The sequence below is a fragment of the Mustela lutreola genome, chromosome 2 (genome assembly GCF_030435805.1).
Source record: "Mustela lutreola isolate mMusLut2 chromosome 2, mMusLut2.pri, whole genome shotgun sequence".
Lineage (NCBI taxonomy): Eukaryota > Metazoa > Chordata > Mammalia > Carnivora > Mustelidae > Mustela > Mustela lutreola.
In genome coordinates this window covers 148,137,495-148,281,673 of record NC_081291.1, presented here as the reverse complement: position 1 = coordinate 148,281,673, position 144,179 = coordinate 148,137,495, and the positions used below count along the sequence as shown (strand labels likewise).

Genomic DNA, 144,179 nt, shown 5'->3' with positions numbered 1-144,179 from the left:
GCAAAAATTAAAAAGGCTAAGAACATACATGCTGGTGGGGAGTGGAAACACAAGCCTCCTCACACATTGTAGTGAGAATGTAAACTATTACTATTTAGGGGATGATATTATAACAAGTTCTATTAAAATAGAAAATACATATTTTGGGCACCTGAGTGGCTCAGTGGGTTAGGCCTTTTTGAAATAGACTAAGATCGAGCCCCGCCATCAGGGCTCTCTGCTCAGCAGGGAGCCTGCTCCCCCCCAACCCCCGCCTCTGCCTGCCTCTCTGCCTACTTGTTATCTCGCTCTCTCTCTGTCAAATAAATAAATAAAAATTAAAAAGAAAAATACATATTTTTGCTTCAAATCTCATGTTTGGAATATATTCTTCAGAGATGGAAGTCTAAGAACATAAAAATAAACAATCAAGGATGCTTGTTGCTTACTCTTTAGTGGCGAAATAAAACCTACTTGAGATATCACCTATATGGGGTATACTTTGGTATAAGTATTTTGGTACGTTCATAATTTTTCAATTTAAGTGAGTGTAAATAAATGAATTAGATCTATATGAATTGTTCTAGAGGCTATCCATGATGAATTTAATGAAAAAAGGAAACTGTGGAGTCTTGAATATAGTCTGGTGCAGTTTTTGTGAGAGCAAAAAGTCAAACTCTCTATATAGGAATAAACATAGCAGGATGAAAGATATAGGAGGGTGTCTACTAAGCTTTTGAGCTTTGGGTTATGTGTGTGTGTGTGTGTGTGTGTGTGTGCACGTGCATTAGGTGGGAATATTATGCATTATATATCAATGAATTTAAAAAATAAGATTCATATGAATATATATTTTTAAATATTTTATTTATTTGACAGAGAGAGACACAGCAAGAGAGGGAACACAAGCAGAGTGAATAGGAGAGAGAGAAGCAGGCTTCCCGCCGAGCAGGGAACTCAATGTGGGGCTTGATCCTAGGACCCTGGGATCATGAACTGAGCTGAAGGCAGATGCTTAATGACTGAGCCACCCAGGCACCCCTCATGTAAATACTTTTATGAAAAATTAGATAAGAAATCATGGTCTCTACCAAGTTAAGGTCATTGACCAAAGTCTTAAATAACTGGCTAATGGCCAAACAGGAGCTACAGTCTGGGTCTGCTGAGCCCAGGTTCTCTCTGTTCAATCCCCTGCCCACATTGCCAGTAAAAAAAAAATATATATATATATATATATATATATATATAACTGGCAAAACTCATTATTGCTTCTGTTTGATGTTTTCGCCCCTCCCCTCCCTTCTCTATTGAGTAGCCAAGCTAAGAGAATGAGAGCTTTTCTTTGTAGCTGGATCCTCTGATGTTCTGTTCTCAGGCAGACACTTTCCTTTTGACTGGATAAGTTAATTTTCATGACTAGGTTAGCGATGAATGGCAATTCCCAGAGTTGCAAGGATTGAGGAGGTGTCTGAAGAGTTATATATTTTCTCATTGTCCAGTCAAGATGTTCTCCTTGATCTGACAATTTTTCAGAAGCCGGCACTTTATTTCATTTCCAGCCTGACATAAAAGTGATTGTGTCCTTGGGGTTATAAGAAATATAATCTCACCTGTGACCTCCCTTTCATACTGCAAGCTCTCCAAAGACTTCATGGAACCTACACAGTTTAATTTGGACTTTGCTCAGGCTTCTTTTGGTTAAAGTTAACCTGAGATCTCTTTTGAAATAGTTCATCATTTAATCCAGGAGCAGATTTTCACCCATCAAATGGAACACATTGCTGTAGCCACTTAATTTTTTTTTTTTAATTCCTAAGAAATAATTTTTTTCCCCGATGTTCTTGACCTCTATCAACAGTTTGGAAATATACAATCACAAAGTGTGAATCTGAGCTTGAAGAAATAATGAGGCATTATGGGAGACAGAATCATGTCTTCCTAAAGCAGTCCCTATCAAATCCCTGGAACATGGGACTGTATTATCCAAAGTGGCAAAGGGGACTTTGCAGATGTGATTCAGTTAAGACTTTGAGATGGGGAGATTATCCTTTATGGGAGTAGGCCCAATCCCATCACATGAGTCTTTAAAAGCAGAAACACTTTCCTGGCAGTAGTCAGAAGGAGATGGGACTATGAAAGAGTGGTCAGAGAAATGCAACATGGCCAGACTTGGAGACGGAGGAAGGGGCCACGAGCTTAGGAACGCAGGAAGCCTCTAGACACTGGGAAAGGAATCAGATTCTCCTCTAGAAGAAATGCAGCTCTGCCAAACATCTTCAGACCCATGTCAGATTTGAAGTGGTGTGGTGAACCGCATGGGCTACTGTGAGGGCTCTGATTCTGTTCTGACTCTATTTCCCACCATTCTCTTGACTGGTCCCACCTTCATGTGGAAGGGTCTTCATGCTGACTTTCTTCCATGGTGGCAAAAAGATAATCAGCAGCACTGGGCAATAAGCTTCCTTGTTTATATCTGTAGGACAGAAAAGAAAACCTGTCCCAGGGTACCTGGGTGGCTCAGTCAGTTAAGCATTTGCCTTCAGCTCAGGTCATGATCCCAGGGTCCTGGGATCAAGTCCCACATTGGGCTCCCTGCTCCCCAGAGAATCTATTTCTCCTTCTGCCTCCCCTCCCCAATCTGTCTCTTATGAATAAAGAAAATCTTTAAAAAAGGAAGAAAGAAAGAAAAGAAAGAAAGAAGGAAAAGAAAGAAAGAAAGAAAGAAAGAAAGAAAGAAAGAAAGAAAGAAAAAGGAGCCCTCAAGCTGAAAGGACTTTAAAAGAAAAGAAAAGAAAACCTGTCCCTCAGGCATAAAATAAGTTACCTCCCACAGTCTGGTTAGGCCAGTCAGATCACATGCCCACCCCAGACCAGCCCAGGGATTGTCAGATTGATGGGTTGGTTAAGCCTGGGTTTCTAAACCAGTAGCCTGCAGCAGGGCTAAGGTGGCCCGAGATGGGCATGCAGAGAAGAGGGTAGAGCCAACAGAAGAGTGGGAAGTAGTGTTAGACACTCCACTGCAGCACACTGGGCTCACCCTGCCTCCCAAAGTCTTGTTAGGTGAAACAATAGTTCAGTAGTATTTGGTCCAGGTGAGTTGGGTTTCCCTATTACTTGCTGCCTAGAACACTAGCCATGTATTGTCCATATGGAGACATCCAGGGCCCCTCCTGCCCACTTTTTCTCTTGTGGTACCTGACTGGCTCCTGCAGACCTCTCAGTTGATAATTCTAAACCTGACTATATCTGGTAAGAACAGCTTTCCTCCTGAGAACTGGCTCGCGGGCCCAGGGCCAGCCATGTATATTGTCTGCCCGGTGCCTCTCCCCACTCCTCCACCCAGAGCTGGCAATGCTAATCGATCGTGGCACTCCTTGCAGAGTCCACATGTGGTCTCACGATGTCCAACACTGCACTCCAGGCAGCCATGACTGGCTGATTGGAACTGGCACAGGGGATGGACCCAATTTGGCATATTAGTGTAACTAGAAAGACTTTTTTTTTTTTTTTCCTTTTTAAGTAGTTGCTTTGCCTTGTCAGTTTGTATTGAGATAATGACTAATTACAACTCTCAGACCTCCCTCACTTGTCTGTCTCCACATTTCCCTAAGCCTGGGCTTGGCACAGCCTCTTGGTGGCCAGCCAGAGGTACCAGGATCTAGACTGTTAGCGTTCACACATGAACCTCTACTGCTCTGTCATCTCAGTTTGAAATATTCTTTAGGGTTAATTTTGCTACTAAAATACTTTACAGTTTTGGGGCACCTGGGTGGCTCAGTTGGTTAAGCATCTGCCTTCACATCAGGTCATGATCTCAAGGTCCTGGGATAGAGTCCTGCATCTGGCTCCCTGCTTAGTGGGGAGTCTGCTTCTCCCTCTCCCTCTGCCCATCCCACAGTCGTGCTTGCTCTCTCTCTTTCTCAAAAATAAATAAAATCTTAAAAAAAAATACTTTATAGTTCTGTGGTATCATTTACATTTTTTTTCATTTACATTTTATAAAGGGATTGTAATTCACTACAATTCCAGATTGGTGGAGTATTTCTTCTTTTGAGAAAAAGTATCAGGAGCCACATGGCAGGGTGGTGACTTATCAAGCTGTATGGTTTTGGAAAGAAGGGTACCTCAGAAAAGGTGGAAACAGAAGAGAAGGCTTGGTGTTGTGGGAACCTAGTGGAGAAGGACAGTGATGGTAGTCCTAACAGCTGCTTTGAGGTGGGCTTTTTGGCAGGGAGATGCATCAAAAGAGGGCTTTCCGATACCGATCCTGCTGTCCCGTGCACTAGAACTCCTCTTTCCTTGCACCTTCACAAGACCTATGGCCGTGACTTCCACTTTTCTCTCATTCCACCTCGAAGTAAACCTGGTTTTCTCCCGGATGCAACTCCATGCTATTCTGCTGTAAGGCTGGGATATGGAGGCCCAATTTTATGCAGGTTACCGTTTGTTTTATGGTGTTAATCTTTTATGTATTTGAGACTTTTTATTCTATTTGTGTCTTAATAGTCATGGCTTGCTTTTTAAGGATACGAGAATATGCCACCCAAAAATATGCATAAGAATTATTTTGAGCTGAAGGCAATTGAGAAGAAACAGATACAAGAAAAGCTCTCTGCCCTGCACCATTTGCCTAGAAACCACACCAGACGAACCTACATAGCAACCTTACTAAGCAGCCTTATCTTCCATTTGCTCTCCTATACCCTTACCTTCCTGCATGTGCCACCCTAGAAACTCAAACTTTTCCTCTGTCTTCTTACCTCCTTAAAAATTTATTTTTCTTTGTTTTTATAAGATGTTACATAAGCTCAATTTCTAATCACTGTTTTGAGTTATTCAATGCTGAGTACTCCCCTGTGTATGTACGAGGCACATTCATACACTTCTCTTTTTCTCTTGTTAATCGGTCTTTCGTCAGACTTATTTTAAGGGTCTAGCCAGAGAAACTAGGATGATGGAGGAAAAAATTTACATTTCCTCCCTTATACATTTTTTATTTTATAGGAAATTCTTTTAGCTCACTCTGACATTTCCTTAGCTTATATTTATTTTGTCTCTTTCTCTCATTGTTTTACTTCAGTTTTCCCCCTCTGTTTTATTGTAGTTTTTTTTTTTAAGATTTTTAACTATCTTTTACATTTCTCTTATTTACTACTTTTTAGAATTTTTAATTGTCAAGTTTCAACTGTCTTGGCTTACTCGGTGGCAAGCAGGAAGGGGTAGCCCTAAGGCATCTTGACCCTGAATAATAATTGAACTCCTTCTGACAGATTTTTTTTTTTTTAAGATTTTTATTTATTTATTTGACAGACTGAAATCACAAATAGGCAGAGAGGCAGGCAGAGAGCGAGAGTTGGAAGCAGGCTCCCCGCTGAGCAGAGAATCCGGTGTGGGGTTCCATTCCAGGACTCTGGGACCATGACCTGAGCCGAAGGCAGAGGCTTTAACCCACTGAGCCACCCAGGCGCCCCCTTCTGACAGTCTTGTCTTTTCTGACAGTCTTAACGTGTTCTCCATCAGCCTCATTCAGACTTTGATCGGAGAATCCAGGAAACACTAATTCCTCTCCAGCTGCAATAGTGAAGATTGGTAGAAATGCATGTCAAATTCTGGAATGGAGTTTCCTTCTCGGAGCAAGCATCCTTCTCTCCCTTTATGTGGAGTTAACTTAGGTGTTTAGAAGAAGATTGCAGTCCAGGTGGGAACTCAATTATGAGTACAGAAACAAAAGGAAAAAAACTGGGGCTATGAACTGGCCAGCTCCTGGGGCAAGGAAACAGCTGGTATTTATACCCTGGCCCAGGGCACTTTCCAGCAATATCGGACATCCGCCTGACAGCCCTGTGACCAACTCCAGGCCCCACAGGACAGTGTACCTGGAGCTCCTGGCCATGTCCTACTCAGATATGGGTTGGCCCAGGACCTGGGCCCATTTAGCTTGTGGGTGAAGGAGCCAGCAGAGGCTGAGACACTTACCTCCTCCCTGCTCAGAAAGAAGCACCTTTCCAGGTGATTCTGTTTTATGCTTTTTCTGCCTTGTCATGGGCAGTGGCTACCTGGTATGTGACAAGAAGGTAATATGGCCGCTGGCAAGTTAGACTTGGTAAATAGCAGGAATGCCTGTACGTGAGAAACTGATTTCTTACAGGGATGGAAAACTAAAAGCAGGGGGGACACATTCTTCCTTGAGAATATGCTACTTTTGTTGAAAACACTTTGAAAAGGTTTTCGTCTGTTCTGCGTAATCTGGACTGACATTCACTGGCACCCTCCCACTCAGTCAGTCAACAGCTGTCCCCCCTTGCTCCCCCTTGATAACTGCTATCTTTTACTTTGTTGTCGGAAGAAGAAAGAATGTTGGCCAAAGGACTAGCTTACTATTCAGCTTTTTGTGCCAAATATTTATTTTAAAAATGAGGTGATCAAAATTAAATGCAAAACCTCACTGTACCTCTTGGTCTTCAGATCTGCCTGCCTGAGGATAGCTGGGTCTCCGATGCTCTGTGCGTGTCCCCACTAACGGTGAACCTTATAGGGATTCCCTTTGTTTTTAAAGAGTTTGAAACACACTGTAAATACCTTGGGCCATGGTGAACTAAAGAGAATGAAACTTGAGAAGCACCACAGGGTTGCTGGCTGCTTGCCACCACAATCCAACTTCTCTCTCGGGGACTTACTCCAGCCTCATGTAAAGCCAGCCCGCTTCCATTCCTTCTGTTGTCTCTGTTGCCGGATTTATAAATCTAGAAAGATGTGTTTAATGCAGTGGCTTGTAGTCATTTAGGGACTGATGCTCTTTTAAAGGAGTTTAATGGAAGACTTTCCCCAGAGAAGTTCCCAAAATGTATGAACATTACAAATGCTGCCTAGCATTTCAAGCTCTTCCCTGACCCTTGAACCACAACCTGTGACCTCTGGTTAAGAATAATTAACAAAGGTTACAGCTATGGCATAATGTTAATTTTCTTGGGTAGTTTATTAGTCAGGGTTGACCAGAGAGACAGAAGACTAGGGACACGTCTGAAGACATTTGTTGCACGGAATTGGCTTATGTGATGGTGAGGGGCCAGTGAGGCAAATGCTCTAGACCAAGTGTTTGTCTCCTTCAAGATTTGTATGTTGAACCCCCTAAGGTGATGGTATTTGGAGGTGAGGCCTTTGGGAGGTGATGAGGTCATGATGGTAACACTCTTGTGAATGGGAGCAGAGTATCCAGAGAAGGCCCCTTGTTTCTCTGCCATGCCAGGATGCAGCAAGATGGTGGCTATCTATGAACCAGAAAGTGGGCTCTCACAACTCACCAAATCCACTGGGGCTTTGATCCCAGAATTCCCAGCTTTGGGAATGGTGAGAAATAAATGTCTTTTGTCTAAGCCACCCATTTTATGGTCTTTTTGTTTGAGTAGCCCGGACAGACAAACACAAGTCTAGAATCTGTACCGCAGGCCATTGGGAGGGGTAGGCTGGAACCCTTGGGTGTGGGGAGAAGCTATCTGCAGATGGAAAGCCTTCTTTCAAGAAAGCCCTAGCTCTGTTCCTGAGGCCTTTCAACTGACTGAACTGAGCCTACCAGATTAGCAAGGATCTCAACTGACTATGGATTTTAGTCATAGCTGTAAATTATCTTCACAGCGACACCCTGGTCCACATCTGATAAAATTACCTGGGGACTGTAGCCTAGCCAAGCTGACACATAAAACTCACCATCACAAGTATGAGGGTACTACGGTTATGTAGAAAAACATCTTTGCCCTTAGAAGATGCATGTTGAAATATTTAAGGTGAGGTATCATGCTGGGTGCAACTTACACTCACTAGCTCACTTAGTTTACAAAATCTACATTAGAAAGAGCAAATATGGTGAAAGGGTAAAAATTGTGCAACGTAGATGGAGGGTATATGAGAGTTCACTGTATGATTCTTTCAGTGTTTCTCTATGTTTGAAAGTTTTCATAGTCAGGCTTGCAACCTAAAGCAGCCCCAATCTCCTGCCTGGCAGAGTGACCACTGGCACATGGTGTGTGCTCGATAATTGTTGCTTGAATTAAATTGAATAAAGGGCAGCATTTCACTCACAACCAAAGCAGTTGGCAAGATAATGTGGCCAGGGTTGTAAACATAAGAGATCTTCTCCTGCACATCCTCTACCCTTGTCCAGAAAATTCCATTGATAATTAACTAATAGGGCATTTCTTGGGGGTATATGGAAGCTGTGTGATATAGCAAAGGAAATCCTAAAGTAGGAGTGAGCCGTTCTCCTTGAGTTATAAGCTGTGTGACTTTGGGTAAGTTGCTTTCCTACTCTGAACCTATTTCTTCATCTGAAAATGGAGATAATTATCTCTGCTTTCTTCAGGATTGTTCTGAGGAAGCAATTCAATAATGACTCTAACCACTCACTCCTGCATGCAGAATCTGGAATCCTGTCCTCCTCCACACAACCTCTCTGACTCAGGAGGTGTCTTGTAATCGATGGCACGTCATAGTTTAATTGGTAGCATTCTTTTTCTTTCTTATCAGTACTTAAAGAATAGTGGCATCTTAGATTTGATGACATACGTGACTGAGTGGCATTGGTCAATGATTTAAATACTTTAAACCTCATCTTTTACCTCTGCTTTGGGGAGAAAAGCATTTTAAATGGTTGTTATGATTAAATAAGCTTAACTATGCAGAGCACTTAGTGTTTAACAGTGGTGCCAAATAGCATTATATTACAAATGTGAATGATTACTACTTGGTATAGAACTTACATAGTCTCTAAAGATCCTGCCTATGATTTCCACCTTTGCCACTCCATCCTTAAAGAAGAAAAGAAATATAACCTTAATAAGTTTACTTTGGAAAAAACAACCCCAAACTAAAACAAGGTGATCACTTTGAGTGTGAGAGCTAAAGAAAGAGGAATACAGGGTGTCAGGACAGGGAACACGTTTTGTACTTTTGGTTTCTTCTGTCTGGATGCTGGCACTGTGTTCACAGTCCCACTTCTGGGGACTCCCTTAGACTCTCTTAGGGTGGGACCTGTGCACGCCGAAGTTGTGGGAATGTTGGGATCAGCCCTACCTTGGGGGAGCTGTGCTCAGGCTTCCCTCAATAAGCTTCCCTGAGAGGCTTCTCCCAGGCACTGCTGTAGCCAGACTCCCAGGCCTCTGGTGTCCAGGAACCCGGGTTGGTAAACACATGTCCTGCAGTAGACGCCTTCGTTTTTGGGAGAGGATTTAATCTGCGTGACCTTCCTGCGTGGGAAGTATGTGAATCCTGCCAGCTGCTGCAGTCTATATGATGAGCTTCCAGCCAAAAGGTCCAAATCAAATCCTGCCGCAAACACTCCAGCCTTTGCTTCTCAGCCAGTGCCCCTACACCCAGTTTTGGGGCAGAGAGAGAGAGGAAAAGCATCTTAGCAGGAAAGCGAAGCTTGAAGGGAGGTTGTCCTGGGCGGCTGTCAGGAACCACTCATTCACCTGTAGGAGTGGAGTCTTTGTAAACATCCAGGAAGATGGCAATGCAACCCTTGGGAAGGAGTCTAGAGTGCCAGCTTTTCTTCTTAATTAGCCCTTCCTTGGTTCGCTCTCATCACTTGACTTTCTACCACCCCGTCCTATCCACCGCACCCCCCATAATACCCTTCTCTTTCAGACTGTTTCCTCTGTTGGCAACTGCATGGATCCTATTCAGGTTCGTTTTTAGGTCTTTTTGTTACTCTTCTAGCACTATCTCTAAGATTTTAAAAGTCTTCCTTTTGAAATAATTTTACTTACAAAAAAAGTTGCAAAAAATAGTACAAAAAAATTCCCATATTCCCTTCACATAGATCCTCCAAATAGAACACCCTAATAACCAAATGTTTTAAAAGAAAAGAAAAATTGATAGCATGTTCATCAGGTTCAAAATGTAAATAATCTAAGATTACACATTGAGAAGTCTCATCCTCCCCCTGTCCGTAACCATACTGTCCTCATCTTCCCCTCTTCTTTGACAGGCAACTATAAACGCTGCTTTGGGAGTCTTTCAGAGTTTTTAAGGCAAATATTAGCAAAAAATGTGCATTTCCACTTTCCTACACAAATGGCAACACTATGTACGGCTGGCTTCTCACCTAACATTATGTTGCAGAGATGTTTCCATTTCATCATTTAGCGTCCTTATTCCATTTATCAGAGATGTAATTTTCCATTATGTGGATGTCATGGTTCGTTCAGGCTGCGACCACAGGGTATCACAGACCAAGTAGCTGATAAACGCAGACATTTATTTCTCACAGTCCAGGAGGCGAAGATCGGTGCTCCATCTTCAGCACCGAGATCAGGGTGCTGGCATGGGCAGGGGAGGGCCCCTTCCAGATCACAGGCTTCTCCTTGTATCCCCACATGGTAGAATGGAATGGAATGGAAGTCTCTTAGCTTCTTTTATATGGGCACTAATCCCATTCATGAGGGCTCCACCAGTGCACCCTAAAGACTCTATCACCTCATACTGTCATACTGGGCACTAGGAATTCAACATATGAATTTGAGAAGAGACATTCAGACCAGAGTGGTGGATGTACCTCAACGGAGAGAGGCTACTGTTTGGCAATTTTATTATTACCTGTAGTCTGATTTCACCCTAAGTGATAGACCAGTCAGAAGCGGGCAAGGGTGAAGGAGAAGACCTAGCAAAGCTCTTTAGTGGCAGGATGAAACTCACTGAGCTCAAGCACTGCATAGCTTTGAGTGATCTGGATTTTAATTTCTGGATTTAATTGCTGTGGGCTGGATGTGAGGTGAAGCAAGGTACCAGAAGCATGAAAGGAAACCAGGCTTTATTGTTGATCCTTTAGAATCTGAGCACAAAGGAATGGCTTAGCATGTTACACTGTAACCGACCTTTCAATATTTTCTCATAAACAAGGGTTCTAAATTCCTACAAAAGATACCAGGATACAAGAATGAGGGGAATGGGATCTAGTCCCCTAGAACACCAGATTTCTCAGAGAAGAATGCTATGGCCTCCCACTTCCTCAGGAGCAGACCCCCAAAGTAACAAGGTACGGTGCAGGACTTTTCTTTGTCTTAGTGATGTCTTGTCTTTGACTGGTGGCCAGGGCTGAAGCTGAAGACATAGGAACCTTATATTCCCCACATTCTGCACAGAAAGATGCCAAGGAACCAGTAAAAATTAGGGTCAGTCACTGGCTGACCCTAGCCATCACCACACTGCTCCTCTCCATCCACATTGGCCACGGACAGTTGGCAGGAATTAGGAGAGGGGGCATGGTGGAGAAAGCCAAGTGTTCCAAGCTGTTGGAACCCTCAGTTTGTGTGTGGGAGTGGTTGTGGCTATCCCAAAGGGGTCTCTCATAAAGATGTGGATCCTTCAGGAAAGGAGGATGGTCATTGTATTAGTTCTTTCATATTTCTCTAATTAATTACTATATATTTAGTAGATTAAAACAACACAAGGATATTCTTGTATGGCTCTGGAAGTCTGAGCCAATCTCACTGAGTTAGGTCAAGGCATAGGCAGGGCTACATTTCTTCTACCCTGGTCCACCCTGGTTCCATCTTCAGAAGGCCTTTTCCTAACTTTGACTTTCTCATTAGAACCAGTGTGATTACATTGGTTTACCTGAATCATCCAGGATAAGCTTTACCTCAAGATCCTTAATTTAACATCTGCCAAGTCTCTTTCACCATGTACAGTAACATATTCACAGGTTCCATGAAATAGGACGTGGACATCTCGGCAGCCGTTATTCAGCCCATACTGTCGGAGGTCCTTGATTAGACATCGACTTTGGCACTGGACGTGTTGAACTGCCCTCTGCCTACCCAAGAAGGGCAAAAGAGAATTAGAGAGGGATGGTGGGGGTGGGGGGTGGTTAGAGGAGGATGTGACAGTTCCCAGGGGGTCCAGAGAGCTGCCCACCAGGGAAGAGGGACCTGAGAAGCAAGAGACTCTCTGTGCAGAGTTGTCAGGGGCTGGGCTGCCCTGAGGCGGGAGCTAAGGGATCCGATGAAGTGAGTAAGAATGTGGATCTCCCATCAGGGATGTCTGTGGGGGAGCAGGAGCAAGCACAGGCCACCTGTCTCCCCACACCAATCCCTGGCGTCACAGCCTGGTGAGTTATTTGGAAGGGAAGAGCTTGACCTCAAATGTAAGATGGGGAGGTATTAGTTGCCTGGGCTTTTTAGTAACTTCAGAAAACCAGAAAGCCAGCTTTGCCCAGGATGTCATGGTACCCAGTGGGGAAAGAAAAGTTAACACTTGGCATTTGGGGTTCAGAGATGAAAACCCCACAACCATTTCGTGTTTGTGTGACTAGCAAGATCATGCTCCTCTGCACCCCGGTTAGGTTTCTTCACGTCAGGGCTGGGACTCCAGTGAGGGAATGAAGAATGGTAAGAAGACTAAGTCATAGCAACCATCTACGCTTGACTCAGGATCGCGGCACCCACAGGTCCACCCTCCAGACCCACATTTCCCACAGGTCTGTGTGGTTGTCAACGTGGCTGCAGAGATTGGGGCCCACTTCTGACAGAAGTGGAGAAAAGGATTCCCAATTTAATGGTGATCAATGAACACTTCTTAAACGCCCGTTCTTTCTGAAGGGCACCCCAGCAGGACCTCACACTTGCCTACAAGGAGGCATTTGAAGATGATCACCCAGCTAACTCCCGGACTCCCTATTACCCCCCCGCGACTCTCATTCTTGCCTCCCGTGGAGTGAATGCCTCAGGAGGCCCCAGAGCAGCCTTGTGAGCAGGACGGGTTTTAGGGGCTGGCAACCCCAGCTTCCAATCCTAGTTTGACATTACGAGGTGCACGAGCATCACTTCACCTTTTCACATCAATATACCAAACCCAGGTGGGCAAAGCACAAACTACTCTTGGTAGATGTGGGATCCTCTTCAATATTTGGGGTGGCAGGGACCATGTGACATGAACCACTGCAACGTCACTGCTGAGTTGCCAGGAAAAGAGGTCTCGAGCTGACTTGTTGCTCCATGTAGGCGTTCTCTAGCAAGTCGGGGTGCATCACATACACTCCCTGCTCAGCAAGCTTGATGGAATCCCAGCTCTTGATCCCTCCTAAGGGAGGGATCTGAGTTGCATCTGAGACCAATGGAGCTCTGGTCTAGAGGCAGGATTCTGTGAACCTTTTTGATGGGAGTCAGGCACCCAGGACCTCCCTGGAATCAGTAGGTGGGGGCAGGACTTAATCAGCTGTAGGGGTCATTGATGAGGGTTAAGGTTCTTGCTGGCCACTCACACGAGTGGATTCTTTATTTTAGTTATCCATACATGTTGAGCAAACTGTTAAATTTACTAATGGAAACTCATGCTATCGTCCATTATGCTAATGAAAAAACTTCAAGTGCTGGTGAGCGATAAAAATAGCTGAGAAGCTTATAGTAGCCCCCTCTGGAGTGGGGCCTTTTGATTAAATGCCAGCAAACCACCCCTGGCGTGTATATTCCTGATTAGGACATGATGGTCACAAGGGTGCAGCCTAAAGTAACACACATATTTATTCCACACGGTATGTTCTACTATTTTAAAGCACAATACAGAAGACACAATACCTCTCTTGCCTTAGTTTCCTCTTCTATAAAATGAGAATAATTATATTTATTTCATACAGTTGCCACCAGACTATTAAAGGAGAAAGCTTAGTCTAGTGTCTGGTAAATAATAATGGCTCAGAAAGTGTTCGCCAATATTATTGTTATTTTTTGCTTAGATACACCCAAGCAAACTTCTTTACAAATCTGTACCCATTGAACACTTGGAAGCTGACATCTAAAATTTTTCATTAATAGATTTACATAATAGCAAAGGGTAGAATTTGGAGTGTGTAGTAATTATTAATTATAATTAAAAGTGATATATCGATGTTCTAAATCTCTCCAATGGAATCTAAATACTACAATGATTTGATGCCCACTATCCTTATTTTGTTTTTATTTTTTTAGGAAGAGAAGGAAGGGAGAAGGAAAGGAAGAGAGAGAAAAATCTTTTTCTTTTTTTTTTAAGATTTTATCTATTTATTTAACAGATCACAAGTAGGCAGAGAGGCAGGCAGGGTTGGGGGGAGCAGGCTCCCTGCTGAGCAGAGAGCCCAATGCGGGGCTCAATCCCAGGACCCTTAGATCATGTCCTGAGCTGAAAGCAGATGCTTAACCCACTCAGCCACCCAGGCGCCCCTAGGGAGAGAAAATCTTAAGCAGGCTCTATGCACAGCATGGAGCCCAAAGCAAGGCTCCATCTTGCAACCCTGAGGTAGTGAACTGAGGTGAAATCAAGGGTCAGATGCTTAACATACTGAACGACTCAGGAGTCTCCTCAGTCTCCTTATTTTATTTAACAGAAAAAGAGACAGCAAGAGAGAGAATACAAACAGAGGGAGTGGGAGAGGGAAAAGCAGGCTTCCTGCTGAGCAGGGAGCCCAATGCTGGTCTTGATCCCAGGACCCTGGGATCATGCTTGAGCTGAAAGCAACCGCCTAATGACTGAGCCATCCAGGTGCCCCCTCAGTATCCTTATTTTAAAAACACATGAACAAGCTTCTCTTTCCTATAGAAGCTCTTCTGTAATATTTAAAGCAAGACATTTTATTTCTTTACTTTTTCTCTTTGAACTTGTATTTCCATTCCACTTACCCTACAAATTTTTATTCTAACGTATTTTTATGCTTTAAAGTCTTATATTGATTGCTCTGTTGTATTTTCTGCAACAAATTTATGCATGTAGATAAAAGTTTTACGATTCATTTTATTTCTTATTACCTTAAGGCCCTAAATGTTAAAATCATTATTTAGATTGGGTTATCATTACAGTCATTTTTTAGTGTGGAGCTAATAAAATAATCAAAATAATATAAATGTATTATAAATTTTGATAAACATGTACTAAAGAAAAATTAAACTTGTCTTAGAAATAAACAATATGATTTTAAAAATTAATTCATGTATCTGGATGAATATTGTTTAGTTCTAGAATGAGAAAAGGTTTATCATCAATTATTTCCCAGTTTTATTTTTATCAGTATAAGAAGTGAGAACATTCATTCACGTATATAAGTGGATGGGAGAGGAAGGAGTCTTGCGAGAGCAAGGGCATTCCATTCGTTGAACTCGGCGTATTTTGAGAAGTATTATGACAACCGCTGAGCAATAACTTGTGCGCTAAATAATGAAAGCAGGGAGGTTATTGTTTAAATCACGAGGACCTGATAGAACTGAGTTACCCACCCCACTTGGCAAGGAACCATGACTAACCAAGGAATTTGCTAAAGACAACTGGAACGTGAAAGGTAGGAAGGATAGCTCATGCCCAGTTACAAAAATCTAATGGGTAGATCAGATTAATGGGTAGGTACCTATGGGAAGAGCAGTCAGTTAAATATCCAACTCTTGGTTTCAGCTCAGTTCTGATCTCAGGGTCATGGGGTGAGCCCCCCCCGACCCCAAGTAGCTCAATGCTGAGCATGGAGTCTGCTTGGGTTTCTCTCTCCCTCCTCCTCTACCCTCTACCCCTCCCTACTGCATTTATTTCTCTCTGAAATAAATAAATCTTTAAAAAAAAAAAAGAGAGAGAGAGAAAGAAAGAAATTTTACGCCAATTAAATATTTCATGGTATATAATAAAATACGTTTTAACTGGACTGTTAACATTTTCTTAGATTCAGTGTATATTGTTATCTTGGAGTGCCTGGGTGGCACAGTTGGTTAGGCCTCCAACTCTTGGTTTCAGCTCAGGTCTGATCCCAGGGTGGTGAGATCGAGCCCCACATGGGGCTCCATCCTTGGCACAGAGTCTGCTTAAGGTTTTCTCTCCCTCCGCCCGCACCCCCTGCATGCTCTTTCTAAAATCAATCAATCTTAAAAAAAAGAGAGAAGAAAATGTTATCTAAAGGTTAATTCCAGTGGGTCTTCAAAACCTGACTAAGCTAGAAAATATTCTTGATATACTAAAAAGAATAAGCACCACTAAACCTCACCACTTTGGCTGCTCACAGTTGCTTTTCTTTCCCGCTAATGACATGTTCTAGGGATGAGTATTGAGAATAGCAGAAAATATTTGCTTGTGTTTAAATACATGAGGAAAAGTTATTTTTAGCATCCAGAAGTTCTAATTGATGATCTCTTTGCTTTGCTTTCATGAAATTCTCCCTGAGATGATTCATTCCTTGAAAATAGGCTTGTTTAAAAGATGGGTGGGGGGAAGGACAAGAGATACAAAGAGTCCACAGAAAAAGAATTGCAAATTGCCTATAATCTTAAGAAAAAAAGTTTTTCGCTTCATTCAAAACAAAAATGGAGATACAAGTAAAACCTGAGGGATGTGAAAATCTTGGAGAGGGGAGAGGCTGGGTCCTGGGGCTCAGCAGGTGATGAGAAGGGGTCCTGAGATTCAGAACTGGGGTTCAGGGAAGAGAGAGGGATGCCAGCTTCACAGCGGCTATGATAAATTAAGAGGATACACATGCCAAGTGCTGCTGATGTGGGAGAGTGGTCACCCCTTGAGATAGATAGCTAAAAACAAAGCAGAGAGACAAGAAAAAAAAAATAATAACCGCTCTCCTGAGAGGTAAAACTGCAAAAAATCAAATGTTGGACAGCTCCGCTGACAGGTCTTTGGGGAAACAAATTCTTTTTCATTGCTGCGGGGGAATGTGAAGTGGTTACAACCCCTATGGAGGGGATTTGACAAGATCTAGCGATATTCCATATACCGTTACCTACTGTCCTTGTTCTCCTTCTAGAAATCCATTTTAAAGATTCACTGGCAAAAATAAGAAATTACACACACAAACACACAAAGATCCTTTATTGCAGCGTTAAACTATAAGTGTAAATGGAAAGAATGCACGTCAACAAATGTAGGGACTGGTTGATTAACTCTGGCACATGCTCACGAGGGAACACAATGTAGCTATAAATATGAAAGAAATTCCATAGGATGAACGGTGCCTTTCTTTCAATAAGTAAATGACAGGGAAAAAAAAACAGGAAAGGGAAATTGTCATAGGTTAGATGAGATTTAATGCAAATACACTTTGTGGATTTTGTTTGGATGCCAATTCCAACAAACGAACTAGGAAAAAAAGATATTTTTGAGACAATTAGGAAAATTTAAATATGACCTGGATATATACTAGAGATGAAGGAATCCCTACTTTTGTTGGTGAGATAATGACATTATGAGTCTATTTATAGAAAGGCATAGAAAGATATATCTGTTGAGCTGTGTACAGAAATCATTATAGGTAAGATGATATATAAGGTATGGTATTTGTTTCATAATATTTCTCCCACACTAACAAAAAAGTGCGTGTGCATGCCTCTGTGTACTGAGTGCAGAGAAACAGGTGAGACAAGGTTGGCAAGATGCTGGTTATTGTTGAAGCTGGATGGTGGGTGCCTGAGGGTTTGTTATGCTGTGCTCTCTATTTTTGAATCTGTTTGGGAATTTCCATAATATGAATTTAAATATTTTAAAATTAAAACAAGTTCAGGCGCCTGGGTGGCCCAGTTGTTTAAGCGTAGGACTTCTGATTTCGGTGCAGGTTTTGATCTCAGGGTCCTGAGGTTGAGTCCCATGTCAGGCTCTGCGCTCAGTGGGGGGCTCTGCTTGAGATTCTCTCCTCCACCTCCCACCCCCCACTCTCTCTCTCAAAATAAACATAAAATCAAACTTAAAAGAGACAGAGGCTTGTTAAGTAAAAATTATTATCTCCCATCCACTTTACCAGATATAGATTCCCCCCTCCCCCATCGGAAAGTAGAGCATTCCAGTGAAGCCTTTCCTAAGCTGAAATGGCATGAGTTGAAGACTGATTACCATTAATTTATGTGAAAAAATTTTTGAGCATATCCAAATCCCCAAAATAAGTGCTCGGGCTTCTCTAATAGCTTAGGAGACACCTTGCTGACGGATGCACAAAATCAATTGAGATAAAACACAGATGTCCAGAGATGCAGTTCAGAGCTATGGTGGCTTGATGCTGAGATGCCGAGTGTAGGTCCCAGGAAGGAGCTTTATGGGGCCACTCCTGCTGCCTGGGGTGCACACTGCTTCTGAGACCGCTTCGACTGAACAAACACTGAACGTGATTTTTAGCTTACTGCCTTTTATCGTAGAAGTGAAAATCCTCTTCAAATTTCTTTTTAGCGAACACAAGTACTAATGGGGACCTTCCATAAAAGTGAAGCTGTGTAGTTCGAGCTTTTGGAAAAGTGGGGGATACCTGTATTTTAATTTGTAGCATCTTAACACAAGCCAAAATACCCAGCTCAACTTGAAAATTACAGTTACATTGAACAGAATCCTTGCTCCGCTGGCTTTCTCTGTTCTGAATTTAGAGCACCCAGCACCAGCCCGGTTTATTTCAGGATAAGCATCACCTTTACTAGAACGATGTACAAAACAGAGAGAGATGGGACGGGTTATAGGTTCCTATCCAATTCATTAAAAAGACATCCCTTTGATATCAATCTTCCAGGGTTTTTATACCCCGGGGCAACACAACCACTCTATGTGGGTTGGGCGAGGTGTAGCGTGGGAGAGAACTGTGAACGCAGCCCCCTTTCCTTGGTGGATAGGTGTTTGCAGAGTAGATAAGCCAGTCCAGGGCCTGGAAATCAGGGCCCTTTAACCGATCTGTGCCTGCTCTGTGCCTCTGGACAAGTCTTTGTTTCCCTGCAAAGGCTTGCACACTCGGATGAAGACTGCTCACCTACAGCTTGGCGTGGGCTCTCAGCATTTCCAGATAGATGTCCTGCGTCTTTGGCCACTGCCACGGTGATCTCTGGCTGGGGTGGCACTTTGTGCCCTGTACCAAGGGGCCAGAGGGCAGCAGGGGGCCTTCTTTCTAGTCGCAGGCTTGTCAAAGCCTGGAGCCTGGCAGGGAAGGGGACCTTCATGCAACTCAGCTGCTGGGTGGTTTTCTGTGATCAACAGGGGATCCATCGGCTCTGGCCCCTGGGGGTCCTTACTTTAGATTTGTCTTCCCATCTCATCACGTGACCAGTATTAGGATGCTAGGCTTCTGTCAGTAGGAACCCAGAATCCTCTGCAGTTTGGGGCTTTTGTAACTTTCTGTTGATTGTAGGAGTTGGTGAAGGGAGGGCTTCCTCATATAGTCTATCTGGTCATGTTAAGAAAGCAGCAAAATTTGGAGTCTCAAGGAGCCATGGAATGGAATGTACCTTCATCTGATTCTCCTTTCTCCTTTAAGCTCATATGCCTGTGCTGCAGACCTACACGCCTTCTGCATCTTGAAAATCATACACGGATCCAGTTAACACTTTAGATATATGATGTTTGTGACAAATATTTTTAAAATGAAATTTTTCTGATTACAAAAATAAAAGGTATTCTTTACACACCTACACACACACAAACCCACAAAACACAACACAACACCTTGGACATTTTGTGAATGAAAACAAAAAAATTCTACCACTCAGAATAAGTGTTGTTAACACTTTGGTGTTTTCTAACGATCTCGTTTTGATGCGTAGATCTCCATGTATCCATGTTTGATAATATTAGGAACAACCAGCATTGGCAATCTGACATCTTGTTTTTGTCATTAAGTCTTTGAGCTCATTTTTGTTTGTTTTTAATAGTTGAAGAATGTAATAGGAAAGGCACTGTGCTGGGCCTTGAGGTACATAGTGCACATGTGTTTGTGCACTTGTGTGTGGGGGTGTGTGTGTGTGAATTTCTGTATGCATGGTTATATTTTTCAGCTTGTTTCTAAAAGTAAAGAAGCAATAGATGCTATCTCTGCCCTCCCAGCCTTTCCAGTCTAGTAGAAGAAATAATACATGTACATAATTAACTTCAATACAGTAGCAACGTATAATAAATCACGAACTCCTCTGAGATAACTTGGAAGAGGGATGAATCTCCATATGCATATTCTGGGCACTTTCCTGTTCTACTAGCTGACATTGAAGAACTATAACAATAATCTTGAAGCTTCCCCCAATCGGTGAATGAACAATTTCTGCTTTCAAATGCAGAAATCATTGAAGGGTTTGGTAAGCCTGTGACAAAGGGATGTTGGAAGCAACCGAATTTGTGTCATTTTCTTTGTTCACCACCTATGAAAGGTCACACTGCCAATGCTTTGTTTTGTCAAAGGCAATTAGAGTCCTGGGTAGCTGTGCCACCTGTGTCTGGAATGTTTGGAGGATGAGGAATAGATGAGACGCGAAGAGTGAGAAGAGGTTTTGCTCCTCCCTTCTTGGTGTGCCATGGGAAAACACTAATTTAGAATAATTAAAGCCAAGTAATGGAGCAGCCATAATGGGACGTTAGCCATGCATGCGACACAACAGGAGACTGCCCCTGCTAATGGGGAGACAAGACCTAGTCTCTAGTCATTCAGAGACTGTGAATTCTTGTAGAAAAAAGTGAGAGTTTCAGATATGAGGGGGCTGGGAGAACAGGAGTGAACCTACAAAGGATGAATGTGCCCTTCCAGTGGCTGAGGATTCCCAGGTTGTGTGTGCCTCCCCGTGTATTTCACATCAGCCTGTGTATTTCACATCATTGCCGCCTTCTTTAGGGCCTGATCACTGATTTACACTATGTAGGAAATGCATCGTCCAAAGACCAGAGGGTTGCCTGTGGAGCCGAGGCTCCCCAAGACTTACCTTATTCCCCTTCTAGAAAATGGAAGTGGTATTTAGGGTCTTTCCTGGGAAGCTTTCAGGATTTTGGTGAGTTTGCTGGTACTCCCTACCCATGGGAAAGCCTATTAAATCTTGATTCATGGGGATTTCATCTAGGGAAGAAACCACTTCCCCCACCTTCCAGCAAGGATTTGCATGTGTTCTTTCTTCTCCCCTAGCACAGATATGTTACAGGAAAGTGTACAGATCCTTATCTGGTATGCTTTCTCTAAGGAAGAGTCATGATTTTATTAGTATTCACCATTTCTGAAGGGAGGAAAATTATGACACAACAGGGTCTGGGTAACCCAACACTGGGTAGAGACAGTTCAGGGAATTCCCCCAACAGGAGCTCTCTGCTCCCGGGGCTCTGCTCAATCCACTTGGGTCTTCCGAAGGATGTAAACAATGCGCAAGTCCTGAGTATCTTTCTCATTTGCTTGCATGGAAAAATCAGACTCCTAAGTAAGTCAGGTTTCATCTTAAGAAGAGCTTCTGTGAATTTACCCTTGAACATGAGGGAGCCTTCTGTAATGGCTTAATCCCGTTCAGGTGGAAAATGATATTCTGGGTCGTCTGACCATGGGTATGTTTCTTAGCAAGACAGGTGGTGGAAATTTAGGCTGTTTACAGAATAACAATGGCTAAAGCAATAATAAGCTTTCCTTTCAAGCAGAGACAAGGCAGTGAGCCCCCTTCAGACCGGGTTGTGAATTGTCATTACTGGGTAGGTAATCTGTCTTTACAACTCAGGCTGCCTGTTTTCACCATCTACAGTTCATAAAAATGTTTGTCTAGGGGGTGCACTGTGGGGAATAATGCTTTCCTTTGTGCAAAGTTGAGATTCACTTAGAAGGAAGGCCTGACCTGTTCTGACCTATGTGTCACTCTGCCGTCAAATTGAGCCTCAAAGGCAGAAAGCTATCTGACCAGGCCAGCCTCCTACTTAAAATCCCTTGGATTCAGGATGAAATCCAGATGCTTTACTGGTCTGGTCACAAACTACCCCTCTAGCCTCCTCTCTGACCATTCTTCATTTTGTCCTCTGGGTTCCAGTCATACCAAAGTACATTTTTCTTTTTTTTTTTAAGCTACTGTTTGCTGGGCCTGTTCCACACCATGAGTCAAACACTGCGCTAAGGATTTTTACATGAGTTATTTCATTTAATTCTGATGGCGGCTCCAGGAGGCAGACACACAGAGGTTCAGTAATTCACCTAAGGTCATGTAGCTAATAGGTGCTACAGTAGAATTTGAACTCACCACAGACCCCATCCCCCTAAGTGCTCGGACCCACTGCCATCTTCCTGGACAGCACCAAGCATTCTCTGGCCTTGCTGTCTCTGTTTATGCTGTTCCCTTCCTTCCTCAGAGCTTGTCATCTCCTTTATGTTATTTAGAAGTCCTTACGGAAACCACCTCTTTCAGGAAGCCCTGTACGTGACCTCCCACAGCACCTGCAGCTCTTGTCACACTGTGCGTGTGTGTGTGTGTGTGTGTGTGTGTGTGTGTAATTTTTTTTATAGCCTCCCTTCTCACTAGGCTAACCCCTCCTTTAAATTGGGATGACATCTCTTATTTCCATATCCCTACTCTGAGCTCCTCAAACTTAGGCAATCCTAAGTACATGGTAAGACAGTCAATACAATTTTTTCTTGTAGGCAATGAAAACATGATATGGGCATCTTTCTCACAGAAGAGTCTGGATGTAAGCTTTCAGGACAGGGATCGTGGTACCAGGGTGAAGGGTCCCAGGCTCCTTCTATCTTTTTCTTCTCCCATCCCAAAGGAGCTGCTCACAGTATCCATGCAGGCCTAGGTGAACCTCCACCACCAGGTTCGTCCTCTTTCAAACCAGTGCAAAGAAAGAAAAGAATAAGGGGATCGCTCCCTCTTTCCTTTTAAGGACCCAACCTGGCATTTTTACTACTCTCTTCTGCTCACATTCCATTGGTCAGAACTGAGTGAAACATGGTGGTCCCTTGCTGCCAGCGAACCTGAGAAATGTATTCTGGGAGGCCAGTAGTAAAACTATTAGTCTTGCTATGTTCCCAGAGAAGAAGGGGAACGGATATCTGGGAATAACTATCAATTTCTGCCATGGTGAACAAGAATTTTAAAACCATTGTATCTTAGGTATGTATTTATGCTGTGTTGAGTTAAATCAACACGTGGATTGTTGAATTTTTAGTTTACTGAATAGTCCTTTATTTTTGAGAATTTAAAACCTTTAAATGAAGCATTTCCTGGCTAGGATAATCTGTCAGTGTATGTATTATTAAGTGAATCAGTTTGGCAGAGTGATGGAGGAAAGGCCTGTCAGAGAAGGGCTTCCTGGAGGAGAAGGAGGATCTGATGTGATTCTTAAAACACACGTAGGAGTTAGCCAGCTCAAGGCAAGCCCATGTCTCCGGGTCCAGCGGCTGCAGCGGTGGCCCGCTCTGCGTGGACTCCCGTCCACTTCACACATTTGCCGTATGACAGCACCCAGCCTCACGCCTGCACCTCAGACCTCTTGCCTTCTGTTTGGGGACTTCCTTGTTAACGTTGAGACATGGGAAGTTGTGGAAGCCCACTTGGTGCCCACACTCGCACAGCCGAAAGTGCAGGGTCTTCAACCTGAGCTGAGAAGTGATGGGTAATTTTTCTACATTTCTCTCCCAGGTGAATGAACCTGAGGTGCACTTTAAATGACCTCACGGAGGGTCGTTGGAGTGAGGTCGAGCAGTCAGATGCACTCCATGGGTCGCATCCTCACGTGGCTCTCTCTCCTTCCTTAGTTTACTCCCACCCTTCATCCCTCACTCCTGCCCCACCGACTTGCCCCCCTTAATGAAGGAGGAATACAGAAGCCTTTGCTTTTCAGACCGTGCTTTCTGGAGAACGCCTTGTTCCTCTACGTTCTATTTCCCATTCCGTCAACGACATAAATCCATTCCCTTCTTTGTTATCTGTGAAAAGGGTAAGGTGCTTAGGAGCCAGCCACACAAGTACTTTCCTCCTTTCCCTGAAGGAGATTTTAACTCCTGCAAAGACTTGGAGGCTCGGGACATTTTCAGAAAGCCATTCAACCACACATTTCAATTTAGATCTCATTGATCCCATGTTAGCATGTAGAGAGAAAGTTATTAAAGTCTGTGGTTGAGTGGTTCCTGCCCTTGCCTCTGTCACGGAGGAGCTTGTCATCAGCATGGGGGAGACAGGTCAGGAGGGGGAGGGGCCGATGTCAGGCACCCCGGGGTCCTAAGGGAGCTGGAGACGTTTCTCTTGAGTCAAGTTGATCTTAGGAGAATGATCCCCCTTCCCCACCTCAGACCCAAAAAAAACTTTCCCTCAGAGATTCAGCAGAGGAAAGCAACACAAAAGTCTCGTCTTGACTCTAGAGCTGCCACTTTAAATGACACTCAGAGGAAATCCTATTACCTATTGGCCAATCTTGCTTTTGCCTTTTTTTTTTTTAAATACAAGAACATGACATGAAAGAAATTTAAGAAAAAGGATAAAAGATAGCCACAGTCTCCCCTCACTTAATACAGGGCCAGGCACTTGCTGGCAGCAGATGGGATAGGTGACCTTCATGGTGTTGCCTGGGTCTAGGAGTCTGGATCTTGGCTGTGACTATACTTCTCTTCTCTGTCCTGCTGGGGCTGGTGACAGCCCATTACCTTTCCAAGCCCTACTGTCAGCCCCCAGCTGAGCCCCAGTGTTGCCAGTCTCCCTTGTGTTTTGAGTGGACTGGATCCTGGAATGGTCTAAACCAGAGGGTGATTCCCTCATTAATCCTAAAAAGGCAACCTTATGGGTCTGGGAGCAACTTCTTGCCATAGGGGGAACGTGAATGTTTTTGATACAGTAACGAAATATGTGAGCTTAGGTTTCACTTTTCTTCCGTAACTGTAGAAAGTCAAGTGTAAAGAAGAAAATCATCAGCAATAATTGTCATATCTCATAATTGTCAGAAATATCATAATAATCATTCTTCCTACTTGAATATATTTCCCTCTGTATATACATATAAAATGTTCTCTGCTTACCATGTGATTGCCCGAGTACCCATACTGCCTCATTAGCATGAAGCCGGGTCTCTTCCTCTTGAATTCTGTCCTATCGGAACGCCCCCCCACCCCCACCAACCACCACTTTTTGTTGAAAAGCTTCAAGAACTTCCTTGGATAGAGTGGTTTAATCCTGCTTGCAGATGCCAGGCGTCAGTAGCACCAAAACTGTGACATTCCTCTGTCACTCAATGCGTGACAGTCTTGTTTTCGAACACCAGCCAATCCTGTGCTCTGGGACAGAAGACTCGGGTGCTCTTGAAAGTGTTGTGGAGGTGATTCACATGTTAGCTTCAAGTTCACAGTCATGGGTTTTCAAAGCATGAAACAGCTGAGGAATACCACAGTTGGAGAATCTATGGTCTCCCACCAAACCCTCAAGGCCTTTGTGTTGAGTCTGGACCAAATCTCAACTAGCCCCTTCCCTCGAGGTAATTTTATATCGTGCCCTTTGTCAGCTTCTGCCAATACTGGGGCTTGCTTGGGATCACACCATGATTCTCCTAACAAATGCCCCTAACTTGAATTTCAATAAGCAAGGTGGGGCATCACAGTTCCTTCTCACCCAGAGGAGCTTGGACACTTTATGAATATGATCTTTGTGTCTGCACAGCCCTCTGGTCTTACAGGGGTCGGGGAGCCTTCATTAAGCTCTGCAGAGGATAGAGAGCAGTTACACCCTTGCTTTAGGACCATGGAGGGTCACCACTCTGTGTTTCTATTATTAAAAGGACCTAAGGACCTCTCAAGCAGTGACACATTGACAAATGTTAAACCACTGGATCTCTGAAAAAAAATTTTTTTTGCCAATTTTTTTGTTTGCCAGTTTGTGTGATGTAAATACTCTTAGGATAGTCAATTTCAACCTACTCAGTGATGCCACTGGCCTTGGAGCTGAGACCAGACGCCCACCATCAACTCCCTCTGCCCTTGGGAGTGCAGCTACCTCCAGGACTCCACTGCTTCCAGTGACCAGCAAGACAGACGTCTGCTCTGAGGACACCTCTTGTTTCTGCTACAAGAGAACTGCTGGAGGCATTTTCCAAGTAAGTAAATAAATAAAGTACACTTTATTATATACTTAAAAACGGGGACTAAACCAGACAGTATAATCTCTAAACATGATGAAAATAAAGCTCCAGATACCCAGGTTTTCTGTACTTATCAAATCCCTTAAAGAATCAGGTTTATTTTTTGTGTCTTTAGTTACTAGGTTAAAACACGTCATGCCCACACTTAAAGCACCTCCTTGCTAACCAGCGCCGTGACCTCTGTCCTGTCTCCCTCCCTTTGTCCTTCTCTCCTTCCTTCCCACCTTCCGTTGCAACTGCTGGGGAAAACGGGACATTGAGAAGCCAAGTCGGCTGTGTAGGCAGCTCTGGACTCCATCCCTAGACCGTGAAGACTCAGGATTCATATGTTGTTTAAAGCTGTGTGATATTTCAATGAAGGGCCAGAGGATGTAATCAGTATCCAGTGACATCAGTTTCCTTTAGGGATCTCAACTTGTAAATTATGATATACATTTGTTTTAATATCAAACTTGAGAGTTTTACCTCAAAAGAGTATCTAGGGATTGGAAAAACAAACAAACAAATGAGAAATGTCAAGTTATACTATAATCAGCAGCTCCCCACTTTTCAGTGGTTATTTTGAAAAATGACCATTAGTGCTAAGCTACAGGCTGCCCCCCACCCCCAGACCCCTAGCTCCTGTCACAGAGAGCGCCCCCCTCTGGGGTCGCTTCCTCCCATCACGTTTCTTTTGTCTTCTGGGGATTTTTTTGCCTATGGCCTTCAACATGTGTGCTGGTGAGATATAATTTAGTCAAAATAGGGGACGGCTGGTAGGTTCTGTGTTTTTATTCAACATATTTTTATTCTGAGCTTACAATGTGCCAGGCACTGTATTAAGTGCTGAGATTTATCAGTGAACAAAAGAGACAAAAATTCCCATGCTCATGGAGTTTACATCCTAGGGAAGAAGGGCAGACGATGAATGAGTGAGTGAGTGAATGAATGAGGGACTGAATGAATGAGGGAGGGAGTGAATGAGTGAATGAATGTGGCACAAACAAGGATCAATGGCCTGCAGGGACAGCATTCACGAGGAAGCAGAGGTGTCCTGAGTCTCACAGAAAGGCTCTGAAACTCCGATATCCTGCCACAGACTCTGGAAGGGCACGGTCTGGGTTTCCAGAGATGTCAGAGCAGCGTTCAGCTTTGATGTCACCTCCTGCCTTGCCCCTCAAGACTCCCAACTTGGAGGTCCGGGAGCATGGCCAGTCTCCCGGGCCCGAGGTCCCTTAGAAAAAGCAGCTGACCTCCCTTCCTCTCCCCGACCAAGTCTCCTATCTCCCATTAAGGCAGCGTACACAGGTGTCAGTGGAACAAAGAGGGGAAGAGCCCCAGACAAAATCAGAAGCCCCAGCTTCGAGCCGTGGCCTTGCAATTTAATCACCATAAGACTTCGAACAGCTTGCTTACCTTCTCTGAAGCTCTTTCCTCACCTGGAAAACACCTACTAAATCCAACTTCAATCCACACCAATAGCTGCTACAACACTATTTAAATGCAATTTTTAAAAGATTATTTTGATTATGACCTAAAACATCAAGTGACGGAGGTGGGTCAGTCTAGAAATTTGTCATGTGTTTCTCTCTCTTGCTATGTAAACAGCATTTCCAGTACAATATTAGACACTGAAGCTATTCCCAAGTGGGGATTTAAATCAAATATCAAAGAAGCATGTGTGATAGCTGGTGGTGGGAGGGTGAGACTTCTGCCTGTGAACCTCTTCTGTGGTAGCAGAGGGCTCTTGGGGTTTGACCGAGGAGAAAGGTCACAGCGGGTGCTGCCTTGTGCCAGGTTGCTGAAAGGAATGAGAGGTTCCCAGGATGCTGTAGGGCTCAGGGGAAGGTGGGGTGGGCGGGTGACAGAATGTTCAGGTTCAGGAGGGAGCACTGGGGGAAAGACTGCTTCAGTCAATGTGGATAGTGGCCTTGTATAAGTCTGAACCTCCCTGCCATCTTGCATTAAATTCTGTTTTCTGGGGGCGCCTGGCTGACTCAGTCAGTGAGACATGTGACTCTCGATCTCGGGGTTGTGAGTTTGAGCCCCATGCTTGGTGTAGAGATTACTTAAAAAAAAAAAAGATAAAATCTTTTTTTTTTTTAAAGATTTTACTTATTTATTTGACACTCAGAGATCACAAGTAGACAGAGAGGCAGGCAGAGAGAGAGGAGGAAGCAGGCTCCCCACTGAGCAGAGAGCACGATGCGGGGCTTGATCCCAGGACCCTGGGATCATGACCTGAGCCGAAGGCAGAGGCTTTAACCCACTGAGCCACTCAGGCACCCCAAAATAAGATAAAATCTTAAATAATTCTGTCCTATGGAATTTTTTTTGAAGATTTTATTTATTTGAGAGAGAGGGAAACAGAACACAAGAAGGGGTAGAGGGGTGGTGGGGGAGGGAGATGCAGACTCCTTGAGGAGCAGGGAGCCCGATATGGGACTCGATCCCAGGACCCTGAGATCATGATCTGAGCTGCCGAAGGCAGACGCTTAACCAGTTGAGCCAATCATGTGTCCCAACAACAACTATTTTGAACACTAAAGTTTGAGTCATTTTTTTTTCATTCCTTGTTTCACTACAGTCTGAAGGAGCCTAAAGTTGTTCATGGAATTCCTGTCTTCCTAATACTTTTGGAAGTAGTTTGTGGGTTGTAGTTATTTCAAAATGAGAAAACTGAGGGGTGCCTGGGTGGCTCAGTGTGTTGAGCCTTTGCCTTCGGCTTGGGTCATGATCTAAGGGTCCTGGGATGGAGCCCCGAGTCAGGCTCTCTGCTCAGCGGGGAGCCTGCTTCCCCCTCCCTCTTTGCCTGCTTGTGATCTCTCTCTCTCTGTGTCAAATGGACAAATAAAATCTTTAAAAAAAAAAAAATGAGAAAACTGAAGCTTGGGGCAGGAATACCGTTTCCTTCTGAAACAAAATGATAAGCCAGATTTAACACAAGGAGTCAGCTATTCTGACTGAACGGGTATTTGTTACAGCTTTATTATAAAATGTGTACAGTTACTAGGCTGTACTGTTTTCTGTCTTCTCTGGGAAGCTTGCCCCTTATCAGTCTGTCTTGAGGTACCCTGGAGGGTCCTTCTCCTCCCTCTTATTGTGGTCCTCCCTCCCTTCTTCCCCCCTCCCCACGCCCATCAGCATCACCCCTGCTTTGTTCTCTATCCTTTCTCATAAAAAATGGGAGCTGTTTGAGTAGATAACCAAAAGATACCTTTCCATCGACACCAAAGGACTGATTAAATCTATTTCTCTCAGGCCAAAAGATGACTCACAGGCAAGTTTGTGAAAAGACGCAGAGCAAAATGGAAGGGACTGGATTTTATGATTTTAAGAGTTGTTTGCTTAGTAACAGACTCTATGTAAACAAAACTGTCCAGAAGCTCTCTGATGATTTCTGGGGAGAAGAAGCTAGGAAAAAAACAACCCAGATGTGGCCTGTTGGTTGGAACGTACATTTCCTTGGTGGGTCCTGGAAAGGGGTACCACGCTGAGGGCAGAACAAGGAGATCCATCATACTTGACGTCCTGGGATTGGTTAAATTCTTGGATAACGATTTCATTTTTTTTCCATATGCTCGCAGCCTCAACCTGAGTGTGCAGGGCAAAGTGACCCAGACCATGATAAGGAGCAAAGTGTTTTCTGTGCTGTACCATTCCTGTTTCAAAATAGCAAATCTCATTCTGTGGACGAAATTTCAAATTGACTTTTCATTTTACATGCCGGTAGCTTCGGGCAGCTGTAACTAACTTTGAGCCGTGATTACAGCCTTGTGCAGGTAACAATGTTCTGCATTTTGATTAAATTTATTAAATTCGGGTTCTGGAGTCTCTTATGGATGATGTTATTCTGAACCAGATTTGGTTAGGAAGTGACTCTGTGTACACGTGCGCACACACCTTGTCATGAGCTTGGCATTGCCTGCATGAACCGACGGCAGCTATGTCCAGTCACCGTGACGGTTGGGTTCACTTTGCCAGCTCATCTGCACACCTCTTCCCCCCACCCCCACCCTTGCCTCTGTGGTTTTAAATTGCTTAGTTAGTGCATCTGTCTTACTTTTAAGTAGCAGCCAGGCAGGTTGCTCACCTGCCACTTTTGTTTTGCCCATTAGGGCTCCCCTGTCTTTCTGCCTGGTCAAGTCTGATTAACTCCTACAGTGCGGTGAACTTGGGTGTCCCTGGGAGCCCCCGAGGGAGAGAAAGGGGCCAGCTGTCTCCCTCTTGTGGGGTTATAATCACATGCAAAAGAAAAGATAATTCAAGGTCAAAGGACTTAATTGGGTTGGGGAAGAGTCTGAGTTCAGGGTATGAAACAAATCAAATGCCAGTGTCTTTGTAGGGAGCTGTGTTGGTTATTTTGGGGGTGGGGGATGCTGAGGAAACCTTTACCACTTCCCAACCCCAGAAACAGTTACGCCTCTCAAAACATGCTGGTTAGAGGCAGAGATGTTTTGTCTCTGCAGACCTGTCAGACCCTTATTATTTTACTATGGTCCCTTTCACAGGAATGGTTTCGGTACCCCTTATAAATAGCTATTTTTTATAATGACCATAATGACATATAATTTATATTCCATAAAGTTTACCTGTTTAAATGTTCTCTATTATATGTAGAGAGTATGTAACCATCACCATAATCTCATTTTAGAACACTTCTTCATCCCCCAAAAGGAACCTAGTACCTGTTAGCAGTCACTGCCGATCCCCACTCCCCACCTGCACACTTCTCCTCCTTCCCCTACCCCCTACCTTAGGCAACCATTAATCTACTTTATGCCTCTATAGATTTGACTGTTCTGGTCACTTTATATAAATGGAAGCATACAATAAGTGGTCTTTTGTGACTAACTTCTTTCCCTTAGCATAATCTTTTGAAATTCACCTATGTAATAGTCAACTATGATATAGTTGTCTGTTCGTTTTTATGGCTGAGTAATATCCCATTATAGCAATATATGATTTTTTGTTTATTCATTTATAAGGTGAAGGACCTTTGAGTTGTTTCTACTTTTTTGACTATTATAAATCATGCTGACATAAGTAGTTGTGTGCAAATTTTTTATGTGGACATATGTTTTTGTTTTTCTGGAGTTACATACCTGGAAATCGAATTGCTAGGTAATAGGGTAACTTTGTATTTAACATTTTGAGGAACTGCCAAACTGTTTTCTAATGTGGCTGCACTATTTTATATTTCTACCAGTAATGAGTGTTCTAACTTCTTAGTATACTCAGCAACACTTGTCTTTTTTATTATAACCATCCCAGTGACTGTAAAGTGGTATCTCATTACTCTAATAGCTAATAATGTTGAAAATCATTTTGTGTGCCTATTGAGTCATTTGTAGATCTTTTTTAGAAAAATGTCTATTCAAATCACTTGTGTGATTTGTGTTTAAAACTGGGCTGTCTTATTAGTGAATTATGCAAGTTCTTTATATATTCTGGATACAAGTCTCTTATCAGACACATGATTTGTAAATTTTGCCTTTCCATGATGGTTGTCCTTTGGAGTACAAAAGTTTTAATGAGAAAGTCCAATTTATCAATCTTGTCTTTTGTTGCTTATGTTTTTGGTATTGCATCTAAGATATCACTACCTAAAACAAAATCACAAGGATTTCTTCCTATGCTTTCTTCTAAAGTGGTATATTTTTAGCCTTTACACTTAAATCTATGGCCCACTTTGAGTTAAATTTTTGCATATTGTGTATGGTTGGGGTCCAAAAGCATTTATTGCATGTCGATAACAAGCTGTCCCAGTGTTTGTTGAAAAGACCATTCTTTCCCCCATTGAATTGTCTTGGCCTCTTTGTAAAAAATCAACTAACTATAAAATTTAGGGTTCATTTCTAGGTTCATAACTCCATTCCATTGATCTATATGACTATCCTCAAATATCTTCTTTGGAAAAATCTTTTTATTAACTATAACATATACAGAAAAGAGCCTAATTTTAAGTGCATATTTTTGAAAAAAATTTGCAAATGAATGCAACTGTGTAGCCAGCACCCAGACTTAGAAATAAAACATTATTACTTCCCCACTAAACTCCTTACTGCTTTTTAGTCACTGCCCCCCAAAGGTACATACTCTCCTGACCTTTATCACCACAGATCAGTTTTATCTGTTTTTGAACTATATATAAATGGATCCTTATAGAACGGGCTATTTCCTGTTTGGTTTTTTTTTCCCCTTCATCATTATGTTCGTGAGCTCCATCAGTGTTTTTTCATGTACAAGTATTTCATTAGTAACTAATATGATTTTTGGATTTGTATTATATAATATTATTTAAGGATATATGCAATTCAAAAAATCAGTACTTTCTCTTTTTAAAAACGATGTATTTATTTATTTGAGAGAGAGAGAGTGAGCAAGTGAATGTTCATGCAGGTGGAGAGACAGAATCCCAAGTAGACTCCCTGTTGAACATGGAGCTCAAGGTCGGGCTCAGTCTTATGATCTTGAGATCATGACCTGAAATCAAGAGTCGGAGGCACAACTGACTGAGCCACTTGGGTGCCCCTACAAACCAATATTTTCCAAATGACAAATGCATGGGAAAGATCCACTTATGGTACAATATAAATGAATGGATTTTGATGTAACAGCATTTGAAGAATTCATTGATATGATTCCAGTTTCTACACTGTAACTAATGTTTAAAACATGACCACTTGTAGAGTTTTGGTGTAGTATCAAAGAAGAATAGCCACAAGCTGTTACATTTCTCCTTCCCTTTCCTGTTATATACCTATATAGAGATGATTTTCTTCATGCATTTTAATCTAAAAACATATCACAACAAATTAAATGCAGAGACAAATGTGAGAATATAACTATTTTCTATTAAGTTGGCCATTAAACAGATTTACAGAAATGTAAAATAATGACACCCTTTTCATTATTTTTTTTCTTTGGAAAATATAGTTGTTTTGCATAAAATACTGTCTTGGGTTAATATGTGATAAGTTTCACCACTGCTATCTTAAATGAATTAATATTTAAATAATTTTTAGCTTTTGTTTCTAATAGGACAAGTATTAATTGATACTACTCAGATAAACAGAAGCTCTTTGCGGGGGTCACTGATAATTTATAAAAGCATAGAAGTGTACTGAGACCAAAAAGCTTAAGAACCACTGGTCTAGGGGCAGCTAGGGGCAGCTCTTTGTGGCTATTCCTCAGCTGGGCATTTAACATATAAGCTTATAAATAAGCACGTCATTGTAAATCGTGGCAAATGGTATAAAGATTAGGATGCTAAGAGAAGTGAACTAGGGGAGCTATTGGAAGGAGGGTGACATCAGAGAAGGAACCTCTGAAGAAGTGGTTTCCAGCAGAGATCTGAAGAGCAAGATTGTTGTGGGCAGAGGGAACAGTAGAGGCAATGCCCCTGAAGTGGGGGTGAGTGTGGCTTAGGTGGAGTACGGTGATGAGAAGGAAAGTGGCATGAGATGAACCAGGAGCTGAATCCTACAGACTCTTGTAGATTATGTTAAGATTTTGGTATTTTGTCCTCATTACATGAAAATGAATTCATAACATAGCAATATGAATTGTTATAATATGGTCAGATTCCAGTATTAGAAAGAGGACTGGTTGCTTTGTTGACAAAGGACCGGAAGGGGATAAGAGAGAAGTAAGGGGAACACTTGGGTGGCTATTGTAATAGTCCAGCAGAGAGCCAGGGGGTGCCCATGCCAGGAAAGGGGTGGTGCATGTGGGGCTGTTTTGAAGTTAACATTTATAGTTCTTGCTGCCCCCAATGGAGCAGGAGAGAAAGGAAGACTCCTAGGTTAGAATACTTCCGCTCACCATGCTTAGAGATACCAGTTCCAAGTATCACAAAGATTGAATAACCCTTATATCAATTTTATAATTATTTACTGGGTTTTTGTGTGTGTAACTGAATCACCCACATTCACTTGGTAATTAGATTTGATCATGGGATTGAAAAAAGTCCCTCTCACAGCACCACCTTGTGGACAGTAGTGAGAAGTTTTCTCATCAGCTTCAGTAACAGAAAGAAGACACAAAGTTCTCCAAGAGTCTCACCAGTTGTCAGCCATTCTATGTCCTTCTGGGAAGGAGATTGGGTATGATTACATTCTACAGAATTAAAGTTGAACTGCTATCCTAAAAATAACTGTCCGGATTTATTCAGACTTGATCCCCTCTGGTTGACTTTAACATTAAGAGTCATTGCTGAAAATACCTTTTATTTAGGTATCACCAGCTGGCTGCCTCTTGTACCTGTCTGCTCCTTCTCTGCCTCTTTTCCAGGCTCATCACACCTGACTTGACTGCTGACGCTGTAATTCCTCAGGGCTCAGTTGGAGCCCCAGCCCTCTTCTTGTTTCCTACTCTTCTTTAGGCACATTTATTCCAGACCCTCATGCTCCTTCCCATCAAAACTCCCAGATGTAATTCTCTGATCCAAGCCTCTCCTCTGAGTGCCAGGTCCCCCTTTCTAGTCCCCTGTTCCTCCTCTTCATGTGAATGTTCCATCCAAGACTGAATCTGGGATTTCCTCCTTTCCACATCTGCCAATCTTTTAGTGATTCCAAATTCTCTGGAGGCCCAAACTTCCACCTGTTTTCAAATCAGAAACTTGGAAGTCATGCTTGAGTCCTCCCTCCCCCTACCCTTGAGTCCTCCCTCCCCAGCCAATCTCTTGGTCTTGTCTGTTTTACCGATAGGTAGCTCCCCAGTGGCCCACTTTGGTCTGCTTTTATTGCCACTGTTTTTTCTGGCCATCTCTTCCCTGTACCACAGCTATAGTCTCCTAACTTGTCTCTACATCCCCTCCAGGCTCTCTATAGCCCATTCTCCACACCGAGGCATTTTTTTTCAAAATGCAAATCTTACCAGGTCACTTAAAACCTTCCAAGGTTGTCCTGTGGTCAGTCCTTCCCTCCCCCCACCACAAGCTGCTTCCCAGCCACTCTCCACCTTGCCCCCTGCACCTCAGCCCCACTGGCTTCTCTGGTCCCTAAGCACTGTCACCGCAGGGCTCTGCCCCTGCTCATCCCTCCATGACCCTCCTGGTTTTTCTACTTAGCTTCCTACCTCAGCTTAACCATCTGTTTGCAGAGAAACCTTTTCCTGGACTTCCAGGCCTTTATTCTAAGATACTATGCATCGGAAATCCCTTCCCTCTGACCACTTATCTCAGTTTTCAAGTTTATATTCATTAAAGTGGTGTTCCAATTAATGCCATCTCCTCAGAAGAGCTTAAGCTCTGTGAGAGAGGAGGGCCCAGGCTGACTGTCTCACCATATTTCTCCAGCACCCAGCGGAGCGCCTGGCACATAGGGAACGTTAGAAAAGTTCCCTGAGTGAATGAATGAACGGTTGTGTCTCCAAGGCCCTGAAAAGGCAATTACAACAGTCAACAGTTTGTGTTACTTATTTGTAAATAAAATCAGGTCCAGGTATGACTGCAGGTTGCACATAGCTGGTGAACCCAATGCCAAACCATGTCAGTGTGGGGGAAGGGACTCTCAGGCTGCCCGTCCCCGGCCAGCTCCCACCTTGTCTTGCCACTGTGGTGAACATGTACTCACAAAAGTCATTCGCGCGTCTTCTCTAGGAACAGACAATAATTTTGAGGGACATAGAGTCCTAGTCAATACTGAGGAGAACAAACTATTTACCATCTCCTCAAGGACATTGTCCCACTATGGATACAGTTAGTTTACATAACTATTCAGAAAAATTACTCACTTCTGTATTCAAGCAAATAACTTTTTCCGGACTGATTAAGAAGCTGACAGGACATGGCGCACCTGGGTGGTGCAGTCCGTTAAGTTTGGTTTTGGCTCAGGCTGTGATCTCAGGGTTGTGAGATCCAGCCCTGCGCTGGGCTCCAAGCTCAGCAGGGTGTCTACTTGAGAGGCTCTCTCTCTCCCTCTGGCCCCCACCTTGTGCTCTTTCTCCCTCTCTCTCTAAAATAAATAAATATACCTAAAATTAAAAAGAAGAAGAAGAAGAAAAAAGAAGCAGCAGCTGAAAGGACAATTGAAGTCATTTTTCTCAAAACACAGAAAGTTCAAAGGTGATCTGATATCCCAGGACATTTTTAGCTCCTTTTAAATAACATGTTTCCACCTTTCAAAAAAAATTACTGGCTGCCCTGCTAATAAGACAAAATAAAAACTCATTTTCCAACATTGACATGAAAAGTGATTAATACCTTTATATATATCAAAATTATTATACCTTTAGATATAAAACATACGTTCTTAATCTTTCCTCTATTATTTTACTTATTTATAGATTTGTTCCAGGAGTAATTTAAGACAAGTTACAACACATAAAATATGGCAAAGGAACACAAATTATAAATAAATTAGAAATTCAAAGGAAAAATAGGATAGGGACCAAAAATAGACTCAGAAATGAGGCCAATTAAAAATGCCTTTTGTCAGGATGACAGACCAGTTGTCTACACAACAGTCATCTCAACCTTCTTCCTTCTGCAGAGCCCCGATTTTGTTCTGGTAACAAGTGTCCTGCTCTCAGCCCCAGGAAATGAATCACGATTGACCTAAGAGAGTCATGGATCCCTTGCTGGACCATTCTTGTTGGAAAAGCACGTCCTTATTGTTTGAGACATTTTGAATGAAATCTCTTAATCGTGGCTGGGAACGTCCTCCCTGAAGTACGTGCTGTTGTCTGTCATTGTCCCTACACTTACCAGCGGTCCACTCCAACAGGCACATTTGGTTAGAAATGACTCGGTATCCATAAAACAAAAACCAGGCCTGCACCTCAGGAAAAGCACCATATTGCTAAAACTAATACCAAATAAAACAAGGGTCCAGAAGGATCTGCGTATTTATCCAATGGCTTTCACATCCCTCATCAGAACATCAAAGTAATAAAGATACCGTAATCAGCAATCCAAGCCAACTTGGCTTTCTTTTTTGACATAGTTTATTATTCACCTTGAAGTTTCATTTTCTCCATGCTCCTTAAGTTAAAACATTATTCTTTGAGCCAAATGAAAATGCATTTCACAAATTAATTTGGGCAATGGGCTCGGAAAAGGTGTTCTTCGCAATCTAACCTTTGGCTTGTGAATACAGAGACCTAAGTCTGAGAGTTGGCAGATCAGTGGAGTGGGTTTGGAAAAAGGTCTAAATGGTTTCCATGTACTTTTAAAAGAAAGAATAGGTGTCTTACTCTGTGTATTTCTTCAGAAAAAGTGTAGGCATTCAATAGGACTGGGAAACATTTACATTCTAAAAAGGATTGTTTCCCTTTAAACAATGACATAAGAAGAGAATCTATTTTTATATATAATTTTATTTTACCTAGGAATAAAACTTCTTTCTCAGTTTATCTGTTTGTCTGTCTATGTATTTATATTCAGCTTATAAAGACAAGAAACAAACATAGCACTGGTAGAAGGAATGTCTCCTCCTATGTGCTCACCTTGACTTGAACCCATAAGCCAATGACTTTCGCTGCCACGCTACCAGGAATAGTCCCTGCCCCAAGCCCAAAGAAGCCCATTTACTATTTTAATGACCAGAACCTGCTAATGTGGACATGTGAAATGTAACCTTGGAAAAGAATGCTCTCCATACCGGGAAGTCTTTGAGAAGGCTTGAGTTCTTGCCATAACTAAAAATCTGATGATGCATCACTGATGACTTCATCCCCAAATGAAAGCTAGCTGCCTGCGTCCATCATCCTCAGGGAGAATCACACCAAGAAAAGACTGATGGAAAATAACAGTCAAGAAAGACACTTCTTTTGCTCTATTGAATAAAAGGAAGGGATACACTTTGCGGCCCCTGCTGGAAGGGCCTATGTTTCTTCAGCAGCACCGATAACAGCAGCAGAGGGCTTCGCAAAGACCAAAATAAAGGGGGGGGGGTGCAAAAAGAAAAAAGTGGAGTTTTTCACTGGGGTTCATGAATGAGGAATGTAGAAGTAAAGCGTCTACCCCCATATGAGGCTTTGTGCCAAGCAACTCAACTTCAGAAATCGCTGCACATCCTGGCTCTCTCTTTAGAGGAAGGGAACGGTTCCATGCCAGTTGATGGTGGCTTCTCTCCACTTGGTTCTGATTGCCATCTCCACTGGAGAAAACCGTCTTCCTGGTACATGTTCATCTTCATGTTGGTTCCTTTCCCAGTGATGGGAGTGAGTATCTGAGTGAGGAACAGCCAGCATTTTTTTAAAAAAATATTTTATTTATTTGTTTGAGAGAGAGAGAGAGAGAGAGAGAGAATGAGCGAGAGAGAGCTGGGGGAGGGGCAGAGGGAGAGGGGGAAACAGGCTCCCCGCTGAGCAGGGAGCCTACCTGGGGCTTTATCTCAGGACCCTGGTATCAGAACCTGAGTCAAAGTCAGACACCTAACTGAGCCGCCCAGGCACTCCAAACGGCCAGCATTTAGGCCCTTGCCTGTATACACCATTCCAGAGGAAGCCAGGAAGGAAGAAAAACACGATGCATGGGCAGGAATTGGGCTCAGTGAACTGTGTTCCTAGAATTGGTTAAGCAGAGGGGGATTCCAGTAGATGGTATATAGAAATGCCCTATACAGAACAAGTCTGTGGTAGGATGTGTATTTTTTTTTTTTTAATAAAGATTTTTTATTTATTTATCAGAGAGAGGGTGGGGAGAGAGCGAGCACAGGCAGACAGAATGGCAGGCAGAGGCAGAGGGAGAGGCAGGCTCCCTGCTCAGCAAGGAGCCCGATGTGGGACTCGATCCCAGGACGCTGGGATCATGACCTGAGCCGAAGGCAGCTGCTTAACCAACTGAGCCACCCAGGCGTCCCAGGATGTGTATTTTTTGAAACATGAATATTGGTATATCATGTGATGCACATTCCAGCACCATGATGTGACACATAGAGCCAAGCGTAGGCTAAGGAAGTTATCAGGAAAGCCAGGAGGAAGGAGAGCTCATCACTTCTCAATGCATCTAAGAGTACATTTACATTTTTGTGTGAAGGGTGAGGTAGTTTAGTGAAGTGCTCAAGAACAGGGTTCAAGGGGCACCTGGGTGGCTCAGTGGGTTAAGCCGCTGCCTTCGGCTCAGGTCATGATCTCAGGGTCCTGGGATCGAATCCCGCATCGGGCTCTCTGCTTAGCAGGGATCCTGCTTCCTCCTCTCTCTCTCTGCCTACTTGTGATCTCTCTCTGTCAAATAAATAAATAAAATCTTTAAAAAAAAAAAAAAAAAAAAAAGAACAGGGTTCAAGAACCAGCTTTGTCTTAAGGTACCTGGGTGGCGCAGTTGGTTAAGCATCTGCCTTCAGCTCAGGTCATGATCCTGGAGTCGTGGGATCAAACCCTGCACTGGGCTCCCTACTCAGGGGGCATCTGCTTTTACCTCTGCCCCTCATCTTGCTTGTGTTCTCTCTCTGTATCTTTCAAATAAATAAAATCTTTTAAAAAAGAGAGAGAGAACCACCTTTGTCTCATATGCCATTTGAGAATGTACTTAACATCTCTCAGCCTCATTTATTCAATTAGCAACTGTTTATTGGCTACCTCAGTGTCTTCTTTGTGAAAATAGATATCATAGTATCTACCTCATATGATTGCTGGGAGAATTTACTGGGATTATGTGTACAGCTTCCAATACAGTGCCCAGAATAGAATTCTTGCAATGCCTGTGAGTTAATATAAACATGCTTTCTGGGGCACCTGGGTGGGCTCAGTTCATTAACCATCCAACTCAGTTTTGGCTGAGGCCATGATATCAGGGTCTCGGGATCGAACTCCACATGGGGCTCTGTGTTAAGTTCGGAGTCTCTTGGGATTCTCTCTCTCCTTCTCCCTCTGCCCCTCCCCCCATGCTTGAGCATGTGCATGCAAGCTCTCTTTCTCTATCTCAAATAAATAATAAATAAATAAATAAAATATTTTTTTTAAATGATGCTTTCCTCAAAGAAGAGAGTAAAGTAGGAACAATATTTTAAGGAACATATTGTCAATGTCTTCCTAAATTAAATGGGCTAATATGTATCTTCCATAATTAAAGAAGAATTAGGACTTGCACAAATAAAACAGTCATTAAGATAATTTTCCAGATTCAGTCATTATCATGAAAAGTTGTTGAACACCAGGCCTGTGATGCTAAAGGCCAAGTCAAACATCGAGCCTCCACCAGTAGGACCAAGATACCCACGACAGATGCCTGGTCTCATCGTGTTTATTCCCTTGTCCAAAAGGCCAGTGCTTAAAGTCCAAGTTTAGAGACAGTTAAAGTTTAGCCTTTTTTCCTTATGGGTTTAAATGAATATGGTCGTAACTGAAATAAAATGACCTGTATGGCTGTCTGCTTCTCCCAGTGGACCAGAACCTCTTACATTTTGCTGAGACTATGCCTTGTTATTATGGCTTTTGCAGCATCTAGCTCAGTGCCTGGCCCTTAGCAGGCCCTCAAATATCTGAAGAGAAATGCACTCTCAGTTTGCTGAGTTATGTCACTGGATGATCATCTGATCAGTTGTAGGATGGAACTGACCGATTGGAACACCCTCTGCCCCGGTCCATCCATTCTTCCAGTGCTTCCCCTCAGGCATTACGAGCCCCGTGCTCACAGGGAAAAAGTCCTGGAGAGGGTTTTTTTGCGGATGGGATTCATTCTCTTTTGTTGTTTCTCCCACCTAGAAGTTGTTTGTTCCCCTGTGCTACATCTAAACCCGCCACTCTTATTTAGGACAGCTGCAGACTGCCCCGGGTGCCCTCCTTGGGTTTAGACCCATGGGACTGGTGTGTGGGTTTCATTTCAGAACTCAAGCCCAAGCGTCTTCCTGCAAGGCGAGCGTGGACACCCACACAGCGGCAAAACACTGGCACCGCGTCTTTCTGAGCGCCCTAAGGGGCTCAGCACTTGGAGTCTGAAATGCTCACCTACTGTGAGATGCACGGGCTTCTTCTGGGAGGGCCGGCCACCGTACAGGTACAGATCAAAGCGACGCTCCACTCTCCAGTCTGATAAGAGCTGCTTGTTTGTGCTGAAAAGAACACCGGGGTTTCCATTGATGTTGCACAGCCAAATAGGTAATTTGGGGGTCTTCAGCATGCTGCCCACCTGGAAGGGAAGGGGGAAATGTAGATGAACATACAGATTTGGCTGCATCAAGGCAGATGCTGATTCGTCATCGTAATCAAAAAGCAGCTCAGAGGCTTCTCGTTGCAGGTGCAAGTGTGTGGGGCACTCTGCGTGCCGTGAGATCTGAAGCGAAGGCTTTGTGGTGAGCGAGTTTACATGCATGAGTGCTGTGGTGTCACCGGGATGCTGCAGAGTGGACACGGCCCCATGGGGGACATGGAGGCACCCCACGTTTGGAGTTGGGCTTGGAAGTTAAGTAAAGAATAATAGATCAACTAAGACATAAGTTTAGGGCTGGAATAAGAGAACTTCAACTTGTCTTCATCATTGACTGGTATATTTACTCATGTGCCCAAGATAGGACAGTACTTCATTCAGCAGGTGGTCAGACTTCTGGAAATGCCATTTAGAATATTTAGAGAATATTTCGAATATAGACATGGAGAATATTTTGAATGGAGGAAAGAACTTCCAGGAAGTGAGGGGAAAACACAGACATACATATAACATTCATACATAGACACACATACCTGCATGTTAACACGCACATCAGATGTGAAGATGTACCAAGAGCTGAGCATCCTAGGTTAGCATTACAATAATAATATTAAATTTGCACCTTTAACTAGTTTATCTAGCTTTTGCAGGCAACTATCTGTTCAGCCTTGGATTCTCATAGCTAGTGAATTAGACGGACAAGAGTACCACTCTGAGAGGCACCTTCTGTAGCCCCGAGAACCTGATATTAAAGTGCATTTCCATGTGTGATAGCGACCATTTTGTTTAAAGAGACAAGAAAGCACATATTTCTTAAAAGGTTGTCATCAAAACTTGTTAATGTTAAAAACTACTTTTTTCTATGTGAAGACATAATTATGAACTACACAGGCAACAACAACAACAACAACATTTTCACGTGATACCAGGGAGAGCTGTTGGACCCTCAGCCTTGGCGTGTCTGCCTGTAGCCAAAGGGTCCAATTCTGCTTCTTTTCTCCGTTCAGTCCTTTTTAGAGTTGTCCTGTATGTTCAGGAACAAATTCTGTTTTATGGAAAATCCAGCTTTGAAAAATTATCACATTTCATAAACCCACGTATTAAAGGCTAATAACTTGACATTTGGATTTCTCAATAGTTCTATTCAAATCTCTTCGTTTTGCTTTAAATTCTTCAGTTGTGGGTGAGGGGGTGACTCGGAAATGCTTTTGTCTTTAAGATTTTCGCTTTTCAGCTACCATAGGAAAAACGTATCGCTGTATTTGAAAGACACAAACTCTGTTTTAGTTAGTAGTTTAAAAATGCAGTCCAAGCCTAGCGCCTTAATTTGGACATGTTCATAGTCGTTGCAGGATTTGCTTATCTACTCACAGGAGAACTAGCCCCTCTGCGCTGAGTATAATATGAGCATCTCACATACCAAACGGCAAGTCGCCCACAGGCTACGTTGGAAATAAAACACAGAGGACATGCCATGGAAGCCAACGAATGTGTTTACATTCCAAGAATCCACCCACAAGTTCCAAATAACATTGTAACCATTCATTAGTTATAAAACAAGCACTTTCTTTTTTATGCGTTCTTGCTTCGGCACCTTGTGTATTCAGGTTAGATGTGACCAAAATAAGATCTGCAGGACATGGAATTATTAAAGTTTGAAAACTTAAATAAGCTAATGAAGAAATTTAGGGCCGTTTGCAAGAAAATGTCGCTTCTTTTGCAACCCAAAAGAATTGAATTTGGGCTGATTTCCCACCAATGAAGTTCCCTGTAAATTACATCTGGGTGGATGTAATAGAACACAGACATGTAAGATATTGTTTCTCAGAGTTTTTATAATGTAGGCAAAATTCAGCAGGCACTTGGGTAACTCTCTAGGAGGTGCTGACACCACACTGTTGTTACTTTCGACAACAATGCAGTAGTTTCCTCTTCTGAACCCAAAGCTACTCAAGATTTTATTAGAGTAGGAGGAAGATGTAGCAGTTAGAATACAACAATCTCCCACACCCAAAGTAACCATACAGAGACTGCACACTGGGCAGGCAGAGCCTCACCTGCCTTCAGAGATTCTAGTAGAAAAGAAAACGGCATTCCTGACTGCCAGGGTAGTTTGGCTATTAACTCTAAGAGGCAAGCCTTAAGATTATAGCTGAGAGCACACCTGGTTTAAAGTGAGCCCGAAAAAAATAAAATGAAGCCCCTCCCACTTAAATGCCACCAAACGTTATCTCCCCTTCTTTTCCTAGTAGACCCCATCATGTATTTGACTGGAACTTCCAATGAAGACTTTGTATCGCTTTTGGGTAGACAGTGCATCAGCTAACCTCCACCCCCAAAAGCCACATTCTAAATATGTTTTATTGGTGAAATTCCGCCAATGCAGAATTTGTGTGTGTCGCCTTGTGTTGCCATGGTAAAAAAGGAAATTAACTGGTGATACAGTAGTGCTATAAATAAAATACCTTTCTCCTTAAGTTCACTCATTGTGTAATAAGGCCAGTGTTCCATGCAGCAATCAAGCCTCTCATGACATGTATCCTTAGAGGATACAGCCAGTGTAAAACTATAAGTACAGGACGAAAGATGGACAAATTCTAAACACCACAGGGCAAGGATTGAATCCATGTAATTCTTTTTTTTTTTTTTTTTGGCCATCTAGAACAATGGCTCTTAGAATGTTTGCATAATGAGCTTAATATTGCAAGTCCCAAGGGCCCAGTTTGGTAATGGGAGTGGAAGAAAGGTGTTGGAGATTTGTGCTTTCTTCCCTGATTCCTGGTGACAATTCGAATGCGTGACTGTGGAATGTCTGGCTCTCCTCTCTGCACCTGGAGCACAGAGTGGCTGTAACTCCCCTGGACGAGTTTGCAGGTATGTTGTCTTGTTGGCCCAGGTGCTACCTAAGCAACTGGGGGAGGGGGGCAGGGGTTGCCGGCTGGAGCGCCGTGGGCGGAGCTTCACAGGGCACTTTTCTGGTTGGATTTCTTCCTACTAGTCTCTTGCAAGGGAATTTAAAGAGGGAAGAGGGTATGGCCGGGAGGGTGGTGTGCTCTGCCAGGGCTGCCAGGGGAGTCGTTTCAGCAAGACCTAAATGACTTAAGTCCCTTCTAAAAATCAGAGTTGATTTTTCTTCTCCATGGCAGGTGCGAAGATAATGTGAACCTCCTAAGGCTTTCCAGATGGTGTTAGACTCAAACTGCTTTATGTTCTCACTTAGGTATTGGAACCTCACACTCAAACCTGTACCTTCAAATAGAAAAGTGACGGGAGGCTTCAAAATAGTGCCTCAGCTTGTGGGTAGCTGGCTGTGTTCCGCAGGAACTGTCAGTCTGGTGGGCTCTGGGGGGCTTGCCGTGGTATCTAATGAGAACTCCATTTTTTTTTTTTTAAATCTCACCCACTGGGCTGTGACATTGCGATTGAAAGACGTGTGTTTTTGCAGTCTCTGCAATTTTATCCCAGAGTAAGAAGAGATTTACTTTAGGAAGACAGATGTAGCATCATAAGATGGATTTCACCTGGACAGCAGGATCTTTTAGCATGTTGGGTTTTTTGGTTTTTTTTTTGAATTCTGAAACCTTTCTTATATTCGATTTTATTATCAGTGGATACATGTAATCCTCCGATTTGCAGCCTCACCCCAGGCAGGAGCCGCTATATACCCATACAGCCCCTAAGTACCCGTTTGGCACATTCAGGAGTCCTGGGCAGAGGAGTTACCCTGCTCAGAGCAAAAAGGAAGGGGTTTGACCATGGGGGTCTTCGATCCAGTGATACAGAGAGCACTGTTCTGGAACCCCATCTAGGTCTTTCTGAGCAGACTTCTGCTGTGTAAGGTATTTCAGTTCTACGATAGAATACTCTGAAATATGAGGCTTCAGATACATTGAGGTCACGTGCATCTTCTGTTAGCGCCTCTCAGTACTACCAAGTGTGTCCTTCGGTAGTATACCTGACAGACACGGTCTGACAAACCAGCAGGTGAGGGGGGGCAGATACATTTCAGAGGGTGTGCCCCAAGTACGTGTTACTCATAGTCACCTCCAACTCACAAGGATTTTCACCTAAAAGTCAATGTATAAATTTCTAGCTTCTGGAGTCATGCTTTCCAAAACCTAACCATGGTATTGCCACCATCTAAATGTTAGAGTCTAGGGTGCCTGCAGTTGCTTGAGCATCCAACTCTTGATTCTGGCCTGGGTCACGATCTCAGGGTGTTGGGATCAAGTCCCGCTTTGGGCTCTGAGTTTGGTGGGGAATCTGAGGGAGGATTCTCTTTCCTTCTGCCCCTCCCCTGCCCACACAAGTGTTCTCTCTCTCTCTCTCAAATAAAAATAAATAAATCTTTTTAAAAAATAAATATTAGAGGGGTGCCTGAGTGGCTGAGTGGGTTCAGCATCTGCATTCGGCTCAGGTCATGATCCCAGGGTCCTGGGATCGAGTCCCACATTGGGCTCCTTGTTCAGTGAGGAACCTGCTTCTCCTTCTCCCTCTGCCTTCCCCGTCAGCCCCACTCATGCTTGTTCGCTCGCTCTCTCAAATAAATAAATAGAATCTTTAAAAATAAATAAATAAATAAGTGTATGTTAGAATCTAACATCAGTGTACTTACAACAGATTATAGATGACATGATACAAATCTATATCTATATGTAAATATGAAGATATGATAGATTATAAAAGCATTCATGATAGAGTATAATCCAAAAACTGGCATTTTGTATTGATGACTTTACTAGAAGACAAGAAAGATGGTAATGACAGACAGCACGGCCCAGTGGGCAGAGCCTGGGTTCTGATGAGGGTGGAGCAGGCATCCTAACCCTGACTCTGACACCTTACTGGGGGCCAAGGGCAAGTGCCCACACCTTGCTCCGTCTGGGTTTTCTCAGATCTAAAATCAATGGTCAAACCACGGACACTGGACTGAAACTAACACTTCCACCTTTGAGTGGAAGCAGGGATTAGATGAAATAAGGAATCCTTGAGAATGAATGGCTCAGAGAGAGCCTAGCATACAGGGTGTGCTCTGTACAAGAGGCTGTTAGCACTACAATGAACAAATAAGCTTCATATAGACTTCTTTAATCACCATCTCCAGGAATAGTGAAAAATATATCTAAAATTATATATATATATAAAACATAATTATAGATATGATTACTTGAGTAATATAGATGAGTAATGGATTGCTTTTTATCCCCAAATAATGAGCAGATAGAGAAAGGATAAAAAAGCCCCTTCCAATAAAACTTTATATGTACACATGTATATATGTCTATTTATTCATAAAGCGGGTCTATTATATTCATATAGCTCAGCAGTTCAAGTAAGAAAACTAGCCACCAGCCAGCATTTGCTCTTTAATACATTTGTTCTGAAACCAAACTCCAAGTGCATGACAGAGACAACATAATAAACATCCTCGGGGTTTTAAGCCATTAGTGTACAATTGCAGGCAATTTTCACTGAGGGCAGGACTCTTAGGAGTCTCCCTGGAGAGGGAACACAGCGTCCAAGAAGGAAGGCTGAAAAGTCACATGAGTCCCTTTCTGAAAGGACAAGAGCATTGTAGATATGACTTCTATGTAGATTTTAAAGTGAACGCAAGCAGTTTCCATGCTGTGCCCTACTTCCGATTTATGAGTGAGCATTTACACATTGGTCCTGTTGTCTGGTCCATTTTGCCACATTAATCACTTTCTCAGTAGGAAAGCTCTTACTTGTTACCTCATGCCTTGGCCTTTTGGCTTACTTTAAGGTCCTGACAAACATCCGCTTTATTACTGGAGGGTACTTTGGGCTCTGCAGGTAATTTTCTGTGAAGCATGATTTAGCAGCTCTACTGGGCTGAGCTGACTTGTGTAGAAAAAAATGTGCTCCGGAGAAAATGGTAGTGCTGGATCTCTGTGAATTCTTGACTCTTTGAGGCATGCACTCTCTTTCTCTCAGTCTCTCGCTCTCTCTCTCTCCCTTTCTGTGGCATCTCCTTTGACATGGTCCCTTTTCTCAGAGCCACTTAGTAGCTCTTTAGCAGACACCTACTTAATTTTAATTTAAGATAAGGTTGGAGACTGGTCCCTAAAGCCTTGCAGGTGTTTACAGGAGCAGAAGGCTGTCACCGCTTGAAAGAAAATAGTCGTTCCTGTGATGTTAGTTGCAATAGCTAGTTTTCCAATTCTGCATACATGGATTTAATCAGTTAGGTCTAAGGAGAGTTTTTGCCCTTCCTTTAAAGCATTAGCTTGGCCAAGGCAATTCTGTCCCCCCAGAGAATGTTTGGTAGGGTCTGAAGACATTGTTGGTTGTCACATCGAGGGGCAGAGCTAGAGGCATCTAGCAGGTGGAGACCAGTAATTCTGCCAGATACCTCACAATGCACAGGAGAGCTCCCACTACAAGCACATTCTCCAGTCTGAAATGTCAGTCGCACTGAGGTTGAGCAGTCCTGATCTAGAACAGAAGTTTCTAAACCTGGCTGCCCATAAGAATCTCTTGTGGGCTTTAAAATCCTAATGCTCAGATGCTCTCTAGACCAAATGCAATAGGGTCATTGGCTAGGACTGGCTATGCAATTGTAGTCCAGTGCAAAATGAAAACATGGAGACCCTCATTCAAAAATTAGTAAGAATTTAAAGGGATGACAGGAGAGCATTAAACTGAGGGCAGGGTCTTCTGAGTGTGGGGCCCTGTGTGCCCACTCTGGTCCTTCACACATGAAGCTGATGGTGTTCAGGGGGATGACCTGGGCATTGGTAGTTTTAAAAGTTCTCAAAGTGGGCCAATGACTTTAACAGACCTCTCGTAAAACGAAATATACAGATTGCAATTGAGCATATGCAAAGATGTTCCACATCCCATATATCCGGGAAATGAGAATGAAAAGAGCAATGAGATACCATGATGCCCCTCTGAGAATGGCCAAAATCCAGAACACTGACAACACCAAATGCTGGTGAAGATGTACAGTGAGGAAGCCTCACTCCGTGCTGGTGGGAAGGCAAGAATGAACAGCCACCATGGAAGACAGCTGGGCAGTTTCTTACGAAACTAAACACTCGGGGTGCCTGGGTGGCTCAGTGGGTTAAACCTCTCCCTTTGGCTCAGGTCATGATCTCAGGGTCCTGGGTTTGAGCCTTGTATCGGGCTCTCTGCTCAGCAGGGAGCCTGCTTCCACCCCCGCAGCCCCCACCTGCCTCTCTGCCTACTTGTGATCTCTCTCTCTGTGTCAGATAAATAAATAAATTCTTAAAAAGAAAGAAAGAAAGAAAGAAAGAAAATTAAAAAAACAAAACAAAACCAAAAAAACCCTGAACGCTTTTGTCATATATCCAGCAGTCATGATCCCTGGTTATCTGTCTAAAGATGGTAAAACCCAACGTCCACATAAAAACCTGCACACAGATGTTTATAACAGCTTCATTCATATTTCCCCAAACCTGGAATCAACCAAGATGTCTTTTGTAGGTGAATGGAAAAATACACCTTGGTACATCTATGGAGTATTACTTAGGTAATGAAATATTATTCAGCACTCTAAAGAAATGAGCAATTGAGCTGTGAAAAGACAGTGAAGAACCTTGAACTTATATATTACTAAGTGAAAGAAGCCAGTCTGAAAAGGCTACGTACTTTATCATTCCACCATGTGACATTCTGGAAAAGGTAGAACCATAGATGATGGTAGAAAGATGAGTTGTTGCTTTGGAGGGGGGGAGAGAGGGATGAGGAGAGCATGGAGGATTTTAGGTCAGTGCAACTACTCTGTATCATGCTGTAATGGTGGACACATGTCATTATACATTTGTCCGAATCCATACGGTACACAACACCGAGATGATAATGTAAACTGTGGACTTTGGATAATCACGATGTGTCACCATAGGCTCACCAATGTGACAAACATGCCAGTTCCGGCGGGGGATGTTGATAATGGGGGAGGCTATGCATGTGTGGGGGCAGGGGATCTATGGGAAATCTCTGTACCTTACACTTAATTCTGTTGAGGAAAAAAACTGCTCTAAAATATAAAATGATTAGAAAACCAAACTCTCCAGATGATTTCAGTGCGCAGCCAGTACAGAGCACTGTTCTCCATCATTTACTGCCTAGAGCCTTCCCCGGACGGTCAGTGTGTGTGCAAGTACTGGCCCATGTGTGACTCATCTTTGTATCTGGACACAGAGCCTCACAATTAGGAGAAGATCAATGAACATGGCCTTTATCATCCATTATAAGCTTATATGTGTCCAGGTCACTCTGCTCTCCAACAGGCTTTGGCATTCATGATCTAGTTTGCTCTTCACATCTGTCGCGTGTTGCAGAACAGGACACGAGCCTGAGATGAGGAAACCACTGTAGAGAGGGTGAGTGCCCGGCCCAAGTCACACCCCATGAGGGGCAGCAGGGCAGAACCTCCAGGTTTTCAGGTCAGGGCCGCTCCCTGCATGTTACGGTAGGTACCCCCTCACTTATATTCCGGGTTTCCAAAGCACGGCGCAAGTGCCATTTGGTGGCCTGTGGCAGGAAGCCAGTAGCCCAGGGGTAAGCTTTAAACAAAATCTGTATATTTACTTCTTTGAAGCATTAGGGGGGAGAAAATAATGAGCACGTCAAGTCCGTGGCTTGTATTACTGCTGCAGAAATGGTTATATTCAAATTTTTAAAGTGAGTTGATTTAAAGAAAAATATTAATCAAATAATAGCAGAGCGTGCAGCAGGTGTGGAGCTGTGACAAAGCCGTGAATTACCTGTGCCGATGACTGAAATTGGAGAAACGCTGCTTTAAATCTCAGTAGTTTATAATGAGAATAGAGTGAAATCGTGTGAAAGAGCTTTGTAATAATCATAGACAAAGGAGTCAAATTACAACTGTTGCCTTTGTGACCCCTGCTCCTTGAAACTTGCTCCTCCTGTGTCCAGCCATTTTTCTCCAAACTAAGTCTTGGCCTGTTACTGGGCTGGGAGAGGTGAGGAGTGCTTGACCGTGACTGCCAAGTGACCGTGTGTGGTTGAAAAAAAAAAAAAAAGAGAGAGAGAAATAGGTAACGTGAAGTCTAGAGTTCTCTTCTTTGTGGCTTAGTTTTCCTGTTTATTCTAGATCTATCAAATCCTAAAATGAGTTCCCAGATTATCTAAAACCAAGTGATTGGGAATTTTATAGCAGTAACAAATCCCTTCTCTGTCCCGGGTATATTCTCAGTATGGTCTTTCCCACCTGTGCCGTGGAACTCTTGGCATCCTTTGAATGTGACGAAGGACGTACATTCGTTGGCACATACAGATATCTGTGTTAAATGATAGAAATCGGGTTTCCATAGAGTAAGCATAGGACATATTTATATACGAAAGAAAAAGAAAAGGAAGCATTGCTGCAAGGATTGACTCTTCTGGGTGATGGGAATGGGTTCATTTTTTTAACTGGTAGCTTCTCTGTTGCTTCGTGTTTTTTCTGTGAGGGGCCTGGATTCCAAAGTCAAGGAATAATAAGCAAACTCTGAACACGCTTGTATGCAAAATGTACTTAATTCTGCTGTGGTCAAGCTCTACTTCTCGTGCCCTCAGCTACATGGTTTGCAGGTATAACAGGATGCGGTTTTCATGAATAAGGCATCGCGGCTGAAGCCAGCAGCAGGAGGGGAGACAAGTGAAGCTCTGGGTATAAAGGGATCTTTTAAAGCCTGAAGTCTCGTGCAACGAAAAGGATTTTGAGCTGAACTGGGAGGGTGAAGGACAGAACAGGCACTGAGCAGCAAGGCTCTCTTTTGGTGCTGGTGGCTGGGAGAGGTGGGGGGGGGGGGTGGGGGGGCAGGTGAAGGGCTTGGGGGGAGGGGTAATTCCTATTGAATTACATCCCAGCTAATTTCCTGGCCACTCCAGAGAAGCGTGGCTTTTCACGGAACCCACCTTGCCTTGCCTTCCCTGGGTTTTGGGATGGAGATCTTTGTGAAAATATCACAGAAGCATCTTAGATTTGCGGTTTGGGGTGGGTCTGTTTGCTTTCTCACCCTCTCTCCTGTTTGTTTCTGCGGAATCACATCTTACTTAATTCTCTGATTATTTTTTTCAATGGCACATTCTATTTTCTGCTTGTTAGAGGTTGTAAATCTCCTGGGCTGGAAATCTTTTTGAGAAGAATTTAAGAGGGAGTGGGGCAGAAGGCTTTCTTCCCCAGTGATTTTTTTTTTTTTTTAACTTTAAGCAAGGGATAGAAAATATGTATTTATTTGCATCAACAAAGATTTGGGAAGATACCCATGGGCTGCTGAGAATATTGATTTCTGAGAAGGAGGCCTGTAGCTGGATGGAGATGGGTGGGAGGTAGGCAGGAATATAGTATAGGACAATGTTAGCTCAGATTTTCATTGCCTTAATATAGAGACTGAAAAAAATACCCAAACACTGACACTCTGGTCGTGTACTTGAGAACCCAAACACACTCACCTGAGAAAGTCTATCATCCTCTGAGACATCCTTACACCACCGCAAATACCCGACCTCACTTCGGGTCAGGACTCCATGTAATATTTCCTGCGACTCTCCCCTCTGATAGCCATTGAAGACATTTGGGCTGGCTCTTCCGGTCAGAATCATGTTCAAAACTGCCTAGATGATATAGTTCGCAAATGTTTACATTTTAGGTAGCGACGACAGAAGGACTGAATTTCTTTTTTCTTTTAATAATCACTAAAAAATTTTACCAGTTTTCCTTAAAAGAATGAAATGACATAATAGCTAATTAAGGAAAAGCAGGTCACGGACATTTGGTAGGGTTTAAGCAGAACTCGAGTGACTTTGTTCCTTCAGCCATACCCCAGAGAACCTCACGTGCCCCACTCAGATCTCTTTGCTCTCCTTCCCTTTCCATTTCTTTTAGACTCTGCTTTCCATAGTTGTGATTTAAGAAGCAGTACATGAAGCTGTTGTTACAGTACTTTTCTTTCCATTACTAGGGATTCCTGGTGGGCTTTGTCAAGGTATTTTCTAACAGGTCTGTAGAATCTCAGGGATGTGGGGCTCTCAGAGGTAAACTGGGAAGACCATGGTGGAAATTGGAAGGTAGCCTCTGGTAACAAACTCAGGGGAGCATCTTCTTAGTCTTTCAAAGATAACTCGATTACTCATCACTTCAGGAGAGAATATGCTTAATTGGAGGGGGGGGGGAAGCCTATTTCAGATTCTACAATAGAAAGGCAAAGCCTCCCAACTTACCTGCCTGCACAGGAAACTCCCAGCACTTGGTTGTAGCAGATGAGTGGTGGAAGCATCCAGGTCCTTCTGAAGCCTGTGGAATGCGAGATGCATCAGCCTTCGGTCAGAGACAATGACTGCAGCAGCAACCTGCAGCCTCTCCTTCCTCCACCTCCCAGCACAGAGCAGCGGTTGAGTGAGTTTGCCTGGTCACTGTCCCTCCCGTGTGCCTCTCACCTTCTCGTCTCTCACTAGAAAAGCCTCTGGGATGGAGGCTGCAGAGGTGATGGGGAAAAGCTAGGGATGCTGCTGGGGGAAGCTGCTGATGAGGGTAAGGGAGAAGGCTGAAGTGACAGATTCATACGTGTGTATGCTGGATGCAGGAGAAACTGTTTGCTCTGAGTGACAAGGCACGCTTGGCTTAGGACAGTGACACATGACCACTCCAGAGGGTGCTGGCCCAAGACCGAGTTGAACAGATTGTTCAAGTGAAAAATACCAGTTTGGGGGTGAAGCCCATTTCCTGACTGTATCACCGGGGAGCAGGGGTGGCGGTCCTACCCTGGACCCTGTGAAGCCAGGGTGGAATGGGGCTCCAGCTCTCTCGGGAGAGGTGCTGAGTACTGGCGTGTGAGCTGTCATGTGTTCTTGAAGGAACCTATTCACAGGACTGGAGGTCATACGCTTCTGTGAATGGAACTGAAAACTTCAGTCAAGCACCATGAGTGCCTTGGTGACATCAGATATAATTCAGGGCAGCATTGCCCCAAGTGTGGCGTGATTTAAAAAATAAATGAAAAAATATATATATCTATGAAAAAATATATATAATAATGTGCTTAATACATTTTTCTTTTGTACAGCAAATACATGATTAAAAGGATATGGGGGGGCCTGGGTGGCTCAGTGGGTTCAGCCTCTGCCTTCGGTTCAGGTCATGGTCTCAGGATCCTGGGATGGAGCCCTGTATTGGGCTCTCTGCTCAGCAGGGAGCCTGCTTCCCCCCACCCCACCCCACCCCACCCCCCTCTGCCTGCCTCTGTGCCTCCTTGTGATCTCTCGCTCTCTGTGTCAAAATAAATAAATAAATAAACGGATATGGATGTTTAGGAAGAAGTTAATATCTAAATATATGATTTAAAGTAAGCTGTTAAGCAAATAATAATACAGACCACAAAAATATGATGACGTTGTGCAAAAGGCAAGTGTTCGGAATGCTGCTTTCGGGCTTGTAACTCTTCTTCCCAGGAGGCTCTCTATCTCTGACTCTCAAGAGGTTACCTTCCTTTCATAGCCCGGAAGGAAGTCCATTTCTTCTAAGAAGCCTTCCTTGACTAGTCTGTCAGCTGGGGACCCTTCCTCCTCTAGAAACCCCTACGACTCCTTGTCTTTACGCCTCACTTGGTACATGAATTACCACCTGTGCCACGCTCAGTATCTCTGTGTATATACGTCCTATTTTTCCCAGAGCCGATCCTGCAGGTCAGGCCATCTCTTTTATTCGTTATTTCCCATGGTGCCAAGAACAGGGCTTTGCATATCACAGAGACAAAATAAATATCTGTGAATTTTCTTGTGTCTATAAATCATAAAACAGTTTTATCATGACAATTATGCAAATATGTTTTGGAGTTATCTGTCCGTCTTTATGACCACCAGAAGAAGGAAGCCACCACTGTCCTAGAAAAGCAGAATCAAACCTTCCTGATGATATCTACTCACTCGTTATTATGGCCAAACTGACTATAGAAAAGGGTGAAGCAACAGAAGAGCATCGACTAGAAAAAAACTGTACTCATGTTTCCACCAGGGCATGAAAATATTTCCCAATGCGAGAGGACATCCCTTCTGTGATCGCAGAGCAATAGGAAGTGCCTGTGCAGATATTCATTGAATTTACCTTTCAAATGTTCTGGAGAAGATTAGGCTATAAAGAAACAAGATGACACCATGGCTTCCTTCCCCTTTGAACTGTTTGGGGGGGACAAAAAGAAAAAAAAAAAAAGCATGTTTGGCTAAAAGCAATGCACTTATGTCTATCTCTAGTCATGTATTCAGGATTTATACCCAAGAAGCTAGAAAAGCTGCTAATAGGACAGTTTCCCTGGGTCATCTTCACCCTCAAACGCATCCTGCCGCATTTCAGGCACTGTCGTTCTCTTGCTTTTTGACCTCTTTTTCTTTCCTCCATATCTGTCACGTGGCTGTCTTTGAATTCTGGCTCAGGTGTAGTGTATCCTTCCTCTCCATGTTTCCGGCGTCCATCCCTTAGCCCAGGCCCTCTGTGTGCTCTTGGCTGGCGCCCATCCCAGCCTCTCCCTGGTGGGGGCATCCCTCCCTCCTCATTGCCTCAGGGGAGCAGAGATGCTTTATAGAAATAGATCTGTAACTCCTAGATCTGGAGTTACACAGATCTAGGTTCAAAACAGTTCTACTCTCACTCCCAGTTACTGACATGCTTGAGTTTCACTCTCCTCATCTACCATTGCAGATAAAGTACAGATTTGTTGCAAAAGTTAAATGGAATCTTGCACAGTACCCGCCTTCGTGCTTGGAACATGCAAGAACCAAGCAAAATTAGTATCCGTCCCTCTTTAAGGCACTGCTCCCCTGTCTCTTCTCTGGTCCAGGTTATTTTTTCTGCTCACGAGTTTCCAAAGGTGCCCCGTGATCTCCAGGATCAAATCCAAATTGCCCAAGCCACATTCAGGTAGTAGGCCTTAGCTTTATGTCAATTCTCTGCCTGCTGAAAACTAGCGCCTTGGCTGCCTTTCAAGGTTCCCAGGGTTAAAACCTCTCCTTTAAAGGCACTGTATCAGGAAGGCTTCCACTAAAATGCAGGTGCTTTCCCTTTTATGGATTAATTTGTCCCCTTCACGCTCTGTGAACTGGCAGAGGCAGGACCCTCAGGCGAAACAAATTCCAGTGCCATAGGAGCCAGAGAGGAACCCAAATGGGTGTCCTGCAGAGTGTGAGAGAAATGGGGGAAGGTGGGCCCTGAGGCAAACCGGGATGCTGGCCTATCAGTTTCCTATTACTTCCTATTACTGCCGTAACAAATCACCACAGACTTGGTGACGCAAAACAACCCAAATTCATTGTCTTATGGTCTCATAGTCTGGAAAGTTCAACATGAGTGTCACTTCTTGAGTTTGATTCAAACTGCTGGCCAGCCTGTGTTTCTTCTGCAGGCTTTATGGGCCATGCTGTTCACTTCCTTTTCCAGCTTCTTCTTCTTCTTCTCCTTTTTTTTAGATTTTTATTTATTTATTTGAGAGAGAGAGAAAGAGAACCTGAGTGGGGAGGAGAAGCAGAGGGAGAAGGAGATTCCCCGGTAAGCAGGGAGTGATGCCAGGCCCAATTCAAGGACTCCAGGCTCACAACCTATGCTGAAGGCAGAGGCTTAAGCAACTGAGCCACCCAGACGCCCCCCTTTTTCCAGTTTCTAGAAGCTGTCCTTATCCATGGCTCATGATCCCACATTGTGACCAAAGATGGTATCCCTCTTCTCTCTCTGCTTCTCCCCTCACACCTATTTCTTTCTCCTGACATCTACTTTCCCTATAAGCCTCTTCTTATTAATTGGGCCCACCAGGAAAATTCAGGATAATCCCCCTATTTTAAGATCTTCAACTTAGGGGCACCTGGGTGGCTCACTGGGTTGGGGCCTCTGCCTTCAGCTTGGGTCGTGGTCCCGGAGTCCTGGGATCGAGTCCCGCATCTCTGCTCAGCGGGGAGCCTGCTTCCCCGCCCCCCTCTCTCTGCCTGCCTCTCTGCCTACTTGTGATCTCTGTCAAATAAATAAATAAAATCTTTAAAAAAAAAAAGTCTTCAACTTAATCACATCTGCAAAGCCCTTTGACCTGGCAAGTGGCATCAACAAGTTTCTCACAACTTGTCCAAGGGGAGTCAGGCCCCCATGTCAGTTAATTTGAGGACATGCTAGAAGATAGGGCTAATGCAGCCAGATTTTCTGATTTGGGGGGAAAAGCTAAAAAATCTGTTTTTTTATGTGGAATTTCCTGATTGTTTTTGACAGTTGCTAAGTCAAATTTTTAAAAATACAACACGGTGTGGGCTACTGCTGCCAATCGCATGTGATGGGTATATTCGTTTCCTAGGACTGCTGAAACAAATTGCCAGAAATCTGAAGGGCTTAAAATAATGGGAATTTGTTCTGGCACAGTTACGGAAGCTGGACATCTGAAATCAAGGTGTCAGAGCATGGCCACGCTCTCGCTGAGGGCCATAGGGAAGGATCCTTCCTGGCATCTTGGAGTTTCTGGTGGAATGTGGTGACTTGTCGGCTGCATCACTCCTGTCTGTCTGCCTGCTTTATCCCATGGTGTTCTCCCTGCATGTCTGTGTCTGTGTCCACATTGCCCTTTTCTTCTAAAGATACCATGGGACGCCTGGGTGGCTCAGTGGGTTAAAGCCTCTGCCTTCAGCTCAGGTCATGATCCCAGGGTCCTGGGATCGAGCCCCGCGTCGGGCTTTCTGCTTGGCAGGGAGCCTGCTTCCTCCCCCCCACCCTGCCTGCCTCTCTGCCTACTTGTGATTTCTCTCTCTCTCTGTCAAATAAATAAAATCTTAAAAAAGGAAAAAAAAAAAAATGATACCAGTCCCTGGAGTAGAGCTGAGCCTAATTCAGCATGCCTCCTTCTTCACTTGATTACATTTGCAAAGACCTCCTTTCCAAATAAGATCACCTCCACAAGCACGGGGGGTTAGGACTTGCCCATATCTTCTTGGGGGATGAAATTCAGGTCTTGAATTTCAGGGGAATGAAAGTCAGATAGGTCTTGCTATCCACACTTAGCTCTCAGAGCTCCATCTTGAGATTTCTGTCTCAAGGTGGGACGCAGGAATGGGACATGGGACTGGTGCATCTTGAATGGGCTTTGGTAATGGTCTAGGGTCGGGGTTCATTGTAATGGGCAGTCCCTGGTTGGGGATGTCCTTGAAAGAAGCATCAGGCATGAAGCCAACGCTGCCCCAGGGAGGCTGTGGTGACAGTCAGCACGGGTCTGTCTGACCCGGGAAGCCCTGCTGTGCCATGCTCACCCATGCCATGCGGTCTGCCCCTGCTTTGGGTCCGTATTGCTGATCCCAGCTTGACTCTCAGTCTTTAGTGTGCACGGCTCCGACCCTCTGATTCTCCACTCTGGCTGCACTGAGGAAGCCCTTGCGGATGTGGGGGCCCTTCCAAGTGAATCAGACTACCCCAGGCCTGAGTGCAGCACACAGAAGACAAAGAGGAAAGGGCTTGCCTCTCTTTGCTGGAAGGCTCCTTTCTTACATGGTCCTCTCTCTCTGAGTCACCCCGTCAAACCTCTCCTGCCCACAACAGAGTCCCTAAGCCGGCTTCTAACTTAATATTCCATGTCAGATATTAAAAATCTATCATCTATCATGTGGGTTTCTTAGTTTTTATATTGAGGCTGCCACAAATAACCGTAAATTTAGTAGTTTAAATAATACAAATTTTGAAACTCCAATAACACTGTATGTTAACTAGGCTAGAATTAAAATTAAACACTTAATAAAATATAATACAAACTTACTGTCTTACAGTTCTGGAGGTCAACAGTCCAAAATGGGTCTAACTGAGCCAAAATCGAGATGTCAGCAGGCCTGCTAGGGGCTCAGGGAGAGAATCTGTTTCCGTGTCTCTTACAGCTTCTGGTGGCCCTGTGCCCCCATCCCCCATTTGCAGCTTCAAAGGCAGCAAGGGCAGGTGACGCTGCTCTCTCATCACACCCTCAGACTTCCTCGTCTGTCTTCTCCCGTATTTCAGGGCCCTTGTGATTACCTCGGGCCCACCTGGGTAATCCAGAGAACCCACCCTATTTTAAAGCATTGGATCATGGCCCGGCGTTGTTGAATCTCGGTGTTGTGCACCTGAAGCTAATATAACGTGGAATGTCACCTACACTTAGATAACATAAATTTTTAAAAATGAAAAAATTAAGTCATCTGATTAGCCACCTTAATCCCCCTTTTCTCTGAAGGTTCCAAGGGGTAGGGTATGGACATCTTTGTGCGGGGTGGGGGAGGGGGACATTCTTCAGCTGGCCACACAGACCTATGAGATGGCGGGGGAGGTAGGCTTCAGGTAACCAACCAGTCTAATCAAGATCGTAGGGCCAGGGGCACCTGGGTGGCTCAGTGGGTTAAAGCCTCTGCCTTCGGCTCAGGTCATGATCCCGGGGTCTGGGGATGGAGCCCCACATCGGGCTCTCTGCTCAGCAGGGAGCCTGCTTCCTTTCCTCTCTCTCTGCCTGCCTCTCTGCCTACCTGTGATTTCTGTCTGTCAAAAAAAAAAAAAAAAAAAAAAAAAAAAAATCTTAAAAAAAAAAAAAGATCGTAGGGCCAATGTGTGGCTGAGAACTCATGCTGGAGCTTTCTGCCTTTATTGCCTTCGGAAGGAACAGAGCGATGAGTTTCATGGAACACATTTCCCCCTTCTGTATAATCCATACTTGCATGGCTTCATGGTAACCCTGCTAACTGTCCTCTTTTACCCCTTAGGGTTCTGATTCTTTAGATGTGCAGCATTCATTCCTTTCCCTGCAAAGGAATCTTAAAAGAGCACCTTAGATTAGCACTGTCCCATTCTGGGAAGTGGGCAAGAGCCATGGCCACCAGAAGGACACTGTGTGGAAGGTGCTGGTAGAACAGTTGAAACAGGGCCACGTCTCTCAGACCAGAAGTCCTTTCCTTGGAGTCACTGTGAATGGTCATTTTGGTACCTTAGACTAGGGCCTTAGTTGTTGAACGTTTTTATGTTTTATCCATTAGATGAGGCAAGACTGCTTTGACATATTCTCTTTCCACAAAAGAAATCTTGGCATATGCCCTCTATAGTATTATTCTCTGGGTTTGATTAGTCAGGGACAAAGAGGCAATTGTGAGTGGCCTGTGTGTGAGCTGGCCTCTTTTTAGGCTGTGGGAGGGAGAGGCGGGCTTCTCTTTCTCTCATTCAGCCCTTTCTTAGCTTTCAAAATGACCTGGTTTTCTTAATAAGCATCATTAGAAATACACTTTGGAAAAGAAAGAAGATTCCTGTAAGATCAGTTCAACATAAAGGAATTATCTCAACACTTAAGCACTTACACATTGTAAATGATCATAGATGAATCTCTCAGTGGCTTCTTTCTCTGAAAGTTCAAACAGCTGGAGCTATAAATCAGGAATAGAAGATAAAAATGAAAAGGAAGATGAAAGCTACATCCATACGATGTCAACTTACTGTTATTTCCTCAAGGGAGCTTTTTGTTTCATTGCAGAGTCACACGGCTAAAACTAGCCATATTATCTGATACAAGGCCATGTAAAACAGACATAGTGAGAGTGGATGGCCTGGCCTTATTTTTCCATTCCTAAGTTTTAAACCAATATGATATCTTGAGCCATAAGACCATAAACATATTTTTTTCCTCATAGGTAGAACTCAGCAAAGTTTAAGATAGTGGTTACGGAAATGCCGTCTATAATTTCAGGCATGGGATTTTTTTTTTTTTTTTTAAGATTTTATTTATTTATTTGACAGAGATCGTAAGTAGGCTGAGAGGCAGGCAGAGAGAGAGGGGAGGAAGCAGGCTCCCCGCTGAGCAGAGAGCCTGTGCGGGGCTCAATCCCAGGACCTTGAGATCGTGACCTAAGCCAAAGGCAGAGGCTTTAAATCACTGAGCCACCAGGGCGCCCCAGGCATGGGATATTTTTGATTGTGGTGAATTCTGGAAGAAAAAATTCACAGCAGGATTCTCTCCTAAGGCTGCCTGAATCACTTACACCCTTCCTTGGTCCCTACCTCCTTTGGAAGATGCCTTTGACCACATTGGACTCTTCGAGGAGTATGGATGAGACCTCGTCTTCATTTCCATGTTGAATCCAGTACCCTCTTAGGCTTCACTGGCCCTTTATTTGGCAGAAAGGGCGGGGGTGCACTTACCCGCTCTGTGAAATCATCTCCCGAGTAGTCAGGAGTCGAGAGGACATGAGTGTCCTCGGTGACAAGACAGACAGTGGCCTTCTCAGCAGCTCCCGCCATCCACAGGATGCCAGCCAGTGCTGTAGCCAGGCCCTGGTCCTGCTCCCGTTTGCTTACTGCACATAAACTACAGCACAGGAATTTGGGTAGGGAAACAGGGGCATGAACAGTCACCAAGACGAATGTGAGGTGTCTCCACCTTGAAGTCCCCTTCTGAACCCCAGGTGGGTCTGTTTGGTTCCTTCCTCAACTACCCTGTGAGAATGTCACAGAGGACCTGTTTTTACTCTATCACGGGAACTGGCATCCTCACATAGTATTTCTCTTCGTGATCTTAGCCAGTGCTGCCCTGTGAGTCATCACCCCGCTTGAGTCCCCACCGATGTCCCCTCTCCTGAACTCCAGCAGAGACTGAGCCAAACTTCTAACCCCAATGACAGGGCCTTTACGAGGGTGACCCTAAACAATCCTTGCAGTGTTACTTCCCCAGCGTTATTTTGTAAACCCCCTGTCCCACAGGACCAGTACCCTGAACATACTTCCTACCTTCCACCTCCGTGCCTTTGCGTGCCCTGGTGCACCTTTAATGGGCTATTCTTATCTGTCCTGCCCACGACTCACTGGAGACTCACCTTATGTCACCCTCACTGACTTGTAGCTTAGGCACCTGCCACTCACTCCCCCCAGCATTATTCTAAGGGTTTCACACATGTCACCTCATTTCATCCACACTTTAACCTTGTGAAGTAGTTACTGCTGTTCCTTGCATTTTAGAGAAGAAGAAAGAAAAAGAGGTTGAATGATTGGCCCCTGGTCTTTCACCCTGAAAGTGGTAGAGCAGTGACCTGAAATCAGGCGGCCTTGCTCCTACTCCCTGCTCTTCACCACGATAGTCTAGGCTGTCAGCATTTCCCGGGGAAATGGGAGCCAGTCTTTATGTGGTAGACCTTTACTAGGCTGGCTTTCTAAATGTTTAACACAGACAACTGTTAGAGAAACACATGATAGGGGTTCACGAATGAACTCAACCATGGTATCTATCATTCTTCTAGCCCTGTGATGATACAGAATCGAGTTCCAAGGAGTTTCATACTCCAAAACTCTAGTCTGAGGAAGTGGATGAGAATAAAACAAAGTGTTTTGACCGTGCAGGAGAAGGAGACAGGACTTCTGAGCAAGAAGGTTCAGGAAGTCTTCGCGGGGCAGGTCTATGAGACGGTTCCTCGTTACCACATAGTTAATATTTTCTGCACGCCAGGTCCTGTGCTAAGTGCTTTATGTGTGTAGCAAGTGTGTGTGTTTCATCTAGATTCCTTGAGGTCCCTTTTACTTAGTTGGTAGACAACTCCCCCAGCTGCTTTGAGGGACTGCTACTCATGGCTCCTACTTTTCAGCTTTCTCTGAAGAGCTGGAGTCACCTTGCCTGGGAGTGATTATGAGTTTGGCCTGCCTTTCAAGGCAGGGGTCAAAGCCAATGGCCAGGTGGGAAGCACAAAGGTCCCACTTCCTTCTTTGAAAATGGGGCAGCTGAGGTTGCAGAGCTCACATGGGATCAGACTGAGGCTGGATATCGCTGCAGACCACATTCTTCTGCTTCTTCCCTTTCCTGCTTCCCTCTTACAGCTCCTGAGGGCCAAAGGGGAGCGATTCTTGCCACTCCAACATATGCCTCTTTGGCATACTGATTATTTTAAACTGGTTATTTAAAAACAAAAACAAAAACAAACTACAGACTCAAGGGAAGTTCTGAAACTCAGAAGCTAGCTTTTTGTAAAAGACATTTTAAGGGAAATCTCCATTTTTAAGGGTGTTTCCCTCACTGGAGGAGGGGGATGGCTCTAAATCTTTAGAAACTCCTATCAGTAGAGAATGCACAGATGTAAATCTACAAAACAACTTTACCCTTGTTTACTGTGCTTTTCCTGGTAACCTCTCATAACAGAATCCCCACCCCCAACACCTTCTTTGGTCTTTCACTAAAGATGGTATTTAAGGCGATGCCTTTGGCTATGCCTTTGGTATTTAAGGTGATGCCTTTGGTTACTCAATTTTCTTGGGTTTCTCCTAGGTATACAGGATATATACATGTTATTAAACTTCTGTTTGTTTTTCTCTTGTTAATCTCTCTAATGTCAGGTTAATTATTAGACCAGCCAAAGAAGCTAGAAGGGTAAAAGAACTTTTTCCCTTTCCAACAGGACATTCCCTTCACAAATCACTTGTATAAAGAATTTCCACCTCTTGCTCTGTCAGGAAACTGCATTTCATGATCTTAGAAAAATTATACATTTAGTTCCTGTTTTGAGGGATAACTTATCCTGCTGAGGGTGGATATATACCTTTTACTTATTTATATTTTTTCTAATATCAAGCATAGAGCTTTGCACATGAGGAGGTTTGTTGACTTCTAAGTAAAGCCATTTGAACTGATTTTCTTAAATAGGCAACGACCAAAAACTGTACTTTGCCAGCCTGGTGAAATAGGAGAACTAATCCTTCATTTATCAGGGTTTTTTAGAAAGCAGCCCTTTTGTTCCTCCTTGAAATTGTTAGTTTGGGGTTTCCCACATCAAATATTGTCAAGTAAGCCCACCTGAGACCAGGTGCACCGCTTTACTTGACAAGAGGATCTGCCACGGAGCATAAGAACTGTCAACATTATCCTGGCAGCCATTGAGAGTGGCTCCAGGAGAGTCCTCCCCAGCCACCAAATCCAGTCCCTCTGGGAGAACCAGAGCCATTTTGGTTTCATGAGATAAGTTCCCTTCCTGAGGCCACCCGGGGAATTTTCCCTAGTGACTATTTGGTAAACAAAGGTTCTTATGAGATGGTTAATTCTCTCAAGTGGGCCCCTTACCTCTGAAGGTTACAGTCTTTTTCCTTCCCGGTAAACAACAAGTGTTTGATGATGGATCCTTGTACAGCCATCTGAATGCTTCGGGCACCTCCCTGAAAACGGGGAAGATGAATAGTGAGGCATGTGAGGGTTGGGAGCAGGGCTTTACAATTGTGCTGGAACCCCATGGGGCCAACATGACAAAGGAGAACTCTTGGAAATGGATGCCATCTATTCCTTGCAGCCCTTTTCCAGCTGGTATATAGCATCCCTCAGCTGAGCGAAGGGACACCGTACTATGTACGCGGGCTCTGGTCAAATGCCATGGCTGGACCAGAATCTGCAACAACCACCTTCTTTGTGGAACCCTGTAGACTGGCACCTGGGAACATGGGTCCTTCTCCACCCTACCTCTGCCATGCTCCCGCTTCATATCCAGCTTTTATACTTGGAGGATGTCAGGAATTTTTGGCTAGTCCTTGAAATTCTGTGTGACTAGTAATTGAGGACATGAATTACTGAGATTTTAAACAAGCCAGGAAGGAGCTCCTGGATCTCCTGCCTTCACATCCTCAGGGATACATAGAACTTGGAGAGAAGAGCCAGGAAAACTAGAATTGGGGAGGGCAGGGTGTATCGGGGCGAGGCATGGAGGGAAGGAGGTTGAGACTTTGCTATATCCTGACACTGAGCTATAATTTTAAACAGCCTCTTATCATTTACCGTTAAATTTTAAATTATATGAAACACGCTTCTACAAATGATTATAATGAAAACATATATTCTTATGGATGAGAATAGAAGGACATATGGATAGGGAATATGGAATCAGAATATTTAAAAATTTTTGCCTATTATTACCTTTCCTACTTCCAAAGCAAAAGCCAGGTCAGAAAAAGGATCATGGAAACCGAAATAGGCCTTTTTCCAGTCATAGCTGAAGACTTGCATGGCATTTCCAAAGATGGTCTGCCGTAACTTCTGAGGAGAGGGGAAATAAAGGATTCAAACAAAGATAATTCTTCTTAGACACATTGCTTATCAAACAGCCTTAAGTAAGGTGGTAAACCTGTGGAGGTAGGCCTGTCCCTTTCCTACATTCTGGTTTACGTTTTATCTTATTCCCTGTCTTAACTGTACAGTCTTGTGCAAAAGAGTCACACCAGGTTCACTTAGACTATTTTTTTTTTTTTTAAAGAGTTTATTTATTTACTTGAGAGAGAGAGAGAACAGTGGGGAGAGGAGCCGAGGGAGAGGGAAAAGCAGACTCCCTGCTGGGCGGGGAGTGCAATGTGGGGCTCAATCCCAGGACCCTGAGATTACGGGGCCACTTAACTGACTGAGCCACCCAGGCACCCCTAGACTCTTTCATCCTGAAGGCTCAGTGTGTCAACTTTGTACCTTGTTGTCCCCATCTGTCTCACCCTCCATTGCCAGCCATCTCTCCTTCATGACTTGCAGTCCACCATGGGCTGCTGCTCTGCCTCTGTGCCTCTTGTCCCTATCTATAGCCTTGACTCTGCAGCCCCTACCCCTCCCATCTTTGAGTCTTTCTCAATTGCTCTAGAAACAAGAAACAGACAGGACTCCGTGTTTCTAGCCTGAGTGCAATATTGATTTAAATGATAAATCATTTAAATAATCACCCAGGGATGCTTGGGTGGCCCGGTGAAGCAGCTGCCTTCGGCTCAGGTCATGATCCCAGCGTCCTGGGATCGAGTCCCACATCAGGCTCCTTGCTCTGCAGGGAGCCTGCTTCTCCCTCTGACTCTGCCTGCCGCTCTGTCTGCCTGTGCTCGCTCTCGCTCTCTCTCTCTCTGACAAATAAATAAAATCTTTAAAATAAATAAATAAATAAATAAATGATACTAAGCAAGCATTCTTTGTTCTTGTGCCCCCAAATCTTTAAGGTTTTCCTGGACACTCTATAGCATGTTGAGATTGGAGAGGGTCTTCTAGAGCTTTCCAGAAAAAAATAAGCCTTTATAAGCCAAACACATGAAAAAAAAGGGAATGCATTCATAATCTGGGCCGTGTTCATTATTTAGCATGTGATTGGTCCTATGTGGGATATAGATATGTAAAAAGTCCAATATCCCACAACTATATACAAGATAGAATGTGTAAAGTTCTGTAGGTACAAAGTAGCTTGAGAGAACAGAAGAAGAAGAACTTCTGACTGGAGCACTCAAGAAGGCTTCCTGGAAGAGGTAGTATTTGAACTGGGCCAGCAAATGGCATCTAGCACTTATTGAGCATTTTCTATGCACCAGGCACTGGCCTGAGTGCTTTATGTTCATTATGTTTATTTAATTCTTTGAGGTAAGTACTCTTATTATTCCCCCTTTCACCAAGAAGTATTTGACTACGTCTCCCAGCTGGTAGAAACAGCTGGGCTTTGAGTCCATTCCAACATCACTACTCTGCCTTCCCGGCTTTGAGTGGGTATCATCCTATGATTGCTCTCCTTTTTGGTTGACAATCATTATTAAATTGATATCTTTAATTAGCCTGACCTACTCTTTTATACCTTGAAAAATATCTATTTAATAAGGACACTTCATATCACATCTTTAACTGGGAATCAAAATCATTTGCCATATAGAAAAAAATAATGGAAATAAAACAATGTTATTGACTTAGGCTAGAAACCGTTGCCTATGAAATGCCTGACCTCACATTCTTTTTAATTAGAAAAGGAAGTTGGAAGTGTTAAAAGAGGTGTCAACATGTGTACGCCTTACAGAGTCTTTCTCCGGGGTCTCCCAGAGTGAAGAAGGAGCTAATTTTCCCACAAGGTGACTCAGTCTATTTAATGTGCTACTTAATGACACATCCTTAAAAGCACTCATGCTCCAGCAGAGGCACATATCGCACACTTTGGGACAGACCACACAGTGGCCTATTGCCTATAATGGAGGGGAGGCTAGGTGGAGAAGATCGGCAAACACACACATACACACACACACACTCACACACACACACACACGTAGAGTACCCAGAGCATCCAGGGAGAGGAGACGTTGTGAAGTGTGCATGTGTATGCACGTATGTGTGTGTTCCAGAACCATGGGGCAGGAAGTCTATGCAAGTTGAGACTGGAAAGTACCACAGGGTGGATCCTGGAAGCCTTCACATTCACACATTCACAGCCTATCACATTCACACATTCACAGCCAGCTGAAGAGTGTGGACAAAAGAACAGGCAGCCATTAGGTCCAGAGCCCGATGGTTTCTAAGAGGCTGGATGCAGGAGAGGAATGGATTTCCCCTTGTTGGACCATGATCTGGTTCTGGAGCTGGAGTTTATTTCCTGGCCATCACTGCTCCCACCATCAAAAGAAAAGACCATCTCTACAAAGAAATAGAGGCAGGTGCATTTTGGGGTAAGCAAGGGCTCAGGAGTGCACTTGAAGAAAAGTGCTATTGCCCTGGTGTCTCAGGGCAACAGCAAGTCAAGGAGAGGGAGCCAAATTGCATAGAGGCTGCTCTTGGAAAACACAGACTCAGTGTGCCCCATGGTCAATGGGCCACCCAGGACATCCCCAGGAGAGGCCTGAAAATGAATCCAAGTTCTTCCCTGACATCAGGGCATCCTAGACAGAAGAAAGACTGAGCCCTCCCTACTCCAGGCTTGAGAGCCCATTTCTGCCGCTCACTGACCATGTGCACTTGGACAGACTGCCCATCCTTGCTAAGATTTCCTTTGCTTATCCTGAAATGCAGATAATCCTTGCTCAATCCACATAATGACTATTATTGAAAAGGAAGAAGTATGGACAAAGGCTTTAGGAACCACCGTGAGTGCTGAGTAAATGCAGGGTGTTACTCTCTCTGTGAACACACAGCCTGTCTCCACTGGGACGCTGTAGGGAAGAAAGTTCCCTCACAGATGAGACAAGAGCCGAGCCTGGCAGGAGGAGGAGAGGGGAAGCCGTGGATAAATGTGGGAGATGAAGACTGTTGGCACTAAGAAGGCTTAGAACTCAAATTCAATTACTAAAACTCTGCAAACTAAACCAAACCAAACCCTTGTTTCTGTTGCTGGGTACGACTTCCAGCGTGGCGAGTGTGCCTGTCCAGATACAACTCGGGCAGGCCTCTAACAGAGGAGCCGTGGGCTGCTCAGGCCAGACCCACTGGCCCTCGTCACAGTAAAGGTGACTCATCTTACCTCTATAACATTTCCCTTCATAGCAAATCTAACTTATCACAAGATTAACCTGGTGTATTCAATGACAGGCTTATGTCATTGTGTGCCTGGTAAGTAGAAACAAATGGCAAACAGTCCTAATAAATGACTCTAGTGATCGTTACTATTTAACACAATCGAGCACGGTTTACAGTTTCTCTCTTTTCACTTTGTGAGTTTTCAAGGATTTGTAATGAGTACCTTTCTCTCCTGATTGCTGTGATCAGGATAATGATGAGGATCATTATCTCGCACGCTCACACACACACTCACACATACATACTCACACACATGTACACGTTCACACATACACACACGCAGAAAAACACAGAGGTCCTGATCATTCTTCCCAATACATTTAATTTCCTTGCCTTGACTGCCTTGATTCTCTGGTCCCTGGGCTTAGATTTTCCCTGCGGCAACCGTGACCATGCAGATGAGAGCATGTCCACACTGGCCTCCGCCCCCAACATGAGTTAAAATAACTCTTTTTGAAGCTTCTTTTCTAAATCTGTTCTTGCCTTAGAAACTACCAGCTCATCGCGGAATCAGAGATTTTAGAATTAGTGAGTCCTAAGAAACATCTTTCTCCTAGCCTGTCAAACAGTGGTAGAGTAGACTCTTGGCTTGATCACGTCCAACATGGATCCCTCAGCATCTGGTGCAGAGGCTGGTACATAACAGCTTCACAATAAGCATTTGCTGAATTTTTTTTAAAAAATCTAATTTGGCCCTTCCATTCTACAATTAAAAAGTTTGGGGTACACAGCCGCTATGTATGTGCCCAAGGTCAGATATTTTGTAAATGGCAACTCCGGGACCCCAGTGCAAGCCTTCCGACTTGTACCAGTAAGAATCCCAGCAGGGAACAGATGGCATGCTTAAGTCAGGGTAATTAACTTGAGGAAAGTTGAAGACAGGAACTGTCTACAAAGATGTGGGCTGCATGTGGGGAAAACACAGTAACTAACGCAGTGTCCCACCGCGAGCAGCACTATCTGCCCTAGACCTGAAGAGTTTCGGGGGCTGGGGAGAGTGACCTGAACCAGGAAGGAGAAAGTCCCAGGGCGAGAACTGCCACAAGAGAAGAGGGAGTCAGCTGGCTACACAGTGCCTGGTTTCTCTCTCCCTTTCCTCCCTTCAGGCTCCCTCCAGGGGACTCCCATTGGTCAAACTCAGTAGGAAGCCAGAGGAGGAGGGAGTCCTCCAGGTCAGTTTTGGCAGAAAGCAGGGTGGAGAAGGGTAGAGAGGGTACCGGAGGGGCACACAGTTGATACTCTCTGCCCCATACTGAGATGCCTCTGTGGGAAATTGTCCAGAGCAGTGAATTAATCAAGCAAACATCCCCTGAGTTTCATCTATTGACCAGACTTTATGCTGGGGCACCAGGCTGCGCTTCTCACTTCCAAAAAGCCACCCCCTTGCCTGTTATCCTCCATGGAAGCTTCATTTGTCTGGGTCACCACCAGAATATGTTGATCTCCCAGAGTTACATTTTTAATACGATTGTGCTGGGTGGTATTGCAAACACAGCAGGGGTTGGTTTATTGGCTGCTGACAAAAGAGGCTACAAGAACGTCTCCCAGGCTGGGTTCTGGAGAAGGGCCTGGTTGTGGAGGAGGATGGGAAAGTGCCCTGGAGCGAAGCAGTGTTGGGGGGAGGGGCAGAGAGCACAAGGAAGGATGCTCATGTTCTCTGTAATCCTACCTGGGCCGGCTGCCTTGGCCATCAGTCATTACACCTCATGCACTGTGAGGTGTTTGGTTGGGGGAAGGAAGAAAGCTGTGTTGGAAATGGGTCAACAAAAGTTGAGAAACAGGAAAGCTGGGGAGAGAGAAGGTTCACCTCCACTCCTTTCTTAGCAGATTCCCAGCAAAGAGTGTGTGCTAAAGTCAGGAAGTCCCAGGCACCCCCACCCCAAACAGGGAAGGGAAAAGAGAGAGAATGACAACAAAAAGCACTCTCCAGTGAGTATTAGGATTCAATAGCTCTGATAATTTGCCAGGAGGCTGCACCACCGAAACGTCCATTAGAATTGGTCAAGCTTCCAAACCACCTCCCTAGAACACACGTATTCAGAATCCCAAGACTCAGCATCTCAAAATCCCAGGGTGTGTTTAATTAATGCTATTGCTATTTAAAAGACACACTATCATCTGGCCCACATAATGGGAATAAGTCCAAAAAAATTTTTTTTTCAAGAGAAAAATCAATTATCTCCACTTCTGGGACTTCCTTAACACTCCATCAACTCCAGTTCAGGCTAGAGTGGTCTGATTCTTTTGTCCCCCAGGCTTTTCCGAAAGCGGGAGAATTACCTTGGAAAAGTCATGGGGGAGGTGTGCAATCACACCATGTTTGTGTTTGGTAGATAAGTGGGGGAATTCAGACTCAGCCTCTCTTGCTTCCACAATATAAAGAGAGACTAGAAGACTTTGGAAACATCTGCGAATCCTTTTTTTTTTTTTTTTCTGTTTTAAAAATTTCTATGTGTGTTTTTAAAAATAGATTACACGTTCACATGGTTCCAAATTCAGAGTGTACAAAAAGGTACACTGAGAGAAGATTCCCTCCCACCTGCGTCTCCTGCCCCACTCTTTCCCTCCACTGTTACATTCTTTGAAGGCTTCTGGAATTTCTGTAAGCATATACGGGCCAATACTGATATAGATCCCTGGCCTTTCTCTTTTTTCATAGAAAAGGTAGTCTAATTTCCAGATGCTTGTAAATTCAAAAATGATGGTCCCCATAGAAATTCATTACAGAGCCAGGAAGACATTCTAATTAAAGATGGTTTGTCAAAAACATTATCTTTTCTGGTAAAATACAGTTAGGTGCTCTAACTTCTGGTTCTATGGCACAGCATAAGCCAAACGATCACTAACGCTGGAGATTTGGACAGGATCCCACGTTCATTGCCTGTCTTCATTCCCTGAAAGGCGAGCCACTCACTAGATACGTAAGACACGAGCTAAGGCACCATCTGGGGCTGTGAGGTCCATAAGCAGGTGCAGCATCTCATGAGGGCCTGGCTGATCTATCTTCCTGTGACATCTGGTCTTCGAACAGCAGAGGGAAGGTGGATTAAGGCAGAAAGATTTTTGATAATGAGAAAGAACGGTGGGCCTCCCAGTCCGTTTGTACTGTAAATATGACAGGAAAGAGAGTTGCTCCGTGAAGCCAGTGAGGGTATGCATGATGAAAAGGACTGTGGGGGCTTGGTCCTTACACGTGATGATGTTGTATCTGAGGACCATAAGGAAAGGCTGTATCCAGGGTTGGAAATACTGCAGTTAGGGCCAACTCAAAAAGCAGGTGGAGACTGTGTGGTTTGCCCAGCAGAGGTTCCAAGCCCCACTCATCCCTCTCAGCTGGGACCCTGTGTGCAGTGCACGGGCTGTAGAACTGTATGTACATGGCAGGCCTCCTACAACCAACAAGTGTTACTAGTTTTTGCCCAGGTAACCAGGTGACCAGGCTCATCATCCTGGGTGCTTTCTGCAGCTTGCTCAGGTATAGGGCAGGATGTCCTCAGGAAGAAGTGCTTCTTCCAGTTCTTTTTTTTAGGGCCTGTAGGAAAAGTCTCTGCCCGAGGCTTTAGGATACAGCATGCAAGTTCAAGGGTCAGGGTGAAGGTCCGGAGAAGAAATTGTCCTGAGTCTCACTATGGTTGAGAGAACTATCTTGGAGGCAATCCAGTCGAAGGGATCCCTCACTCTAGCTGTTCCTTTCCTCCTAGCTTGACCCAGGGCTTATCCTCCCCAGTTCCCAATCATGCCTCTTTGACCTTGACAGTTGGGCCTTCGGACCATTGCCAAGGTGTTGGCTCCAGCCCTGGCCTGTTTGACCCAATGAGATACTGCTAGTTCACCTGTTAGCTGGGTCTCTGCCTCAGCCCTCTGCCTCCACCCATCAAGTGTGGAATTGAGCAAATGGTCCCCGGGACCAGGAGTTTCCAGATCCACTTGAATAACCTCAGTGTCAGGTTTTTTTCACATCTGCTGGCTCGTTGGCAGCCGCAGAAAACATTTCCTGAGATCAGCTCCTTGAACACCGCTATTTCAGAGAGAAAGAGGACCAGGTCTGGCCCTGGTGCCCCACCTCTCCCTGACCCTGCCAGCAAGGACAGAGCCTGCCTCACCCAGCAACTCGGCTTCCTGCGCAGTTGTTGGCAGCACTCGTCACCTGCCCTATCTTACCTTATATAATGATTTATTTGAACTTAACTCCCTCACTCCCTCAAAGTTAATTGGCAGACCAAGGAAGTGAATAGAGACACTCTCTGAGTTTGGGAATGAAAGATTGTAACATCACCGACGTCCTTGAAAAATAGCATAAATAAGTCATTTTAATTATAGTCTCCTTTTACCAATAACCACCGTCTGTAGTCTTATCTTCGATAATACTCTCCCATGACAGCAGATAAGATTCCCCAGCCTTGTTGTTTGGAGAAGATTACGTTTCCTTTCATGTTTAATTGACAAGCTATACTTACCGTGGCCATTGCTAGGGAGATGGGAAAGCCGCCTGATTTTGAAGAGATGATAGGGAGTTTGGGGATAGAACAAAGGCTACTTGATGGCCAATATCCTTGTCCTTTGGGCTGAGGTATTCCCGTTTCAGCTTCAGTTTCATCAGCAGGTGGGTGGTTGCCTTCGTGATTCTGTGTAAAATACCACCAGCAAAAACAAACCAAACAGAGCTGGTGATGTGCTTTTCCCCTCTTCTTTCTTTCTCTCTGAAATAGCGGTGTTCAGAAAATACTGTCTCCCTTTTACAGACATCAGATAAATAGCAGTAAAAGAGGCAGAAAAACCCTTCTGTCTGTGTCAAAGGGGTTTCTCGTAAATTCTACTTGACTGGGAGAGGTTAAATGTAACTATGGAAACATAATTAATGCTATCAAGACATTGACTTGAAATTATGTTTAGAGAAGAATGTAAATGTCACTGTCTCTTGTTTTGAGAAGACAACAATTTATAAACAATGAATCCTTCCAGTCTATACTGGAAGGTCCTCCCCAAGTTGTTCACTTACCACTAATAAGGTCAGATTACCTCCTTTTAATTCTCTTGGATTCCTGCTCCCTAATAAGTGAGTTATAATTTTTTTTTCTTTAAAAAATCCATCTCCTACCTTTAAGGGAAAGAAAATATTTTTGGCTTTTCTTGACTGATTCTTGTGGCGTTTAAATATGTTAGCATCAGGTCTACTTTCAATAATGTTGTGAAACAAATCTGCCCTATCGGTAGCTGAAACATGAAGGAAACGGCCTTCTTTTCTGGATTCCTAGAGGCTAAGATGCTTTCTTATCTCAGAAACACAGCATCCAAATTGCAGACGGCTGTTGGGATATGACACATTCTGTAAATCAAATGGAAAATCTTTGCATTTGTAGTGATGGGTTTCCCTCTCCTTGTATAAAGCGTAACGTGACATTTATTTATTTATTTTTCCTTTCAAAGATTGTTTTATCTTTTGAATATTCTAGTCACCCAAATGGTAGCTATTTCCACTTAATACTTCCAGGACTAAAATGGAAGCATTATCTCCCTGATTCTAATTTAGACTAGGGTTACGAAAGTTTTAGCACAAATAAGGCTTCTGATGACAGGTTACTGGGAGGTAGTTGCTTTAGCATTACAGTTAAAATATTAATAATTCAGTTGTTTGATCATATCATATATTGATGCCAGGAAAATCCCCTTCCTATTGTGCGCTGTGTTTGTTCAGAGATTGAATTAATATCTGAAATACCAAGTTCGTTACCTTGTAACCTTTCCAGGTTACAGGAGATAAAAAAAATCTTTCATCTTCTATCGTATAACAGATTTTAAAATACCTAGTAACACCTGAATTCAGTCACCTTTGCCTTATTTGAAAATGATGAAGGAAAACAGTTTTTCAAAAGCTGAATAAAGATGATAGCGACTTTCAAAATTACTTTTCTTCAGCAACACTGAAACACTTGGATGTCAGAATCTAGTGTTATTTCACAAGTGTAAGAACCTTAGATTCTAATATTACTTTTTTCTAAAATAATAACCATATGGCGCTCTTAATGATGAAAAGTACTTAAAAGTAGGAAGAGATTTTTATGAAAAAGGAAAGCACAAGACAAGATTTCAACGAGCTTTCTAGTTTTATGTGTTCACACGTTAAATGCTGGGTGCCTGAGTAACATTATGTGCATAGAATAAATGCAGATTATGCCATTAATGTGATTGTTGGAAGAAGAAACTAGAAGAAAACACATCGGCTTCGAGAAAAGTAATTACCTGAAGAGTTGTGTTATTGGTTCCTAACCTATAAATGAAAGAGAAAACATCAAGTAAATGACTTACTCTATCCAACCCTCAAACCCCCTCAAACCCAATCTTGCTAGCGAAGACTCTCTCCACAAATGGTTATTCCTGAAGCATCTTAAATGTCAGCCTATAATGGGGACTTCTCATGTAGTGAGCATAAAACACCTGAAATCCCTCTGGTTCTAGAGAAACGAGAAAACAAGCACATCATACCTATGACAACTGAAGATTTGCCGCCATTTGTCAAGAAATGAAATTTTCCTGGTTATCTCTTCCAAATCCAGCTCCCAGGAGCATTGCTCCTGTTCCGAGACTTGCATAGTCCTTTGGGGAAGATGGGGAAATTAAGAAGGGAGTTGTTAGGTAGGGAGAGAGAGGTCGGGTGGTGGGGAAGCGAGACGCTGGCTCTGTGGGCTGGGCCAGCTGGAGGGCCGCCCCGACTTGTGACCAAGGAGAGGACACCACACCACACCATCACTGCTCTGGGCTCAGTGTAAGTCCCTGCTATCAGATCATGACTCAACTTTCATCAGAGGTGGAAGACTTTGTGTATTATTGTTCCCTGTAGAGATATCATGAATGTTTAATCCAAGATGCAGATTTATAAACAAAGGATTGCAATTACTTCTCTGTATCAGAACAATTGAGATAACTTAATTGACGAAGGATACCATCCCGGTGGAATGTGATAGTACTTTAAGCTGTCATGCCTCTGTGGAAATGTTTGAGGTACAGAAAGACTTAGCCAAAAGGGGGCGGGGGCAGGTGTAAACACCATCCTGTTGATATCTAAAAACTGTGTCAACTACTGTTGGATCATATGGAGGCCAAGGAAGACACTGGCCAACAGATGTCTGACACAGAGTTTAGTACACAGAAATCTTACACAGAGTTTGAAGGACTGATTTGATTTTGTTTCAGGGAGAGGCCCCAAATTCTGTCATGTCCTATTGGCTGAAGGAAATGTAGCCACAATAGCTGGCATAATAAAGAATATTCATTGCTGTAATGGTTAATTTTATGTGTCTTCATGTGAGGTTCCAGAAACCGGTTTTTGGTCAAACACCAATCCCAATGTTGCTGGGAAGGGTTTTTTGGTTTTTGCTTTTTTGGATGTGATTAACATTTAAATGGTAGGTTTTAAGGAAAGTGGGTTATACTCCAAAATGTGGTTGGACCTCAACAAATCACCTGATGGCCTTAAGGAAAGAGACTCAAGTCTCCCAAGGAAGAAGGACTCTGCCTCTAGTCGGCCTTCATATTCAAGAGTACATTGTTCACTCTTCCCTGAGTCTCCCTGCAAGGGAAGTGCTCTGCACATTTCAAACTTGTTCTCCTTCACAATCACATAAGTCAGTTCCTTACAATAAAGATCTCTCTCTCTCTCTCTCTTTCTCTCTGGAAAGCCTTGAGTAATACAATAGTATTTAACAAAAACAAATACTGACTACCAGTAAAAGTTTTCTTATCTCTTCGGATTTGGTTGAATATCAGAATTGACCCTAAAGAGGTCATTTTTCTCTTTGAACATTTCTGATCAAGAGTTCTGTAAAATTCTGAGAATGCTGAGAAGTCAGGGCAAAGAGGCGACCTGGATTTACTATGACTAGTGTGGTTGGGACTGAAGGGATTGGTTTTATGTAATATGGCAGAGACCCTGAAACACAGCAAGTCACTAGATAGACCACAGGTCGATTTAGGTGTCCATGGTTTTGCTTTGGACTTCTCTACCTTCAGTTTCTTAAATGAACTTCTGGTGGTTATAGAACCATTTCATATTCACAAGCTTCACATATTCACAAACCTCCATCAGATCATATTTTTATTGTAAACGTAATGGGCACAAATAATTCCTTTCTTATCTTCCTTCTCTAACCATAAATCCTCTTTTTTAAAGCCTTATTGTCCCCTTTTATAATTTTATAGTATTTAATATCTACTGGGCACTCCCAGTATAGGAAAAAAAATTATGTGATCCTTGCTCTTAAATAATATAATGATGAGAAATGTCTTGGATTTTGCTATTTAGAAAGTCACGTTAAAAAATAAGTTCTGCATCTGCCATTTAAATTGTTTAACAACTCCAAACCAAGAAAGGAGAAGAGCTAAGAAAACCTTTTTCTTTATCTTTTTTGCTTAAATTTAAATTCAATTAATTAACATATAATGTATTATTGGGTTTCAGGGGTACAGGTCTGTGATTCATCAGCTTTATATAATACCCAGTGCTCATTACTACACGTCTTCCCCAAAGTCCATTACCCAGTTACCCCCTTCCTCCACCCCCTCCCCGCCAGCAACCCTCAGGTTGTTTCCTATGATTCAGAGTCTCTTATGGTTTGTCTCCTTCTCTTCTTTCGTCTTGTTTCATTTTTTCCTCTCTTCCCCTATGAGTCTCTGCCTTGTTTCTTAAATGTCACATATCAATGAGATCATAAGAAAGCCCTTTCCTTAAGAATCATTAAATCTGCGTTTTGTTTGTTTGTTTTTGTTGTTTGTGTCTCTGTCCTTCTTTTGAAACAATTCTATAAAGGTAGAAGCATAAATCCCAGCGAACAGACAACTTAACCAGTAAACTGTTCTGTTGCGTTTAATAAACACATTTTGAGTATTTCCTGTATCAGAGGCACTTGGAAGAGCCATGGTGAGTAAGATGAGGTTCCTGCTCTCTCTAGTGGTGGAAACAGACACACAGAGAGAGGAAAATGCTGTGTACACAGGCTCAGCGGGCTATGGGTGCCCAAGACATAGGCAGGAAAGCCGACTGGGTAACAAGGTGGCCTTTGGGCCCAGAGGGCTCAGTTTTGAAGCATGGCTTCATCTCTTGGAACTGTATGGCTTTTGGACAAGTTATTTAACCTCTCTGTGCCTCAGTTTATTCATCTGTGAAGTGGGGATACTTTCGTATTTTTACCATATGAAGACTTCAAATCTCTGAGAACAGTATGCCACTCCACTTGTTTAGACCGGACTTATCTTCCCGTTATTTGATCCCCTGAAGTGGAATGCCTGAACCCAACGATATGGTCATTTCCAAAGATTTCTGATACATATTTCAAACTTTCTTCATTGTTGGTGAGCAGCCAACAGCAGCCCTCTTACTCCTTTCACTCTCTAATTGGAATTCATGGTTCTGCTCTTTTAAATAAAGCACTGCCTTTATTTCCTTACCATTCTCTCCCTTTTCGGTTGGATATTGATAAGGGCTCTATAGATGGAAAGGGCTGGCCTTTGGAATACACCAAGAGTCCAGAATGTGATTCAGCCATATCCAGAGGAAACCATGCCGCCTCTTAGGCCATTTTGTCAAGACTCAGAGCAGGAGGCCTGAGTGTAAGAAGTGGGATAGAAAGGAAAGATGGCATGGGGGATCCTGGGCCAGGTCGGAAGAACAGGGCAGGAGAAATATGTGGAATTGGGGATTTTCCTTTTCTACATTCTTAGGCTCTTACTCCTACCTCATGGCATGTGAAGTCATCTAAAGAAAGCTCTTGCTCCCAGGCTGTCCCTGCTGAGGCAAAAAATTGGGGCTGATTATGGAGTCTTGGGCAGTAGTAGGTCTGCAGCAGCTCAAGGCAAGAGCAAGAACAGAGCAGGGACAGTGAGGGAGGGGGAAGATTTTATGGCCATGTAGTGGGGGCAGTGGGTGATGGTAGAGGGTCCGAAATCATTCACCCACGAAGGAAGTGTACTAAGTGTAGAAACCTGTGTCTTAATCCTTTTGCTTTCTTTGTTGATAAATTTGAAAAATAATGCCAGTGATTTCATGAGAAAAGCTAGGATCTATTCCAAACTTGGAAATTAGTATATAAAAATGCAATGTGGTTAACATTTGCTATAGTTTCCCAGAAAGCTATGACTGATCTTTACAATCCTTTACTCAATCAGCATTAGAGTCAAATTTGAAAACCTTGGGCTTACAAGCATTTTGACTAGCTTGCAAAATGATCCCCAACCTTTCTCGTTGCTGTTCTCTTATGATGATGCTTCATAAATAGATATCCAGAAGTAAAATTTTAGAAACTTCTGACTTTTTTTTTTTAAACAGAATCTCGTTAGTGTTTAATTAACCTTACCCTTGGAGAGCTCTTCTTTAGGATTAAGTTAAATCCTTTGTGCTTTGATTATCATTCATTTTCCTTAGATCTACTTTCTGTGGAGATGGAAATTTCCTGATGACATTCCTTACTGAAAGAATTCTGCCAATCCCCTGGAAACTAGAAGATGGCTGATACCTTCTCTTTTTGTTCTCGGGTGATGAGATGAGGAGGAGAAAGAGAGTGTTAGGCCCAGTGTCAAATGCTAGGGCCTTCCCGGTGACTTGGTAACCTTGGAAAAGTTAGTCTCTCTGAAATTCATTTGCTGTGGCTCTTTGGCTTAATTCATAAAATCATAATGAATATGACTTATGTGAAAATTCCTAATCTTTAACCAATGTTTTCTTGCCTCCTGTATGTTAAAAACTTTCCTGTAAAACATTTTATCTTTTCATGGCTTTATGTATTTTGAGAGTCACATCATGAGCCTCATGGAGCCAGTAGTCCAAGTCCTAAAGTGAGAAAATCCAGATGTTGGTCCCAACCAGTCCCTCAGTCCACATGGGCTTTGGTTTGTCACTTAGTCACTCATGTGGGGCCCAGTCCTCATCTGGAAGACCTTAAAGGCCAGTGTGGTATAATGGGAAATACATATTTGGTTGTTGTCCCTGGTGTTATGCCCGAGTTTTCGTGTCTGAGAGACCACCAAGGAGCCAATACCGATGCAGTCACACGAGGGTTTATTTGACAAGCTTAAGCGTGGGCCCAAGTATACCCGACACAGCGGAGTAGGGACTTGGAACCCGAGCTTAGTTTAGGCAGGGGTGTTTATGGGTTCCTGTCACTAAAGCAGGGTGGGGTTTCCTGGAACCAAAGCAGGGTTGGGGGTGTCTCTGGAACAAAGCAGGGTGGGGTTTACTAAAGCAGGATGGGGGAAAGTTCAGCCCTTGGACACAGGGGTCTGAGGTGGCTGCGGAGCTAAGATGGCTGTACTTATGCTAAGGCTAAACCTGAGGTGGGATGGCCTTGATTTTTCCTCGGCCTCCACACTGGAACAGAGCTCTTAAAAATCCTTGGAATTTCCGGAGTGACAAAGAGTGATGGGACCTCGGTGACTTTCAGCGCCAGCCCCTCACCTACAGGAAGGGGATATGGGTCAGAGAGCAATTGATCACCAATAGCCAATGATTTGATCAATCATACCTGTGTAATGAAACCTCCATAAAGCCCCTAACCATCCGGGGACTAGGAGGGTGACACACCCCAACTCCACTGGGGACAGAGATTCCTGCGCTTGAGACCTTCTGGACCCCCCCATGTACCTCTTCACCTGGATATTCTTTTATATTCTTTATAATAAACTAGTTGATATAAGGAAAGTGCTTCCTGAGTCCTGTGAGTTGGTCTAGCAAATTACTGATCCAACGAGGGGGGTGTGAGAAGCCTCGATTCTAGCCAGTTGGTCAGAATGATCTGATACTTGTGACTGGAGTCTGAAGTGGAAACAGTCTTGTGGAACTGAGCCCTTCAACCCATGGATTCTAACTCTAGATAGTTAGTGCCAGAACTGAATTAATTGTGGGACAACTAGTTCACCTAGTTGGAGAATCGGAGAACAGGATGGTGGGGGTAGGGCCCAGGGGAACTTCTCACTTAGTGTCAAAAACAACTGGGCCAGCTTTTTAAGCATAAGTCAGGTTACTTGGGCAGGAGTTTTTACTCCTTTACTCTATCTATTACTGACAAACAGATTAGGACAGATTTAGCAGATTAAAGCAATGTCCCTTTGTACTCTTTCAGAGTTTCTATGCATCAGGAGCCCAGCCATGGCTATAAGTAGGTTCTCTGCTCAGGGTCTCACAAAACTGCAGTCAAGGTGTTAGCCAGGCCTTCAGCTCCCCTCAAGGTTCAGGGTCCTCTCCCGAGCTCACATAATTGCTCATAATTGCTCTTCCTCGCAATTATAGGACTAGTGTCTTCAAGACTCACAGAAAAGGTTTCTGCAGCTTCAAGTCCTCATCGTGGGGAAAGCCCCAGCTCCCTTATTAACAATTCACTTGATCAGGTTAGGCCCACCCGGAATAATCTCCCTTTTGATTAGCTCAAAGTCCAAACTGATTGGGGACATTGATTACACCTGAAAAAGCCCTTCACCCTTGCTGAATAAGGTAGCATAATCATGGGAGCGATATCCCCTCACCTTTGCCATATTCTGTTGGCTTTTTAGATTGTCTCTTTCTTCTTGTGGGTTTTGGCAGATTGTATCTTTCAAGGAATTGGTCCATTTCATCTAGGTTATCAAATTTGTAAGCATAGGGTTGTTCATAGTTTTCCTTTAGCATCCTCTTAATGTCCGTGGAATCTGTGGTAATGTCCTCTCTTTTATTTCTGAGATTAGCCATTGTGTCCGCTCTCTTTCTTTGCCTGGCTAAACACGTACTGTTTTTTGGGTTTTGTTTTTGTTTTTGTTTTTGTTTTCTTAAGATTCATTTATTTATTTTAGCGAGGGGGTGACTAGGGGCAGAGGGAGAGTGAGGAAGAGTCGAGTCTTTTTTTTCCCCCCCTAAGATTTAATTTACTTATTTGACAGAGAGAGAGCACAAGCAGGGCGAGTGGGAGAGGGAGAAGCAGGCTCTCCACTGAGCAGGGAGCCTGATTCCAGGCTTGATCCCAGGACTCTGGGACCATGACCTGGGCCAAAGGTAGGCACTTAACTGACTAAGTGACTAAGCGACCTAGACGCCATGGAAGGGAGAGTCTTAAGCAGACTATGCTGAGTTCAAAGCCTGAGGTGAGCAAGGCTTGATCTCCAGACCCTGAGGCCACGACCTGAACCAAAACCAAGAGTCTAACCATGTTTAACTGACTGTGCCACCCAGGTGCCCTAAGGGTAGAGACTTAGTGCTTGCATTGATCTTTTCAAAGAACCAGCTTTTGGTTTCATTAATTGTTTTTTCCTATTGGTTTCCTATTTTCAATTGCTCTAATTTTTATTTATTTTCTTCTCCTTACTTTGGATTTAATTTGCTCTTCCTAAATTTCCTAAAGTGGAAACTTAGACTACTGATTTTGGATCTTTCTTCTTTTCTAATATATACATTCAAAGCTATAGATTTCCCTCCAAACATTGCTTTTGCCGCATCCACAGGTTTTGGTAGGTTGTGTTTCATTTTCATTTTGCTCAAAATATTTTTTACTTCTCTTGAGATTTTTTTCTTTGATCCATATGTTATTTAAAGTTGTTTAATCTCTACGTATTTGGGGATTTTCCAGTTATCTTTCTGATACTGGTTTCTAGTTTAATTCTATTGTAGTCTGCGAGCAGACATTATATAATTTTTATTCTTCTAAATTTGTTAAGTTTTTAAACAACTGTAAGAGGTCAACCAGTTAACTGGTGTGTTTTATTGCCCAGAATGTGGTCTAGCTTGGTGAGTGTTCCATATTGGATGAAGCAGTCTATATAGGTTAATTATATCCAGTTAATTGATGGTGTTGTTGAGTTCAACTATGTACTCACTGATTTTTATGCCTGCTAGATCTTTCCATTTCTGAGAGCGAGGTGTTGAAGTTTCCAACTATGATAGTGGTTTCATCTATTTCTCCTTGCAGTTCTATTAGTTTTTCCTTTGCATAGTTTGACACTCTGTTGTTAGGTGCTTACACATTAAGAACTGTCATGTCTTCTTGGAGAATTGGCTCCTATATCATTATGTAATGGCTTTTTAAAATCCCATATTCTGTTGATAAGCAAGTCACAGGTCCCACCAACACTCAAGGGGAGGACATTATATTTGTCGGGGGTGGGGGAATCACCCTAGGGTATATCCACCACAGGTACATGCTGGCAGTTATCTTGGGTCAGTCATTTCACCTATGTGCCTCAGTTTCTACTTTTGTAAAATGGGTATAATAATATTAACCATCTTATTGATTCACTATGAGGATTCCTTAATACCTAAGAAGCATTTAAAATAGTGCCACATAGCAAGTGTTCAATGACTTTTAGCTACTTTTAGGGACAATTGCTCCCAATTTTGGTACTTCTGACCACCTGACTAGGGTTGTTACAAAACTCAGGGGGATGAGACCGCTCTGTTAACTGAAAAACATCACACAGATGAGATGAGTTATTGTTTTAGGGCTTGTCTTCCTCATTCTTTAACGAATAGAGCTTTTCATTTCTTTCCTCTGATTGTGGAATGATACATAATTGTCTCTTGATATTTGTGGACAGAGGGAAGTAGAGGTTGTGTATTGATTTATCTTGTTGGTGTTTTACATCTGCCTGCCCTGAAATATTTTTTATCTTGTTTTAGAGGCTGCTCATGTGTCAGAAAGGTCATGGGGCAGTAAGGAATGAGATATGAGTTCACTGAATCTGCTGTGTGATCATATGCAAGTCACTAACCCTCTCTGGGGCTGAGAAGGTAAAATAAGACATTGGACCACACTATATAATTGCCCGATAACCCCTTCAGTGCTTACCTTCCCTGATCTGGGCCTCATTTGTCCATTCTACCTAACTCCACCTGGAATCTCTTGACTCAGGCCCATGAGCCTTCTTCATTTACAGGCTGTGGTTTTGTAATACTTTGTACCCTCTCATTCGACTTCAGATTACTCAGTTTTCTATGGAACCAAGAAAGCCCCTTCAGAGACAGCAGAATTCATTCTCCGGAATGTAATTCTAGGAACCAGAAGCAAAGTAATGCTAACAACATCAAAATCCAGGCAAAATTAACAGATGCTCCAAGTAATGAACAAGGTGCAGAAAGGTTTTTCATAATGACTGCCTCCGTAGAGTATAAATAGGAATGCTTCCCTTCCCTCCCCGTTTCCCCTCACACCATCTGTTATTTGTGTCAGGCAGTCAGTAATTGCTATATGTGACCCTTGTTGTTGGTAATGGGGACAACACTGTGCATTGCAGTTTTCTTTGCTTTCACCCATCTCCTGGCAGCTGTGGCTATAAGGTTTGTGTCTATCCGAAGATGGTAGATCAGGATTTCCTTGGCCCTTGTAACTAAATATAAACAAATCACTCACCCTCCCTATTGGGAAATAAGTTATAAATAACAAGTCAGAGCAATCTTTCATCAGAGAAGCTGTGGTTACTAGGAGACGGCCCTGCAGTCAGGCTTTCTGTTGTCATTACGTATCCATATGGCATTGAATATAAGCTCAGGCTCTCTGTCTTTGGCCTTTTCCAATAGTTCTTAAGTAGACTGTTCTTGCAAATTATTCAACTCTTTTGGGCATTTTGAGAGATGAAGGCTTGGGTTCTGATTTGGCCTCAGTCATCAGCATACTGTGTGACTTAGGGCAAATTAATTCATTTCTCTGGTCTTAAGTTTAATTCTCAGTAAAAGACATGAGAAAGTTGGCTGGATCTAGGGTTGGCGGATTATGGCCCATAGGCCAACAAATCTGGTCTGCTGTCTGTTTCGGTATGGCTTGTAAGCTGAGAATGGTTTTCACATTTTTCAATGGTTGAAAACAAATGAAAAGAATAATAATATTTCAGGACACAGAATATCATACTACATCATAGTATACTATAAGCAATGTGTAGTTATAAGATGTAACATGCAATAATATATAATAATATGTCATGAAAATCATGATTTTCAAATTTACATCCACAAATAAAGTTTTATCAGAGCACAGCCGCACTCATTGGTTTACTTGTCCCCTGTGATTGCTTTCACACCCTAGCAGAGTTCAGTGGTTGCAACAGAGGCTGTTAAGGCCTGCAAAGCCTAAAAGAATTACTATCTGGCTCTTTACAGAAAAAGTTTGCTGATCCCTGAGCTACATTGTCTCATAGGTCCCTGTAACTCCTTTTTCAAATTGATTGATTCTTTGCACAACTCCCTCTCACCCAGAAAGAAATTCCAGGCTTCAGGTGAACCATGCCTGGGCTGTTCTTAGGGGAAATCTGGTACTTTCCATGAGTCCTACTTGCTACCCTCAGGTGGCCTGAAAAAAACAGACATGTCTGGGCCCAAGATGAGATGGGGTGCTAGACTCTGGTCCTGTCCGCATGCTGGGTCAGCTCAGGCATGGGGACCAGGGTCATGAGCCACAGGTTTGCCCTCAGATTGGGGACAGGTAGTGGTTCCAGATGGAGGATCTGCAGACCTAGTAAAGAGATGGAGTGTTAGGATGTCCCTGCTGTAACGGAGAATCCGAATAGTAGTGGCTTCAACAAACTAGAAGGTCACTGGGCTTTTCCATCAAAGTCCTAGTAACGGATACATTAAAGACATTGACTGATTGCAATCCATAGAATTTATTTGGATCCTGCAAAAAAAAAGTATGAGATAATTAGGGAAATTTAAGCACTGTATGTTTGATAATCATTAAGAATTATTGATCATTTTTTAGGTGTCATAATGGTACAGTGATCATGTTTTGGGGTTTTTTTTTAAGTCCTTATTTTGAGGTCCATACTAAAATGAAGTGATGTGATGTCTGAAATTTGCCTCAAAATAAACCAGTTGGGGAGAGTTGAAAGTGGGTGATGTATAGATTAAAAAAAAAAAAATTGGTCAGGACGTGGTAGCTGAAAATGTGTAAGAGGTTCAGAAGGGTATCTTATATTACTTTCTCTAATCATAGACATATTTGAAGCTTTCCATAATGAAAGTTGAAAATACTTCATGTTCATAACCAGTGATTAAAAATTTGTACTTAAATAGGAATTTGGTCCATGAAAAATTTCACACAACTGCCAAAAGTGTATAATTACAGCCATTGTAGATGTGTTTATAATAGAAATACTTAGAAACAAGTTTTCCTATGAGAAAAAGAAATACCTTGGGGAAAAATGGTTGTGTTAAAAGTTCCTAGCATTTAAAAATTTCAATTGATGGAATACATTTTATTAATAAAATTTTTATTGATTAAACATCATTTGAAAGTTTAAAGTAGATAAATAAAGAAGACATAGAAATTATCCCTAATTCTCCAGTCAAGTCAACTTTTTTTTTTTTAGTTTTTAGCAAGTGCATCAATCATGGAAACATTTACCATTTGTTGGGTGCCTACTATGATACTGTGCATGATACATGGAAATTTATTATTTCTTCACTATAACTGTCATAAAACTATTGCTTGGACTTGAAAATATATCTGGGTTCCCAGTGATTAGTATAGTGGCTTTTTAATCATCTGGCATCAGGGCTTCAGGACACAGACATCTCAATTTTGTGGCCCTGCCATCCTCATGCTTGGCTTGCATCTCATAGTCCAGCATGGCTGCCTCACTTCCTGCCATTAACTCTGCATTCCAGAGTGCAGGAGAGGGGGAAAAAAGCTAAAGGACATGTTTAAGGGCATGACACAGAATTTGCACATGTCACTTCTGCTTCTCTTCCACAGGTCAGAATTGTGTGGCTACTAATTGGAAGAGAGGTTAGAAGTGTAATCCTTAGCTGGGCAACCATTCATTGTCTTGGGAATATTTTAAGTACACAGTAAGGAGAGAGTAACTGTTGGGGCACGTGGATGTATATATTTATGTTTACATTATGTTTGTACACAAACTCTAGGAGTCTCGCTCTTTATCTGAGTTTATTTTTTTTGCTTTCCCTCTCCTCCATCAGTATTCTGACCCCTCCTCCCCTTTTCCTTACCTTCTTGTAAACAGCTTGGTGTGGGAACCCATGTGACCACATTCCTTCAGGTCTGGTGGTTCTGATCCAGACACCCACTCACCTATTGTGCCTGCGTTCCTGTCCATGCAGTCACCCGGCCCCTCCTACACCCACACCCGCCATCACATATTTGGTTTTATAGTTCAGGATGCATGGGTTTGTAGTCCTTCTGCCTTCATTTAGCCCGTATGTAACCTGGGGCAGATCAGCTAAGCTTTATAAGCCTCATCTTCATATGGAAGAGAGCATCACTGCCTCACAGGAAAGAGCCCTTGCTTAGCCTACCTTATGTGATAAGTGAGGATGTGAAGAGTCAGAAGGAAGTGACAGGGCTTTTGAAAGAAAAAGCCGCATTACTGTTAAGTAATGTGTGGAGGGAACCCTGGCACTCTGTACTGTTCCTGAATGTGATCATGCTAACCTCGCAGAGGAAGCCCCTAGGAGCTGAGTGTCTGCACGGGACCACATCCCAGTCATAACTGGATGATTCCAACTTAGAATCTTGTCCCAAATTGGCTTGATCATTTGTTTTTGGAAACATGACTTTGGCCTCAAGGGTCAGCTGATCATGATGGAGTCCTCTTAGTGGCCAAGGTCTGCAGGTACTTTTTAAATCTGTGGGGTCCTAGAGTTTTCTCTGAGTCCTGGAAGTCATCAAGTCTTTGTATTCTGTGATATACCTTATTTCTTCAATACATTTTCTTGGCTGATATTTGTTAGAGGAGTTTCTCTGACAAGAACCTTGAGCTAAGCAATTAAATTTTAGCAAAATTTGGCAAAATTTAACACTTCGTGCCCTCATCTTAAAAATCTGTGCCCTTTTGGGACGCCTGGGTGGCTCAGTTGGTTAAGCGGCTGCCTTCGGCTCAGGTCATGATCCCAGCGTCCTGGGATCGAGTCCCACATCGGGCTCCTTGCTTGGCGGGGACCCTGCTTCTCCCTCTGCCTCTGCCTGCCACTCTGTCTGCCTGTGCTTGCTCTCGCTTCTCTCTCTATGACAAATAAATAAATAAAATCTTTAAAAAAAAAAAATCTGTGCCCTTTTGAAAGGTACATTACGGTTTCTTCCTGCTGCCATGCTTTTTCCCATCAAAATTAGCCATTAGAAAAGACTCCAACGGCAATCATCGACACTGAAAACATGTGAGTTTTTGGATATCTACCTCCCCTCCAGTGACCACGTTATCCTTAATTGTAATTACATTAAAAAACATACTTTTCTCCAGTAAAGGGATTTGATGTATCAGGAAAGAGTGAGGTGGACTTCCTGGAAAAAGGGCAGATCTTTCCTCTACTTGAGATTGGACTGCACAGGTGGCTGCTGGGATTGCTTGTGTGCTCAAGCACATGAGTGTGTCCCCATACGGGCACACTTTCACGCCGCACTGCGTGATCACCAGAGGCAGGCTTAGCTACCTGGCTTTGGAAGACCTGCCTCCTCATGTGTTTCCTGGGAGATTTCTGCTTCCCTCTGAAGCCCCTCTCAAGCATCTAGACCTCCTGTTGTGGCTACTCCCAGAGGGCCTCTCTGACCTGTGGGCCCTGCCTCTGAGGCTCCAGTCTTGCGTTCCGTCCTTTCAATCCGATCCTCACCCACCTCCTGACATTTGGGTGGCTCACCGGTGGTACAATAGAACACCCTTTCATCAGACACTTGTTAAAAATGACAGGAGACATTTTATTCAAGTTATTGCAGTAAGGGAAATAGACTGAGATCAACTCTTGAGTACGGCAAAGACAACTGGTTCCTCACTCCTCACATTTGACCAATCACTGAACCCCAATTTACTTTGCCTCATAAACATTTCTGCATCCCTCCACTGCCTGAGGCAGCCTCTCTTCTCCTGGGTGAGTTTCTGTAAATGTTCTTGGTTGACCGGTCTCTGTTTCAATCCCTCCTCCACAGGCCTTAGTAGGTACTTACACTACCCTTCGGTAGTGTAAGTCCACCTGTGCCATTTCTCGTCAGAAATGGTAGGACTGCCAGCCCACAAGGCCATTCCCTGGAGTCTGTGCTTGCTTCCTCCATGCCATCTCTAGGCAGCTGACCTCCCATGGACTCCCAGCACTCTCCACACTGCCGCCACCAGATAGATCTAATCAGCACTGTACATGCCTTCTCGGGCTGTTACCTCAGCTTGTTAAACCAGTGCAATCCTCCCTCCCTTCAGCGGCTGGAAGAAACCTCAGCTAAAGGCAGTGATTAATTTGACTTGGACTCTGGAACAGTTACAGTTCACAAGGTGCTAAAGACACAATTTTAATCTTTCTGAGCAAGGGGTAGATTTTGAGGTGCCCTCCCCAGAAACTTCCAATTTCCCTAGGGAGCCTTTTTAAGAAAAATGGAAAGTAGTACTAATATGAAGGAGAAGAAAAACAAGGGGAGAAGAAACCTCAAAGATCAGATGAGCAAGGGATACCGATGGCCTTAAATACTGACTGTCCACCTTCTTGTCTTTCTGGTCTGCATGGAGGAACCTCACACAGAAGACTCCCAAATGCCCACGATGTGGGACCACTGGGCTACGGCCAGTCCTAAGATGCTCTGTCACCCTCATGCCACTGAAGTCTATGCTTGCAAGGAGGTGTCGCCCGGCCTGGCAGTTCTGTGCCCTCAAGAAGAGCTGGATTCCTTTGAGTCGTTGGCTGTTTTAGCCGTGAGGGATCCTAGAGATCCTCATTCATGTCATGAGTAATCCAGCCGTGGACTGAATTCTGACTCTACAGAATGTGAGTTAGGGATCGTTCTGGATGCGTTGATATGACATTGACAGGAGCTAATACACCGTGAGGCTTCTCCTTTTGGGTTGGAGAAGATAATTTTGTAGCTGGGTATCTGGAGAGGAGAGAAAAGGGTCTTGTGACAGGAGAGACGGCAAGCACTTGTGTCATGCTCAGCGTGTGGGTCTGGGTTTGCGATTTCTTGGAAGATAGGTGACATCCCAGACGCAAACAAGGCTGGTTGGGAAAGCAGATGACAACATGTGCAACAGAGTGGAGGAGGGGCTCTTCTCCATCCCCACCCCGACTCTGTCACAGACCTCAGTGCATTCTGGATCCTTAGGGTGGCTGGGTAGCCTTCACGGAACAATCCCTTTGCTTTGGGAAAATAATCTCCTCACCGAGGCCTGGGAGGCGAGGAGGCTGTGAGCTGCCTTGGTGTGGACAAACTTGTTCCTGAGGAAACAGAACTTAGACACTCCCAGAATGAAATGGAGGGCTGTGGGAGACAGGGCGGAAAGCAATGCCTTGGTTCTTTATTTGGCCGGGGGCTATTAAGAGCCATCAAAATTTGGAAATGAAATCCAGTGTGATTATATTTATGTTCATCTACTGGGAAGTCTGCAGACCCTTAAATTAGTTTCAGATAAGCACACAAAGGTCAGGAAAAGTTAGGTGGGATCCAGTCTCACGGGACTGGTGAGAGCAGGAGTTTGGGCTTGAACCAAGTTTCTCCCCACCCTCAACAAGCTGGCTTAACTTGAATTCACTTCTAGAGAAAATGATCTGTATCTAAGCAGCACCATTGTATCTGTGATTTTTGAAAACTGATTTAAGTTCTAAGAACAGGGTCTATGTCCTGTGCTGCTCTTTCCAATAGGATCTATGGCTAAAGTTTAATCATTATCTCATAAATCATCTGACTCATTCCTTAGAATAGACAACATCTTCTCTCGTGTGTTGTGGGCAGTTGTTGGCAAAGGATTGGGAAGACGTGGCAGTCTAATAGACCTCATATCTCAAAAACATCACTCCCTTCAAAATGAAGGCTTGTGGGTCCTGGTAGATTTATGGTTAGATGGAAACCCAGAAGAGGTACATGCAAGACGGTGGGGAGTGGACTCAGTTTAGTGACTCCAACAAAGATTAAAAGCAGTCAACTTGGGGTTCCTGGGTGGCACAGTCAATTAAGCTTTGAACTCGTGGTTTCCACTCAGGTCATGATCTCAGGGTCACGAGACAGATCCCTGCATCAAGCTCTGTGCTGAGTGTGGAATCTGCTTGAGACTCTCTCTCTCTCCCTCAAATAAATAAATAAATCTTTAAAAAAAAAAAAAAAAAAAAAAGGAAGAAGAAGAGGCAGTCAGCTTTTTCTGGAACAAAATGAAGGGTTGAAAATTGACCATAGTCATTCAACAAATATTTATCAAGTGTTTAAAGCATGTCAGGGGTTGTTGTTCTAAGGGCCAGGGATTCAGCAGGGGACAACACAGAACTGATTTAAAGTGAAAGCATGTTGAAGATGGGGTTTTATATACGTATATATTTTTATTTATTTATTTATTTATTTATTTATTTTGGAGAGAGAGAGAGAGAGAGAGAGGAGAGAGTACATGCACATAAATGTGTGCCAGTGGGTGGGGGGAAGGGCAGAGGGAAAAGGAGAGAGAAATCCCAAGCAGGCTCCACACCCAGGGCAAAGCCTGACCAGAGGCTTGATCTTATGACTTTCAGATCATGACCTGAGCCAAAATCAAGAGTTGGCCACTCATCCAACTGAACCACTAGCTGCCCCTGGGATGAGTTTATATTTTATTTATGTCTCTCCTTAATGGCCTCATAGTCCTAGGATGATGGATAGTCTTGGATTTGTAAAATTTGTGTGGCACCTTGCAACTTCTAAAGTAGTATACAATTCACCAAGCTTGAAATGGAAGTAGAAGAGGTAAGTAAATAACTTTAGAAAATTTAAAAATCATTGAAACCCAAAACCCAACAGAAATAAGTCTAGTTACGAGGCTAGAGCATCCATGCTTGAAATGCTAGACACAGCAACAAGTGAGCCACAAATGTGCCTTCCGGCTTTCCAGTGACAAACCTATGGTGGCCGATGGTACCACTGAAACAAATAAAAAGCCACCGCTCATTGGCAGAGGCACAATGAATTCTAGTATTCAGACCAGAAAGACATTTCTCTAAGAATCTCCAAAAAACGGGCTACTCTGTGGCTGAGCTACAGAACTACTTTAACAAGCGAAACGCCACACGGATGAGACGGCAGAGCTGTCACCTTGAATTGGGCAGCTGTCTTTGTGAGTTCCGACTGCATCTCCAGGCCAGAGCTAGGGGCCAGGATGCCCATGGTAAGTCAGTCCCTGCAGCTTTGTTCAGTGGATATTAAACACACGGGAAAGGTGTGGCCATCGATCTTGCATGTGTTTCATGAGATAAAGAACTTTAATGTGATTCACAGAATAGCTGGAAGCAAGGCAGGAGGGAGATAAGAAGGCTTGACGTTAGCTTCTTGCAGAGAAATGTGTGTTGGTAAACATAATCAGAACAATCTCGGCACAGGCTGCTTTGCACCCCAGCTCCTTCTGTACGTGGAGGCTTGGCCATAGGGCTCTGTGAAGTGAGGGGAGACCAGAGAAAGGAGGCAAACAGTTAGTCATGTTGGAGTAGCATGAATAAATCTAGAAATGAAACTGCTTTGCCTAGTCAGTAAAAATCATCAAGTGCTTTTTTTTTTCTTTTTTTTCTTTCTTTCTTTCCTTTTTTTTTTTTTTTTTTAAGGAACTGCTGTTCAGTCGACTGGGATGTCTGTGAATGAGATACAGAAAAAAGTTAAACTGCGTCTCCATGCCTTTCTTTCAGGGTCCTCTCTCTGATTTTGGAACACAGTAAAATGGGTTAGGATTGATGGTCAGGCGTAAAGCAAGAAACGAGACGAAAAGACTCCAAGGAGTAAAGATTACTACAGAGGATACAAAATCACATAAGCAACCATGGTGGGTAGTTTTGGGGTACCTGCCAAATTCACTTACTCTCCCGATAGAACGCCCCCGACACAGCACACGCATGTGTACACGCGCAGGCTCCCGGCAGCTGTGACCCCTCCCTCTCACACTTCCCCTGTGGGGAGCGCAGGTGGACATCTGCTCGAGGGAGTGGGTCCTGAGGGGCTCTCACTCTCTTGCTTAAGGTGTTTTAAGTGGGTTTTTGTTTTTCATATTAAATGCTCCCTGATTAAGATACTAAGGAAAATAGGAAAGTTTTCTCTCCTTTGATGTAAAGAAGAGAGGATTTGTGGTATGGCATAAATATATTTTATATTTATGTATTTGAGAAAGGAAATAGCAAGTATATGGGGGGGTCAGGTGTGAAGTGTGCTAATAAAAAAAGATATATCTGGAGCAAAGAGCTTCCAGTTTAGTGCTGATGTGTGTGGAGGGATAGTTCGTTGTTTCTCTCCACTGTGTTTTTCTGCTCCCCTGTGCTCACTTCATTTCTTCACCTGTGCTCCAGAAACCTCTGCCCAGTCCAATGCATAAGCTTTGGGAAAAGGGGATGACTATGGTGAACTTAAAAATTGATGTTTGATTCCATAGTCACTAGTGTAGGTGTGAAACGGAGTCTGAGACATTCCTGTGGAATATGTTTGCTTTTGCCTTCAAACTAGCTAGAAAATTCCTAGGGTTGGGGATGGGTGAGAGGGGCAGAGGAGGTACTGCTAGGTTAAACCTAGAATGTGTGCTGGAGCAAGTACCATCTTCTTCCAGCACCAGAGAGCATCGGGGAAACTTGAGTTGTGGGCAGTTGTCATCTTATTGCCGTCCAGGTGAAGCCCAAGATGACAACGGGGAGCAGGTCCCCCACCAACAGACCTGTAGGAGGGACACTCTTCTGGGCCCCAAGACTTCACTAAGGCTTTGTCTGACCCAGACTGTAGAAAAATATCCCTCTTCCAAGTACCCTGACCCCTCAGGAAGAAGAGAATGAGGGGAAGTGGTAGTGTGGAGGGGAAAATGGCTGCCTGACTAACCTTCATGGAGGTGGAACTGCCTTCCCCACTCTTTCAGGCACACTGAAGAATTTTATTTGGCATTCTTCAATTAGTTCTTTACCATTTTGTGAAAATTGAAACTCTAGGATAATTGTTGATATTTTTGGTGATTAATGTAGTCAAGGAATGTCCCTGGATTAGCTTGAGTTTTTTACTGGCACACTTAAAAACTCTGTCTTTAATAATAAATTAAAGCCTTAAAAATAAAATAAAGGTAGAGAGTCTTGAAGGTTATTCTTCTCTGCCCTCAACAAAAGATCTTTTCACATGTTTTTTTCTCATTCTTTTTACATTTCCTCCCCACAATCCCCAGTGCCTTATAGACGGCTAGATCCATTGTAGATGCAAGATAAAATGGTTTGGACTAGATGAAAAAGGGTTTATTAATTGTCTTTAGAAAAGAATCCTATATCAGGTTATCAGCATAAGCAAAGTGTTCATTTCCTCTTTAGAGATTTAGGCAGAGGGTTCACTCTCTGGTCTGCATTTCAGTGGATGGTGGATAATGTGGCCACCAGCCACAGCTTCCTAGAGGACAGGGACACACAGAGAAGTAGGGCGAAGAGAGCCACTCTGGGGCAGGAAACAAGTGCACGCACCAGCTTCTCTTGGGGTTTCTGGCCTGGGATGTGCAACACACACCATCCTCCATTATACTTGGCTAACTACAAGGATAGTAATGTAAGTGCAAATCGGTGAGCTGTGGCATCCTGGAATCCATACCTGGGTATTAGATACCATAAGCTTTTTTGCTGAGGTACAGCCCCTGGCAAATGGGAACCCAGGGAGAAGCAGGTGCAGAGGGAGCTGCGGTAAACACCCCGACTGCGTGTTTCTGTAGGGCGTGCGCTCAAACTACTTGAGGCGCCCAGGCCAGCACTTCAAGCACCTGCTGCCCAAGCCAAATGGAGGACAGAGGGGGCAGAAGCTAGTGGGAGCCCCCAGGTCTTCCTTTCCTCCAGGATTAGATTCATGGCCCTCAGGGGAGGACACATCTACCATTCTGTTTACTCTGAGAGCAGATCCAAACCCCTCACATCAAGATTCTAACAAAGAAACATAATCCTTTAAGACACTTGACTTTTAATTGTTGGCTGGTTTTCACAACAACACAGTTATTCCCGCAGCGTCTCTACAACCATTGTCTGATGCTGTCCTTTAGGCCCTGCAGGAAACACGCTGGAGATTTCTGACTTGGGTCATCCCCCACACAACCTCAGACTCATTCAGACTTTCTTAATAGGCCCAGCAGCTCTGAGTGAGTCACTGGAGGTGTATCTGGTTCTCTCAGGGGAAGTGGCACGTCGGGGGTGGGAAGGGTCATAATGTCTATAAATCAGAGTATAAATTTATTAAGTTTACGGCAGCATTTTTATGAGCATTTTATCTCAAGGTGTTTCCTGAGGGGGAATTTCATCCCAAAAGCCAGGGTGCCATGCCTGCCCAGGCTTTCTCTCTCTAGTTTTAAGGAACAGGTGCCTGTTTCTCTAAACTGACCTACATGGCTTTGTCCCTTGTTCCTTAGAGGGGAGGGCTTATCTGCTGAACAACCCAACAGCCCTGAACCAGGAATGACTGTCACATTGAAAAGGGTTCCAAACTGGAGTGCCCCCAGATCAAACACCGAGCACCCGAACAGTGCGGGCTCTAAATCTCTAAAGAGAAGGGATCAGGAACAGCAATCACTTAGAAAAACAGGGCAGATGGCTTGGGGCTGGTCTTGAAGAAACATTTCTAGAACAACCGTGTTTTTACCTGTACTGCATTTAACTGGAAGGGAAGAGGTTGAGAACCACTGAGTGAGAGGTTAAAGCTCCCTGTTCCCTCTACCCCTCAGAGTCTCTCCCTTTCCTCTTGGTCAGGTCTCCATCAGTAAATGGTCTCGACCAATGTCCACCTTCATGGCGAGTCATGCTTGCCTTGAAGCTGGTACACCCCATGGCTCCCAAGGCCAACCCAGCCTCCCTCTGCCAGGGTTGGGAGAGGGAAGCTCCTCACCCCACCCAGCCTGTCCCAAAAAGTGGGCAGAGAGAGGGGAGAGAGGTGCCCTAAGATGGTATAATGAACTGATCAGCTTTGAATGCTCGCAAAGTGACTTAGAGCTGCCGCCCTGAAAGACGTCTGGTGGACTGCAAAGTGCACAGAGGTGAGGGGCCCTCCTCCTCCTTGCAGCACCACCTGTCTGTCTGCACGTGATCTGGAAGCTTCCCCGCACGGCAATGCACATGTCTTGCATGGTCAGTGCAGGGTGTACTCTGAAGGACTTGGGATGGCTTTCCTAGCCGCTTACCATCCTTTCCCCCAGTGTGATAAGTACTGATACTCTCTGAGTGAGGGTGTCTGCACACACGTGGAAAGGAGCCCCAACTGGCCTAGCCTCGGAGCTGTGTTTGCAGCCCCGAAGCCAGCAGGGGGCCCCGCGTCCCCGAGAGAATGTGAGCCTGCCGGCTGCCACCTGGGGAAAGAGGTCGGACACCGCATAATGAGCATCATTCCCTGGCGTCTTTGATCCTCACAGAACCACAAAAAGAAGTCCTGTCCAGCTCGCTCTTCTAAAGGTTACGCAGGCCACTGTGACCACACATTTCATCTGAGACAAGAGAGGGAGACAACGTGAGTGCACTCTTCTGAGGACCCAGATTGTATCCTGTTTTATTGTTGTGTGCGGCACAATTTCAGGGATCGGCAGCCCTGCCTCTACTTCCCGCCCAGGGACTATTGTTAGTTTGCCTATTAGGTTCTCATTAGATTTTCAGCCGCTGCTCCGAGTTTTCTTTTTGTGCAGAACAGAGAACAACCAGGGACTTGTTTCCTAAAGAAGAAAGCTTGGTGTTAGAAGTTTTTCAAACCTTTGAGAAGAGAGGGAGGTCAAATGAGAATGCGGGGACCTGGCCTTCTGGGATCTCAGGCCAATTACCCACTTCGGGGAAGGTCCTTGTGCCTTCCTGCCTGCTCCCAGCCCCAATGTTTCTGTGTTTAACTGTTGCATGAAGCCTTCCAGCACCGGCTCCACTGGCCTGCGCTAAAATAATCATCCCCTTCATCACTACACTGACCTATGGGTCTTCTAGAAACTCTCCAGGTATCGGGCGCCTGCATAGCTCAGTCGGTTATGCATCTAACTCCTGGTTTCAGCTCAGGTCAAGATCTCAGGCTCTAGAGATCGAGCCCTACATCAGGCTCTGCACTGAGTACAGAGTCTGCTTGAGATTCTGTCTGGCCCCTTCCCCACTAAAAATAAATAAATAAATAAATATTTTTAAAACCTTCTCCAGGTATATTTCCTGAATGAAGGCATAGGGACAGGCATCTGGAAACTAACTTTGTGTTCTGATGTCAGCCTGTGGGCACAGATCACCATCAGAGCAATTTACTCACCAGGGATACAAATAGTCGTTTGTTTCTAATAAATTGTTCCAAAAGGGGAAAAGTGTTTTTTTGTTTTTTGTTTTTTGTTTTTTTTTTAATGAGCACTTTCAGGACCTCTCGAATAGGGCCTAAGTACACAGTGGCTGTGGTGAGGGGACTGGTGGTGTCTTCTGTCACTCTCTGGGGGATAGAAGGAGAGTCTGTTTCAGGCTCAGTTGTGGGCTTTGGTCAGCTGCAGATGAATTTCATGGATAATTCAGGAAAATGAAAACGGACTTGGGTCATGCTTTGTGACAGATCAAAAACTAAGATGCAATGTTACTTACCAATGATACCATCATGATCCCAAAATGTAATGCAATTTTCATAATTGGAAATTAGTGCTTAAAGACACTAAAGTTAGAAACAACGGCCCCAATGAGTCATTTTGTATTGTTTACTAGCAAGAATCATTTTCATGATTCCTTCATGGTCCCAGCAATTATGTCTGTCGAAAGTACTGTGTTTTCTTTCTTTTTTTTTTTTTTTCCCTTTAGAGGTTTGCCAATTTTGACCAACAGGAATGGATAATAAGATTGTGCTTTGAACAAACTTTAAAAAAGTATGTTGGTACTTTTTATCAATGCTCGTTTAATGCACTGTCATTTTAGGAAAGTGATTCCAGCTGTTTCCTGGTATCTCTGGCAACAAATGTGTGGATATATCAGAAATAGTATTTGTTTGTATAAAAATATATTCCTCATTCCTTTTGATTCCTCCCCGATGGAGCAGGCATTTTGCATTTGATATGCAGAGGGTAACAATGGTCCATTTTAGTCAATTGCCTAAAGAACCCAGTTCACCTGGGTGGCTCAGTCAGTGAGTACCGGCTCAGGTCCTGATCTCAGGGTCCTCAGAGTCAGCCCCATGGGCTTCTCGCTCAGCAGGGAATCCGTTTGAGATTCTCTCTCCCATTGTTCCTCCCCCTTCCCTGCACTTACAAGCAGCCGCTCATGCTTTCTCTTTCTCTCTCTCAAATAAATAAATAAATACAATCTTAAAAAAAAAAAAAAAAAAGAACCCAGTTCCCGCCAGGTAAAACAACCTTCCTTTTTCTCCCCTTCCTTTCCAGCCTGTACCCTTAGTATATTACTTGTAAACACTGCCGTGGAGGGTTTGGGTGCTTTAATTGGTGCATCTAGAAGGATGGACAAAATTAACCATTTCCAAGTGACCAAAACCAGTCTCCTCCCTTACTTGTAAGATTACAGAAGAATTTGCCTTTCAGTACATTAGATCTGCGGCTACATTAGTTGTCTCTGTGCCTTTGGATTTTGCAAAAGGAAACTGAAATCCAGCAAGTCGTATTAGGAGCCCATTCAAAAAGTGAACAAAAAAGCAAATGAAAACAACCCAGAACGAAGTGGTGTATTTTTCACTTTGCGTTTTGTAGGCATAAGTCCCCTCTTTATAATTTGCTATTTTTTCTGAGAGGTGGTGGATTTTCACTTCAGAGGCAAACAGTATCATGACAAGACAGCCACAGGATCCTGCAACAGAAGGAACAAACAACGTGTTGGCACAAATATTTCCTGATTGTAAGGGACAGGGAAGGGGGTCAGTGTGCAAACTAAAGAAAGCCTTTACCATCATCCTCATTTGCATTCTTCTGCAAAAAATGCATCATTTCAAATTGGTAATCATGAGCCTGATTCTCCAACTGGTGGGTGGTAGGGCCCGAGTTATGTCTCTGCATGAAGACTTGGTGGGAGGGGGAAGGGGAGAGCCTAGCTGATCTCACCAAGGCTGGGAGATGTTCTTTTCTGATGATGAGAAGACTGCATTGCTGGGGACCTTAAGAGCACAGTGGTGGAATGAGGCTACAAAGCAGCCACTGCCGTGATGTGGCTTCAAGAGAACAAATGTATCTATACTTCACAGGCCACATAGAACAAATGTCAGTCATACAGCCCTGTCGTGAAAGAGCCTAGGGCTTCCTTCAGAAGGGCAGCTTGCCTTCCTCTCTTCACCAGCTCCCACCTGGCCATAGCTGCACACAGGAGTCCCTGGGCAAAAGGAGCCATAGATAAGGTATTGAGGCAAACCGTATTTGTTCTCCATGTTCCTAACAGAACTCAGGATTTTTACCTGGGCATGTGGCTGCCTTGAATAAAGGCTACATTTTTGCTTGAGGAGAGGTGGGTTGTAGGAGCGAGAATGTTTCCTTGAAGTCTGCGTGTATCAGCTCTTTCTTTTCCCCCTCCTCCTTCCGGTAGCTGAAATATGGATGCAATGGCTGGAGCTCCAGCAGTATTTTGGAGCAGGTGGCCTCAGAAATGCAAGCCATATGCTATAGAAAAACAAGAAAGGCAGAGTCTGGATCCCAGACACCTGGAGCTATCAGACCAACCGTGGACTTCAAATTCTAGGTTTTTATGTGAAAGAAAAATAATTCCCTATTTTGTTTAGTCCACTGTTGTTATTTCTGCCTCATTTACCACTCATTGGTAGCTTAATCTAATCTTAACTGGTGCGGCTGAAGTCTGGGGTGAGCTCTCTTCAGGGAGGGGCTCTTCATACTGAGTGCTGCCTGGAAATTCTGATAGGTCCTCTCCCACTGAGAATGCAGAATGGGAGACCCCCAGATGGGCAGATGGCACAGGGGGCAGAAGCAGGCGACCAGATTAGGAGCACAGTGGGTAGCCCAGGATGCCAGGGACTTCCATGGCTAGTCCTGCTTCCCACGCCAGCACCTTGGGGTTTCACTTAATATGAGACTTGCTGAGATGTCCTTCTGACTTAGGTCAAACCAGTTTGGATTCAGACCCTGATTCTTCCTCTTATTCAGTGAAATTAGACAATTTGAATCTCCAAGTCTCCATTTTCTCATGTATCAAATGTGGATAATAAATGAGGTGCCCAATTAGCATTTGTCATTAAAATTGACACATATAAATGTTTACTAATAGTAGCTCTTCCTATGAATTTTAGGTTTTCCTCTCATCTTGCAAGTTCTTACCATAATCCCTTACCTTGCCCCACCACACACCAAAGAAACCTGACTACACCAGATAGGCCACCCAAAAGAATGCATCACAGTGCCTTGTTCCTCCAAACACTCTCCCATTAGGTTTATGACTCCTTTAGGAGGGGTAAGTGCTCCTCGCTCTTCAATTACAGTTAATTCAAACACTCTGGGAGCAGCAACATAGTGGCTTGAGTTCCCATTCATTAATTCACTCATTCATTTATTCTATTTGACTTGTTATGTGCCAAGCACCGGGACAGTGGTGGAGATTTCAACATTAAAGAAAACACATATGATTTCTCCTCTAACAGAGAGTATAGTCGGACAGGGTAAGACAATTACAAACCCATTGCACTGAGTGTAAGAGCTGGGGAGGGATAGATGGCTGTTACTGAGAGGGTGGGCAGCATCATGGAAGGTTCTTTGGAAGCAGCTACAGGAAAAGTCAGCTGAGTGAAGGGAGGCTGGACCATGTGGGGAGAGTTATCTGGACATGAGGAGCTATAATGCAAATGATGTCCTCCATTCTTTTCCCAAAGGCCAGGTTTGGGTTGGGGTCGAGGAAGAGAATGGATCGTATGAGGGTAAAGGGTGAGGGGTGGGATGAGCAGAGAAAGAGAAATCACATTTTTTCTATTTTAGAATTTCACAGAGGACTGGCCCATCAGCTTGATCACCATATATACCCCCTGAATAATCAAATGATCTCGTTTTCTTGAAACTTCACTTCTCACCAGCCTTAGAGCAGCAGTCGAGAATATTCCTTTGTAAAATTGGTCAGCCTATTTTTGTATTCTGAACTTAAAACCAGAGTTCTCCCCTGGCAAAACCGTATTATTCCTTTCTTGTTAGATCCAACAAAAAGGCTGCAATGCTGTTTTCTCTTTATCTTTTATTTGAAAATTGTGGAGAAAATGCCATTGCTTTTACCGGAAGAACCTTCTTTGTCTGAGGAGATGGTGAATTTCAGACAGAAGCGAAACACTGTATTTCCTTAGTGCTTGAAAGGAAAATTCAAGCTCAGTTTCCTTTTCAAGTTGTTAAATATTTTAAAGGTACTACTTTGTTAAGGAGACAGTATCATAGTGAGACTGTATTTCAAATTCCTAAAGTAAAGGTTGCGTGGGGTATCTTCAGACTCACAGCCTTTCTCCACGGCAAATTGCCCAAGCGTGCGAGCTCCCAGAACAGAGTGCATGGTCCAGTAGTTGAGAAGATGGTCTGGGATTCTGCACTGGATTCTGGAGTGGACCATGAGGTCACCCTTGTCATTTCAAAGGTGGAGCAGAGCTACCTAGCTTGAGTTTCTGCCCCCCTCGTGACTCTGAAGAGAAGCAAAGGGAAACGACTCACCGTGACATCAGGGTATTTTTGCTTCCCTCTGTCCGTGGCTCTAAAAGACATGTGGGGCCAAGGATAACTACAATTTATGGACCAAAGAATACTCATGAAGTTTATCTTCTCTTTGTGGCCTGGCTACTACACACTTCTCACGGAGAGAAGTGTGTAGGGGATGGGAGTGATGCTGGAAATAGGGCTTGGCACTTGTCTAATATGCCCTTCAGTTCCCAGCAAGGGGGCCCCTGCCTTGGCTCCCACAGTTGGAGGGTATTACTCGCTCTCTTTCTTCTAGAAAGATCCTTTCTCATAAGGAGAGGAATCCTTGAAGTCAATGGGATGAGCCCGTCTTCTGCCTTTGACCCATGTTCTAGACCATACCCTCGGGACCTGGGAATTCCCTCCCCAAACAGCTTTGAGCACATTCCCAGGACTGCATGAGCATCTCATCTTCCTTGGACAGATTTTGTGGCTGATGATGCAGAGCCCCGAGGCCTGAGGATGCCCAAGGAACAGCTATTCCGAGGGCCTTGTTTGGATACTCAGGGTATCCTGAGGCCCATTACAGGGTAGTGCAGTGGAACCAAGCAAGGGGAGGGAGGTGGACAGACAGCGGCCCGTTGTCCTCCATCACTACATTGAGGTCCAAAATTCTAAATGTGAATCTGGCCTTCCAGGCCCTTATGGAGAGATGTTTGTCAAAGCAGGAGGATAAAACATGTCTCACTGAATAGTTTATTTGCTTAGAACTTTAAAATGTTTGGACATGGGGTAGGTGGGCTGTCATTAACACTTTTGCTCAAGGCCTCTCAAACGTTCGGTTAAGGTCTGCATGCTTCCTGCTTCCTTCTCCCGGTTATCCAGGCATCTGAGGAGTCCAAACTCAGCGGGGGTCACTGGGACAGATGCCTCCCTCATTCGTCTGACCAACATCACTCCTGCTTATCAGAAAGGTTAGAGCACACGAGATGTAGGAAAGCCTGCCAAAACTTGCTCCAGCTAGAATTTGGAACATAACCAGGCACAGGACCCAGGTTTTGCTGCCTTGCCTCTCACTGAAAGACCAGCCATTTTCCTTTATGTGTTTGATTGCCCTGCCATCTGGCTGGAACTGTAATATTTTTCCCCCTTTAATGACTGATTACTGAGTTAATCCCTGACTGAAAAGGATAGCTGAGTTATACGGCTGTCACACAATGAATTACCAGTCAATTAACAAACATTTGTAATGTGCTAGACACTGCACACTCATGACCGTCCTCTGGCAGCTGTCGGGGACTGCAGAATTGGATGCCTCTCTCCTCCAGCCCTTGCGATATACAGAGCAAAGGGCACAGTTAACGGGAAAGCTGCCTCTTCATCCATGGCTGACCCTGAAGCTGACTATGCCTTTAGGGGTCGGAACGTCCTGCCAGGATCTGTGGGGGACCAGGGGACCTGGGGTTTCAGTGACAATATGTGCTCAGGGTTAAAAAAAAAAAAAAAAAAAAAAAGAGAGCTTTCATACATTCTCCTATTATCACCAAGATTGTATTTTGGGAAATAATAAATTAGAATTTCAGTTCCATTTAAAGTAATGGCCAACCTTTCCAGAAAGCTAGCACGTCATCTTTAAACTCTCTTATAGATGACAAATATTAGAGGCATTCCATTTCCTCCACAGAATGATAAATTGATAATTTCCTTCTTTAAGGAGTCTTGAAAGATGATAAATGGGGGCGGGAAAGCCACAGCTTTGCAGGTGTAGGTGCTAATTTTCTGTGAAATCATGCAATCTCGGTAGAGAGCCAGCCAGCAAAGGTGAGGTCTCCAGCAATAATTTCTTCCACAAATAAAAGGAGTTCTGGCTGCCAATGGTATGGAGACCAATGGCTGCCATCTAGAAGAGGGGCAGAGGGACAAGGAAAGCAAGCAAATACCTAAGAGTAGATTTTGAGGTCGTCATGGGGAGCAATCTGGTCACACGTTTCCGAAGAGCCGGGTCCTCTCTTTGTGTTCTCCTGGGGAGTGAAAGAGCCCACCTCCGACTCACGTTTTACAAATGTCACACTGGTGAGAGTGGGATTGGTGTGGAGAAGAAATGACCTAAAATCAGCAGTCTTTCTCGAACCTGAATTGCCTTTCAGAAAAGACTACCTTTTGTTGCCAGGAAAGGCACAGAGCTGATTCTGCTTTAGTCGTTTATCAAACAAATAGTTATTTCATGCCTAGTGCATCACTGAAGGCACTGGGGTAGAGCCCCGGATGCCCCCCAAAAATCCCTGTCCTCGGGGCACTGCTAGTGGTGAGGACAGTGGAAAAGTGGCAACACACAACAAGGCCAGCAAGGGCCCTCTAGTGCTTGCTTATGAGAGCATGATTTGCTTCAAGGAGAATAAGGGGGTGGGCAGGGGAGGCCTCAGGGACAGGGTGATATTTTAAGCCTCTTAAACGAAGTCAGGGACTGAGAAAGTAGCTAACTGAGGGGAATAGCCTTTTGGGGTGAGGGAACAGCCTGTGCAGAGGCCCCAGGGGGTCTGGGCCGACTCGAGAGAGGCAGGGAGCCGGGCAGAGAGGAGTTAAGAGGTGAGTCGTGTGTGGGGCTGTGGTGGGCAGAGGGGAGTTGGGGGAACCAACTGGGGGAGTTTGGAAGTCTTGGCTTTCGTTCTAGATCAAACAGAAAGGAAGACACGTGTGCATGTTCTGAATAGGATAGGAGCCTGTTTACTATTGTGATGGAACAAGATTGAGCATCTCCCCTCCCCGGGTCATGGCCCGGTACGGGGCACATGTTGGATGTGGAGTTGGATGGTTCTTTTCTGGCTCCCTCAACATGAGTAACCTGGAGCACCGTCCTCTTGTTATCCTGCTGCCCCCTGCACCTCCGTACAGGAGCCCTGGTCCTTTGCCATCACAGGCCGGCTAGTAGTACTTCTCTCCTTCTGTGGCCGCCTTTCTAAAGTCTATGCTGAGATACTAGCAGTATGTTTTTATTGCTGACTTCTCCTACCACCAATCCTGTCCTTCCTCAGGTCCAGTGGCTCCGATACCTGGACATCCCTGTATCTGCTTCTTGGACTTTGGGTAGGTGCTCCTTGGTAAGGATGGAAGTCAAGACCAGGTAGCCAGTGACCACCGGTTGCAGAATAATATGCCCTAGACCTAGTACAAGGGCTGGGATACCAGGAGTACTAAGGCTGATATATAATGCAAGCCTTCTTCTATTTCTGTCCTGCTTGTTATTTTCCCATGTGTTTCATGTGTGACTGTGTTTATTTATGTTCTATGCCACAGCTAGAATAATAAGAATTAGGCCCATATTAGGAACATTCCCCTTTTATTTATTTATTTTTTAAAGATTTATTTATTTATTGGAGAGAGAGAGAAAGAGCAGGGGAAAGAGCAGAGGGAGATGAAGAGAGAATCTTAGGCAGACTTCGCGCTGAGCGTGGAGCCTAACAGACGGCTCGATCTCGTGACCCTGAGATCATGAACTGAACCCAAATCAAGAGCAGATGCTTAACTGACTGCACCACCCAGGTGACCCAGAAAAGCCCCCCTTTTAAAGGAAAGCAGTCGTTGTATTTGTTCACCTTGCTTGGTATAACTCATAACATGATGCTCTATTTAAGGGAAGACACAGTAAATACAATTTGCATTAAGTCAGCATTTGGGAGGTTTTTATCACCTCTAAAAGGCCCGAGTCAATACCCTTCATATCATTTTCAGGGAGTATTTACTGAACTATCTAGGATGTTCTATGATTGATCCATGGCAAGTCCTCTACCTAGCCTGCTCCCTTTTCCTGGCAGATCTGGGACCTCGCCATCAATTGGGAAACTTCTGAATGGAATATAGAAATAATGGAATAGAATGGAATATAGAAAGGCAGATATTCATACGTCAGAGCTCTGATGTGAAACGAAGGATCTTCTGTGCTCAGCTGCTTCTTCTCCAGGGCCCTCTCTTTCTCTACCTTCTTAATTTGTGTACATCTCTCTCTCTCCTGTTGTATTATAAACCTTGGGGGAAGTGTTTTACCCCTGTTTGACCCATTCTGCTTTCCCTTCTCATTACCTCTCCCTTTTATGCTTTCAAAAAGCTCACCATTCAGCCATACTCTTGAAATATCCCAGTCTGATAGCCTCAGGAACAACATGGCCTCTTGGTTTTCCTTCCTCCTTTCTGGACACACCTAGTCAGTGCCATTGCTGACCTCTCTTCCTTCCTCCTCATCGGTGTTCTTTAGGGATTGGTCTCACGCCAGTTTTTCTCTATCTACATTCTCTCTCATGTAGATGATCTCATCCATTTCCATTGCTTTAAATAATATCTATATCCTGACAACTCCTAAATTTATGTCTTTTGTCTAGACCTCTTCTCCGAGCTCCAGACTCATATATCCCACTGGCTACTCGCCATCTCTACTCGGATACTTCTTAGGATCTTAAACTTGACATACCACAAATAGAACATTGATTTTCAGTGCCAGGCTCCTCCTCCCAGCTCTTCCTTGCCCCAAACTCCAAGTCTGTTCCTCCCCTTGTCTTATTCATCTTAGTTAATGCCACCACTGTCTACTTGCTTAAGCCACCTGCAAAACGTTTTGGATTTACTCTCAAAATGTTTTTAGAATCCATTCATCTCTCTCCATGTCCAAGGCAATAGCCTAGTCTTTCGCCAGACATTTCTTAAAAGGTAAATCAGCTCTCCGACGTCTTCTTAAAATCTTTCACAAGCTTCTCAGTGCAATTAGAATCAATTCTAAAAGATTTACCATGGCTTTTGAGGTCTGAGTCTGACATTAACTGGCATCAACAGGTCTTGCAAATGATTTTTTTTTTCTTGGCCATTTCTCCCTCATTACCTACTCCAGGCACATGGGCTTTCTTTCAGTTCCTATGGCAAGCTGACCTCTTTCCCTAGACTGTTCACTTGTGCTTTCTCCTCTCCTTGGGTAAGTCTCTGGGGGTCCTCAGCTCCTTTGTATCCTTGGAACTACTTGGTGGCCACTGCATCAAAGCCCCCATCTCCCCTTTCCCTTCATTCTCTATTCTAACGTTTATCACCCTTATTGGAATGATTGTCTACATTAATTACTTAGGTATTTTTTTTTTTTTTTTAGGTATGCTTTTGTTTGCTTCTCCCACCAGACTTATTCCATGAAGGCAGGACTGTGTGCCTGATGGGTAATAGCATTTAGCACTGGTGCCTATGATCATGGTGGGCACATAGCGGGCTGTCACTCAGGGTTTGTTGAATAAGGGAAATGTATGCATCTCAATCAGCGGTTCTCAACACTGTCACGCATTAGAATTGCCAAGAGAGCTTACAAAAACACCTGTAGGTTCACCTGGGTGGCTCAGATGGTTAAGCGTCTGCCTTCGGCTTAGGTCATGATGCCAGGGTCCTGGGATTTAGTCCCACACTGGGCTCCCTGCTCAGTGGGAAGCCTGCTTTCCCTCTCCTACTCCTCCTGCTTTTGTTCCTGCTCTCCCACCACCAGTCAAATAAGTAAATAAATAAGTAAAATCTTAAAAAAAAAAAAAAAAAAAGAACACCTGTACCCAGACTCCACCCCCAGAGACTCCAATTTAATTAACGTAGCACGGGGCCTGGTGTCAGCATTTTTAGCAAGTTTTTCAAAGGATTCTAGTGTATAGTCCAGAAAGAGAATCACTGCCCAAAATGAAGTAAGGGGGACCATAACGGTATTACTGAAATCCTAACTTGGGGAAAGATTTCTCAAATCTAGTTAATAATCGACAAGATGAGAAAGAGCAAATGGATTGGGTTGCGTGTGTCTCGTGAACAATGACAGCGGACAGAAATGCAGCACAAAGAAGGCTGAGGAATGTGATGGACCGAATTTGGAAGCTGTGAGAAGTGGCCCCAACATCTGGTCCAGGAGGGCAACAGATTATCAGGCCATAGCTCGAGCCAGCTGTGGCGAATGAAACCTATGGTGGCCTTATCCGCAGGTGTATTCCTTTTCCCTCTTTGTCTCCGGGATCTGGCATGCACAGGGGAACACAGAAAAGGATGCTCAGAGCACTGTTACTCAAGGCTTGTGGAAGGAAGACACCTTCCCTTTCCTTCTCCCCCATCTTCTTGCCTCAGGATGTCAAACCTTAGGTCCCCATCACCAAGGGGGTGGGCAGTAGACCCGAATGATATCAGCACAAAGAAAGGGGGAATCTTGGGGAACCCAGGGGTGCGTGAGAGAAGAAGAGAATAGAGGTCTAAGGTAGAAGGGGTTTTCCCTGCGGATTGTGAGGAAGGCCACCTGGGCAGCAAAATGGTGGAGGACACTTGGTGGAAGAGAGCTACCCCTCCCCACTTCCCCCACTGTGGGCCTGTAAAGGGGTCTCCAGTGGAGTGTGACTCATGTGGGAACAAAAGGACTTCCTCATACAGGCTCTCCTTTCTTTGGGCGTAAATCTGTTGGCTCAGAGTTACAGGGTTTGGCATGAGGCTGTAAGTCCCCATCCGTCCACAGTTAGGATATAGAGCTGGGATCTCCAAGAATGTTACAACTTGAGATAAACATTTCCAAAATGCCAGGAGCTTCTGGTTATTGTATGTGGACCAAACCAGAGGAGGTAGTCTGTGATTCAAGAGTGATCTGCTTACCCCAAAGGTCACCAACCATCAGTCTTTTTGACCCAAAGCAAACATGCTTTGCTGTCCTGCACAGTTCTTAAAAAGTTACTGGGATTTTTGGCGCTTAGAAAATAAGGATTTGGTCGTGAAAAAGCAGATAGGGTGCAAACAGTAGGCTTTTTTCTTCTGCAAGACAGATCTAGAGCTAGCTCCTTCTTTTCCTTACTCCTCTTCTCTTCTTTCCCTCATCCACAAACCTTTATTGAGGACCTGCTTTTGCAACAAGTTCAAAGATAAATAAGATATAATGTAAGCACAGGGTCTGTGTGTTCCCGCATATATTTCCGTGCTCAGGTTTTCGTTGCATTAGATTTGGCCAAGGGCCGAGATAAGATCTGGGACTTGGATTAGATTCTGCATTCTCTGAGTCATCTTGCCTTTCAAATACCGTTAGTTTGGTCGTCCGTTAGAACTGTCAAATAATTTGTCTTCCAAATGGGCTGCTCTTCTGAATTTCATTCAGAAGCTGGAGTGCGAGATGGTTGCGCCAGTTAATAAGCTGTTGTATTTCGCCTTCGAACCGCGCTTTTTTTCCCTCTGCTTTGTGATGCTGGGTCAAGACTGCCCTGACTCTGGTTCTGCCTTGTCAGCTGCTTGCCGTTCTGTTCTGTCAGTACAGCACTGGGGAGGCAGTGGGGGATGTGGGGGAAGCAGGATACAGCACTGGTGGTGTGGGGGGCAGGGAGGCTTTCCAAACCCTTCCTACTCCCCCAGAGCCACCGCTGGTGTCACTCGACGGCGTCATCTCCTCAAAGGTCTGACACCCAGCGCCCCAGCCTCTCTCAAGCAGCTAAGTTCTGGTAACTCCAAACTCTTCCCTGAGTTCCATAAACCCTGGGAACGGCAGCTGCTTTCTGAGATGACAGTCTCCGAGTTACCTTAGGGTCTCCATTCCGTGTCGCCAGTCGTCTAACACCTGTTTCATCAGTTCCTGACAGCCCTGGTTCTCTCACCTGAGCTTGCTTCGGAATCACCTAAAGACTTGTTGAACGCATTGCTCCCCCCCACCCCAAGTGTTTGATGCCAGTAGCAGGTCTGGGGAGGGACCGGAGAATTTGCTTTTCTATCAAGTTTCCAGGTGCGGCAAATGCTGCCAGTCTGGGGAACCCCACTTTGAGAACTACTGCTGATCATTGTATTCCCGTGATCAAAATCGTGCGTATTCCCTGTTTTCTGGCTGGCCTCTGATTGATTTAATGGCCTTCACTAAAATAGCACACCCCCCCCCCAGATCTACCGGTTTGGTTTGGTATGTTGAGGGAGCAGGAGGTAATGCCAGCATCCGCTTCTCACCTGGACCCATCCACGGTACTGAATCACTCTCTTGGTCTGTCTGTCCGCCCCCTGTACCGGTGCTCTTGCTCCTCTGCCCTAATTCCGAAGCCCTCAGCCTTCCTTTACAGAGTTCATCCACCCCGCCCCAGCTCCTGTCCTGCCAGCCCTGTGGGCCGGCTCTGCTCCCCGCAGCCCATTGAAATTCTGACTTCTCTAACCTGTACTAAGTGCCCACCCGACATCTCCTTCTGGGTTTGCTTTTTTCAGATCCGCCAACATATACTGAATTGTTTACTGCACATAGAGCCTCATGGTGGATGCTCTCGCTGGAGATACACAGAAGAAAAAGACTTAGTCTGCCCTCCTGGGGTCCCCGTTTCTGCATGATTGAAAACTGTGACGTGAGGGAGAATGGTAGCAGAAACCCCACTCGAGAGAGAACTGCTTTGGTGAAGTGAATTACTAGATGGGCAAGAAGTGGATAAGGAAAGAAGCCAAGAAGTGTGCCCAAGTCCGAATGGATGAAGGCCGGACTGCCCTGTGAGCTGAGGGAGCCCCTGTTGACCCAGGACTCTGTTTTCTGGAGAGGGAGACATGCAAGCTTGTGGCTGGCATTGATCTGTGCTAGGCGAAGGGAGCAGGGGCCAGACACAGCAGGGCCTGGCACCCGGGGGCAGCCAAAATGCAATGTCAGAGGAGAAGGAAACAGACTGATAGGACTTTTCAATCTGCTGTTTGCTGGTGTGACTTGTAATCTCTCTCGTCTCCTCATGAAATCCTTAAGAGAAAGGCAGATGCTTCCTGGGAATATGACAAGGTACTAAGTCTTTTTGCAAGTTTAAAATGGGATGAAATTAGAGACCTCCGATAGAAGAATGGCTACATGCAAGTTACGGGTATAGTCTTGATTTTCTCGTGTTTCTCTTCTCCTGGTAAATATATCCTAAGCACCCTGTGGCAATATCCGGGGTTTCTATTCTTTTCCATCAGCCTGAGTTTTTGAGTGGGATTTGTTTACTGATGAACTGGTTTCTGAGCTCAGAGTTTATTTTTTCTCAGCTACACCTATCATTAGGCTACACAAAATACCTGTGGGCCTGAATAGGACAACTCATGTGGGCGGAACACTGGTCTTTACTTTTTGTGGGTGACTTTTACTTATTTTCCTGATTATAAATAAATAAATGCATGTTACTGAACATTCGGAAATACTAAAAAGCATAAGAAAAAGTGAAAATCACCTATAATTTCACTACTCGGTGGTAATTACTATGAACAGAATGGGACTCTGTGTGTGTGTTTGTGTGTGCGTATCTATATGGAGGCTAGAAAGAGGATATGTACAATCCAAATATTTATATATGCTGTCTCTACTTACACATAATCAAATTCAGTTCATAAAATCTTATGATTTTATTTATATTGATAAAATCATATACACTGTTTTAGTCACTTAATTTTTTGATACAAGCATGCATCCTTTTGATGACATCTTCAAAGATACAATTTAATGCCAGCATTTATGCATATAAAATATCATGATGCAGATCTAGAATTCCCTATTGTTGGATAATCATGTTTCTCTTCATTTTGGCGATCAGATACAATGCTACAATGGACATCTGCGTCTATGTACAGTCACTTCACATTTAGGTAGACCTGTCTTTTGACACCTTGGAAGGCACATTTTTCTGTGTGTCAGAGTAGAAGTGCTTTGAAGCAGAAGTGGAATTTTGTACTCAGGGGCACCTGGGTGATTCAGTGGGTTAAGCCTCTGCCTTCAGCTCAGGTCATGATCTCAGGGTCCTGGGATCGAGCCCCACATCGAGCTCTATGCTCGGCAGGAAGCCTGCTTCCCCCTCTCTCTCTGCCTCCCTCTCTGCCTACTTGTGATCTCTCTCTGTCAAATAAATAAATAAAATCTTAAAAAAAATAAAAAAGAATTTTGTACTCACCTGAAATGAAGCTCAAAAGATACAACCCTAGTGGACCATGCAGGGTTTCAAAGGGCTTGCCAAAAGCATTGTACATGAAGAAGGCTGTTCCCACCATGGTCAGAACGACCAGGATCGTGGAGAAGAGGATGACATTGACGTGGATGCTCACGGGGATGGCTTGGATCAAATCTGGGAAAACTAAAGATAAAACAAAGGTTAGAAGAAATTTCATTAGAGGTAGTCTGCAAATGCAATTTCAAAAATCAAATCCTTCTTTTTAACTTCAAAAATCACTAAAATCCTTCAGATGAATTCATTCTCACTTATTAATTTACAAGGAATTTAGAAAAAGGTTTAAACACAGGATTATTTTATAGAACTCACCAGTAAAGACCAACAAGGAGGAGATTTGGGGGAATTTTTTCTGCCCTGGGTCATATGTAATTACTTAACTAAACAAGTGGTGTCTTTATAACCAAAAACTGTACATATTGATGACCAAACTTTTAATAACATTTCACAGTAGCTTTTTTTTTTTTTTTAATCTGTCTTGAAATGACATTTTCAGTTTGAGGATATCTGGGGGAGTTTGAACATCAGGAAGCATTTCTGTTTCCTTTGCTCCAAAAAAGAAAAAAATTGTTTCTAGTCCACACCAAGATGAAAAAATGAGGTATTTTCAGTGAACTTCAATATTTTGATGTCGCACAAGCTGTGGGAAAATAATTTCTGGTGATACAAGAAATATTTTCCATTTAGAAAACATGCCAAATCTATTTCTAGATTTTGTGTTCAGGACAAGTTTTTCTTGTTTGCAGAGGAAATGAAATACTTTATAAATGTAGGGTCTCTCTTATCTGGTGAGGCATCAGTATTCTTAGCATCAATAAATCTGGCAAGACCAATCCGGGGAAGTTTCGTTTCCCAAACATTTATCAAGTGCTTCTTAACTTATTTACTGAGCACCTAGTATGTGCCAGGCATTGTTCTAGGTGCTGGAAATAGAGCCATAAAACAAGACAGACAAGGTCCCTGTTGTCTCGTGGAGATTATAACCTAATGGGAGTAAACAGACAAGAATTAAACAGGCAAATTTCATAGCTTATCTACAAAGATGGCCACCATCAATTATTTCCTTCTACACACATGGCGCTTCCCCTTTAGAGGAATTTATTCCTCAGTCCCCTTGAACCTGGGCTGATTTGTGACTGTTTTGTCCAACTGAATATGGCCCTAGAACTACAGTATGCCAGTCCCAGGCTAGCCTCTGAGAAGATCAGCGGTTCCTACGTCTTTTCTCTTGATGGCTTGAGCGGTCATTCAGGAAGTCCAAGTTACTCTGCTGGAGAGAAAGGCCGCCCAGAGTAGCAGCAGACATGGCAGGGAAGAGTCTTGGACGTCCAGCCCGGGAAAGCCTCTGGGCGACTTCAACCGCAGCTGCTATTTAACTGCAGCCCAAACAAGACCTAGGCAGGTGAATGTAGACCTTTTTCTTTCAAGCCCCTGACCTTTGGGGGGTTATAATGCAATGGTAACACTAAGACACTGTCACAAAATGCTGCCGCTATGCAGAAATGAAACAGGGCAATGGAATTTTGAGTGATTGAGTGAGTGGATAAGGGTGGTCAGCAGTTAACACCTGAGCTGGTACCTGAATGCCAGGAAGGAAGCCGCTGTATAAATACCCAAACACCTGGGGAAGAGCATTCCTGCGGAAAGGAACCCCCGCTGCGGCAGCAGCACTCAGATGAGGCTGGTGAGTGAGAGGAAGGGAAGTGCCACTGGGAGACTGGAATCAGACTGCTGCACCCACTGGGTCCTGGTCAGCTGACCTCTGTAAGGAGTTGGCTTTTCATTCTAAATTCACTGGGAAGCTGCACGGGAGTTTCAAGTAAGAGGGACACAGTCTCCTTCGTGATGTGAAAAGATCACTCTGGCCGCTGATTAGCAGGAATAAAGGGGGTGGGGGGCAGGGAGGAGGGCAGCTGTGGAAGCAGGGAGACCCAGAGGAACCCAGGGAGACCCAGAGGAACCCAGGGAGACCCAGAGGAACGGGGTATTCACAGTGGCAAGAGACGGGGGTGGACCTAAGGTGCAGCAGTAGAGGTGGCAGGCAGTTATCAGATTTGGAATCTATCTTAGAGATAGAAGATAGGACCTGTTGAAAGAAGGGAATCAAAGATAAACAACCAAATAAGTGGTGGTGTTATACTGACACAGACAAGTGGAAGGTGTGAGTCTGGGCATGGGAGTGGGAAGTGAGGTTCTGTTTCAGATTTCTTTTTTTAAGATTAAAAAAAAATTTTTTTTATTTACTTATTTGGGAGAAAGAGAATGTGAGAGAGAGAGCATGAGGGGAGAGGTCAGAGGGGGAAGCACACTCCCCTTTGAGCAGGGAGCCCTGTGCGAGACTCAATCCTAGGCCTCTGGGATCATGACCTGAGCCGAAGGCAGTGTCTTAACCAACTGAGCCACCCAGGTGCCCCTGTTTTAGATATTTTAGTTTAAGTTGCACCTAAGATATGCAAATAGAGTTTCCAAATAGGATTTATGTATCCAGAGGCCAGGGAGAAGGTGGAGGTCTTTAGGGAAGTGGTACCAGGGTGAGGCAAGCAAGGTGCCTAGGGCATGAAATTTAAAGGGACCAATCACTCTCTGGGGTCAATCCCCTCTAGCACAAGCCCAGGAGTAAATGTCTCCTTAAATTTCACGACCTAAGGGCCTCCGTGACCTCATCCTGGTATGTAAAGCCAGAGGAATGGCTATCACCTGTGGAGAAACTGTAACTAGAGGAGAGAAGGACCCTGAGGCTCCGCCACACTGACTTGCACAGGAGAGAAGAGAAACCAGCCCAGAAGCCTGAGAAAGAGAGCTTGTGAGTTAGGAACAAGTCCATGGATGGGATAGCAAAGAAGCCAAGGGAAGAAAATGTTCCAAACAATGACATGAATCTATAAGAACAGGTATGGAATGATCATCAAAATATGTTAGGTGGAAAAGAAAACAAACACCCAAACAAATAGAAATATGCATTCAGGGACAAGCCGAAGGGGAATGTATGTAATAACAAATAATTAAGTACTCACCTGATTTTATTCTCTCAACAACTCACCTACTAACAGGAAAAACTGGGGCTCACACACCCAAGATTTGTACTTAATAAGTGGCGGAGATTTGAACTCCTGTCCATTCTCTAAACCAGCATGCTAGAGCAGCCTCAGGGACAGGCATGCTTATCCAGGCAGACATTTCTAGAAGGCTACACACAAAACTTCTAACAGTGCTTCTGGAGAAGGAGACTGAAGGTATTTCATTATGTACGTTTAGGTTTTTATTTTTTCTCTATCTCTATCTTTTTTTTTCTCTATAGAGATTTTATCTCTAGCTCTATCTTATTTTTCTCTATCTTTATCTCTATCTGTATCTTTCTCTATTTTTATTTTTTCTCTGTCTTTTTTATTTTTTCTCTATCTTAAGCAATCTTTAGTCAATGAATACATAAATACCTAAAAAACCATAATACTAAATGGATAAATGAAGACTGAAAACTCCTGTGCCTTCTAGATTAAAGGAGGCTTCAGAGACTTAATACTAGATGCAATGTATGGATACTGTTTGTGATTTGAACAGATGCTTTATGAAAGTCATTTTTGAGATAACCAGAGAAAATTGAACATGGACTGGGTATTCGATGGTATTACATAACTATTACTGATTTCGTCAGTTATGTTAATGGTATTGTGGTTGTACTTTAGATTTTTATTTATTTCTTTTTTGTGGTTGCACTTTTTAAAGTCCTTATCAATTAGAAATGATGTGGATGGGTAGGTTGAGAGGTAAAATAAGGAAATTCCTCAGCTACTGGGAGGAATGGCGGAGTGGCAATGTGGATGTTCATACTCTAGGGTGGTAAGCCTCTGCTGTCCCCTCCCCCACCCCCCGGGGTTCTGGGGGCGCAGAGTGAAGCAGCTAGTCTTGTTCCTTGATGCTCTGCCCACCTGAGCTCCCAGCTGCTGAGATGTACCATGGATCCAACTTGCTATTCTTAGCTCCATCAACTGTCGATTTCGTTTCTACTAGCAGTTATCAAAAAACCCCGCATGGTCTATCTCCCCACCTGTTAAAAGTGGCAACCTCTGTGTCCCTGATAGGGTAGCTAGGGGGAGCCCGTCTGAAAATCAAGGCTGGTGACCAGTGAAACAAAGACAGAAAGAAGTTGCACAGATTTGCCTCCTAGAAAGAAAAGCTAGGAGCTAAAACAAATTGTCACATGGAGCATTCTAATTCTTAGGAATTCTCTTACAATTTCCACTGTGTTGAGAAAGTGACCCAGCAGGACACTAATCCTTGTGAGATGTACAGTTACTTACACTTTCTCGGGGTTTCTGTTTTTGGTGAAAATGCTCTGAGTCTGTCATGACCAGACAGAACTCTGGTAACAACCCTTCCATTTTCCAACCAACGTTCCTGTGACTTTTGCTTGGCTGAAGCTGAGAACAGACCGTTCAGATAAATACAGGGAAGTGCCACTTTCATCGTATTGGATATGGTGTATCGAGATGTAGGTTGGTTTGGTCTTTCTGTTCTTTTAGGTGTGGGATTATAACACAGGGAAAGGATTTGAACATTTTGAGCTGTGGCAGGGCTGTCATTAAATCCAGCAAGTCACTTCTGGCCTCCAGAAATTACTTAATTAGCTGTTGACAGGTGAAGGGGACATCAGCTGCCTGCCGATGCCATATTCGTAGGACAGGATTGGTCCAGTGCGTTCGGAATGATTTCTTGTCTTTCGTTCTCTTCTCACGGATTTCGTCCACTCTGTGCATGAGTCCATATTATCTCGCTCTCCCCGTCCTCAGACCACCCTAGCCCGAGTGCCTTTCTTTTCTCTGCTCTTTCATCACCAAACTTCCTCAAAGAGCAATACCTGAGAAATAATAATAGGACTGAAAATAACAGCCAAAAATTATATAGTATTTGTTAAGTTCCAGGTCTTTACGTATATTACATAAATGAGAAACTAAAGTCTTTATATTTTTACAACATAAATTGAAACATAAAGGAGAGATTTGAATTTTTTAATTCTTATGACAATATAAAGAAGGGACTATTTTATCGTCAATGTATAGATTAAACAAAGAAGCCCAGAAGCCCAGAGAAGTTAAATTGCCTGATCACACAGCAAAGGGATTGCTGCCTTTGCCTTTCACTCCTCTTCCTCCTCCCATTTTTAAGATTAAAGTAAAATAAACGCAGTAAGAAAAAAACTCTTCCTTTTTAGTGGCTATTTCTGTGAATTCTGACACTCAGTTATGCAATCACCACCTCAATCAATAAATAGAACAATTTCACTGTTCCAGAAACTTCTGGTTTCCCCTTTGCCATCCACCTGCCCCCTCACCCCACCCCCAGCTCCGGCACGTGTAGCTTTGTAAGAAACTGGCAATTGTTTTCCAGAGTGACTGTGCTATTTCACCCTCCCACCAACCGTGTATGAGTCCCAATCTTTCTGCATTCTTGCACTTGGCAGCTTTTTAAAATTGTAATCATTTAAATAGGTGTGTAGTTTACCTCATTTTAATTTTGCTTGGCATTTTCCAAATGACTAATGATAGTGAGCATCATTTTGTGAGTCTATTTGCTTTCTATATATCTTTTTTGGTGAAGAGTGTTGATATCTTTGTGCATTTTTTATTGGATTGTTTCTTATTATTATTGAGTTCTGAGAATTCTTTATGCCTGCTGGATATGAGCTCTGTATCAGATAAGTAATTCACAGATATTTTCTCCAAGTATGTGGCTTGTCTGTTCATTCTCTTATCAGTGCCTTTTGAAAAGCAGTTCTTATTTTTATGAATTCTAGTTTATCAATTGTTTTTCTTTTATGTATCATGTTTTAGATGTCAAATCTAAGAAGTCTTTGCCTCATGCAAGGTCACAAATAATATTTGCCCGTTTTTCTTCTAGACATTTTTTAGTTTTAGGATCACATTACAGTCTGTGATCTATTTTGAGTTATTTCTTTGTCTATGGCCAAGGTTAGTTTTTACTTTTGCACATAGATATTCAATTGTTTCAGTGCTTTAAAAAACTTAACTTTAAAACTTAACTTTCAGTACTTTAAAAAGACTTAACATGTGACCCAGCAACTCCATTTCTAGATATTTACCTAGGAGAATTTAAAACATATGTCCACAAATGTTTACAGTGGCTTTATTCGTATTTGCCAAAAATTAGAGACATCTTAAATATCCATCAACTGGTGAATGTATAAACAAGCTTTGGCCCATCCATAAGATAACATACTTTTCAGTAATCAAAAGGAACAGAGCATTGGTACATACAATAACTTGAATGGATCTGAAACACATTATGCTAACTGAAATGAACTACACTCAAAAGGTTGCATGTTGTAGGATTCTGTACATATGGCATTCTGGAAAGGACAAAATGACAGAAAAATCAGTTTTTGTCCCATGTTGACAGTGAGGGAGGAGATGGATCACAAAAGGGGCACAGGGGAAATTTTGAGGGTGATGGAAGTGTTCTATATCTTGACTGTGGTGGTATTTACATGCCCTTATGTATTAGTCAAAATACAAATTAGACTGTACACTCAAAAAAAAAAGGTGAATTTTATTGCATGTAATTATACCTCTATAAATCTGACTAAAGCCATAAAAGAGGGGGAGGCTAAGGTCTGAACTGAGGAGGCCCTTCTGGACATGAACAAGAGCCTCAGCCCAGGTGACCATTTGGCATGAAGGAGGACGGGCTCCGTAAGAGAGAAGAAAGGGAGTATGGGGCCAAGAGCCCGGCGCTGGGTTCTAGTCCACCGTGTGACCTGGAGCCAGTCAAAGGGTCCCTGTTTCTCTCTGTAGAAGGAAGGTGCTCCTTGGGGAAGCCTGGGAAGGGGCCAGGCTTTTGAGATCAGAGGAGATTCACACTTCAGCTCCTTTTCTAAGTTGGTGAACTCCCTAAACCTGCATTTCCTTATCTGAAAAGGGAATTCTACCTTTCTCTCAAATGTGTGAGGACTCCATGACCTCAGCATACCGGAGTACTTAGCACAGTGTAGGTGCTCAGTAAAATTCTCTGTGCTGTGCCCCTTCGGTGGCCAGCTCCACTGCTGTTCATGGATGTCCCTTCTCATCTCCTCAGAGACACTGCTGAGGGGTTCTCTCTGCCACGTCCATTCCCCCCTTTCTTTGCATCAGTCTCATCAGCACACAAATAGCATGCTGTCATTTTCTCATCTTAAAAAAAAATATCAGGGCACCTGGGTGGCTCAGTGGGTTAAACCTCCAATTCTTGATTTTGGCTCATGTCACGATCTCAGAGTGATGAGATCAAGCCCTCCCTCCGGCTCTCTGCTCAGCACAAAGTCTGTTTGTCCCTATCCCTCTGTTCCTCCTCCAGCTCACCAGGGCTCTGTCTCTAAATATAAATAGATACATAAAATCTTTAAAAAAGTAAATCTCACTTAAGCGCTCCCGCTATTACTTCTTTTTTTTCCATTTTCCCTTAGAGCAAAACCCCTCTAGGAGTTGGCTGTATTCTCAGTGTCTCCTCCCTCTCCCCATTTTCTTGAACCACTTGCTCCGATAACTACCTTTCCCAAGGCACCGAAGAGCTTCAGGCTGCCAAACCCAACAGTCGGTCTTTGTCCCCATCTTACCTGGGCTCCTCCATTTGGCACAATGGCTCACTGCCTCTTCCCTGGAAATGCTTCCTTCGCCGGGTTCCCCCACACGACAGTCTCCGGCTTCTGCTACCTCACTGGCTGCTATCTTGGTCTGCTTTGTGGGTTCATCCTCCCCTTTGGCATTCTCTAGGACATGACTCCGTTCTTGTACCTCCTCTCGCTCTTCACTCACTTCTTTGGGTCCTATCCGGTAGCATGGCTTTTACTAGAAACACTTAACAAAGCAGTATCTCCAGCCTGGATTTCGCCTTCAGTCCCACGCTTGTAAGCCCTCAACTTCCTCCCGAACATCTTGACTGGGGTATTCAATAGGCATCTCATTGTGTCCCAAACAGCACCCATAGTCTTCCCTTCCTCACACTTGCTGCCTTCAGCCTTCTTCGCCTCAGTTGCTGGCAGCTCCATTCTTCCTCGGCACCATCCTTGATTCTTACTCTCTCGTTTCCTGTTGAATCCATCAGGAAAACCTGTTGGCACAACCTTCAGAATCCAAACACTTCTCCATCTCCACTGTTCCATCGCAGTCTGAGCCATCGTCATCTGTCACTCACATGACAGCAAGGGCGTCCTGGCTGGTCTCTCGGCTTTCACCCCCACTTCTTTTTTTTTTTTAGATTTTATTTATTTGACAGACAGAGATCACAAGCAGACAGAGAGGCAGGCAGAGAAAGAGGAGGAAGCAGGCTCCCTGAGAAGCAGAGAGCCCGATGCGGGGCTCAATCCCAGAACCCTGGGATCATGACCTGAGACGAAGGCAGAGGCTTTAACCCACTGAGCCACCCAGGCACCCCTCACCCCTACTTCTTACAGTCTACTCTCAGCCCAGCAGCCAGAGGCATCTTTTTTTTTTTTAATATTTTATTTATTTATTTGACAGACAGAGATCACAAGTAGGCAGAGAGGCAGGCAGAGAGAGAGAGGAAGGGAAGCAGGCTCCATGCTGAGCAGAGAGCCCAACGCGGGGCTCAATTCCAGGACTCTGGGATCATGACCTGAGCCAAAGGCAAAGGCTTTCACCCACTGAGCCACCCAGGTGCCCCCAGAGACATCTTTAATAAATGAATTTGTTTATGTCAATCCCCTGCTTAAACCATTTCAGTGGGTTCTACTCTTACTCAGAGTATAAGCCAACGCATTACAATGGACCTATGTGGGTTGGACTCCTTGCCAGTTCTCTAACTTCATCTGCTACCTATTTCCTTGAGCAGTGTGCTCTGGCCGTTGGCCTCATTACTGTACTTCAGTCACGCCTGGAGTGTTTCTACCTCAGGGCCTTTGCAAATATTGGTCCCCTGGTATCCTCATGACTTGCTCCCTCACCTCCACAGCTTGATGTAAATGACACTTGGTCAGGAAGGCCTTCTTTAACCACCTTATTTAAAGTTGTCACCCCCTGCCCGGTCACCTCTTCTATCAGTCCTTTTGCTTGCTTTTCCTTTTCTCCTTAGCAATTATTACCACCTGACCAAGTCTATATTTTAACCTGTTTGTCTCGTGACTTGTTTGTTGGTCTGATTCATTCACTGCTGTATTCCTAGCACCTAAGAATGCCTGGTACAATGTAGATCAGTATTGTTCAATTTTTTTTTTTTCATTATTGCTCCTCACCCCAGGAGTCCTTTTAGACACTTCTCCTAATCACCCTTTCCCAATGAAATTTTAATACCACAGATATATTGTGTATTGATTTCTTCATTGTATTTATATCTGTGCTTTATACACAAGAGACTTTTTAAAGAATAAGCTTTTTTTTCTCCTCTCCCCCCAAGAACCAATTTTCACCCCCTTAGGGGGATTATGGCAGCCACTGAGAATGCATGATGTAGCTGTGGGATACATACATGTTGGAGGGAAGCATTTTGCTTGGAGCAGGATGGGGGTCGGAGCCTGCTGTTGTCAGCAGGTCTCAGGTTTCTTGGTAGAAGTCAGTGGTTTATACTAAAGGAATTAGTGCCATAAAGGCAAAATGGGAAGGAAGAGGAGCAGAGGATCCATCTGGTGACCCCAGGGCTAGAAGAGAAAAAGAGGGGTTTGGCAGCTTTAAGTGTAATGGGAATTTCTGGTTAAGAACCTGAACTTGTTCATTAAGTCCAGCAGTCGCTGTTGACCTTGATGTAAGCTGCTGATAGTAATAGAAACTGGATTGAGAGAGTTTTTGGAGAGAATCTGGGGCAATGGAGATAAAATAGAGTAGTCACCAGAGGGATAATAGGAAGTTTTTTTTTTTTTTTAAGAAGCTGAAAGACCTGGTTGGTAACTGGAATAGAATTTCAAATCTCTTTATTAAAGAAAAATTTTAATCCAGCATATTGGGGGATTGTCAACCTGTTACATGGAAACTGATGGCTGTTTAATAACAGGGTTTAAAGTTTGGGATTTGTAAAAGAATTCATCTCAACCCTGAACACGACAAAGCTCTTTTTTGTTAGCAAGGCAGGAGGATTAGGAAAAGATGGACTTGTTCCTCATTATGTTTCTGTTCAAATGTTCAACTGTTCGTAGAGGAATTTTTAAAAATAAATGAAAAACATTATAACAATGAAATGGAAATTAAGATAAAAATGTCACCCACAGTCCTACCAATATAAAAGCAAAATTTTTCTTTATTTTTGTTTCAAATCTTCGTCCATCTTAATATGTATTTCCTATATTATAATAATAATGCAATTTTGAAATTATATTCTGTACTTCTCATTCAGAATATAAGCATTTTCCATGTTGCCTTCATAACTCATGTAGATAACACTGTGGATTTTCCAACAAACTAAGGCACTGCTGTCTGTCAGGTTGTCTTCATTGTTTCTTTCTTCTGCCTAATGCTGCAATGAACATCTTCAAGCACATTCCTTCTTTCTTATTATGGGGGTGGATGACGAGCCAGACTAACTTTTCTGGATGAACTTCCAGGAATGGAGTTACTTGGATCAGAGTGCTTTCTAAAAGAATGCTGTATGTGTATGGGCGCCTGGGTGGCTCAGTGGGTTAAGCCTCTGCCTTGGGCTCAGGTCATGATCCCAGGGTCCTGGGATCCAGCCCTGCATTGGGCTCTCTGCTCAGTGGTGAGCCTGCTTCACCCTCTCTCTCTGCTTGCCTCTGCCTACTCGTGATCTCTCTCTGTCAGATAAATAAATAAAATCTTAAAAAAAAAAAAAAAAAAGAAAGAATGCTGTATGCATATTGATACAATGTAACTAAAGAACGTGAGTTATATTTTGTAACACATATAAAACTACTGGTTCAAAGCTCAATTTCTCTTCCCTGCAGTCTGCAAGCAGAGATTTCTGACAAGATATCTAATCAAAAACAGAAAACTAGAAAGAACTAGTCATTGAGGTCACTCTCCTAATAGCAGAATAGAAGGCACCTGTCACAGGAGGTTGGGGGGTGGGGAGGGCAGCAAATCCACATTGTGTAACTAGCCCTGTGTACAGAGAAAGGCTGTCATACCCTCATTCCTGCAGTCTGCTATTACAAAACACAGCTGAGTAAGGCATAAGCAAATAGCTTGGAGTGAAAATGCAGTCCCAGGAGAGCTCTCCATAGAAAATTTGGCCTCCCGCAATCGTTTGGGCTATGTTCCTTGTCTGTGTGCCCCCATTCCAACTTGGGCCTCTGATCTCTGGTTTACCACAACCCCCAGCCATTCTGCAAAGTCTTCTCCAGTCTTTCCCTTTTCTGTCCCTTGTCAGATATTCCAGTCCTCCCCCACTCTTACGCACCTATCACACCCGCATCTCCATTTCCCTCTGTGTGTGTGCCTGGCTTCCAGAAGGCCTGAAAACAGCCAGTGAATGGAACTCTTCTATTTCAAAGAGGAAATGGGGGCCATCGAGGGAATACCCTCACCTTTCAGTTCCCCATTGCCATGCTTGGTTTAGTTCTCCCCAGCCTTCCCTCCATTCTTAGTGAATTTTTTTCCCTCCTATCCACAGTCTGGACTTCTCCTGGTGCTGTCAAGACTCATTTTCTACCTCACAGGGTCCCTTCTCAATCCTTTACCTACCTCTTTGGTCTGTCCTCAGCATTTTCCTCCCTACTGCTTTATCTTCTCACTATAGAATCACACTCTGGACCCTCCCATTGTGAACATACCGACAGACAGACAGACAGACACACACACACACACACACGCACGCACAGAGAGAGAGAGAGAGAGAGAGGCATGCACGTGTATATCCTGGGCCATGGGGTACCTCTAGGAGCCTGACCACGAACCTTGCTCTGAGTTCTGGCCTTCTGCTACTTCCTCAGCTCCTTCAAGGACTTCTCTTCCCCACCACTCTATCAGGACTGCCTTAGAAAAGATTCCCCTTCACCTTGTGAAATTTAAAAAAAAAAAAAAAAAAAAAAGGATTATTTTCACTTTCTCTTATTTGACTGCTGCAGTGTTTGGGACTGCTGAACTCTACTCCCCTTTGAAAGTTTCTCCTCCCTTGCTTTGACCTCTGCTGGCTCCCCTACAGCTCACTGACCCTCCCTTCTCAGCCTGCTTGGCCAGTCCCTCCTCCTCAACCCATAAAGGTTGGTGTTTTCTAGAACCCACTCTTGTTCCCCTTCTCACTTGATTCCCTTTCCTGGGAGACCTCTCCTTCCAGTGTAGCTCCCACTATCCCCTCTAACCCGGGGATTCCCTCTTCTCTACCTTTACTCCCGGCCGCTCCCATGACTTCCAAACTGCACAGCTGATGGACGTTTCTTGTTGCTGGCCTATAAGTGGACCTCAGTAAACATGACCAAAAAGAATTTCATCTTCCCTCTAGACTTTCTCCTTCTGTATCGATCTCCGTGAATTGCTACAGCTCTCTGTCCTGCAGAAACCTGGGGTTCACCTCATGTCACTAAGCTCTGTTGATTTTTTGCTTCCCCTTATTTGGGAAATACTTCCCCTCCTTTGCAGCCCTCTGGCAATGCTCTGGCTTGGGCCACTAAATCGGGGATGGGGGAGCCTCTTGACTGGCCTCCTCACCTCCCTTTTGGTCTTCCTCTCATCCATCTCTTGCCTTGTCCCATACCTGCTTAGTAAGGCTTCCCATTGCCTGCAAGATCAAGTGCACTGCCTCAGGACAGCAAACTCTCCCCTTCTGATCCCTGACTTCCTCCCTAGCCTTGCCTTTCTGCTCCTTTCTCTAACGTCCTCTGTACCCTGGCCACAATAAGCTCTTCATAATTCGGTTCATGCTATTCCTTTGCTCAGAATGGCTTCTTCAATGCCATGGAGTGAATTCGAACTCTAAATCTTAAGATCTCTCTCCCAATTCCCCTGTGCCTTGCCCTGACAAAGAGCAATTCTCCTCGTTGGAGCGCTCAGAATAAAAACCATAATGGTGATAGTAATTAGTGCTCTTCAGCCATCTACGATCCTGGTTCTTCCCCATTTGGGGCTCCCTTGCACGTCCTGGCCCCTTTGAAGTTAGATGAGGCTGTGGAACAACCTTTCCCAGTCAAGTATACAAGGGGAAGTGGCATGTGTCCGTGTCAGGTCAGAGGATTTCCATGTCAGAGGGAGAGCCTCCACGATTCTTGCCCTCTGTTCTAATAGCTGGCAACGTTTCAGATGGTGGCTGCATCCTGGAATGGGCCTCCAGCGGATCCCTGATGAGCATGTATTGTGAGCAAGAAATCAATCTTTGCTGATTCACCCGTGCGGCATGAACCTCCTTGTTATTAAAACATAATGTAGTCCCTCTTGACTGATGTACCTGTGCGCCTTTACAAATTGTCAGTTAGTTAAAAACCCTTTTGCCAGATTCTTCATTGTTCGTGGATCGGCACCCTCTCTTTCCCTTCATAACTGCAGAGTCTAGAATGTTTAGGCTCAAAATAGACCCCAGTGATTTTTCCCCCACTGGGGGATGGGAGGTGAGGGCACATATACTCGAACTTACAAAGAATTTGTGTCTTACATGTAGAGTCATGCTGTTTTCAATAGATCATTGGAGAGTAATAAGGATACGATAAAGAACCATGTTTTTACAAACTAAGTATGTTCTTTTATTACTTGCCATTAATCCATGTTTTATTTGCTATCTCTTAACGTATGGCTTTCATTTCAGCTGCCTTACAATTTATTTCTATCTGCTGGGTTCCTCTGTTGTGTTTATCCTGAAACTTTGTTCTCCTTTTTAGCCAATACTGATTCCAGTCTAACAGTCCTGTCTTTTATCCTACAGTTCTTAAACAGGAGTTTAGTCAATCCAATCTAAACCTGTATTGAGGCATTAACCAAGAGTATTAGGTAGTTAGACTATCATGCAACACCAAAGCACGGACAGAGCAGCTGGTGGGAAGAGAGACAAAGAGCCAGACGTTAACTGAAAAGCAGTATGACAGGTTGAAAAAAAGCATAGCTTTTGGAGTTAGGAAAGTTTGGAATTTATTTGGTTTTGCCATTTACTGCTCATGTGAGCCTCTGTATACCTCAACTCCTTTATGTGTAAATGTGAGTAGTGATGGAAATATTGCAGAACTTTCAAGAGACACAAGTTAAATCGTTTCTGTGGATGCTCTACGTACATTGGAAGTAACTGCTTAAAATTTTTTTTTTTTTTAACATGATGAGAATGGCAGGGGAGTTGTGTTTTCACCAAGAGGAGTAGGAGATAGAAGAACCCAATGCTGTGAGAGTGTCTGCATTTTCAAATCTTGAGATCAGTCACTGGGGCTGGGAGGGAGCTCTTTGGCTCACAGGTGGCCAGAGTACTTATCTGTACATTGAGACCAAAGATTCCCCTTGCCCCCTGCTCCCCATAGGAGTCCTAGATACATGGAATTCAGGCAAACTGTCTCTCTTGAAGCTCAGTTTTTTACTTTATTCCCTCCCTGACCAGGTGGGCGACTATTCCCGTAAATAATCCAGGGACTTTAGATTTATAGCTAATTACTTATTTGGTACCTGTCACACACTTTCCTCAGCACATGATATATTGTTTTCATCCTCATTTCTATTTCCCTTGTGCTATTTCTTGGACATTCTCTATGTAATGACTTATCTTAAATGATTTTTAGGCTGATGACAAACCTCTAAAGAGGACCCTTGATAATCTCTTTGGAAGGAGCAGAGCCCTTCCATAGGAGACAGGCAGGTGAAGGCCAAAATGTTAATTTTATTTCTGAGAAAGTACTGGAGAACATGGCTTAGATTTTCCACTAAGTTCTGTTGAATTAGTCAGCCTCACCCACCCAGTCACAGGTGGGGCTGGACAGCTGAAAGCCTCCCAGTCCGGGACAGAGCTGGCTCCCTTATCCTGACCAGGTGGAGAGCAGGTTCCTATACCTGGTTTTGGACAGACTTGGAAAGAGGGGAAGGCTCTAGGGCTGAGAGCCTCGTATCCTGTTTCTTACTCAAACTCCTCAATCCAATCTCTCATTCCCTCTGAGTCCAGGAGAGTATAAGGGAAGTGTGAGACCCTTCATGGAAATAAACAGCTAAAGGAGTAGAGGACAAGGATCCCCAAACCTCCCACCTGTGCGGAAACAGTGCTAAGTACCGCTGCTCCTCGTTGCCCTCCTTCTGATGGTCTTGCCCTTCCCTAATGTGGAGAGCGCCAGACCCCTCACCTGCTCCCACCTTTCGTGGCCACCATCCACCTCAGTAATTCTCAGCCTTGGATACTACTGAACTCTCCCAGAGAGCTTCTAAAACCTTCCAATCCTCAGGCCCCACCTCCAGAGATCCCAGTTCTATTTGCCTGGGATGCAGCCTTAGCATCCAAAGTTTTAGAAACTCTCCAGGTGATTCTAAAGCACAGCCAGGGTTACGGACCACTGACCTGATGGCATAGGTTTCACCAACCCTTTTCACCTTCCTCTAGCCAGATGTAAGATGCAGGTAACCCCATCTGTGAAGCTCCCAGAAAGAAGGCAGCCTCTGCCAATGTCAACAATGGTGCAGCAACTGCCTCCTAGATTAAAGCCATCTGGTAGCTTCTGAGGTCCTGCTTCCTTCTCAACTCATCCTTCTCCACATAAAACGTGTGTAAAAAGAGAAGTTGTATCTGGCCTCTTGGTGCTCAGCGATTCATTTTCTTGAAAGGGAGTAAGAGGGAAGATTTCTTTCTTCTTACAGATATGCTCTTGATCTGACTTTGCCCTCAGCCCGTCGGCAGCCAGTTGTTAGGAAAATCCAGGGAAAGCCATTCCCTGACGTAAGCTCAGGGCATTCACTTCCTCTAATATCCACCATCATCTCACACCCAGGTTATGGAGGCAGGCTTCCTCCTGATGGCTGCGTGGTCAGGGAGAAGGAAATCCATGACCCAGCACTTCAGAGGAGGAGACCTGATGGTAAGACAGAACCATTTAAAAGACCATTTTTCAGTACCTTGCCTGAAATTCTCTTAGCTGACGTGTGTCTACCTGCCTCAGCCCATTTCAGAGGAAGCCCCACCAGCGAGCCTTACTCAGCCATGGCAGCTGAGGGACGACAGCTGCTTCGGTGCATATGTGTGTCTGACAACAGAACCCATTTAACTGCTTCAAATCCACAGGGTATGATTATGTTGGGGTAATAACTCCTGAGAATGGCTTTGCTACAGTTATAACATGCTGAGAGGGAGCGAAATACGAATCCTGCATAAATTAGTCTGCCAGGTACAGTTTGCTATTAGTCAGCTCCATCATACCTGGAATCAAAGTGTATCAGCTCCCAGCCAGTCTGGGTAGTTTGGTGCACGTTTGGATTGAAAGGCGAATTTGTTTAATCTAATTTAAATAAGTTTTGTGTAAAAAAAAAAAAGTCTTTGACTTTTGAAACCCCTGATCTCATTCAGAGATAAAAATGAGTTTTCATTTTTTTTTAAATGAGATTTTAACTTACACTCTAAATCTAGCCCATTGGCTCCTCATAAAACACCAGATTTTAAAGTGAAACTTGCTTTTCTTTTCGTCCCTGCCTGTTCTGAAACCGTTCATGACACCCCATGAAGGAGCCTACAGTTTTGATCTTTGCTGCGATGACATAATGTCGCAGTCCAAGCCACTGACTTTGAAGATCTTACCACGAAGGTTTTCACTGGCAGTGTGCTTACATCAGCTAGCCACATGTGCAATCAGATATCTCCTCTCTGGGCAGAAATTATCAACATCAAGGTAATATGATGACATAACCCAAAGATTAGCCATAAGCATGTGACCAGCTCAACCTAGATTTTTTTCAGCCTAGATTATTAAACAGGCTTTGACTTGACGACTTCACCTTCCAAAGGTCAAAGATTAGGGCTTAGACATCAGGGCCACCGAAATGTGAGATAAAGAGGCAGCGCAGGAATTCAAGTCGTAAGGCCAAGGACCCTTACATGGATATACAAGTTCCAGGTGTTGGGAAGTACTAACATTGTCTAACTGGCTGGTGAAACTGAAAGTACTCTTGTATTTTCAGAACTGGCAATATCCTACGGGTCTGAATTTCAGTCTCAGGTCAGCTACCCACTCGATCTGGGACCTTGAGAAATTTGTGACCTCTCTGAGTTTACAGTTTCCATTTTGGTTCAAAAGGTATAGCATCGTCATACCTCCCATATAAGAGCTGGAGATGATTTAGGCACCCAGGAAATGGGCAGCTGAAATAAGTATTTTTTCTTTGGAGGTTGTCTAAACATCCTTTGGGAAGATGAGTTACCTCAGAGATTAGAAGAGAAAGCACAGCAGCAAATTGTAAGAACGATCTGGAGTCCTTCACCAATCGATGAAGTTCACACACATCAGGGTTAAGTTCCAGAAGCCCTAAGCTTCATGTCTCAGCTGAGCCCCAGTCAGTGACTTTATGGCTGTTAGGGTGGAGAATGATTTCAAGGAAAGGAAGGTGTGTGCTTGAGTGTGTATGTGTGTGCGTATGTGTGCAAGGTGTGTGCTTGAGTGTGTATGTGTGTGCGTGTATGCACACACATGTGCAAAACTCTAATAGGTGAGGCTGGTTCTGTGAGGGATTCTTCCTGGTAAGGGAACTGGAAGTAGTTGCTAAGGAGGAAGGAGACATGTCTTTTCTTGGCCAATATTTCTCACGAATTTGAGGATGATGTCTCCTCCTTTTGGATGAAGAAAACTCTGAGAGTATTAAACATACTGCTCATTCCTAAATCTTTGCCATTATCAGGAAATCAATGCAGGAAGGAGGAATTTTTCCAGTAAGGATGGAAGAGAAGTTTCCAGAAAAAAGTTGGAGGGAGTAGTAGGTCAGCCTCTCACTGTATTTTGACCTTCATTTTGGCTTTCTCAATAACACCATTAGATGATGTGGGTGTTTATGGCTGTTCCCGCTAACCCACCTCCATAGAATCCCAAAACATTCCATTCTTCCTTTTCTCCTCCTTTAACCTGCAGTTTCCCACACAAATAGGAAAAGGTTTTGACAGGGAGGAAGAGAAGTATTTGCTTTGATAACAAAATTCCTTTGGGTCCTGATAAATGGTAGATATTTCCAAATACTTTAAAAATCATGAGCTTTGAAGACCAAAGAGTAAAGGCACACAAAACTCACCACTTTTGACGAGAGTGGCTGGAATCTGTCAGCAGAGACTTCAACCAACAGAGTAGAAGGGTCAAGCCATTTTAAAGCTGGAAGGACCTTGTCTAGAACAGCCAGCCTCTCATTACATAGCTCATAAAGTGTCCGAACTAGAAGAGATGTTAGAAACCATCCAGTTTCATCTCCCATTTTACAGATGGAAGAACTGAACACGGATGAACGTGATTTGCTTCAATTCTAATCCCCAGTGAGTGACACAGACCTGCCTCAACCCAGATTACTTAATCTCATATGTCTGTTTACCAAACATTTCTCAAGCACCTCTTTGTGACTCACTAGTGGAAGTGTAGAGATGAGGAATACCCAGCCCCCTGCCTTCTGAGGGCTGAGGATCTCCTTACAAAGAAATACACATTCTCAAATACTTATGATCCAAGGTGACTTGAAATAATGGAGTGAACATCAAGGTCTGGGAAGGACAGAGCAGGAAACAATTATTTGGCCAAGAAAAGTTGAAGAGTTTCCCTTCACACTGGTGCTTCTCAACCCTTACTATCTTCAAATCCCACCATCACTTTTTTATTCCCCCCAATGGAAGGAAAACAAAGTTTCTATTTGCTGGATTGTTTGAATGGGTGAGATCCGATATGAGGATCCAGAGCTAACAGGCAGGAGGGCCCACACAAGTGAGGCAAAAATGGTACAACTGTCTTTCCCCTTTCCTCCCACCAGGGCATCTTCCCGGGTCAACTCCATGGGTTTCCCTCCCATCAGACTGTCCATTAAGGAAGGGAAGAGGGACAGGCAGTGTTATCAGAAGGGGGACATAAAGACGTTGGCAGCTCTGCCATGGGAAGGAGGGGTGAGAAAAGAGAAGCAGGTTATGCAGAATGGTGAGGGGTAGAACACCTGGGGCAGATGGGGAAGTCACGCTTGCAGGAGACCCTGGAGGTACAGCGCCGACTTTCGGGAGTGGGGGCAGAGACCCTGAGTCCTAATGGTTGTGCCCCAAAATCTGTTGGAGGAGCCCCCTGCTTGCTGACACAGTAGTTTCAACATCCTCTCTGTAATGTGGGTGATGGACCGGACCTCATCTGGTAAAGAAAGTCTGCTTTTTTAAAAATAGGAAGTAGACTAACTCTCTGTTAAGATTTCTAACAAATTTTCAATCGTAAGGTCTCAATTAAAATGCTTTAAAAGGATGACTGAACTCGCAAGCCATGATACACAATTGGTTAGATATTATTCCCCCCCCCAAAAAAAAATCCACCTCCATATGTTTTTATCAGCTCATTGAACTATCTTGGCAATAAATAGATCAGCATATCTAGGAATGATTGATGCCATATGATTCTTGGGTTTCATATTTGATGATGCTCTGCAGTGTTTCAAATCACCAAAACAGAAACCCACCCACACACATTAAGCTCAAAACTGTTTTTGAGTTTTTCTCTTGATGGCTACAGTTAGAGTTTAAACAGCATCATTAAAATTTTACAGGTGACATATGAGGAAAAATTAAGCCCACCAGTTGTGTTTCCTTGAAAGGAAAACCGTCCTTCATTATAATGAATGAAATTGTGTGCTAGGTATGAATGCTAGTGACCTCTGGAAAATGAAGCGCTGACCCATAAATGGACGAGAATGAGTCAGAGTAAACGAGGCAGAAGTTTTCCCAGCATAACTGTGCATGCTGGCAGGGAAGATTCTTGCTATAATTAAAAGAGATAGAGTAGTTAACAGGGAATGTTTAATAGGAACAAACATGACAACAGTGCCTAATATTTTTCTGGTCCGTTCCTTAACCTCATGTTATACTATGTGTCTGGGTTTTAAAAGTTACACATGCATTGTCCATAAAAATAACATTAAATTTGTACAGCAGAACCAAGCAAAAATTCATTTAGAATATGGATAGCGACACTGTCAATGCCCAGTTTATTCAGAGTAAATCTTTAGCTAAATTGGCACTGTCCCATTGTGATAACTATTAGCCACGCTGAAATGGCGAGGGAGCATTTGAAATGTGGCTTGTTTGGGTTGAGATGGGCAGTAAGTGTAAATACAGACAAGATTGCAAAGACTAAGCCCTGAAATATCTCCGATCTTATACTGACAATCATGTTAAAATGACAGTATTCTTGATATCTTTGGTTAAGGAAAAGTATCCTTAAAATTCATTTCACTTGGGGTGCCTGGGTGGCTCAGTGGGTTAAGCCTCTGTCTTCAGCTCAGGTCATGATCTCAGGGTCCTGGGATCAAGCCCCACATCGGGCTCTCTGCTCAGGGGGGGGGCTGCTTCCCACCCCCCTCTGCCTGCCTCTCTGGCTACTTGTGATGTCTCTCTCTGTCAAATAAATAAATAAATACATCTTTTTTTTTTTTTTTAATTCATTTCACTTTGTTCCTTTACTCCGTTTTTCTAATATGGCTCCTAGAACATTTGAAGTTTTGTATGTGAGTTGCATTTATGGTCCACATTGTATTTCTGTTGACCAATACTGATCTAAATGAAAAGTTTCGTAAGGAAAGAAGCATTTAGCAATCCCACAGAACTGAAATGTAAATTCATATTAACTGATGATAACACAACATGATAAAAACTGGTCAAGAAGTGACTGATACTTTCATGAGTACCTTTTCCATTCCTCCTACACTGGAAAGCTTCTTAAAATCCAAATATTTGCTTAATAACTTTCTAAAGGGGATACCTAGGTGGCTCAGTCGGTTAAGTGTCTGCTTTCAGCTCAAGTCATGATTCCAGGGTCCTGGGATCGAGTCCCACATCAGGCTCCCTGCTCAACAGGGGAAACTGATTCTCCCTCTGCCTGCCGCTCCCTCTGCTTGTGCGCTCTCTCTCTCTCACTCTATCTCTAACAAAGAAGTAAAATCTTTAAAAAAAAAAAAAAAACTTTCTAAAGGGAAAATGAGAAAGGAGGAAGTTCTGGGAAAGGAGTAGTGCCCTAATCATAAGTTGGGCTCTGGAAGAAACAGAAAATCATTATCCTGAGCTTTTGAATTAGACCTTTGTTACCAAGTGACACACGAGGAGATACTCAAAGGCAGTGTGAAAGAGTTTTATTTTACAGATTCTTAGTTCAAATATTTCAAATTTGAGAGAAGCAACAGCAGGAAAGGACAGAAGTCAAGAAGGTATGATGAAGAAGCTTCCATCCTGGCATTCTGCTGACAAGAACCGAAGTTTGCCATTATTGAGAAAACAGGGTTGGGCCTCTCATTCCCTTACATTAATGGGACAATACTTTTCTCTTAGGAAAAATATCAGAGGGGTCTCTTCTAACAGAGAGAGGTCTATTCTCTAACAGAAGAGAGGGGTCTCTTCTCTAACAGAATACACTGTTAGAACGTCATTGGTGGGTTGATGGCATTGTGAGCGGGAAGATATGGACCGTGAAGCTAATTTGCAACAGGAGTTTAAACTTAGAGGGTGCAGTGTGTTCTAAAGGCACATTGGGAAGCGCCTGGGTGGCTCAATGGGTTAAAGCCTCTGCCTTCGGCTCAGGTCATGATCTTAGGTTCCTGGGATTGAGCCCCGCATCCGGCTCTCTGCTGAGCAGAGAGCCTGCTTCCCCTCCTCCTCTCTCTGCCTGCCTCTCTGCCTACTTGTGATCTCTGTCTGTCAAACAAATAAATAAAAATCTTTAAAAAAAAATAATAAAGGCACATTGGTTAGGAAGCTTTTATCACAAGAGAGCTGTTTATGTAAATGAGTATTATACTTTTTAGGGACTCTGTTGGGAGTGTTCAGTTTTCTCAACTTTCTGTCATGATCCGCTGAAAGAGGCTTAGGCAGAAAAAGTGATGCTTACATCTACTTTGCCAGCTCTCATAGAAATTAATGAGGCTTTCACAGCTCTAGCACCGAGAAAGGTTCTGTAGAGAGGTTGTCATCCCAGAACAGACAGATGTCAACTTTTCTTTACAAGGCTGGGGGCAGATCATGGAGATGAATGCAATTCTGGGCCAGATGATGGTGTGGTTTTAAACCCCACTGATTCTGAGTCCTCACAAAAACAAAGGGAGGGACAGGTGACTAGAGCAAGCACATCACAGAGGGGGGCCAGCAGAGAACACAGCCATAAAAACGCATGTTGAAACACCGAGGAATGTAGTTGTGTGAGGAAAAAGTAAGACGAAATATGCTTAGTGTCTAGTAAGTGTTCAGAGAACATATTGTTTTGAAACCCGTCCTGGGGTTTGAGTAAAGTTTATCTCTGTTTCACTGTACAAAATGCAAAGGCTTCAGAAAATTCACTGTCTGTTCCCTGCTTTTGTCGAAATTCGTTAGTGAGAAGCTTTACTCATGTTTTAGCTGCCGATGACTCATGGTTAAATCATTTCACTCATCTTCTTCCTTTTTTATTTTTTAATACAGTTGGAAATCATGTGATATTTGGCTTTGTTCTCTTTCCCCCCTAAGGAAAGCTAAGCAACTCTAACAGCCCATTACCTTAATGAACTAAAGCCATTCAGTGAAAAGACTTGGTATTCACTTCATCAAATCTAGTGATGATAATTTTTTGAAAAGCTGAAGACTAATTCTTGGGGATTTTTTGGAGCCCTGTGACAATTCTTATCCTCTAATAACGTATGTGAGTGAACGCTGGTGTCCAATGACTGCTAAGAAGATATAAGGAATGTTGCAGAAATATAAATAGGCCAGCGCTGAAATTTAATTAGACACTGCATAGGTTAATAATAAATTCAATTAATTTAGCTTTCTACCTATGCTAGAGAAAAAAAAAATACCCAGGCAAAATAATAATTCATTTTAAATGCTTCAATTGGTAACCTCCTTTCCTGAAGAGTGATTTATGCAGTAATTTACAGGCTGTTTCTTCATAAGATTGTTCCAAACCAGCCCTTTTGAAATAATAATAATTTCTGAATGTGTGTTGTGAGAGATATAACAAATGACTTCTTATTAATTTTCATTTAATGAGTTGCCTATTCACATGGTAATTTTTTAAAAATTCTCTTCTTAAGATAAACAGGTTATAATACTGTGGATAACACTTCCATCTCACAAAAATCGAACAGGAAAATCTGTCTTATATTCTCTACATGATTTGAAGATCAATCTGATGCAAATTTTCTATACTAAATAGGCATCTATTTCTTTCCCAGTTAGCATAGCAGATCATTTTAAATTTCTATAGCCAAGTGATTCAAATTGGTTAAAAAAAAATTTTTTTTAAGAATATTAGTGGCAAGAAAGGTCCTAGCAGGGATAATACAGGGTAGACAGGGTACAAAGTCATGATCAAGGCAGAAAAGTAGCTAGAGTTGGTTAAGGAGCCTATGACACTGATCCTTTTTTTTTTTAAGAGCAAAACAAACATCCTCTCTTACAGCTTTTATTTCTCCAAGCCGCCCCTCTTCTTTTTAAAAGATACCAAAATTTCTAGCATAGATATTAGTATTTAAGAACTTAATTGCTTATCCTCTCAAAGTTTAATTCCATAGCAGCTCATTAACTATATGTTGTCATTTAAAAAAAAAAAAAAACAGAGTGAAATAATTAATAAAAACAAAATAATAAAAACTAAGAAGAGGTAATTGCTCGGAAAAGACCCAAAAAGTTCCCATCTGTTTTAAAAGGCCTACTATAAACAGGGCAAGGCTCTTAAAAACAATCCCTTGCAACAGTCGAAAGAGTATGCCTAAAGTATTCAATAATTCAAATGCAATTGTTACTTACGTGAGAACCGAAAGGGCCTTGCTCCCAGCCCACACTGCCTCACACCCTCTCCATGGAAAAGCCCGTACTGCATCTCGCCCATGAACTTGTCCAGCTCCTGCCCAGAGGCATTGACGAGCAGAGCCCCTGTTTTGCAGAGGAAGGTGGCTTTGATCCACAACGGTGTCCCCAGGGCTGTCACCACTCCAAGGGCACACACAAAGCTTAACACCCCAGCCATGCAAAAAATGACTTTCTTTTGTTGGTTTGGCATGATGAGAAATGGCTTTTGTGAGCGTGAGGTTCAAAAACGAGACCTTGGGACTGATGAGAAGTGACTGCCCTTTTGGCTGCATTTATTACAGTGGCTGAACGGACAGATCCCAGCCGATCAGGAACCTTCACCCTCCACGGTGGTTCTTGTCAGCAGAATGCCAGGATGGAAGCTTCTTCATCATACCTTCTTGACTTCTCTCCTTTCCTGCTGTTGCTTCTCTCAAATTTGAAATCTTTGGACTAAGAATCTGTAAAATAAAACTCTTTCACACTGCCTTTAAGTATCTCCTCTTGTGTCACTTGGTAACAAAGGTCTAAGATAACAGATGGAGTCCTCCGGTAATTTGATAAATGCCTCCCCCTTCTCCCAGCCTTTTGTCTGATTGGGTGAGTTGAAACCTTCGGAAACAGGCTTGGCTCCCATGGTAAATTTTCAGCAACTCAAGAACCTCTTATTGTTGTGTTTTGTTTTTGTTTTTGGTAGGGGTTGAAGAGGTTGGACAGAAGAACATATGTATATTTATTGATTTTTACATTTTATTGATTTTGAAAAATGTTAATTGGGGGCACTTGGGTGGCTCAGTCAGTTAAGTGTCTGCCTTTGGTTCAGGTGGTGATCTCGAGGTCATGGGATCAAGTCCCATATTAGGCTCCCTGCTCCACATGGAGTCTGCTTTTCCCTCTACCCCTACCCCCTACTTGTGCTCTTTCTCTTTCTCTTATGCTCTCTCTCTCTCTCTCATGTGCTCTCTTTCTCTCTCAAATAAATAAATTAAATGCATAAGTAAAGTCTTTTTAAAAGATGATATTCATAACAGGATAAAATCTTGAACTGAGTTGGATGTCTTAGACCAACCATCTAGGCTTGTTATTCTAACTTCTTTTCACCCAGATCCATGATTTGGAATCAGTGTGTCAACAGAGAAGTGGATTCCAATTTTAACTGGCTCACAGAAGCAAGTATCTAGATTTCTAAAAGCTTTCCTTCAAAATGCTTGGCTGCTTCAGGACTATGCAAAGAAATAAGGTTCTGAGTCTGAGAAGTATCAGAATCTATAAAGAAGACAAGAGCATTGTCATGGAGAGTAGAGATTGTCCTCAGAGAGCCGGCTCTATGACTTCACCACAGAAAAGCAAGGGTCCAGCAGAAGTCATCAGTTAGGGAGACAAGAGACAAAGTCATGAGCAAGATTAAATAGCATAATGAGTCCAGTTACATTGTCAAGATCTGAAAATTAATGTTTAGAATTCAGTAACAGCTTTTTTTAAAAAAAGGTTTTATTCACTTATTTTGTTTTTATTTTTTTAAGATTTTATTTATTTATTTGACAGAGACACAGCAAAAGAGGGAACACAAGCCGGGGGAGTGGGAGAGGGAAGAGCAGGCCTCCGGCCGAGCAGGGAGCCTGATGCAGGGCTTGATACCAGGACCCTGGGATCATGACCTGAGCTGAAGGCAGACGCTTAACAACTGAGCCACTCAGGCACCCCTATTCACTTATTTAGAGAGAGGCGAGGAAGGATCTCACGTAGACCCCCTACGGAGCATGGAGCCCTACTCGGAGCTCAATCTCATGATCCTCACATCACGACCTGAGTGAAATCAGGAGTCAGTGTTCAACCAACTGAGCCATCCAGGTGTTCCATAACAGCTTGTTAACTCAACATTCCCAATGAGATTTTTCCTTCTGCAAAGAGATATAGGTTGTGAATGTGTATATGTGTTAAGTTTTGCTAAATATCAAATTGTATGCCACATTATTGTGCTGGGCTCTGACCTGCAAAATTAACTTTTAGTGAGAATTTACTATGTATGGTAGGTACATTGTTATTTTACCTAAATTATCTTACTTAGTCCTCACGATTACCGTATACAGTGATGATGAAGGTGGTGATGGAAATGATCTTCTCCATTATAGATGAGGACACTGAGGCTCAGAGAGATCAAGCAACTTGCCCAAGAGGGTAGTGGAGCCAGGATTCAAACCTGGGTCTTTTTTTTTTTTTTAAGGGTTTATTTATTTATTTTAGAGAGAGAGTGAGAGAGAAAGAGCATGGGGGTGGGGGGAGGACCAGAGAGGAAAGGAGAGGAGGAGGGAGAGGGAGCAAAAAGAATCTCAGGCAGACTCTGTGCTAAGCTAAGTATGGAGCCTGACTAGGGGCTCGATTTCACAACCCTGAGATCACAACCTGACAGGAAACCAAGAGTCAGAGGCTTAACTGACTGACTGACCCAGGAGCTCCTCAAACCTGGGTCTTCTAATTTTGAGGTTTATGTTGCTATCCTAAGCAAAGCTGTTGGCCTTGGAGAGTAGACAAGCTCTTGATTTTGGGTTGAGTTGGGCTGGGAGCAATAAGGGCAGAGTAGCTCATTATTCATTGCATAGCTTGGATGCTTAGAGAACAGAGACATCTGAAAACAATCTTTTCCTAGCTGGTCAAAAGCACATATTTATGGTAGTTTCTGTTCTCTTGATCTACCTTTAAGCATGTCAGCTTAAAAGAAATTAATAAAGGAAGATGTTATTTATGCCTTTGTCAACATAAATGAGTCTACATTAATATGCACTTTGAGGGGGACTTTGAGGTACAGTCCTGGACTTCCTGACACAGCTCCCATCTGTTAGTGGCTGCCAAAGGCTGTCTTGTTAAAGGTAGACAACTAAGTATAGAACTGATCCCAAAATGCCAATGTCTCTTCAAGGGAGGAAAGGGGCAACATAAACCATGACCACAGAAGAATAGGGCATACCCTAGATTCCCCAGAGGAACTCAAAATTAGGTTTACAATATAGGTACTTTTTTTTTTTTTAATTTCATGTAACTTGATACACACAATAAGCAACTCACCGTAGGTTATGTGCCCTCCCAATGAGTTCTCCACTGGATTTAGAATAATTGCCATCACTATCCACTGGCAAAACAAGGAAATAGCAATGGCCACAGTAAGTGGTTCTCTGGGGGTAGACATCCTGTGTCCCCTCCAGAAACCCTAGTTTAAGATTTCTAAGAAGACCTGGCAGCTCTTTCTGCCTGCAGGCCCTGTCCTCATGCTTTAACCAAGCCACATTTTGCTTTAAAAAAAAAAAAAATGTCTAAGAAGACTTATGTTAATTAAATCAACATAAGAGACGGAACATTTCCAAGCCTGGGAGCAGAAATGACCTACCTTAATCAATACTATTAATACATCTACAGAAATGATATGGTAAGGAGGAGTAGTTGGCATTGAACAGTGGTTTAATGAACTAAATACAGCCACGTGTATGGAAAGTGGTTCAAGAAACAAAGTTCTGACTCTGGACATAGAGAGCAGTCAGATCACACCAGTTCTTATGTGTGCATTGGTCTACAGTGAAGTTTTCCCTGACCTGGAGAAACATGAGAAAAAGGAATAGAACAGAGTGAGTTCTTTTATTGTAAAATTGTGTCCTTAATTTTTGTTCTTAAAATTTTCTTTCTTTAATGAAGTAATGATAGTTGAATTTTTAATATCCTTACTTGGCAAACTAAAAAATTGGCAAACCTCTATCTGTTCCAAGTTTGAATGGCCAACCCACCCACTGGTCCAGGATACACAAAAGCTTGGGCCCCTGTGTGGAAAGGATGAATCCTCAGGCTCACGGCAAGTGGGTGGATGACCTCTACTCTAACCCAGTGGTTCTCAGCCTTGGGTGTTCATCCGAATCTCTTGAGAAGATTTTAAAAATATCAGTGTCTGCATCCTAATCCTTGAGATTCAGATTCATTTGATTTTAGAGTATGACCTTAGTGTTGAAGCACCTTAGATGGTTGCAATGGACAGTCAAGGCTGAAAACGGGGCCTCTTCTCATCTAATTACTAACTAGGCTTTGTGCATGCAAACATGAACATCTGGTCACTAGAGAGGAATATTCTGATTGTAAACCAAGAAACAGGTACTACCATTTATAGCTCAAGTTTCCCAAATTTTGTTCAGCACCAAGAGCCCGATCTTGTCAAAATGTCCTGATGGGGGACGCCTGGGTGGCTCAGTGGGTTAAGCCTCTGCCTTCAGCTCAGGTCATGATCGCAGGGTCCTGGGATCGAGCCCCACATTGAGCTCTCTGCTCGGCAGGAAGCCTGCTTCCCCCCTCTCTCTCTGCCTCCCTTTCTGCGTACTTGTGATCTCTCTTTGTGTGTCAAATAAATAAATAAAATCTTTAAAAAAGAAAAAGAAAAAAAATGTCCTGATGGGTCAGGTTTCAGCATATCTAAGAGTAAAGACTTGGCCCAGGGTCATAGGTTTACCCCAAGTCACCACAAGAATGTCAACGGTGATGTGTCCTGCTTGCGAAGCAGCGCCCCTTGGGTCCTACGCCCACCCCACCTCCTCTCTGCAGCTTCCTTTCAAACTTCAATATCAACCACCCACAGGTGGCATAGTAGTGTGTGTGATCCACCCTCTGAGAAGGATATAATAGAACCTGGCCGTCATTATGCTTGACAGCCTCCTTTTGAAATTTCATCTTAAATGTCTTGAATGACAGTGATGACACCATTTTTCTTGCAGCCTCTCTGAGAATTTGAGTCATTAATGTCAGCAAGTTTTCACCAAGTATCCTACTGAAATCTTTACTTCTCTCAATCTTAATAGGAATACATTTGGTGACATAAGAAAATGGAACTAGAACTTTCTACCCTCCTTCATGACCCCTTTCAGGTGCTGGCTGATGACAGAATTCTTCTCTGTGACTGGAAACAATACAGACAAAGGAATACAGTTGCAGACTTGGTGTTTACTTTCAGTAGAGCATGTGTGCCTCTTCTCGTACGAATTTGGCTTCCTTGGTTTTTCCCCTTATGGTTGTTCAAAAGTGAAAGCAAAAAAACAAAAACAAGAAAAACAGTCCAAAGGTGTGGGAATTCTCACCTGATTTGCGCCCTGAGAGTAAGAGCATGGTGCCATGAGCAAAGAGCACTGGGGAGAAAGATGTGATCCAGGCTCTGGTTCCAGATCCAACACTAGATGAAGAATTCCTTAATTTCTCTGGCATTCATTTTACTCATTTATGAGAAGAGAGGTCTTGGCTGCATAGGTGATTCTTAAATTATTTTTAACCAGAGAAAGTATTTCCTCAACTGAACTTCTGGGTGAAATAAGAGCTAAAAATTGAGCTTGATACTGGAAGAAGTGGGGATTGTGGAACTCTGCAGTGGGCTCCCCTCACTCCTTTATCCCTAAGGGCCCCCATTTGCAACCCTAAAATCAGATCTGAGATGCACAATGATATGCATGGGCCACAGGACCCTTTAACTAAAATTTTTTGTACACGTTGTAAGATTCAAATTCGTCTGTTTGCTAGATTATTTCTCTTTTTTCCCTTTGCTATCCTAACCTATGAGCTATTACAGAATATTGTATTGCTTAGAGACACTAGATGGTTGATTATTCCAATTATTAATTTTTAGATTTTTTTAATGAGAGTTTTTGGGGTTTTGTCCAATTTGTCACTGGTAATACTGATTTTGATTTTTTTCCAAATGGATCATTATACTCCAAGGCCTCTCCAAGAGAGATTCAACAAGGGTTTATCAGGCTTCCTATTCTAAAACAAGAGGCCTTTGTGAATCTATCCCATTTTTCTCATCTTTAAAGCAAAATCTGGCAAATTTGATTGACGTTTCTTGACTAATTCAAGTTGCTGGTGATCCTCAAGTAGCATTGTAATTCTCTAATGACTGTAAGGGGTAAAAAAAAAAACACTCCACAGAAAGAATTGATTGATTTATTAGGGGGAAAATTACCACATGTGCTAGACCTTGATTGCAGCTAATATTTGTAGAGCTAATTGCTTGAACTAGAGGATTAAAAGGGTTGAGGGAAGGGAAGAAAAAGAAAACAAAGTTCTTTTGGAATACAGATGAAGTCACAGTGGATTTGGACTGAGAGGGTGAATTCAGTGCAGGGATTTTCAGGGTTGGTGATGATGGTGAAGACATTTAAAGTGAGTGCAAGAGCTAGACTTCCATGACAGAGCCGCCACGGAGAGAGCCAAGGTGGAAGAAAGTTGTCATCCCTGTCAAAGGAGACAGGTGACACCCTCTGATTTTTCTAGGTTTCTAGCTGGTATCATGGGCAGAGGCTATGCTGATACCCAAACCTCAACTTACTGAATCCTGACCTATTACAGGAAGGAGGGAAAAGTTACCTAAAGAGGCAGAGAAAGAAGGCACAATTTGAGATCCTTCCTTTAACAATAATAGAAGGACCAGATTCCTGGCACAGGGAGATCGACAATAATTTTCCTCATTGATACAACGTGGGGGAGATGTGTTACCATGGTAAACTTGGGAGCAGTTTGATTCTGTCATTCCTATCACTGTATAAATGTTTTCTTTTGCATGGGTGTGTGACACTTAAAATAATGATAATTTCTTTGATGACTTATATCAAAATAATAGTATCAATATTAACAAAAACACAATACCTATTGAGGTTTACCCTATCCTGTGTGCTTTCCATGGGTCAACTCATTTCTTTTCAGACACACTGGAGCAATTATTAGGTTTCCTGCCCCTCTTCAGTTAAGATGTTCCAGGCAGTAGGATAGCTTAATTTTTAGTCAGACGGACTACAAAATCTCCTAAAATATTCTCGTAATGGAGAACTGTATCATAGCACAATTAGGCGGATTTATATTTTAACAAATCTCTGGAAATGAGGAGTGTTGACTTACCGAGCTATGCTAGCTAAAGAGATCTTCAGACTGATTCACCCATACATTATTACTTTTTTTTAAGATTGTATTTATTTATTTGACAGACAGATCACAAGTAGGCAGAGAGAGGGGGGGAAGCAGCCCAAAGTGGGGCTCGATTCCAGGACCCTGAGATTATGACCTGAGCCAAAGGCAGAGGCTTGTAACCCACTGAGCCACTCAGGTGCCCCTCACCCATACATTATTATCAGTGACTCACATAAAAACAGAGACTATATCTCATCCAAAAATTTAGCTTCCTACCAAACCTTTATTTGAGCCCTGACTATGGACAGAGACTGCTAAAAATAATTGATGGCCAAAAGGAAATTCAAGATTATTTTAATGTTCCTAAGGAGCAAAGCAATGAGATGTCTTCAGGTTTAAACATGCAATTGCCCTGGGGGAATCTGGGTTGGCAGGTCTTCCTGTGAGAAGACAATTAGCTAGACAATGAGCTCGACAGGAGCCAACAGTGAGAAAAGTGCCAGGTGCCAAGTGTTACTACGGGGAGACATCCGAGACATCTACCTTTGGGGTGATTGCCCAGCCCTGGGTCCTTTCGTGGTAAAATTCCTTTAATACCCTCGGATAAAAATTCTGTGGCAGCCAGCTTTGCACTCTAACTCGTGCTTTTCAGCTTACTTGGGTTAGCAATAGATGTCTGGGCCAGTCAGAATCCATCTCCTGAAAGCTGAGACGTGGTACTGAGAGACGCAAGGCCAAAGCACGGGAGGCGTCTGCAAGAGGAGGCAGCATCTCTTCCCATAAAGAAGGCCTTGAATTGCCCTCTTTTCCCAAGCTGCCTGCTCGATTTTTCTACCAGCTGTCCCCCTTCTCCTTCCTAGAAATCAAATGTAGGGCTCTGCTTTCAAAGCGTTCTTACTCTCTTACCTGTCAGTTTTCTGAAGCACGGACCTCAATGCTTCCTGCTCTCTAGTTGTGGGTGCAGTGCCCAGGTGAGACCGCTGTCCAGTCACCTGAGTGAAGGACCTGTGGTGGCAGCCTTGGACCCCACCTGTGGTGTGCGAGCACATGTGTATTAGCAACCCCCATCCCCAGGTTTAGGGCCTCTGTGTCTACCACTGCCTTAGCTCTAGGGGGAGCCTCCTCTCAGGCTGGTCTTGTCTGGTCCCTCCTTCATCAGGGATGGCCCTCCCCTTTCTTGTGGTCACTACCTCACAGGTGTCAGGGCCTCACCTTCCAACCCTAGAGGAATCACAAGAATCTGGATTGCTGAACTTCCTGGGATTGACTTCAAGGAAAGGAACAGGGTTCTGGAGCGTAGACAGGCGAGATCTTGTGTATCTGCTGTTGGCAGCGTGCTGGCTGCTGTCCCATGGGGGCCTCATTAGCCGTCATGAGAAGGACTGCACAACAGTGTGATTATGGGACGTGATGTCCTTTCTGAGTCCCAGCTCCAGCCGATGCTCCCAGTACAGCCTCTCCTGAGCATTGTGTCCCTCCCTCTTCTTCAATTTCCCAGACTACAGTGTCTCTTAGCAAATCTGCAAGGGGTATGCGTGCCCTACTCAGATCTGACTCTTTCTACCCCCTCTCAGGATAGAGCACACATGAATCCATCCTTCAAATAGCTTTCCTTCTACCACAGCTACTCATATTTTCTCTCTCTCTCTTTCATCCTCAGTTTAATTAGCAAAAATAAATATTTTGTCCATCCATGAGAAGATCCGGAATGAAATGCATATTTATGTACCTTAGAAAAACAATATTGTCCCCTTGGATGGTAAAATATAGGCTAGGCACTAGGGCATAAAATGTTAAAACTAAACATTTTTTTTTTTAACTAAAGACTTTAAACCTGGTGGTCAAAAGATTTCATTAAATGCTTATAAAGTAGGGTACAATTTCAAGATTAAAATTTTCTTTCCAGGACATTCAGATTGAAATGAATATAAGATCTTTTTTATTTTAAATTTTGGAAAATTAATTTTATTCTTAAAAATTCTTTAAGAATTTTAATTCTTAAAAATTATATTCTTTGAAAAAATAATAAAGGCAAACTGTAGACAAAGAAACCTAGAGGGCTATGAATGCCTTATCTCTAAAGTCTCTCTCCAGAGGCACCTGGGTGGCTCAGTCAGTTAAGCATCCGACTCTTGATGTCAGTTCAGGTCATGATCTCAGGTCTGTGAGATAAGCCCCACGACAGGCTCTGCACTGGGCGTGGAAGATGCTTAAGATTCTCTCTCTCTCCCTCCCCCTCTGCCCTTCCCCCCTTGCTCTCTCAATAACTGATTGATTAATTGATTAAGTAAGTCAGAAGTGTCCTTCCAAGATGGCAGCCACAGATGGGTTAGGGGGTGGTAAGTGCTAGGAAACCCAAGGTGGACTGGGAATAGCCTCCCGTACTGGGAAGCCAAAACTCTTGACTTGTCATGTACTAAAAATCACCAGCAAGCCAGATCAGACATGATACTATGTCTTTAAATGATGGAAAATGCCTGGGCACTGAGCCATGGGCACTACTGAGGATAGATGAACATTGAATGAATCTGGGATCTTTAGGAAGAAAAACCAAGCTGCACCCCTCGCCTTCACTTCTATTGGAAAGAAACCTAGGCTAACCAGTGACTTTTTCATATTAATGACACAGAGATGTTTTATCATTATGTAAAAGATTATTTTGACAAAGTTATTCAAAAGAAAAAGCCTGAGGGGAAAAAACCTGAGGGGAGCCTGAGTTGTTTCCTTTGTTAAACTGCCGTTTGATTTGGGCACAGGTCATAATTTCAGGGTCCTGGGATAGAGCCTCAGGTCAGACTCCATGCTCAGTAGGGTGTCTGTTTAAGGGTTTTCTCTCTCCCTCTTCCTCTGCCCTGTTCCTGGCTCTCCTTCACTCTTTCTCATTCCCTTAAATAAATGAATCTCAAAAAAAAAAAAAAAAAAAAATTAAAAGAACAACCACACTATATTGGAAAATTAGAAATTTATTATAGATCTAAAAGTAAAGCCTAAAATATAAAACTTCCAGATGAAAACATAGGAAAAATCTTTGTGACCTTCAGTTAGGTAAAAGTTCTTAGACAAAAAGAGTATGAAAAATAAAGTTAAGAACAAATTGATAAAATTTCCTGTTCTTTGTAGGGCACTATGAGAAATGAAAAAGTAAGCCATAGATTTGGATAAAATACATAAAAAATACGTATCCGATAAAGGACTAGTGTACATAGTATATACAAAAAAATCCTCAAGACTCAGAAAAAAACACCCCGACTTTTAAAAAGTGGACAAAATATTTGAACAGATGCTTCACCAAAGAAGACATATGGGTGACAAATAATCCCATAAAAAGATGCTCGATACCATCAGTCAAAATAAAACCATGATAGAATATCACAACCCACTTATTAAGATGATTTAAATTAAAAAACAACAACAACCTGACAATACCAAGTCCGAGCACGAAAGCAAAACAACTGAAACTCTAATGTGTGTTGATGGGATTGCAAAATGGCACAGCTGCTTTGGGAGAGAGTTTTAGCAGTTCCTTAAAGATGTCAACATACACTTGTGATATAACCCAGCCATCCTGCTCCAGATACGTACCAAAGAGAGCTGAAAGCATATGGCTGCAAAAAAAACTTGTACACAAATGTTTGTAGTAGTTTTATTTATAATCACCCCCAAATGGAAATAACCAAAATGTCCATCAACTGTGTGTGGGTAAATAGTGTGGTACATCCGTATGACAGAATACTACTCAGGAAGAAAAAGGAACAAACTACTGTCACATGCACCAAAATGGGTGAATCTCAAATGTTTCTTGCCAAGTGAAAGGAGACTCAACTGTATGACTTCATTCATACGACATCTGGAAAGGGAGAAATGATCCTGGGGTCCTGGGGTAGA

The 144,179-nt window shown here is 43.5% G+C and overlaps 2 protein-coding genes across 2 annotated transcripts; both read right to left on the bottom strand.

Moving 5' to 3' along the window:
• Positions 1-37,750: 37,750 nt before the first annotated feature.
• Positions 37,751-73,712, bottom strand: MINDY4B (MINDY family member 4B). Its single transcript, XM_059165241.1, has 12 exons — positions 73,606-73,712; positions 73,363-73,390; positions 71,580-71,747; positions 63,754-63,873; positions 62,914-63,005; positions 60,018-60,183; positions 59,180-59,245; positions 53,964-54,034; positions 52,085-52,157; positions 51,317-51,478; positions 40,672-40,852; positions 37,751-37,952 (listed from the first exon to the last, which is right to left on the bottom strand). The coding sequence occupies exons 1-12, from the start codon at positions 73,710-73,712 to the stop codon at positions 37,810-37,812; spliced, it is 1,377 nt and encodes a 458-aa protein (XP_059021224.1). The 3' UTR covers positions 37,751-37,809.
• Positions 73,713-96,506: 22,794 nt separating this feature from the next.
• CLRN1 (clarin 1) lies at positions 96,507-133,661 on the bottom strand. The gene is made up of 3 exons (XM_059165240.1): positions 133,332-133,661; positions 109,461-109,640; positions 96,507-96,772 (listed from the first exon to the last, which is right to left on the bottom strand). The coding sequence occupies exons 1-3, from the start codon at positions 133,582-133,584 to the stop codon at positions 96,507-96,509; spliced, it is 699 nt and encodes a 232-aa protein (XP_059021223.1). The 5' UTR covers positions 133,585-133,661.
• Positions 133,662-144,179: the final 10,518 nt, after the last annotated feature.

Bases quoted from the DNA above. Each gene is read 5' to 3' on its own strand.
- MINDY4B (XM_059165241.1), bottom strand. From the start codon at position 73,712: ATGCAAGTCTCGGAACAGGAGCAATGCTCCTGGGAGCTGGATTTGGAA. The intron at 71,748-73,362 runs GTAATTACTTTT...TATTTTACACAG, and splicing joins CCAATAACACAACTCTTCAG to AATCACGAAGGCAACCACCC. The intron at 63,006-63,753 runs GTAATAATAGGC...CCCCGTTTTCAG, and splicing joins TTGCTTTGGAAGTAGGAAAG to GGAGGTGCCCGAAGCATTCA.
- CLRN1 (XM_059165240.1), bottom strand. From the start codon at position 133,584: ATGCCAAACCAACAAAAGAAAGTCATTTTTTGCATGGCTGGGGTGTTA. The intron at 109,641-133,331 runs GTAAGTAACAAT...TTTTATCTTTAG, and splicing joins AAGGCCCTTTCGGTTCTCAC to TTTTCCCAGATTTGATCCAA. The intron at 96,773-109,460 runs GTGAGTACAAAA...CTTCTGTTGCAG, and splicing joins TCTTTTGAGCTTCATTTCAG to GATCCTGTGGCTGTCTTGTC.